At 42.5% G+C, this 144,179-nt stretch overlaps 4 protein-coding genes across 11 annotated transcripts in view; 3 read left to right on the forward strand and 1 right to left on the reverse strand.

Annotated features, from left to right (window-relative positions):
• Positions 1-1,588: 1,588 nt before the first annotated feature.
• On the forward strand, positions 1,589-27,352 carry iqce (IQ motif containing E). Of its 6 annotated transcripts, none has more exons than XM_054780077.1 (23): positions 1,589-1,707; positions 2,974-3,101; positions 3,180-3,218; positions 3,288-3,327; positions 3,399-3,545; positions 3,687-3,770; positions 3,859-3,917; positions 8,319-8,432; positions 8,529-8,579; positions 11,212-11,282; positions 11,366-11,438; positions 11,704-11,744; positions 13,225-13,376; positions 13,466-13,521; positions 17,724-17,986; positions 18,067-18,129; positions 18,322-18,429; positions 18,513-18,608; positions 20,965-21,157; positions 24,358-24,470; positions 24,548-24,627; positions 24,755-24,838; positions 26,896-27,352. In XM_054780077.1, the coding sequence occupies exons 2-23, from the start codon at positions 3,051-3,053 to the stop codon at positions 27,027-27,029; spliced, it is 2,112 nt and encodes a 703-aa protein (XP_054636052.1). In that variant the 5' UTR covers positions 1,589-1,707; positions 2,974-3,050; the 3' UTR covers positions 27,030-27,352. The 6 variants fall into 6 exon arrangements, with proteins under 6 accessions (XP_054636052.1, XP_054636053.1, XP_054636050.1 ...); XM_054780078.1 differs by lacking the exon at positions 1,589-1,707 and adding an exon at positions 2,215-2,342; XM_054780075.1 differs by lacking the exon at positions 1,589-1,707 and adding an exon at positions 2,360-2,667.
• Positions 27,353-29,819: 2,467 nt separating this feature from the next.
• Positions 29,820-73,405, forward strand: LOC129182336 (protein tweety homolog 3-like). Of its 2 annotated transcripts, XM_054778325.1 has the most exons (15): positions 29,820-30,126; positions 32,929-33,105; positions 47,726-47,922; positions 54,844-54,955; positions 55,028-55,248; positions 55,314-55,409; positions 56,953-57,025; positions 57,121-57,196; positions 59,202-59,257; positions 59,351-59,443; positions 59,531-59,623; positions 59,692-59,828; positions 63,543-63,719; positions 65,341-65,416; positions 70,475-73,405. In XM_054778325.1, exons 2-15 carry the CDS (start codon positions 32,980-32,982, stop codon positions 70,607-70,609), a joined length of 1,668 nt encoding a protein of 555 aa, XP_054634300.1. In that variant the 5' UTR covers positions 29,820-30,126; positions 32,929-32,979; the 3' UTR covers positions 70,610-73,405. The 2 variants fall into 2 exon arrangements, with proteins under 2 accessions (XP_054634300.1, XP_054634301.1); XM_054778326.1 differs by lacking the exon at positions 63,543-63,719 and having other exon boundaries at positions 29,821-30,126.
• Positions 73,406-75,131: 1,726 nt separating this feature from the next.
• Positions 75,132-84,615, reverse strand: LOC129182337 (beta-1,3-N-acetylglucosaminyltransferase lunatic fringe-like). 2 transcript variants are annotated; one of them, XM_054778328.1, is made up of 8 exons: positions 84,191-84,615; positions 78,330-78,378; positions 77,993-78,095; positions 76,832-76,988; positions 76,685-76,770; positions 76,462-76,621; positions 76,304-76,377; positions 75,132-76,145 (listed from the first exon to the last, which is right to left on the reverse strand). In XM_054778328.1, the coding sequence occupies exons 1-8, from the start codon at positions 84,524-84,526 to the stop codon at positions 76,091-76,093; spliced, it is 1,020 nt and encodes a 339-aa protein (XP_054634303.1). In that variant the 5' UTR covers positions 84,527-84,615; the 3' UTR covers positions 75,132-76,090. The 2 variants fall into 2 exon arrangements, with proteins under 2 accessions (XP_054634303.1, XP_054634302.1); XM_054778327.1 differs by having other exon boundaries at positions 76,462-76,770.
• A 49,906-nt stretch (positions 84,616-134,521) lies between these two features.
• LOC129182412 (neuropeptide FF receptor 2) overlaps positions 134,522-144,179 on the forward strand; it is a 13,584-nt gene continuing 3,926 nt past the window's right edge. The window contains exons 1-2 of the mRNA XM_054778506.1: positions 134,522-134,585; positions 134,805-136,061. Of these exons, the coding sequence (XP_054634481.1) occupies positions 135,352-136,061 (710 nt within the window). The 5' untranslated portion in view covers positions 134,522-134,585; positions 134,805-135,351. The remainder of the gene's footprint in view (positions 134,586-134,804; positions 136,062-144,179) is intronic.

Below are 144,179 nucleotides of genomic sequence, written 5' to 3' on the forward strand. Positions count from 1 at the left end.
CGTGGACTGCGGTTGTGAGGCTGGTTGGATGTACTGCCAAATTCTCTGAAACGCCTTTGGAGACGCTTACGGTAGAGAAATGAACATTCAATACACGAGCAACATCTCTGGTTGGCATTCCTGCTGTCAGCATGCCAATTGCACGCTCCCTCAAATCTTACCACATCTGTGGCATTGTGCTGTGTGGTAAAACTACACATTTCAGAGTGGCCTTTTATTGTGGGCAGTCTAAGGCACACCTGGGCACTAATCATGGTGTCTAATCAGCATGTTGATATGGCACACCTGTGAGGTGGGATGGATGATCTCAGCAAAGGAGAAGTGCTCACTATCACACATTTAGACACATTTGTCAACAATATTGGAGAGAAATGCTGATATTGTGGATGTGGAACAAGTTTTACTTCTTGGAGTTCATCTCATAAAAATTGGGAGCAAAAACAAGAGTGTTGCGTTTATATTTCAGTTGAGTGTACATAGATGCCACATCGTGTGGGTTTGCCCACTGTTGTGATAGTCAACGTCGCCGCCATATTAGATGTGTCAAGGCTGCGCTGTAAATGAATACAAGTAAACTACTAACTTTCATAATGCGCCTTTCTACAAAGACATTTAAGTTAATGCCTCTTGTTTATACACTCACATACGCACTAATTATGCTTGGGAAACAGTTGGGCATAAAAAACAATGTATTTGATCTTCTCAGATGGCTAAGATAAGAACTTTGATCCCACACAGGATTTAATGCAATATACTTAATTTTTCTTGAGTAAAATGGTTAAGTAAGAATACTCTTAAATGAGTACAGTTTTGTTGGCCACTCCACTCATCCCTGAGTAGATAATGTATTACATATTTTATATAAGAATACATTTGTTTCATTGATTTTTTTGTAAAGATTTATATTTAGTTAAAGGGGTATAGTTTAAAATACATGAATTTGCTGATTATTGATAACGTTCATGTTCTTATTTAGCAAATCAGACGTTACTCAACAGTTTCTCAGTGCTTGTTTTTTTCACCAAATATTTTTATTTGGTTGACTACTTTTACGTGACTAATATTTTTGGCTACTCTATCCACTTCTGATAGACGCACACAAAGCTTAAAACGAGTTTTGTGAGCCTTTGTGCAGTAGGATATATGTACAATGTGTATTATATTTAAAATTGCACACTTCCATGCATCACTTGAATGAGGCATCATCACCGCTCCGACTCTTGACACATACAATATGGAGGCGACGTTGACGTGCGGCTAAGCGCTGTATGCGGCGGCGTCTACTTATTTGTCTATGGCCGACACCTGTGAAAACACGTGTGTGGGTAAAACCACGTGACCTAAGGCAGTTCAGGGATACTAGTACACAAATTCAGCATGTTTGTGCAGTATTTTGGAGATGAGAGCAAGTAACGGTGCATGTGGTTGGAAAGAGTTGCTTCAATCGTGTCTGTGCATGAAGACATAAAATAATTGAAAACAAGACGTAAAGAAAATGTTTGTAACATGTCATTTTGCCTTTTTACACCCAATCAGTATGCATGAGTACGTTCTTGTATATGTCCTTCATCGTTTCGCTATGCTGTTTGAGCACCATAGCCAATTTGCTGCCGGATTTTACGAACCATTTCCGGCCTGCTCGACTCTAGCTAGCTAGCAAGCCTCACTTCTAAGTACTTCGTGGAGCATCGCTGGACATTCTTCCAGGTGGCTGCATTTTAGAGTTCCAACGATGTATTTTCATAATTTTGATTTTAGGTATAAATTATACTTCTTGCTCATTGTAACCTGACTCGGCTACACTCGACGAGAGGCACAGCTGGCTAGCAAACGCCAAAACAGGTGGCTTCTCGGCGTTTCCTCATCTTTTTCGCCCTTATGATGGACTATCTTATTAATAGCGTTTTCCCAAATATTTGAACGATTTCCACATGGGATAACGGCGCATATATTCAGTATTTTTTCTCTGATTTGACATAACTTCTCTGGTTACGAATAGGCTTGTTTGCGCCCATATCTTTGAGGCGGGGCTGAAAGTGACGTCAGCAATTGGCCATAGATAGTACTGTTTTCCCTCGGACTTTTCTCAATTTGTATTGGAGCAAAACACTAAGACCCGCCTTTTTGTTTTAGTAGCCAATAGCAAAACAGAAAGTGAACGGAAGAAAGTTTTCGACGCAAAATACTATACGATTTGAAAAAAAGGCTCCATATATTCACGCTAGGTGTGTTTACAATGGTTTAAACCGAAAGATCCACACTGAAGCAAAATCGATTAGTAAACACGTGACACGACGCAGGAGTTTGCCATCGTATTTCAGGCTCGTGCTTTTACTTTGTAGGTACGATTGCAGTTTCCTGTATACATGAACAGAAATGTGAGGGTTCTGTGCAGCGGCTCACTCACAAACAAACGGTTGCTAGAAGACCCGAATCTCCTTGCTGAAGAGAAAACATGTCGTAGCTTTGGGGACATGTCGCCGGCAGAACCTCCGTGGAGAACGTGAAGTGAGCAGCTAATGCTAATGCGAATGCCCGTTCCATTTAAATTAAAAGGTAGGTCGGTGTGAGAGGATGGGTGATAGTAGCCATGCTACTGTTTTACTAGCCCCCTCGTCTTCAAAATGATTTAATGAAGATCGTGGCTGATGAGAAACGGAAAATAAGGTACAGTCGTGTTTTTTTTAAATCCTAGTTTGACAGCATACTTAAGCCTTAACCATTTGGACACAAAACGGACAACACTGTGACGTCACACAGACGTTCAAAACAAACTAGTGACGCCATGTTTGCGCTCACGTTGCTACCTTAAATGTCATTGAATGAGTTCCGAATATCCCTGGTTTGACCTTTGGTTAAAATGACTCCCCCAGGGACATATGGGTTGGGTTTTTAGGGTAGGGTGGGCAGGGTGTCAGCCCTTGTTACCAGTGGATACTGATGCTTCGTTGTCATGGTGTGTGTCCCTGGCAGACTCCTCATGTCTCCACTCCACGCCAGTGCCACAAGCTGACATGTCCGCCTAACACGCTCCCTCGTCGGCCGCCAACATGTCAGCCGGGACCAGTGATGTTCCCACGGACGAAGACTGCGAGGCGCTGGTAAGTCCTTCAAGGCTGCTCACACTCAAAAGAACTACAAACTCATGTGTGTGTTGTCTTTTTCTGTGTGCACCTCAGCCCGAGGATGGCTCCTTATACTCTAGTGATTTGAAAAAGGTATTCCAACACCATAAATCATCTCGCAATTGCAATAGTTCATATAATACCCTTGTTGTTTTCCCTCAGACACCAAAGAAGAGATCAGGAAAGCCTCCTCCGTCCTTCAGTGAGTCTCCTTCCACTGAGAATATTCACCAAGACTTTGACCAACTCATTCGTGCCTCGTTCTCCTTTTAGGGTCTCCGTACTTTTCCAGCCTTAATATGAATTCCAGGAGAGGACCATCGGCGGCAGTGGCGGCCTGGAGGCTCCCGAGGGCGTCTCTGTGCGACACCCCTGGGGAGACGGGCTCGGCTCGCCTGACGTCCCTCAGCAACCACCACGGTAGGAACACAAGTGTATCTTCCTCAAGGGCTTTGCAGGCTGTTAATCATGGTGACTGTTGCGCACAACAATGATGACTGGGGGAGGTGCAACACGGCAAAGTACTGTATTTTTTTACTATACTATGTGTTTGTTGCGTAGATCAGATATCAGACTGGAACTTGACTCCAGATTTTCCCAGACATGTCTTGCCCACGAGGAAACATCTTCACCCTGCCTCCAACGGTATGTCAAGAAGCGGGCCTGATTGTGAGGCCATGTCCGTCCATCTTTATTTGTCCGTCCATCTTTATTTGTCCCTGCTTGTTTTTAGGCGTCAGTGACTACAGAGAGAAGGAGGACATGCATAATGAGCTCACGCTTCTCAAGAAGGTATGTGTCTGAGCAGGACAAGGCTTAGCTTCAGAGAAGTGTTTGTGATTGTCTTTTCGTGGCACGTGTTTGTTTTGTAGCTTGTTGCTAGGCAGAACTTCTGTGGCACTTGCATGGGCTCTGCTGCACATTACTGAAAACAAAGGACAGGGAGACCTGGCAGAGAACGGGGTGATAATTGGAGAGTCTGTTGGAGAGTCTAATTGTAAAAACTCACTGCAGTAAACCCTTGTTTATGGCGGTTAATTGGTTCCAGACCCTACCGTGATCAGTGAACTTCTGCCAAGTAGGATTTTTTATTTATAAAATGGAATACTTTGGTAGTTAGAGCATAGAAAACCTGCTTACCACATTCTAAGTATGCTGTTTTAACATTATTAGAGCCTTCTAGACATTAAATAACACCCTGATAGTCACCTTGACACTCATATTTTCCCAATATAGTAGACATCATAAGAGACAATAAAACAAAGAAAACCTGTTTACTACCTTCTAAATACACTTTTTTTAACATTAGAGTTCCCTAGACATGAAATAACACTCCATAGTCGCCTTTACACTCCTGTTATACAATATAGTAGACATGATAAGAGAACATAAGACATAGAAAACCTGTTTACCACCTTTTAAATACGCCTTTTAACATTAGAGCCCTCTTGACATGAAGTAACACCCCTATAGTCACCTTTACACTCCAATTACCCAACATAGTAGACGTAATAGAAAAAATAAGACATAATATACTTGTAGACCAGGGGTGGGCAAACTTTTTGATTCGCTGGCTGCATTGAGTCATCAAAATTGGCCGGGGGGGCCAAACTATATATTTGATACACGCACACTATTTAAAGGCCCAGTCACACCGCCCGAACTTTGCTGTAGCGTTCCTGGAGCGGTGATTCATCACCGCTCGTAACTGCATTAAGGCAACGGCGTATACGCTCGGCCACCGCTGATGGTCCCTCCCACCGCTCCAAAAGTTTTGAGCCAACGCAGAAATCTTGAACATTGGACCACTGCTGCTTCGCCAGCTTTGCCCGGGCGGTGATTAAACGTTGCACAAACTTTGGTGGAGTGGTTGTAAGCGTTTTACGAGCGGACACGGGATTGCTGGAACGGTGTCAGGCGTTGAAGCAATGATCTATTGCAGTGATGAACTTTGGTTTGGCATTGGCATGGAGGTGTCGGAGAGGGACCAGAATTTGGCTATAAATACGGGGAGAAATGGACCAGGAGCCCATTTGGAATAGCCGTTGAGTGCAGACCTCAGTTATATCGAATTTGCTTAAAGTTACAGTAAAACTGTACTACCATGGATGCTGAGAGACTTGCTATGATTGGTGCACTAGTCCAGCAGCAGAATCAGAACCTCCTCAGGTTGCAACAAGCTGTTGACAGAAGGGGAAGAGAGAGAAGAAGGAGAGACAGAGCTGATGGTGGAGCTGTGGAATGAGGATCCACGAGCCTTCCAGCACTTCATGAGGATGCCACCAGCCCGCATGCGCAGAACGCCGCTGTATCAACGCTCGCGTCACCGCTAAACCAACGTTTGCTACCGTTAAACCAACACTAAAGCAACGCCGACTTCAGCGGTGCACCGCTAGGAGAACGCCCGTGTTTTCTATTTTTTTCCCATTTTGTGCGCGGTTACGAGTGGTGATGAATTTTTTTCACCGCTCCAGGAACGCTACAGCAAAGTTTGGGCAGTGTGACCGGGCCTTTACTTACTATTATATTTATAATTCTAACAGTCCACCTGGAATTATTTGTTCAGTTGTGTGTCACATATTTGTTGGCTTGTTTGCTTGGCACCATTGGTGAGGTAGTTGCTGGGTCGCTGCATGTGAAAAGCGACTTAAACCAACAAAAGATTGTCTGAGAGTTATGTTACCCCTGATATAGACTCACATGTGTTGGCATTGGGAGAGTTCCTTCTTCTTCTTGTTTTTTTTTTGCTTCTGTTCTATACAGTACTTCCTGCGGTGGCTATTGTCTCATCAGTGTAACATTACTGACACCTAGTGACCAATGTAGAACACTACATATCTTGAGTGCATGTTGTGAATGCCTTATGTTTGTATTTTACTTCATTTATCCACTTTTAGTCTTGAAAATGCTTAATTTAGGCAAAAAATATGTGAAATGTGCTTAAATATGCATATTTTTTGTCTAATAGGCAGAATTCAACCATAAAACAGCATGATTTATTAACTCATTCAATACCAGATGTATTTATACGTTTTTATAAACTCGAACGCCCAATCCCAAAGATGTGTTTATTCCTTTTCATACGTTTGTTTGCGGGAAAGGCAAAAAGAGGTGATCGGGAGGGAAAGGCGTAGGGAAATTTTCACACATGCACACACGTGCGCGCACACAGTTCACTTCGAAATGTGAAAAGTGTCGATAGTTCATGGTGTTATATTTGTAAAGAAATTGGTATTTGGATGTAAAACAACCCCTTTTTTGTGTTGTTTATGTTGGTATAGTTGTTTAGATATTTTGAGATGTCACAAAAGCAAACAATATTTGTGTCAAAGTGAAAGTTATGCTTGAAATGTATCTTTTCACAAAAAGCTGCTTTTCACCCCTTTTTTTTCTTTTGGCAGGAACTGATATTTTCCTGAAACTTACCTATGTTCTACTTCTGATTACTAAAGAACGGAAAAAGCCAGAAACAAACTTGTTTTTTCTGATGAAAGAGGAGAGTCTAATGTTTCTTTTGGTATAAAGCCATAGAACACAATATTCTGTGTGCCTTGAAAGATCAGTCAAAATCGTCTAAAATGGTCGCTACTGAAGGGGTTGTCTTTTGAAAAATGGCTGGGATTGAATGAGTTCATTCATATATTTTTGCAAAAATGTGAGAGTGCACCCGTGGTGAGGGATCAATGCATATATAACAAGTACATTTTTAACTTGTAATAATGACTTGGAGTGCATGATAAAGTGGAAAGGAAAACAAGTATATTGCACAACACAGCCGCAACAGAACCAATGTTGTAATAGCGGTAACTGCTCAGCCAGCGTTAATGACGCTGATGAGTTGATTGGAAACAGTAACAAGTCAGCACACGGGACTTGGACACCAACAGCTGAGTAGCAACATTTTAAAGCCGGGGAAAGTCACGAGATCTCATGTCAGTCAAAATCTAACAAGATTCAAATGTGGCGAGATTTCTTGTTCAGAAAAAGTGTCTCATGATAATAAATACATTAATCACACGATAAATTAAAATGAACTGGTTAATTTTGCCAGCCACCAAACAGGCAGGAGGAGGATTCACTCTGTGCATTGGTTCCGCACCCACATGCCTCATAGAGCAACGGCGACCAGAGTGAGCCCTCTTGTCAGGCATACGGTCGCTTTGTCTCTGCGGGGTAAGGCGGGGCCGCTAGCATACACACAAAAAGAGTGGAGCTTTGTGAGGCACAGTGCAAGGTAGCGTAGTAGAAATTTGGAGAGAAAAAGATGCTTGCAAAACCAAATGTCACATGCAGCCCCCGTGTGGGAATATTAATAATGAGCAAGGTGAGCCCATCAGCATGGACCAGCTGGTGTGCTGAATTTAATTGAAAGCGGTAGCAACATAGAAAGCAACAAACAAACAACCCAGTTTTCCCATCTGGGGGAAAAATGCCCATGGAAATGCTGAGCCTTCGTCCCGACAGTCATCACTCACTGAGATGTTTGGTCGGCAAAGTAAATACAAACGGAACAGCACAAAATGGTGCACAAAGTCACGCCAAAAGAAATGCTGCTCTTTAATACAGTCGAAAAGCCAGCATTTCGAGAAATGCTGCACACGTTTGGCAGAAAATACGTCACAAACGTCAATTTCAGAAATTTACAGAGTGAAAGATGACTTATTAAAGGAAATATTGCATTATTATATCATCATATTATTAATATGATCTATTCTCATAATACTAGTGGTTTATTTGGTTTAAAAAAATGTTGACCATAAAATCTTTGATCAATTTGCTATGTGACTCCGTTAAAACAATGTTTGCTTGTCCAGTCATATTTTTTCATTGTACTTTTTTAAGAAATTGTCCAAATCTTGTATCGCCTCGTTCTCATGGACACAATTTTGTGCATCGTCTCGTCTCGTGATGCCCCTATTGAAAGCACACGCACAGCCAGGTGAAGCTCCTGGACGCTGAACACTTGTCGTACTTTAAATGCAGCTGCTGCCGTCTTGTGGAGTCAGTGATTTAAAATAAAAAAAAAAAAACACTATAAGGTTGCCTGCAGCCACAGAAGTTCTTGCCAATGTTTTTTGACTGGGCGCTAACCGGAGACCCCGGTGGTTATTTGCTGTTGTGACCTTGGGAGATTTGATGGTTAACTGAATAGAGGTGGTAATTGTCATCAATGTGTGCCGCTGTCTTGTGCAGAGTCTCCATGAGCAGAAGTCTGACAACCAGAAACTGAAAGCCAAAATTCGCCGCCTAGAGGAAGACAACGCCAAAAGAGAGAAGCAACTAGAAGAGCTCCTGGATCCCACCAATGTAGGATTGTTCGGCATACCGGTTCTTTTCAAATGTGTTTTTTTGTTGTTGTTTGTTTTCCGAAGAGTCCTCAGTCTTTATTGCATCTCTTGACAGAGGTCAGAATACACTCGCAGCTTGGTGGACAAGAAACATGAAGGCAGCGTGGTAAGTCACTTTTCACTTGAAGGTGCATCGTAAACGCCTTAAAGGAAAAGTGCACTTTCTGTTCAATTTTGCCCATCATCCTCACACGTCTTCCTCTTTTCTTTGCTTTCTGAAGATATAAAAACAGCCAAAAAAGAGGCAGCTAAGAATGCAACTAAGGGGAGGCACCTCTTCCGCCTACAAAGCCTTCTGAAAAAACCCTCCATTTACATAATGCGACCTGCATGTCAACTAAGCTAGCGACATTATTATCATTAACATTGTTGCGCTCACCGGCTAGCGACTAGCTTCACCACACACTCGCTCACAATGCCTGCTGATCACAATCACTGCTGCTGTGTTTGTGTTTTTAATAGTAGGTGTTGTGTTCCTCTCTATGTTGCTATATGAAATCAATGCACCCAAGAAGGAAGTTCTGCTAATGCTTCAAATGAGCAAAATACAAGTATTACATGATATCATGAATGTACCTGTTACTACATGCATATTATATATTTAATCATCATTAATCGCATTTTCCATCCATCAATTTTCTTCCGCTTATTTGGGTCCGGGTCGCGGGGGCAGCAGTCTCAGACTTCCAGTTTCACTGGGGGAACACCAAGGCCTTCCCAGGCTGGCTGCCAGACATAATCCCTCCAGCGTGTCCTAGGTCTGCCCCGGGGCCTCCTCCCGGAACACCTCACCAGGGAGGCGTCCTGGAGGCATCTGGACTAGATGCCCGAGCCACCTCAACTGGCTCCTCTCCATGTGAAGGAGCAGCGGCTCTACTCTGAGCTCCTCCCGGATGACTGAGCTCCTCACCCTATCTCTTAGGGTGAGTCCAGCCACCCTACGGAGGAGACTCATTTCAGCCGCTTGTATCCGCCATCTCGTTCTTTCGGTCACGACCCAAAGCTCATGACCATAGGTGAGGGTGGGAACATCGCATTATCGCATTTTGTCCGTAGTTAACTCAGAATTAATAACAATTAATCGCAGATTGAAAAAAGTGTTTATCTATAGTAAGTAGGGATGTACGATATTGGCTTTTTTGCCGATAACAGATTTGCCGATATTGTCCAACTCTCAATTTCCGATACAGATATCAGCCAATACCGACATGTACATCACATATCTCCTGTGGTGAAATGAACACATATATTTTGTGCAGCTAATGGATACAGCAACAGCAATTATCTTCTCAACGTGGAAAACATCAAAACATCTGAGAAATACTTGTGATCAGGCTTAGGCTGTGACATTTGCTTTAAAAGTCAACAGAGTAGACATTTACATTCTTTTGATCATCAAAAAGTCCAGGGAAGAAAATCTGTGTCGGCCTAGTGCAGCACTCACGCTGTATTGGTTTCCACGCCACACTACAAATTGCATGTACACAGTAATTCCGGCCCAAAGTTAACATACTTCACACCATCAGATTTTAATGAAATGTCATCTGCAGATAGATATTAAAGTGAATTTATGTCCTACATACCTTTTATCTTGTCCTGAAGCGCCGATCCATGAGTTTGAAAGGCTTAAAGTTGGACTTTTAACTCTCAAAGCACTCTTATGACTAGAGGGCGTCCAACACTCATATAAATATAGCATAAATCCGATGTGAAATTGAAGAGTAAAAGTAATCTCTCTAACAAGTTTAAGATTGCTACGTGCATACTACAACGTATTGAGGGGTGTAATATTTTACCACGCTGATGTATTTAATGTAGTATGATAGCCGTACAGGCAGAATGTTTGATGCAGCTCTTGTGCAGGTGTACCTAATGTTGTGGCCAGTCAATGCGTGTTACCGTTACTACTCTGTTTACTGCCAACTGAAAATGAACAAAATTGTTATATTGTTGGTAGCACGCCTGTTTTATGATGACTTCATTGAATAAGACAAAACAAGTTTTCCAAGCAACTTTAGGTACAAACTGAAATAGAGCTGAGGAAAACCTAATAAAGTGGAGGCAGTGGGCAATGCCACACGAGCCGTTTTCACCTTGCCGTTTTCACCTTGCCATTTGTCTGTCTCGGGAGCGGCGGTCGCTGTGTGTGACTGGCCAATCACAGAGCGTGAAGAGTGAACACATAATGATGGTTTTCTTTCATCACGATTACGGATAATGACGAGATGTACTCGTGTCATGCTCGTATTCTGCAAAAATGCAAAATGTTTCTAACGAGTATCCGCCTCATCCCTACAGATATGTTGTTGCGAGAGCCATCTGCCAGGGCTTTGAAGCTAAACCTGACAATTAAAATGCCCTTTTTCTTTCTCCATTTCTGCTCAGTATTTGCTCCCACTTGTGGCTGCACATCCACCGCTGCCTCTCCTCACACTACAATGTGGGCCGAGGCTCAAACAGGACGTACGCACGTTAATGGCCATTAAAGGAAATTCCCATTAACACGTTATTGACAAACCTAATGTAAAACCACTAAAAGCTTTTTGGAGGTGTTTTAATAGCGGGCTTCCTTGGCGGAATAGGTGCCTCCCATTACATGCATAAATTAGCTGCTTCTCTTTAGCTGTTTTTTCAGAACTTTAGAACCCACAGAAAAGAAAGACATGTGTTCATGTCTCACATAAAAAAGTGCAGTTTTTCTTTAACGTGACATGCTGTCTGTGCGTCTATTTGTAAAGGTTGTGAATGGGCTGAAGCAGCGAATCCTGAAGCTGGAGCAGCAGTGTCGAGAGAAGGAGAACACCATTGGGTAAAATACGACAGACATCAGACATCAGGCTCTTTTCATGCAAACGGATCATGACCTTCCTGTCTTTTTTTTTTATTCCACAGGAAACTGCAGAGCCAGCTGAGGGCTACCAACTTGGAGGAGATGAGGATGACGTTGAAAAACTACCACGGAGAGGTGAGACAACTCTGACATAAATCTTGGGACATGCCTCTTCATCGTCCATCAAGAGGTTGGACTCAACTGCTTATTTATGAATTCTTCATCATTGCAAGACATTTTGGAGAATGTGGGGAAGGGGGACGGCCCTTTTCTCTTCGCAGTGCACAAAGCAGGCAGATTGGCAGCACTGATATTGTGTCATTTTCCTCGTTTGTGATTGTTGGATATGCAGCTTCACTAGAATGCCGTGTGTGGGTGTGTGTGTGTGTGTCTCTTTCAGATCCAAAGACTGAGGTTGCTTCTAGAAGCTTCAGAGAAAAGGTTGGCTCAAGTTCTAATGTTCCTTTCGGTGCCTGTTTTATGTATTTTTCTTTTTAATGATATGCTAATGCTTTTTCGACAATGCCGTACTGTGTGTAGTTTTTTCTTCATTACAAAGATGAATACATTAATTCCTCGCCACTTTGCACTTTCAGTTTCCCGCCTTCACTCTGTCACGGTTTTTCAAAAATATATGAATTAATAAATCTGCTCAAAAATGCTGTTTTGTGGTTGAATGCAGCCTGTTATTCGTCAATAAATATGCATATTTCAATAAATATGCATATTTAAGTAAATGTTTACATCTTTTTTTGCCTAAGTGAAGCATTTTTAAGCATAAAAATGGCTTCATAAAGTAAAGTGCAATTATAAGGCATTCAGAAGAGGCATTCAAAAAGGCTGTGATATGTAGTATTGTACACTGGCCACTAGGTGTCAGTAATGTTACTGTAAAGTTGGGTGAGACACACAAGCACCAGACTTGATGGGCACGACAATGAATGATCTCACAACAGGCACAGTAATACCAAACACGGGCTAGTCTTTCGTTTGTAACCCACACCAAGCTAAAACTCAACTCTGAACCCCCAATTACCCCTCCACCCCACCCCACCCCACCCCACCACCACCACCACCACTCTGTTTCCTTAGCGCAGAAACACAGTATTATTCATGTCTTATTTTCTCTTATGTTTATATTGGTGTGTAGAGGTGACTATATGCATGTTATTTCAGGTCTAGAGGACTCTAAAGATGATAAAAATTGTATTTAGAAGATCGTCAACAGGTTTTCTGTGTGTTATGTCTTATTTGGCCTACTATATTGAGTAATAGGAGTGTAGAGGTGACTATAGGGGTGTTATTTCATGTCTAGAGGACTCTAAAGATGTTAAAGTGTATTTAGAAGATCGTCAACAGGTTTTCAATGTGTTATGTCTTATTTGGCCTACTATATTGAGTAATAGGAGTGTAGAGGTGATTATAGGGGTGTTATTTCAGGTCTAGAGGACTCTAAAGATGTTAAAAGTGTATTTAGAAGATCGTCAACAGGTTTTCGATGTGTTATGTCTTATTTGGCTTACTATATTGGGTAATAGGAGTGTAGAAGTGATTATAGGGGTGTTATTTCATATCCATATGGTTCTGATAATGTTACAAAGTGTATTTAGAAGGACATAAACAAGTTTTCTATGTCTTATTTTCTCTTTTTTTGTCTACTATATTGGGTGATAGGTGTGTAAAGGTGACTGACTATAGGGGTGTTATTTCATGTCAAGAGGGCTCTGTTAAAAAGCATGTTTCGAAGGCCATAAACAGGTTTTCTATGCTCTTTAGTATGAAACTATTCCATTTATAAATAACAAATCCTATTTTGCAGAACCAATTATCCGGTAACCAGGATAAACGAGGGATTGCTGTATTTGGGAATGAAGGAGAGCACAGTCAATTCATTGCCCCCTCCCCCACATTCTGTCCGTAGCGGTATATCAGACAATAAAGTCTTCCGGAGGCAGCAGAAGGCTCTGAGTTCTACAGTTCTGCGTCTATCAGAGAACCTCAAGCAAATTCAGATGGAGAACGCCACACTCAGAGAGGAGCTCGACACAGAAAGCCCCGCCATCGGACTTAAAGGTCATCTCTCACACCACAACAGTGGATGACTCGCACACACACACACAATTGAACACTGTCAACTTATAGCCGGTGTGTGTGTCTCCTAGGTTACAAGGAGTGGAGTAAATACAGGCTCTTGAGAAGACTGCTGGAACTAGAAAGGGTGAGTGGAAACTGCACTTCACTGTCACGTGCACACACTAAAAAGTCTCATCCAATTGTGCCCCCATGAGAGGTGCCACAATAGTATGTTGGAAGGGTGCTAACCTTGATGCAATTGGAATTGACTGTTTTAAAAAGTGCTTTTAGTAACCCCCACAAGGAACTGGGAAACTTCAATGCTGTGTTTGTCCTTGCCTCCAAGAAGCGCTATTGTGCATTTGATCCACTTTTGACATACATGTCATCCCTCGTGATATCACAGTTTTACAAAAAGCCCGAAAAATTGTCAAAAAGACCAAACATATTGAATGACAAGTTCTATGTAGTATTGTGGTCACTAGGCATAAGTAATGTTATGAGACATGACGTTAGATTACATGACCTTTCACACTGCATGGAGACTGGCTACTGAGCCAGCAGAGCCCAGCCCACATGCCATGGCTGTGACTGACATGCCATGGCTGAGATCGAGTATGGGGGAAGTGGTAAATTTTTGACTTCTTTGTCCTTCTTCCCCACTCCGTTTGAAACCACGTTTATAATAAGTAAATTGGAGAGGCTAACTGGTTAGCTCGCTAGCTTTCTATGCTAGCGGCGGCCGTCTGTATATGTACCGTCCTTGCAGTGATACTTCACGGAAATTCACTTATCACGGTTGGGTCTGTAACTGGAACTGCCACAAACGAGGGACGACTGTATGCACTGTAACTCTGCACCTGTCCAGCATAATGGATTCCATACACCAGCGTAACATTAAGGTGTGGGACAGGAGGACACAAGCGTTAGCAGCACGAGCATAGCTATGCAACACGACACTCGTATTTTAACAGCAACATCGTGCTAGGTTAAACTATTTGCCGAAGAAAAACGTGCTCATGCTTGTAGCTTCCATTTCTGTAGATGACTGACTTTTTTTGAATGTTTTACATTTTTCATACAGAGTGGTGTGTGTGTCTGTGTCTGTGTGTGTGTGTGTGTGTGTGTGTGTGTGTGTGTGTGTGTGTGTGTGTGTGTGTGTGTATACTAATATGTTAGGGGTGCGTGATAGTGATGGAAATTCCAGCTCTTTTTAGAGAGCTGCTTCTTTTGGCTCGACTCACTAAAAACAGTCTTTTGGCTCCCAAGTGGCTCCTCAGATTTTTTTGTCTTAATTTATTATCAAATTATATATATTGTGTAAAATTAATTACTATAACATTAAATATATATTTAAATGGGTTTATTTAAATCCTCAGTGAACAGCTACAAAAAATATAATAATATGCAAAAACAAAGACCAGGTCAAATTTCATGCACTATTTACAATGAAACAAGACAACATCCACAAAACACACATTAAAACGTGCAAAACATAAAAGAAAAAGCAGCAACCAGGTAACAGTCGTGTTTTTACTTAAGATTGGCATTAAAAAAAAAGTACCTCAGCTTTGAGGGGCTGTTCCTGTTTCTCCTTTCTGTTACGATGTGAAGTGAGTAAGTTTTGAACTACAAATAAACTTGGTTCTTGGTTTGTTCATTTAAAATTGGCCATCACTTCACCAAAATTAAATAATTTTAACATTTTATCTCGGCCAGCACCTCTCAAAGTCTAGACAGCGTAATAGTACATCTGGACTTGCCTCCAGCCTCCACCTTTTATCTTCCATCACACGTTCTGACTGGTAAGTGACCGAGTCTGAATGAGGCTTGACTGTAATGAGTAGTAATTTCATGAAGATTAAGAAACATTTGCCGTTGCGTGATGCATGGATGCATTGAGCTATCACTATGCTCTCTGTGTGGCGTGGGAGCTGACTCCAAACGGACCCCTTGTGACTGCTTTGGAGCGGGGGCGGAGCAGCGGCACCCGCTGCTGTATTGGCTCCCAACGACGCCAGCCGGTCGTTCAAAGAGCCGGTTCTTAGAGCTGATTTGTTCGCGAACGACACGTGACCAGTGCATGATCATTTACTAGGCCGGCATGAGGGGAATACCAATAAATTTGATTTAAGAAGAAAGAAAACGCACTGTGCGGGTGAGCACATCAAGCGCTCCTTTTTTCATAACAGGTAAATCTTGAAAAAAATCAGTTCAGGGAGAGGGGGAGAGATTTTGGGGCCCAAAAAGGCTTTTTTTAAGTATTAAGAATATTCACTGCAGATTTGAATTCTGTGCGAAAAAACTACCCCAAGGATCAACGTTTGGTTAACCTAGCACTAATAGTTTGGGAGAAAATAAGGATTATATTTCAAAATAAATGGGTGTGGTGTTGCTATGCCGTTAGCAACAGTGTGGCCACGCAAAATATTCAACCCTTAATTACTCCCTTAATAATTGGAGTTTTGAAAAAATTATTTTTGATTCTTGGTTGCTAGTAATAATATGCTATAGGGACTATTTTATGTGAATAATAACAAAATCTGAGAGGGTGTGGTTCGGCAAATGTTCCCTCCATTGGTTGAAATGACATGGAATGACCCTGCACCTGGCTGGGCCGCAGCAGGTGGCTCCCTTCCGCTCTGTACTCTGGTTCTCCTGTTAGTAGTGATGTGGTAGTAGTACCGTAATGTCCTGATATTTCATTGGGACAAATCAGCAGGTACAGTTGGTCAAATCCTAATTTGTTCCACTCCTTCTTACCTCCAGGTGTGCACAAACTACACTTAAATCTACATAAAAAAGTTAGATTATCGGTCTTGAGAAGCACAAAGTCATTGATATCGGTTTGAAAGAAAGATATTGTGCATCTCTACTATATATTTGTGTGTATACAGTGTTCCCTTGTTTATCGCGGGGGATAGGTTCCCAAAATAGCCTGCAATAAGTGAAATCCACGAAGTAGCCAACTTTTTTTTTTTACAATTATTACATAGGGTGTAAAACTCCTCACCATACACTTTATACACTTTTCTCAGCCATGCATGGACCTTTTCTCACATTTTTCTCTTGTTTAAACACTCTCAAAGTTCAAGTGTAGTTTGAATTTAAATGATCAACCTACTAGGTTGAACACTAGAAGTTATTAAATGGCTCACGTCTATTTCACTCCTCTGACCGTGTGCCTTTTAGTCCTGGCACCGTTCGGCTGTAGCGTTTTTGCATCCTTGTTAAAACATATTGCTCCTGTCGTCAAATTTTCCTCCTCCTCCTCGTCCTCCTTGGATTCATTTACAGTATTCTGAAACGGCGCCCTGCAGCCGCATAAAGCCTGTTTTTATGCTTTCCGCATCCGCTCTGTGCTTAAAAATGACGTCAAATGACGTGTTCAACATGCCTTTTGTAAGCACATTCTCCTGCCAGGGTACAAGTCCCTGTGGTGGGATGACGAGCTGCGATTGCAGCACTCCTATTCAAAGGACAAGTGGACCACATTCTCTTCCTTTTCTGTCGCAGCAGCAATTAAGTGCAACACAATTCCTCTTCTTCAAGAAGTAGACGTGCAAGTGTCGCCATGTTGAGTCAGGTAAACAATGGCAAACTTCTTCCGCTCTAGTTTAGTGCCGTGGTGGTCGGGTGTTTTCTACACACTGACCCCTGCAGTTTTGGGAGGAGACGTCACACGCGGTCTTTCTAGCGGGTTTCCACAGGGCTCTTTACCGCGCGGCTCCTGTGAGCAGAAAGTATAACCCAGCCTTAACTTGTGCCTTCCTTCAGCATCTCCAGAAGTCCAACTTTTTGTGTGATGTTTAGCTTCCTCTGCCTTTTGGGTGCAGAAAGTTTCGTCAACATTGGGGGTTTTGTCGAGGAGAAAACTTGCAACCATTCAATGTTCAGAATCACACGCAGTTAGCTTCTTCTATGGTTTAAAGTATTGGCGGTTAGAAAGCAGCTCACACGGTTAGCTAGCTTGCTAGCCATGACCACAACAAAAGACGGCACGAAGGAGATTGACAATTGTTTACAGCCAATCATCAATCAGGACGCACAAGACAGTGGGCGGTGCAGACAGAAGAGAGAGAATGGAGACACCGCCGACTGTGCTAAAGCACAGAACTACAACACTCAACTTCCCACACTGCAATTCTTCTTAAAGGGCCAGGCTTGGCCTGTAACAGTTCATATGCTGTAAAAAAAAAAAAAAAAAAAATTTAAGTTGCAAATCTGTGAAACAGCACGTGGAGCGAGGGAACACTTTACTATACTGTACATTTGCGTTAGAGGGGACCTTTTAAGTGTATTGTTGATGTGAATGATGTCATCATCATATACGGTTTCTCCTGCCAGAGACTGGAAGAGAGCACCAGAAATGCCAACAGGACAATACACTACTCGGACCAGGCGTCTCAGACCATGCCCCCTGCTATTCTGCATCAAGCATCTCAGACCACGCCCCCTAGGGTCCTAGACTTGGCAGTTCAGACCACGCCCGCCAAGACCATCACCACGGGGACGATAACGGAGGAGGATGAGGCCTCTGATCTGAGAGGATGTGTTGACCAATTGGAGGCAGAGAGGGTGGAGCTTCAGGAGTCACTGTCAAGTAAAGAGTGAGTAAAAGGGTTCTAAACTCTGCTGAGTTTTGCAATTTTTTTTTCTTTTCTTAAACCTGGAAAACTTGTCTTTCCAGAGACGAAGTGCGACAACTGAGGACGGAAAGAGAAGGATGGCGAGAAGAACGCCAGCTGCACACGTATGTGGAATGTGTTGCATCCACGTAGCACAATAGGTTACACACCAAGCACGGCAGAATTACCCAAAGACATCCAATACAATAATCAGACATCCACAGTTGGTAGTGTGGCATGCTTGTAGATAACCACAACGTAAACCCACTTTTCGCTACACACACAAAAAAAAGTCCTGAATGGGTTGTTGTCTGCAGCGATGAAGTTGAACAACTGAGGATGGAAAGAGAAGAGCTGGAGCAGAGGTTGGAACGCTGGAAAGCAGAGCAGACAAGCGAACGGGAATTAGACCGACGGCGGCACGAGTATGTCGAGTATTTGCAGCTTTGTTAGCGTTTCTCAGTCGGTTACGTTGTCCGTGTCGAACCTTGCGCGTCTCTGTTTCCAGAGAGGAACTGCAACAGCTGAGGACAGAAAGAGAACAACTGGAGAAAGATTGCGAACGGCGGCAGGAGGAGCTGGAAAAGCAGCGGCAGCAGCACGAGTACGAGACTTGATGAGTTCTACCTCTCTCTATTGATCTATCGAGCTCTCTCTCTCTCTTCCTAGCTGTCTCTATCTGTACCTGTTGATCTCTCTACATTTCCAACCTTATTACATGACTGGGGTGTTTCCTTGTCTACATGTATGCATGCATGCATTCATACGTGCATACATACATACAGTATATTCAGTCATCCCTCGCCTTCCAATTATGCGGCTTCAGACTCTGTTTTTTTTTTTCAAAAATATATTACGAAATAAATTGGGCTGTCAAAAATAGCGCCTTAACGGCGGTAACTAATATATTTCATTAATTACGTTACATTTGTAAACGTTATTAACGCACACGCATCATGGCAAGCCATGCTCTCTATTTTGACGACAGACGGCGAAGGTGAAGCTCCCCACAGAGTCACACAGTGCCTGACGCTCTTTTATAACTTGATTCTTACCTGAACACATCACCAGCAGAGCAATTCCAACACCATATATGTATCTCCTACTCCAAACAAACGTCTCTAGTCCATTCGTTGCAACAACACGTCCGCATTGTCACGAGACAACATAACCTAACATAACATAAAAACATATTCTGTTTTATTCATGTGTTATGTCATATTTTCTCTTATGTCTACTATATTGCGTTGTAGGAGTCTAAAGGTGACTATGGGGGTGTTATATAATGGCTAGAGGACTCAATGTTAAAAAGCAAATGTAGAAGTTGGTAAACAGGTTTTCTGTCTTATGTCTTATTTAATCTTATGACAGCTATATTGGGTAATAGGAGTGTAAAAGTGACTATAGGTATGTTATTTCATTTCTAGAGGGCTCTAATGTTAAAGAGTGTATTTAGGTGGTAAACAGGTTTTCTATGTCTTATTTAATCTTATGACTGCTATATTGGGTAATAGGAGTGTAAAGGGGACTATAAGGGTGTTATTTCATTTTTAGAGGGCTCTAATAATCTTAACAAAAATGTATTTAGATACATGATGGTAAACAGGTTTCTATGTTTGTTATGTCTACGACACTGTGAACAATTATTAGGCAATTTGCATTATTGATTGTTAGTTTTATTATTTAACAATAACTGTTCTTGGTCAATCAAAATTGTTAGTAAGCCTCAAATTTGAACATTTAAGGCAGTGAAAATGAGGTTTTGGCTTTTGTTGAGAATATCTCTGCGTGCACAATTTTTAGGCAACTATTGGTGTGCAGAATTACAGTATTAGGCAACTCAAAGAAAAAGAAAAATATTCTCTTCTCACTACTTTTTCCATTTTTTTAAAAGTCAGAATGATAAACAACACAAACTTTACAAATAAATATTTCTGACATTTCCACAGATAAATCAGTGACCAATATAGCCACTCTTCTTTTCAACAACACTGAAAAGCCTTCCATCCCTGGAGTCTGTCAGTTTCTTGATCATTTGTGCAGCAGCAACCAGAGCCTCCCAGACACTGTTCAGAGATGTGTACCTTTCTTTCTTCACTGTAAATCTTATGTTTAAGGGCCCACAAGCACTCAATAGGGTTTAGGTCAGGTGAGCAAGGAGGTCATGTCATTGTTTTTTAAGACCTTTACTAGCTAGCCACGCATTGGAGGACTTGGATGCATGACATGGAGCATTGTCTTGCATAAAAATCATGGTCTTGAAAGACGCACACTTGATCTTTCACCACTGTGTGGGGTGGAAAAAGTGGCAGTAGGTTTGGGAGTTGAGTTGGAGTCCATCTTCAAGCTGAAAAGGCCCAACAAGCTCATCTTTGAATAATTCCAACATTCACCATGCTGGTGTCTGAGTTGGAGTCGAGCTCTCTGCCCATTGCTGATGCATCCACGGGTCCACCAAGACTCACTCTCATCTCATCAGTCCATAAAACTTTTGAAAAATCTGTCTTCAGATATTTCTTGACCAAGTCATAGCCTTTCAACTTGTGTGTCTTATTCAGTGGTGGTCTTACTTTGGCCATGTCTCTGAGCACTGAACACCATGTACCGTACTTCTGGAAGCTCCAGGAAGATTACAGTTCTGGAATGTGACAGCACTGGAGGATAATGGCTTCTGGGAGCTTCACCTTTGAAATCTCTCTTTGTGCACTTGCAACAAAACATTTAATGGTTCTGTGGGCGTGTGCTAATATCTTGGCAAATTCAAGAGTGCTGCATATCATGAAAGATGTTTTACAGTTCTTGACTTTTCAGAGTCCGTTAAATGTCTTTTCTGGCCCATTTTACCAGAGGAACTGAAGCTGCTTAAGAATTGTGCACACTTAATAAAAAGGGTGTTGATCTCCTAAGGCCACACCCGTACAACCTCCCTCAATACATACGTGTGTGTTGGTGTTTCTTAGACAGGAACTGAGGCAGCTAAGGGTCCAGACGCCGGAGGAAAAATGTGAGCCGTGTGACACCGCTCTGGCCGCTGCATCTCAGGAGAACGACGCTGATGACGAGGTGGAGGAAGAAGATGCAGAAGAGGAGGAGGGATGTGAACGTCTGAGGCCGGATGTAATTGGGATCAACAGGAGGAAGTACAGAAGTGAGGTATGTACTTGGGACCACAGTTCACATCTCCTTTCAATGAAGTCTGCTATAGTCGCCAAAAGCCAATCATTTCTGGGGTCTTTATTTAGATGAGCATGTGGTCAAAGAGAGCTAATTATGCACTCCAAATCATGAACATCAGCTGTCTCTCTCCAATGAGCACCTGCTTCTGGTTGTCAGCACTATTCAATTCAATTATTTTACTTCTTTTTTATTTTTTTCATGGATTTTAATAATTATATGTATGTATATTTATATTTATTTTGTGTTCTCCCATTTCTCACCGCTTCTGTCTAAACGAGGGGTGTCCAAAGTGTGGCCCACGGCTGTGTTTTTATTCCATTCCAAAAATATCATTTAGCAAAGTATTTAAAAATTTTAAAAAAGGAAAAATTATTACAAGAATGTCCAAATATAATAGAAAAAAGTGGTAATCTAATGAGAAAAATTTTCATTTTACAAGAATAACATAATATTTTGACAAAATGTCATTTTAGTGACAATAGAGTTGAAATATTAAAGAAAAAAAAATATTGCGACTTTTTTAAAAGTCGCAATATGACAAACCAGCAAAATGAGAAACCAGCAAAACAAAATAAAGTTGTACTTTTTTTGAAAATTAGGTTGAGGAAAAAGTTGTAATATTGTATGAATAAAGTCATAATATTATGAGAATAACATTTACAAGAAGAAAGTTGACATGCCAAAAAACAGCTGTAATTTTACGAGAATAATGTCAAATTATTAAAAGATAAAAGAATAAAAGAAAAGTAAATGAGTAAAAAATAATGAACTTGTAATATGAGGAAAAAAATAAATTTTAGTAGCACAGAGTTGAAATATTAAAGAAAAACATGTACAGTGGTGTGAAAGTGTTTGCCTCCTTTCTGATTTTTTTTTTTTTTTTGGCACACTTAAATGTTTCAGATCATCCAACAGATTTAAATATTAGTCAATGACAACACAACTGAACACAAAATGCACTTTTTAAATGAAACTTTATTATTAAGGGAGAAAACATAACATAACTGAGATGAATTGTGATCTATCAGTGTGGAAAAGGTTATAAAGCCATTTCTAAAGCTTTGGGACTCCAGCCAACCACAGTGAGAGCCATTATCCACAAATGGCCAAAACATGGAACAGTGGTGAACCTTCCCTGGAGTGTCCGGCCAACCAAAATGACCCAAAGAGCACAGCCATGACTCATCCAAGAGGTCACAAAAGACCCCACAACAACATCCAAAGAACTGCAGGCCTCACTTGCCTCACTTAAGGTCAGTGTTCATGACTCCACCATAAGAAAGACACTGGGCAAAAACGACCTGCATGGCAGAGTTCCAAGACCAAAACCACTGCTGAACAAAAACAACATTAAGGCTCATCTCATTTTTGCCACAAAACATCTTGATGATCCCCAAGACCTTTGGGAAAATACTCTGTGGTCTGACCAGACAAAGGTTGAACTTTTTGGAAGGTGTGTGTCCCATTACATCTGGCCGCATTTCAGAAAAAGACCATCATACCAACAGTAAAATATGGTGGTGGTAGTGTGATGGTCTGGGGCTGTTTGGCTGCTTCAGGACCTGGAATACTTGCTGTGATAAATGGAAGCATGAATTCTGCTGAAGGAGAATGTCCGGCCATCTGTTGGTGACCTCAAGCTGAAAGCAACTTGGGTTCTGCAGCAGGACAATGATCCAAAACACACCAGCAAGTCCACCTCTGAATGGCTGAACACTTTGGAGTGGCCTAGTCCAAGTCCTGACCTGAATCCTATTGAGATGCTGTGGCATGACCTTAAAAGGAAAAGCCTCCAATGTGGCTGAATGACAACAATTGTGCAAAATTCCTCCCCAGCGCTGTAAGAGACTCATTGCAAGTTATCACAAACGCTTGATTGCAGTTGTTGCTGCTAAGGAGGCCCAACCACTTATTAGCTTTAGGGGGCAATCACTTTTTCACACAGGGACATGTAGCTTTGGATTTTTTTTCTCCCTTTAATAATAAAAACTTTAATTTAAAAAGTACATTTTGTGTTGAGTTGTGTTGTCATTGACTAATATTTACATTTGTTTGATGATCTGAAACATTTAAGTGTGACAAACATGCAAACAATAAGAAATCTGGAAGGAGGAAACATTTTTCACACCACTGTATGTATATCTAAAATGTTATGTCATAACATAATGGGAAACAAATTACAAGCTTATTTTTCATGTATTTTTCTCATTAGAATACCACTCATGATTATAATAAAGTCCCTAAAAATCTTTTAAAAATTACAGGTTTAACCATTTACAAACTAATTTACATCACATATCAATTTATATTTTACATATTTAAACCGACTTATTAAAAATACTTCCTTCACTTCATGTGTATATATTATCATATTTTACACATTGCATTTTGTTTTATATATATATATATATATATATATATATATATATATATATATATATATATTGTGTGTGTGTGTATATTCCTATAATGTATTTTTTTTTCTCCAAATATTTCAATCTATGTATACTAAAATTAAATGTTTCCCCCATAAGTCATAATATTTTTTTAAATTAGCTTGTGAAAAAAGTTACATGGGAATAAAGTCATAATATGAAAAAAAAAGTGTATTTTAACGAGAAAAAGAAATAAAAATAATTAAGTTGTAATATGAGGAAAAGTTTAGTTTTAGTAGCACAGAGTTGAAATATTAAAGAAAGATTTTTATTTATATTTAAAATGTTATCAATCGTAATATTATGAGAAACTAAACGAAATAAAGTTGTAACTTTTTGAAAATCAGCTTGGGGAAAAAGTTCTATTTTGGGAATAACGTCAAAATGTTCTGGCAATAAAGTCGTATTTTGATAAGTAAATTCATGAACAATATGGAAGAAGAAATATTTGGAAAATTAAAAGAACAGCAAAAATGGAGGAAAAAATGGCAAAGTTGATACTATTAATAGGCTTTTTTTATTTTAACAAAATATGATACTGGCAAAGTTACATCTTTTTGTTTTTCCACAATATGGACCTCACTGGAAAAAGTTAGGACATCCCTGGTCCGAACGGAATGGTGATGGAGCGAAAGGGCGGGGCGGGAGCGGTGGCAAAGGCGTACCAAAGGCGTGCTAGATTTCAGTTTTGCAGCACAGCCTTTGCAGGGTGTTTGTGTCTAATGTCCTGTGTCGTTCCAGGCAGGGGATTCAACAGCACCATGCGATGAGCAAGCGCTGGATGAGCGTTCCTTGACCACCATACAATCAGCTTTCAGGGGCCATCTCGCTCGCAGTCAGCATATCACACAGAGGTGACTCACCAGGATGCTCGCTGCTCTTTAAAAATGTCCAAATGTGTCGTCTGTGAAGGTGTGTGCTTGTGCTGCAGCTCGGGGTCCTTTGACTCATCCGCATCTGAAAACATCCTGCCGAGAGGAGCTCTGCCGACGTTTGCGCAAAGCCGAGCAGGTGCGTGTTCAAGTTTTCTCTGATTTCTCCTCACCGGGAATCACAGGGATCACAGCGGCTCCACCTGGTCGCCCCGACGTGATTGTATCGCGTGCTCATCATGTCCTGATGTTGTTCCCGCACCTAGGCGCTGCGCCCAATAGAAATCAAGCAGACAACGAAGACCTGTGGCCCGTCTCCCGGACTCTCAGATCGGTGACGCCCCCTAAAGGTCTGAGGGGGAACCTGCCTCTATTTCTCTACCATCCATATCATAAATACATGTGGATGCCTCAAGAGGCAAAAGAAATACAATCAATCCAGGGGTGTCCAAACTTTTTCCACCGAGGGCCACTCTTACATGTTTTAAACCAGCCAAGCCATGTTCATGCTTTTAAAGAAATAGCATTATTGTCAACTTTTCTCATAACCTCGCACTTTTTTGCTTTTAAAAAAAAAGATTTACAAGTTTTTCAACTGTCTTCTCTTTACCTTTTTTATTGTAATAATATGTCTCATAGCATTAATCAAAAAATAAATAGAAATAATACAATAAAACAAATAATGGTAAATAAATACATCTCATATAATTTGGACTTTATTATTGCAATATAACTTTTACACAAGTAAATATTCCATTTGCAACTTGATTCTTTTTTTCTCATATTACATCTTTTTAAAGAATGACATACATTTTAGTCTTTAATATATCAACTTTTTTTTATTACTTTACTGGAATGAATTTACATGGATTACATATGACCTTATCCTTTAACATTGCCCCCCAGCCCCCATCAAAGAAAATACATACATAGCCAATTCAGAAGAAATCAGCCAACCAACAAAAAAAATTAAAAGCACAAAAATACAAAATAAGTAATCATAAAATAATAACAATGAAAACAATTATATATTACTTTTATTTTTGTTTTGGTTTATTTTATTTTATATATATGACAAACACTACCAGTCAAAAGTTTTACAACACTCCAATTTTTCTGGAGGAAAAAGCTCCATTTCGAAGTGCTAATCTGGTCTGTCTCTCTCCCTTCCATTGTTAATTCCATTTTCTCTTGCCATTTTAGTAGCAACAAATGACTTTCTCCAGTACAATGCTGTTCAACTGATGTTCACGAGGGTACCACAGTGTGCTCTGAACACTGTTTTTATGCAGACCGAGAAGGTAGTAAGTACTCCAGAAGTTGCAACACCTGCAGGGATGAGTTGCACCAACTGCCAAGGCTTGATCAGCCTCCACTTCTACAGAAGAGCTTTACACTGTTGACCCATTTTGTAGAATTCCCAAGTACACATTATTTTTCACTTTTACCTAATCTTACCTTTTTTCTTTTTTTTTTTTAACCACTGGCACTTCACCACTTACTTTTTGTACCATTTCAAGCTATTTGTTGGACTTGAACTACTTGAATTTCTAAAAAATAAATTGAAAAATTGGGGTGTTTTTAAACTTTTGACCGGTGGTGTATATACATGTAAATAAACCGTATAATAAATAAATACATTCAATATGAACTCATTCACTCCCAGCCATTTTTCAAAATTCAACCCCTTCAGTAGTGGCCATTTTAGACCATTTTGACAAATTTTTCAAGGCACAAAGAATATTGTATTGTATGGCTGTATAAAACATGCAACCTACCAAAAGATTAGACTCCCATCTTTCATCAGGAAAAAAAAAGTTTGTTTCTACCCTTTTCCGTTCTTTAGTAATCAGCAGTAGAACATAGGTATGTTTCAGGAAAATATCAGTTCCTGACTAAAAAAGGGAGAAAACCAGCTTTTTGTGAAAAGATACATTTCAAGCACTTTGACACAAACAATGTTTACTTTTGTGACAGCTCAAATATCTAAACAACACAAAAAATGGGTTGTTTTACATCAAAATAACTACAGTATGTCCAAATAGAACACCATGTATTATTTACAATTTTCACTTTTGTGACTGAACTGTGTGTGTGTGTGTGTGTGTGTTAAAATTTCCCTACAATGCGTAACCTTCTGCACACTACACTGCTCTCTCACTTCCTCTTTGCTGTCGAGGGCGTTAATACATGCAAAACATCCATGCCCAGCTCTTATCAAATGCACTTCTGCCACCTAGTGGCAGTTTTTATGGCTTAAAACTTTTATTGTGCACTTGCGTCATCACTGTTTTTTGCCTTTTGCACAAAAGAACATCCTTTTTTTCCATAGAAGTGACACCTTTGGCTGTCTTTAAGATGAAAGAGCGGCCAAGTTTGACATGAAGTCCTTGTTTGTGTCTTGCAGCACAAGCAGAACTCTTGTGCACCAGTGAGCTGGATGCGGGAGACGACGCCCATTCGAGGGATTCGGACGATTCAGATGACATCATCATAGCTGAGTCGTACCCTCGGAGGAACAGAGAGGCCAGGATCTTGTGATGATGACGGGAACAAGGACTTGAAGCGGCAGGATTTTTCCAGGATGTTCCAACTTTGGACCTGAAGCTACAGGACTTCCTGTCATGTTGGATTTGCTATGATTTCTCCACCGTATCTTATACCTAAGTGCCTACAAGTACAAGTAGTACTACTACTACTACTACTATAGCAATAAATACACGGAATGAGTCACGGTGAAAAAAGGCCATGCGGCTTTAGCCTGCTCTGTTGTAGAAAGTCCTAACAGACTTCTTCTCAATAGTCGCTCTGCTCTACCATCTAAAACAATAAAAACACATTTGCTGTGCTTAGTTTTTACCCAACACTGGATGTTTTTGTCTGCGTATTTCATACTTCTCCATGTTTCTTTGCCACCAGTATCCTTATGTCTTCATTCAGTATGTTTAGAACGTGCCTCCCTGTAGTAGGTGCTCTCGCTCCCAGAGCTACATTAGTCGTCATTGTTATTCTTGGTAAACAATGTTCGCACTGGCCCATTTGATAGTAGACTTCCATCACCAGTCAATAACATTGTTCTATTAGGGCCACACAAAGGGAAAAAAAGCGTAATTTCTCTGCATTGCTCATCCCTAACTACTCCTGATATCCTGTCTTTATTTCCACTTATAAACTCTCTTTGCATAATATGACCTTTAACAAAGGAACAAGAAACTCCCCCAGTTCTAACATGCTTGAGTCCTTATTAGGTTTACTTATGTCTGTCTTATTTTCTCTCATTATGTCTGCTATATTGGGTAATGGCAGTGTAAAGGTGACGGTGTTATATCATGCCTGAAGGGCTCTGACTCTAATAATGTTAAGTGTGTTAAGAAGGTGGTAAACAGTTTTTTATGGCTTATTTACTCTTATTGTGTCTACTATATTGGATAATAGGAGTGGAAGGGTGTTATTTCATGTCTAGAGGCCTCTAATAATGTTAAAAAGGTTTTAGGAAGTAGTACACAGGTTGTCTTATTTTCTCTTACTATGTATTATATTGGGTAATAGGAGTGTAAAGGTGACTATAAGGGTGATATTTCATGTCTAGAGGCCATGAAATATATTTAGAATATTTATGTCTACTATATTGGGTAATTGGAGTGTAAAGGTGACTATGGGGTGTTATGTCATGCCTAGAGGTCTCTAATAGTGTTTAAAAAAGTACATTTAGAAGGTGGTAAAAACGTTTTCCATGTCTTATTTTCTCTTGTGTCTACTATATTGGGTAATAGGAGTGTAAAGGTGACTACAAGGGTGTTATTTTGTGTCTCGAGGTCTCTAATAATGCTGAAAACTGCATTTAGAAGGTGGGAAACAGGTTTATGTCTTATTTTCTCTTATGTCTACCATAGTGGGTAATAGGGGTGTAAAGGTGACTATAGGGGTGTTATTTCATGTCTACAGTGCTCTAATAATGTTAGTGTTTTTAGAAGGTGGTAAACAGATCACACTGAAAAGAAAAAAAAGCATAATTGCTTCTCCTTAACTGCTTTTCATGATACCTAATCTTTATTTCCACAAACTTTATTTTGGTCATATGACTGTTTACAAACATCAGTAGGCAAGCAGCGATCAGTGCAGAAAACTATACAGTGATCCATTTTTTTCTGCGTGCTTTGGCGGTGGGGGAAACGTAGCCCCCTCTGGTGGATGGACAAACAATTAAACAAGATTTGAAAGCCACGATGATTGCGTTACTTTAGGTTGAGGTACACATGGGACCAAAATTGGTGTTTCTTTTTTAGGCTAGATTTTTAACGGAGCTTCAGTAACTCTCTCCAACAACCAGTCCCACTTTCCATTATTGATGATATGTACTTTTAACTTACAAACAGCTGATGTGGGTCAAACTTCCGTAACTGTTCTGCGCAGCAAACGTGCAGTAGCGGGACTTCGGCGCCAGATGGCGCCATATTGGGTGTTTTCTCTCGCTTGCTCTCTCGCACACGTGCCACGGCACAAAAAACATGGGCGATACTGCACACAGTAAGTATCGTTACAAGTGAATCCAGAATACCGATGCTTTGGAACATTTTTAAAGATAGTTGAATGATTTTGCATTTTTGCCTTTAATTTGTTGGCAATGATTATAATGATAATAGTAAAAAAAACATGATAAAGACCCCCCAAAAATATTTTTAGGAATTTAACAATACATAAATACACAATATAAGACTGTTATATTATTAAATGACATATAATTATGCAAAATGGTGCAAAATAAGTAAACAAATGCATGCAAATTCCTTGCTCCCCCCGCCAAAGCCCTCCTGTGACTTATTCCTTGAGTTTGTTAAAAAAAAAAAAATATGAGCAACTCAACAAAATAGATATTGTACTTTACAGTTTCAAAACTCACACATAACTTCCGGATTTTGTAGGACCTTGTCACGTGACTATGTGCTTTGTACCTGATTGGCTGGCTCTGAGACAGTCCATTCAATCGGCCCTAATTTGCCTCATGTGAATTTTGAAGCATCTAAATTTATTTGCGCTGAATATTTGCGCGCTGACTTTCAAAGCACCGTATTTTAAGCCAACTGAATTTGAATAAGCTGCATTTTTTTCAAACTTTCAAGTTTTTATTCAGCGAAACCTTTGGCACTTTTATGTAAAGAAAAAAAATATGTAAAGAACATTATGTAAAGAAAAAAATCAGCTAAAAATGGTGTGTGGTCATAAAGAAACAAATTAATCTTCATAATAACTGAAAGCCGTCGACGTGATCACGCTAGTATCGATCCCATACGGATACTTGATTTGGTATCGGCATTTGGATCGTTGCGCCCACCCCCCCTAACAGCCGGGCGCGCACGCAGCCTTTTAACTGATGTGTGTCCTGTCCTTGGTTATGAACAGGCGGGGAGGTGGCGTCGGCGTTTGACGTTTGAAGAAGCAAACATCCGTAAAGGCTTTTTGCGAGCGGGGGGGTTGAACCAACCCTCCCCCGACGTTTGGTTGGAGGCAGCCGGACTGAAATGTGAGCAGAAGACCGCCGGTGGAGCGTCTCGGATGGATGAGACTGCAGCGCCGCGTTGATGCGGCAGCGACCCCGGAGCGCCTTGAAACAAACACACCGCAAGATATAGCTCGCTAGGTAGGTTGGGGGCTGGGATGGGGGTTCGCCACTTTTGGTGGAGGGTGGGATTGGGGGAAGGTGGGTCGCTGCTTCTTCTTCTTCTTGTTCCTCTTCTCCTCCTCCTCGTCTTGGTTGCCGTGGCGACTCGGCGAGACTGCGGTACTCGTCACGGACAAAGCGGGATGAAGCTAGCTAGCTAGCTAGCTAGCTAGCTAATCCGAGGCTAGCTAACAATGCATGTGAGGTAAACAACATGATAGCAGCGACTGTGGTGACCTACTTGTGTGTGTGTGCGTGAGCGCGCACACGTGTATGATGTGTGACAATGCTGTTAAAAAGACAAAGGCGCGGTTGCTATTGTCACGACTGAAGTTGCGTGTTGTGTGCATCCACAATCCGATCTTTGTGTGGATCTTTCACAGCCATCACCGTGCGGTTCTTCCCACAAGAGCTGCTCACATGAAATCAATGCAAGAGTCAAGTGGTGTTAATGCAGCACAGGTGATGAAATATCAATCATCCACTCCATTCCGCATGTTTAAACCTCTGTTAGGCAAAAAATGGATGTTCTATTAGTAAAATGTCTCCCTAGGGCCTGGTAAAAATCAATCATCTCTCATGGACACGATACCACCTCTGACCCGCTTCTAGCTGGATGAGCCCTGAGCTTATACACCCACCACTTTGTTTAAAAAAAAAACAAAAAAGAGGCTTCTCTACACACTAAAAAAACGCCCATTGTATGAAATGTGGGCTGGGTTAGTTTATTAGAGATGCACCTTGTCTTTTTTTTTTTTAAACCGATAACTTTTTATGTCTACAGTGGTGCCTTGCATAGCGTCGTGAATCCGTTCCAGGACGTCCGACTCAAACAAAAATAAACAAAGCAAATTTTCCCACGGAAAATAATGTAAATAGCAATAAGAATTCTACTTTTACATGCAGGAAATGATGCAAAAAGAATTACAAATGACAAATGAATGGACAACTAAACATTTAACAGCACTTTTACCTAGTTTTGTTGGGTAAATATTTTGGTTTTGAAACAGAATGAACACGGTGAGCGCATGAACACCGACGACCGTCACGGACAGTGTTGTCAACTTAGGAAAAATGATGGAGGCGCCTCGGGCAGCGGAGCCTTTGTCCCAACAGTTAGCGCGTACAGTAAATACGTATTAACAAAACAGTGGAAAATGTTGTGCATTCACAGACAGTGTCGCTCGCTACATTGCAAAAGAAATGCAACCATTCAATATGCTTATCTGACATACATTTTAAACAACATATGTACAGGCGATTTCTGTGTCAAGCTAATGTGGCTCACAAAGGTACACTATACTTGAGTACCATCTAGTGGTTCAAATGTGAATTACACCTCTGGAAAAAATGGTCTAAAAAAATATTGTCGATAACATCGATTATCGTCAATAATTTGTAGCATGATTATCGACCAGCAAAATTTGCTACCGTGACAGGCCTATGTGTATGCATGGATGTGTGTGCACAGCAGCTGATTCACAATTACACACTTCTTAAATGATTACTGTCTTCTCTATTAGCCGTAAAATTTGCTACAAATTTGTTATTAAGGGAGAACAAAAATCCAAACCTACATGTCCCTGTGTGACAAAGTGATTGCCCCCTAAACCTAATAACTGATTGGGCCACCCTTAGCAGCAACAACTGCAATCAACTTGCAGTGAGTCTCTTACAGCGCTGTGGAGGAATTTTGGCCCACTCATCTTTGCAGAATTGTTGTCATTCAGCCACATTGGAGGCTTTTCCAGCATGAAGCGCCTTTTTAAGGTCATGCCACAGCATCTCAATAGGATTCAGGTCAGGACTTGGACTAGGCCACTCCAAAGTCTTGCTGGTGTGTTTTGGATCATTGTCCTGCTGCAGAACCCAAGTTGCTTTCAGCTTGAGGTCACCAACATTCTCCTTCAGCAGAATTCATGCTTCCATTCATCACAACAAGTCTTCCAGGTCCTGAAGACCATCACACTACCACCACCATATTTTACTGTTGCTATGATGTTCTTTTTCTGAAATGCGGCCAGATTGTAATGGGACACACACCTTCCAAAAAGTTCAACTTTTGAGTATTTTCCCAAAGCTGTTGAATAGAGAGGCTTAATGTTGATTTTGCTCAGCAGTGGTTTTGGTCTTGGAACTCTGCCATGCAGGTCGTTTTTGCCCAGTGTCTTTCTTATGGTGGAGTCATGAACACTGACCTTAACTGAGGCAAGTGAGGCCTGCAGTTCTTTGGATGTTGTTGTGGGGTCTTTTGTGACCTCTTGGATCACTCGTGGCTGTGCTCTTGAGGTCATTTTGGTTGGCCGGCCACTCTCCATGTTTTGGCCATTTGTGGATATTGGCTCTCACTGTGGTTGGCTGGAGTCCCAAAGCTTTAGAAATGGCTTTAGAACCTTTTCCACACTGATAGATCTCAATTCATCTCACTTAATTTTTGTCTTAACAGCAACTTAACTGCATAAAGTGTTGTGTTGTGTTGTCATTGACTAATATTTAAATGTGTTTGATGTGAAACATTTAAGTGTGACAAACATGCAACTAAATAAGAAATCAGGAAGGGGGCAGACACCTTTTCACACCACTGTATGTGACATATGGCATCTATAACGTTGGACAAGAGTTCCAGTGTATGTGTTTAAAAGTGGACACACACAGCTCATTAGCATTAAAGCTACCGTACACACACACACAGAAAACAGCATTAAACATGGTGCACCAAAGGTGTATTTTCTACCTTTCAAACCTGCAAAAGTCATGATTGTTTTTTTGTTTTTTTTGTAGGAGTCCTATTTTTGTGAGGAGCAAGATAGCCGGCCCGTACCCGCTTTAAGAATGGCGGCCGTGGTCAACTACTCACCGCCCTGGTGGGTCAACCTGCTTCACCGCTTGCCTCATTTCAACTTGGACTTCCAGATGGTCAGCAGCGACTTTCGACCCGAAGACCCCGAGTATCAGAAGGTGAGATCTTCATCTTCATCTCCGTTGTGTAGCCTCAAAAGCGTGTGTGATAAATCTGACAAAAGTGAGTACAAGTACTTGAGAGTACTCAGTGTACAGCTTGTATAGCAGTATCGATGATACCTGGCAACACAGGTCAGCTCATCTCTCAGTGAACATGTCCGAATTTCTATTCTTTACAAATATTTGTTCTTCAATAATATTCATACATTTTCTTCTTATAATATTTTGACTTTATTCCCTTAATGTTATAACCTATTTTGTTTTGTTTGTCATAATATTATGACTTATAACATATTTTAAATTTAAATATAAATAGAAACATTTTCTATGCTACTTAAATGATTTTTTTCTTCATATTACAAGTTTATTTATAATTTTTCTCATTAGAATACGACTTTTTTGTCTTAATATTTGGACTTTATTCTCCTAAAATTACAGCTATTTTTTTCTACTTCTGCTTTTCAACAATTTCAACTTTTTTCTTGTAAATGTTATTGTCATAATATTATGATTTTATTCCCACAATAGAACTTTTCTTCTCAACCTAAGTTTCCAAAAATAGACATAGTTTTTTTTTCTCATATTACGAGTTTATTCTTTTTTTATTTATTTATTACTTTTCTCATTCGAATATGACTTTTTTCACATCATATTTTGACTTTATTCTCTTTTTTTCCCCCCAATATCTTCTGTTTTTTGTTCTACAATTTCAACTTTCCTCCTGTAAATTTTATTCTCCTAATATTATGACTTTATTCCCATAATATTAGAACTTTTTCCTGAACCTAATTTTCCAAAAATGACAACTTTATTAATTTTGCCTCTTTGTCATGCTACGACTTCTAAAAACATCACATCGTTATTGGCGTGAGCGGCCGTGTGCTGATACGGGCTGAGTTGTGCTTTCAATCGATGTGCGTGTGTGTGCGCACGTGCGTGTCCTTGATGGAGACATTGACCTTCCTGCGCTGCTTCATTGTTATTGATGAACGCACGGCAGACATCTTTACCGTTTAATGGATGGCTTTGGCGTCCTGCATCAAAGCTTGTGGGATAAATCTGACAAAAGTGAGTAAAAGTACTTGAGTAGTCAGTGTGCAACTTGTATAGCAGTATCGATGATACCTGGCAACATAAGTGACTCATTTTCAGTGGGCAGTAAATGGATACTGCTCTACAAGCTGACTTGACTTTGTAGTATTCTGTCATAAAAATGCATTTTATGAGATATGATACATTCCTTTGCACACAGACGCCGTCCCGCCTTTGTTATCACTCTGCTTACCGCTTTATTGCCACCACTCCTACCCCGCCCCATCACGGTGTCCTAACGTTTCCCTCCAGCGAGGGACGTATAGTGAGAAATGAAAAGATGCAACTTTGCCAAAAAAAAAAGCATATTATTATTATTAACTTCACTCTTTTCTCTTTTCCCCCCCCCCATTTTTGTTGTTGTTTTTCTATGAAATTCATGGATGGCATTGTGTCTTGGGGCTCTGTGGATGACTGATATGAATCTGTCATAATTAGTTTGCCAGGTGAGCAAAAAAAGAAAACTACTTTAAAAAAAAATAATTTTCCACATTATTAAGCATGCCACAGATTTCAAGCAATTTGGGAAAGAAAAAGGATCTCTCTGCTGACAAAAAACGTCAAATATTGCAATGCCTTGGTCAAGGCATGAAAACATTCAATAAATCACAAAAACATTCGTACGGTGAAGACATTTGTAGTTGATTCAGATGACAACCGGGATTGTGCTGATAATACTGAGAAAGGTTTCTGCCAGACAAACGTATGCAATCAAACTCTGGAGTCCCATGAACCTCAAGGTGTAGGATCCTCCAGAGGCTTGCAGTTATGCATAAACCTACTATTTGGCCACTCCTAACTAATACGCACAAGCAGAAGCGGTTGCAGTGGGCCAACAAATACATGAAGATGAATTTTCAAACAGTGAGTGTGAATGAGTGTTTGTCTATATGTGCCCTGCCATTAGCTGGCCACCAGTCCAGGGTGTGCCGCGCCTCTCGCCCAAAGTCAGCTGGGATAGGCTCCAGCATACCCCCGCAACCCTAATGATGATTAAGCGGTATAGAAAATGGATGGATGAATTTTCAAACACTCCTGTCTGTGGAGCATTGGGTGGTCTGGATGGATGAAGTAGAGTATGGCCAGCATTTCTCAATAAGGCTGTGATGTCAGCAATACAGAATCATTGGGAGAGAGTTGGTAGGCCCCTTATGGTCATTGAAGGTGTGAAAATGACCTCAGCAAAGTATGTGGAGTTTCTGACTCACCACTTTCTTCCATGGTACAATATGACTATTTACTGTACATATTTTCACTGCATTGTGTTTTAGCACTTTAATGTAAGGAGCGTCTTACGATGCTCGATGACGACGTGCAGGTTCTGAGTGGGGGAAAAAAAGACGGGAAGCACGTTTATTCTTGCACCCAGCTCGTCTTACAGACATTCTCAACACACACAGGACACACTTCCGGCCTTCAAAATAAGATCGCCCCATGTCGTGTAAATGTGCAAACAAAATAAGAGTGTCATAAAAAATATCTTACATCTTCCTTAATGACAAGCACAGGCGTTACAGTTTGTGACATCCCATCAGAAAAGTTAGCCAGGCTACATCCATTTCTCAATTACTTGGCTAAATTGTCCATTGATGTATTGCATCAATAAATACAGTATAAGGATTTTTGCATTTAATTAACGGACGTTTTATTCACTAACCCATGAAGCACACACGCTATGCTGGTAAAAATACGTGTAAAATGAGCAGAAGTGGAGAACAGACCATAACATGCAAAGTTTGCAGGTGGAAACACGACAAATGTGTTCTACCACCTCAAGAGTTGCGTAGGAAGAGTGTGTCATGAAGCGTGAGACGGAGTCAGCGAGCACATCTGCACGCACTCAGTCAAAAATACCAAACACTTAGTTTGAGAGACACTAAACGCACTTGCTGTATTGCAGTTTGTTCACAATCATTCTATAGATGTGCTTTACAATTTGAGACAAGTGTGTTTACTCATATTGGGTAAGGTTTGTAGCTGTTTATACAAGACTCGCACAACGCTATTTACAACATTATTCCCATAAAATTGCTCATTTTTCTTGTTAGAATTACAATTATTTTTCCCTTTTAATATTTTGATTTTATTCTTGTAAAATTAGTGCTGATTTTTCCTTTTTTAAAAACAAGTCTTGCTAAATTATATTTTTAGTGTGCGCTGCGAGTCAATCATGTGAATGTGTGCGGGCCACACTTTGGACACCCTTGGTTAGAAAATAAATATATGTATTAAAAAAAATGTAAAAAAAAAAAAAAATTAACAAATTAAATAAATAATCCGATAATTACAAAACATATAGAAAAAAAAATACAATAGTGGTGACGGACATCATGAAGAACAAGTATAAACAGTGTGGGTGTGTGTATGTGTGTGTGTGTGTGTGTGTGTGTGTGTGTGTGTGTGTGTGTGTGTGTGAATGCATGAAAGCCCCGGAGACGGATACAGCGAGCCAATCTAAAGACAACCCTGTGAAAAAAAAAAAACAAAAGTGAAAGAAAGTCTTCTTTTCATCACGGCCTACACTCCTCCTTCCTCCTCCTTCCTGTCATTCTCACCCATTTTCCTCCCCCGTCTAGCCAGAATTAATGATCGCACCCTGAAAAGCAACCCTACACGCACGCACGCACACGCACGCACACGTACGCATAGAAAAGCCCTGAGGGAGGTTTGTGACCTCACCTCCACACACTAAAGTGCTAAATAGGCACTGACACAGAAATGGCAGCACGCTATACGACATGCAACAAACATGCAGGATGAGCGCTACCACATGAAAACATACAAGATTTAAATAGGGGTACTTAAAATTCCAAACACACACACGCGCACACACACACACACGCACAAAGGGCCTCAGTGAAAGACTGAATGGCTGACAGGAAGTAGCTGTTTGGCCAAAGAAGAAGATCAGCCTCCTCCTCCTCGCCTCCATGATCATCATTCTCTCTCTGTCTCGTTCACGTCTGAGGGTGCCTTCCCACGCTCGCCTCTTGAACTCACACGTCCTGGCTGCCGTGTCAGAGCGCTGGTCCAACGACACACACAGCAGCGGACCTGAAGTCACCTCGACTTGTTTGTCTTGGAGATGAGTAAAGTACTGTATCTATCTATGTGCTTTGACAGCATGGCCTCCTGGTGGATCCTCAGGCGTTCCCTGGCCAGTTGAGAGAGATATAGTCTCTCCAACGTGTCCTGGGTCTTCCTACCGGTTGGACGTGCCCTGAGCACCTCCCCGGGGGAGGCGTCCGGGAAATCACAGCTTTATTTTGTTTAGTTTCTCATCATATTGCAACTTAAAAAAAAAAAAAATGTATTTTTTTTCTTTAATATTTCAACAACGCTACTTAAACAACATTATTTTCCCTCATAATTTTTTCTCAATATTTTGACTTTAGTCTCGTAAAATTCCAGCTGCTTTTTTTTTTTAATTTCCCAAATATTTCAACTTTCTTCTTAAATAATCTTAGTCATGGTTTTTTTTGTAATATTTTTACTTTCTACCCATAATATTATAATTTTTCCCCAACCTAATTTTCCAAACATGACAACTTAGCTTTATAAAGAAATTATGTATTTTTTCTTTAATATTTCAACTCTATGCTACTAAAATGACATCATTTTTTTTCCTCTTAATATTTTGACTTTTTGTCATAGCCATGGCCCGTTCGTCTCAGCCATGGCCCGTTCGTCTCAGCCATGGCACACTCGTCTCAGCCTTGGCATGTCCGTCCTCGTCATAGCCATGGCATGTCCGCCTCTGCCATGGCATCGGTCACAGCCATGGCACATGGCCATGGAACGTTGGTCACAGCCATGGCATTTCCGTCTCGGCCATGGCACGTCGGTCACAGCCATGGCATGGGCTGGACTCTGCTGGCTCAGTGGCAGTCTCCATGAAAATGACCATGAAAGGTCATTTCTCACAACATTACTGATGCCTAGTGACCACAATACCACATACTACTTGCCTTTCAATATTTTTTGACTAATAATGGGCCATAGTTAACCACGAAACAGCCATCATTTATGAATGAATTATTATTTGAAAAACCTTTTATATTGTGAGGCCAACATTGCGATATAGTGAGGTACGACTGTACAGTAATCCCTCGCTATATCGCAGGAAAAAAGGTTCTCCTCTCATTCCATGTTTTTTGCAGTAGGTCCTTAAAGACAGCAGAACACCTTTGTCATAGAAATGATCTTTGGTTTGGCAGTAGCTTGGTTCTTTAAGGAAAACTACACAGAATTTTTGAGAAAATGAGTTAGTATAGCCAGCTAACATTGCATGTCATGGAAACCCTCTAAAAAGTGCCAACAGTGTTGCATTTACATAACTGGCCTGTATATTAACCAAGCTACAGCTATATTGTTGTTGTCGCAGCTAACACGAAAAACTATATTTATCTGGCGGAGTAACACGACTCCTCGCTCGTCTCAGCCACACGCACAACACCTCCAGCCACTGCAACGGAAGAGTGGATACTACTGGCTCTCAATTTTGCTACGAAGGCTCAACAAGATGCTTGTTTGCTGTCAGCTGCCAGTGCCTGGAGCACAAGTCTAGAGCTGGAACACACAGCCATCCCAATGAGAGAGGACATTGTAAGTGTCATCGCAGTTTCTATGCTGCTGTTGTTGACGGAAGTCTCGTTAGCTCCTATGGGCTATGTCAAATCAGTGCGCCTAGGAAAGAAGCTTTGGTAATGTTTTAAATCATCAAAATACAGCTAGATACTGTAAGTATTACATGTTATCATCAATGTACTTGTTAATGCATGATCACAGCATGGACGTAAAACAATACAATGTTGTTGGAGGTTTTTTGAGAGGGCTTCACAGTCGAAATGGGTATCTCCCATGGCGTGCAATGCTAGCTGCCTCATCCTAACTTGTTTTCTCTTTTTAGAACACACAGAAAGGGGAAAGAAATATGTTTTCACGTTTCACATGAGGATTGTGGATGATGGGCAAAATTCCTCCAAAACTTTTCCTTTTAAAAATGGCAGCGAGCCCGTCATATAAAGTGTTTTTGACAAGCGTGTTTTTGCTTCTTCCCCACTACATTTGAAATGCTTTTTTTAAGTTTAGAATAATTACATTGGAGAGGCTAACTAGTTAGCTTGCTATGCTAGCGCCTACCATCTATTTATGTGCCTGCAGTGATCCCGTAGCCTGTGCAATGTGATGTAAACAAAGAATAATAGGAGTGTGAAGGTGACTTATAGGCGTGTTATTTCATGTCTAGAGGGCTCTAATAATGTTGAAAAGTGTATTTAGAAGGTGGTAACAGGTTTTCTATGTCGTATATTTCTTATTTTCTCTTATTATGCCTTCTGTATTGGTTAACAGGAGTGTAGAGGTGACTATAGGGGTGTTATTTCATCGATAGAGTGCTCTAATAATGTTAAAAAGCGTATTTAAAAGGTGATAAAAAATGTTGTATGTCCTATTTTATCTTATGTCTATTGGGTAATAGGAGTATAAAGGTGACTATAGGGATGCTGTTTCATGTCTATAGGGCTCAAATCATGTTAAAAAGCTTATTTAAAAGGTGGTAAACAGGTTTTCCATGTCATATTATTTCATCTTATTTTCTCTTATTATGTCTACAATATTGGATAACAGGAGTGTAAAGGTGGCTATAGGGGTGTTCTTTCATGTCTACATGGCTCTAATAATTTTAAAAGGCGTATTTAGAAAGTCATAAACAGGTTTTCTATGCTGTAAGTATGGAAATGTTCCATTTATTTACATTGACTCATATATCACAGAAATGGATTTAATGCGGTCGGGTCTGGAACCATGTGGATTGCTGTTCTGTTACTGTACTGCAATGCAGGTGAAAGAACACTTACTGTACCATTTAACGCTGAGGTCTCCTACTACGCCTTCTTATTCTCTGGCTGGCAAGGCGCGTGTGAGGTGTCTTAACCAGTCAGTCCCATTATATTGTGTTTTTAGCCCAAATCTGTTTGTGGCTGTCCGAATGAATGTATGGGAAACTCTGAAACGGCTCACGCACGTCTTTTAACTCGCTTGTTGATGTCCCTCCCTCTCTCACTCGCCGGCCTCCTCACCCTCACTCACTCTGAGCCTTTTTATTTTTTACCCCCAAAAGCTGAAATTGGAGAGAATGAGAATAGCATTGATGTGTCTGTGTGTGTGTGTGTGTGTGTGTGTGTGTGTGTGTGTGTGTGTGTGTGTGTGTGATGCTGGAAGTGCAGAGTCAGCTAGCGGTAGCACAGCTGCAGAACATTACATGGGAGTCACATGACCTATAATTGCATACACACACACTGCGGCTTAAAGTGGCTCTTTAATTGGCATCCGACGCGGCACGTTTACAGTTTTGTGCCGCCGAGGAGCTTTAAATGCGATTGTGTCGTGTTTGTGTCCATTTAGAGAGAGAGAGAGAGAGAGAGAGCGAGAGAGAGGGGGGCGTTCGGGCGGCACTTTGACCGCATGACTCGGGTCAATGTGAGGCGGATGAACGGGAGGTCAGTGAACGCCTCAGGAAAGAGGCTGGCGGGGTGGCTGTTGGCAAGGACATAAAAAAATACATAGGACGCTGGCGGGGAGAGTGCAAGGACAAGCCAGTGCAGTGGAAGTGATTGATCCTGTCAGCACACACACACACACACACACACACACACACACATTTAAAAAGGACAGATTGAAAGTAGATCACAGTGCCTAGCTGTTTACCCCCTCCCCCATTCTGCAAGCCAATCTGGAGGTAGCCTACACACACACGCGCGCACACACACACACACACACACACACACACACACACACACACACACACACACACACACACAGAGAGTCATTGGGCGTGCTTATTAGAAGCTAATTGGTCCACGCTTAATCTGCTCTGACCGTTTGTTGGCTTGACACTTAATCTCATGGCCGTCATCCGCAGGGGAGGAGAGTCAGTTGGGCGCCGCAGTCTTGACTATTTGGTTTTTAAAGACACGAGCGGAGCAGATAGTTGTAAGAAAGCGTGACATGCCGCAAACGCTGTTCAAGAGGAGCATGAACTGGATGCAGGAAATCAAATGTGACAAGTCATCATGATTTATAAAAGGAGATCATTTTTCAATAGGAATAATAATTGGGAGTGCATGAGAAAGTGGAAAAGAAAGCGCAGCTGTCTTTGAACCACTTGGTCATTTATGAACAACTGCAGTGGCGCCTTGGTTAGCGTCATTAAGCCGTTCCAGAAGGTCTGGCTCAAAGCAAGGCAAACTTTCCCATAGGAAAATAATATAAATCCAATGAATCCATTCCAGATACCCAAACATTTGAAAACAAAACACATTTTATTGACAATAATTATAGTTTTGCATGCAGAAAATGATGCAAAAATTATTACAAATATCAAATGAATCCTGAACATTGAACATCACGTTTACCAACAGTAGTTTTGCAAAGCTGGAGGGGGAGCGGAGGAGATTATGCTTGCAGGGCAATCCCCTTTTTATAGGTGTTATTGCACTCGCCAGTGAAAGGCTTTTTACATGCACAATTTTACATTGAAAAAACAATACCACAAACTTGACATAAGGCGAAATTAACATTGAGCACCACTTTATACAGAAACATGCGTTCATATTTCATTTTAACATTGTCAATAAGTTATTCAATAACTCACATTTCATTTCAGTATGGCACCAATATTAGGACTTTTAAAAAAATATATATTTTCTTCAATATTTCAACCCTGTGCCACTAAAATGACGTTATTTTTCCTTCATATTTTTTCAGGTACTGTTTTTGTAAAATTCCAGCGTTTTTTGTCTGAATATTTCAACTTTCTTCTTAAATCTTTGTAGATTTCCTTTCCATATTATAACTTTATTCCCCATATTTAGACTTTTTCCCCAACCAAATTTTTCAAAAATTACATCTTTATTTTGTTTTGTTTCTCATAATATTACGAGGTTTAAAAAATAATTTTTTCAGGTGACTAAAATCGCATTATTTTTTCTCAGAATTTTTCTCTAAATATTTTGACTTTATTTTCATTCAAAAAAATTCCATTGTTCTGTTATTTTCTGTTTTAATTTTCCAAATATTTCACATTTCTTCTTAAATAATCTTTGTATATTTTCTTTTTGTAAAATTTTCACATTATTCCCATAATATAACTTTTTCCCCAACCTAATTGTCCAAAAAATACAACTTTATTTTGTTTTGTTTGTTTCTCATTTTAAAAAGGAATATATTTTTCCTTTAATATCTCAACTTTATGCTACTAATATGACATTATTTTTCCTCTAATTTTTCTGTGAATATTTCGACTTTATTCTTGTAAAATTCCAGCTGATTAGAGTCAATAGCATTTCAAACATTCAAGACTACGTAGTGTTCATTATATGCTGCACAGTCCATGTTTTACTGCTGGTTAGCATTGTGTCTGGCATCCATTACAAATAAACAATTAAGGGAGAGAATTATCAAAAACTCCTGCAGCCGAAATCAAAGTAACACATCAAAAACTTAAGCCAATGACAACGCTTTTCCACAAGTGGTGAAATAATAAATGAACAAACAAGTAAATGGGGAAAAAGCATATTTTTTAAATGGAGTTCAGGGCACCATCGGTGCTGTCCAACAGGTGACGTTTTTCACACAAACATACCACCCCTATAGACACCTTTACACGCCTATTACCCAATATAGTAGACATAATAAGAGAAAATGAGACATATTAAGCATATAAAACTTGTTTACGACCTTTTAAATACAGTTTTTAACATTATTAGAGCCCTCCAGACATGAAATAACACCCCTATATCACCTTTGCACTCCTATTACCCAATATAGTAGACATAATAAGAGCCAATAAAGACATAGGAAACCTGTTTACAACCTTCTAAATATGCATTTTAACATTATTAGAGCCCTCCAGACATGAAATAACACCCCTATATCACCTTTACACTCCTATTACCCAACATAGTAGACATAATAAGAGCCAATAAAGACATAGGAAACCTGTTTACAACCTTCTAAATATGCATTTTAACATTATTAGAGCCCTCCAGACATGAAATAACACCCCTATATCACCTTTACTCTCCTATTACTCAATATAGTAGACATAATAAGACATATTAAGCATATAAAACCTGTTTACGTCCTTCTAAATTTTAAATAAGCTTTTTAACATTATTAGAGCACTCTAGACATGAAATAACACCCCTATTGTCTACTTTACACTCCTATTACCCATTGTTGTAGACATAGTAAGGGAAAATAAGACATAAGACAAAGAAAAGTTATTTACCAACTACACTAAACTACACATACACTTTTTAACACTATTAGAGCCTTCTAGACAGGAAATAACACCCCTATAGTCACTTTTACAGTTGTATCACCTAATATAGTAGACAAAATACGAGAAAATAAGACATATAAGAAAACCTGTTTACCACCTTTTAAATAAGCTTTTCAACATTATTAGAGCCCTCGAGATATGCAATAACACCCCTATAGTCACCTTTACACCCCTATTCCACAATATAGTGTAGTAGACGTAATAAGAGGATATGTCACAGATAACCTGTTTACCACCTTCTAAATACACTTTTTAGCATTATCAGAGCCCTGCAGACATGAAATAGAATACTACATATCATCACAATGTCTTTGAATGCGTCTTCTGAATGCCTTGTATTTCTATTTTACTGCATCTAGCCATGTTTATGCTTGACAATGCTTCATTTAGGCAAAAAAATGTAAAATTTGCCTCAGTGTGCATATTTTTGGACTAGTAATAGGGCGTATTCAGCCACGAAAAGACATGAATTATGAATGAATCTATTTTTGAAAAACTGACAGAGTGACGCTGTGAAATTGGCGAGGGATTACTTTAGCTGGAAGGAAGGAAGTTGTTGTTTACAGCATGTCTGTGAATGCAACACTAACCCCTGAGTGTCTGGTTTCTTAGGCAAACAACCAAGACTCATTTCATGAACTTATTCTTGCATTCATACAACATTTGACAATAAAAGCTCGGCCAAGAGCAGTAAGATAAAGATATGCTGATGCACACGATCAGACAGTGGAATTACAGATAGATTCTTTGCACTGCAATGAATGTTCTGCTATTCAGCCGCTGACATTTGAAATTTTAAAGTTCAAGAGGATGAAAAAATGCATTAGCAGTGCACAGAATGCCTTCAGCGCCGTGCAAGGTCTTACGCGCTAAGCCTATAGATAATAGTCTCGGGATAATGCCAGGCCAGGAATCTGCAGCGCTTATCTCCCCCTCGTCTCCCATCAGGATCACCTCCGCCCATCCTCCACTTGGTGAGTCGGTGAGGGCTCCGGCTAAACTCGGGCTCCGCTTTAGCAGCTTCCATGAGAAAGTGGGAATGGCAGCACCATTCGTGACTATTATAAGAGTCCGGGTGTGTGTGTGAGAATGTTCCTGCTCCTTTGTCTCGACTGGACCGCCGGAGACCCTTTCTGGAACATGATGGTGTTGCATGGTCCTGCCTAACAATGACCTTTCCAGATGGTCCCACGGGGTGGGGGTGCCAGGGGTGGGGTGTGGGGGGTACCAAAGCAGTGTCTGCTTGCAATAGAAACATATTGCATCTCCCTTTCATTTATGCTGAGAAGCAGGAGTGGCTGCTGGTTCGGTCCTTCGTCCCGCTGTGATCATTCAACTGAGTTATACATTTCAACATTCAGTCTGCATGTTTTACTTTGCAGCATTTCAAATTCCACTGTTTTTAGGTCTGCTAAAAATGGAATGGACAAATTTAAAATGGTGAAAAATCATTTTACCATAACATGACCATAACGTCAGCCACCCACCCCGGTGGTTGCTGGTTCAATCCTCAGTCCGTGTGTAATGGTTCAACATATTTATCAGGGGTGTCATGAGATCTTGCGAGATCAGAAGGTGACAAGGTTTCTCGTTTAGAAAAACAACTATCTTGCAATTATAAAGAAATAAAATCATCACAGCTTAAATGAAAATGATAGATAATTTTGTTGGCCTTTATACAGTGGTGTGACCAAGTGTTTGCCCCCTCCCTGGTTTCTTATTTTTTGCATGTTTGTCACACTTAAATGTTTGAGATCATCAATGACAACACAACTGAACACTTCATGCAGTTTTCAAATGAAACTTTAATGTTAAGGGAGGAAAAAAAAAAATCAAAACCTACATGGCCCTGTGTGAAAAAGTGTACCCCCCCCCCCCCCACCCCCCACCCCCCCTCCACAGCGCTGTAAGAGACTCATTGCAAGTTATCACAAACGCTTGATTGCAGTTGTTGCTGCTAAGGGGGCCCAACCACTTATTAGCTTTAGGGGGGAATCACTTTTTCACACAGGGACATGTAGCTTTGGATTTTTTTTCTCCCTTTAATAATAAAAACTTTAATTTAAAAAGTACATTTTGTGTTGAGTTGTGTTGTCATTGACTAATATTTACATTTGTTTGATGATCTGAAACATTTAAGTGTGACAAACATGCAAAAAATAAGAAATCAGAAAGAGGGCAAACACTTTCACATCACTATATATTTACATGCATGCGTGTCTGTTTTCCTCGTCTCTCACCTCCAAACAGGCAGGAAGATCTGTGCATTGGTTCTGATATTGCGTTATTATGAATAAAAATGTAATTATTATATTAAGTAGAGCTTCAAAATGCAAAAAGAAGAAATGGGAGTGAGACATAAAAAGCAATTTATTGCAAAGCAGCATTGGAGTGAAATAGGCTGTTTATGAAAAGTTGAAGAGCACCGCCTTTAAAGGGCAAAATGTTGGCAAAAATGTGGATTGAATGTTATTTAGTGTCAGGTATTCACACTGTCTTGATCTCTTGATGGCAAAGGCAAAAAAGCTTTCTCTCTCTGAACACGGTGTGATTGTTGAGCTGCGTAAGCAAGGACGCAGTAAGACAGTCATTTCAAACTTCTTCAAACATCCTGAGGCTCTTGGAACAAAAAAAAGTCAAGTGGTAGACCCAAAAAAAAATGAGCCAGAGGATCCCATTGGCTGTCCGTCAAGACACGGGACCATCCTCAGTTCAAATGAAGGTTGTTACTGGTGCCGAGTGCAGTCCAATAACCATTAGACACCATCTGCCAGAGAAGGCTTTTAAGAAGAAAAAAGCTCTTGAAAGGCCTCGTCTCCTTCAAGGTTTGGAATTTGCAGGAGAGCACCAAACATGGGACATTGAAAGGTCCTGATGGCTTCCAACGTTGCTGGCAGGACAAGGAGATCCCACCTGAGATGTTTGCCACCATCATGATCCTTCAATGGAACAATGGAGCTTCAGGTTGTGCAGGGGCGTCAAACGGCAGCCGACTATATGGAGATGTTGCAGGGGCCATCCCTCATGACTGAAGGCCCTCGTCTGTGTGGTGATGACTGGCTTTTCAACAGGACAACGCTACACTTCACAAAGGACTTCTTCCACTCTTTTGGATCATTCTGCGTGTTCCCCTCATCTAAATCCAACTTTTGGGGATGGATTTACAAAAATGTTCATGAGTTCCAGACAGTGGAGCCATCTTCAGCACCTGGAGCCATTTTCAGATTTTTTTTTTTTTTTTTTACATTTTATTTTTATTTTTGTTTTTTTTTCAGCTATGGCCTTAAATCTTTGATCAGCTGATGAACAGCCTATTTCACTTTTATGCTTGTTTGCAGTAAATTGCTATTTTGTGTCACTCGCATTTCTTCTTTTCGCATTTTGAAGCTCTACTTAGAACCTTCTTAACATCCAACAGTGCAAAATGTACATTCTTGACATTTATCAACTGCTCTTAACATTTTGATCAGGAATGTGTATTATTATGTATGATCCTAGTCTCAAAAAATGTTAACAATAATATCATTTAGCGTCAATTTATGGGACAATAAACATTTCAAAATGCATTTGCATTGTTTTGTGACTCTGCTAAATAAAAAAAGTTTGTTTGTCCAGTCATAGTTTTTCATTGTACTTGTCTTAAAATGAATGTTACAATCTTGCCGTGTCTCGTTCTCATGGAGCCTGTCCTGTGCATTGTCTTGTCTTGTGAGTTGGGTGTCTCGTGGCGCCCCTAATGTTCATACATTTCAACAATCATTCTCCATTTTTAAATTCCATCATTTCAAATTCATAGGCTGTCAGGACTTTCCTAAAAAAATCCCTCATTTTCCATAATTCAATATTTAGCATGACATTTTTCCCATTGAAAATGAATGGACAATTTCCATGTCGCCATGAGAGGTCGTCTCCCCAAGCTGATGGTTGCTGGTTCAATCCTCATAGGTTTTGACACATTTCTAGGATATTTCAGCATTTGCACGCAATTTCGACTGAGTTTTGACATTTATTCCATCGACCCAGCTTTCACTGGTTTGCGTCTGCTCCTTCAGTGCCGTATGCGCTCCCTACGTGGAGGTGTGTGCGTTCCATGTGTTTCTGCGTACTGAAGTTGCGTCCTACGTGCTTGTTCTCGTGCCGCCATCCACAGCCTAAATCTGTCTTTGTCTGGCTTCCTAGTCAGTGCTGCTGCTCGGCGCTGTGGCCCTGCTGTGCTTGGGCCTGGACCTCCTCTTCCTCCTCTTCTACTCCTTCTGGCTCTGTTGCCGCCGCCGCAAGAGTGACGAGTCCTCGCACTCCCACACGCACTCCCGACAGCCCAGCGCCGACTGCTGCTGCACCGCCTGGTGCGTCATCATCGCCACCCTCGTGTGCAGGTGAGAGTTCCCCCCCACACCCCACCCACCCTTTCCCTTGGAAACACAAAGCTTTTATTAGCATCTTACTCTAATTACTTCAGTTGTTACGGTTAACGTGACAGCAAAGTGACGTCACTCAAACTGAGCCAATGAAAACGTTCGTTTACTTGCTATTTTCTATGCCACTAATCTTCGAATAGAACCATGGCTCGCTGAAAAGTAAGAAGTTGATCGAGAAAAGCAAACATTTAAAAGTTAATAGGACGGACCGATATGTGTTCGTTCTTCCAGAATCCAGAGCCAAACCTCTCTGTCTCAAGTGCTCTGAAACCGTAGCGCCCAGTATGGAAATCTGCGAGAGTCACAGCACGTTAATTTACGGCACAGCAACGTGCAAATGAGTCTTCGCTAAGCATTGTATGGATATTGGAGCAAAACAACATCTTTCACTGACGTGAGAATTGTGGAGGAGTGCTTCTGCTGCAGAGACCTTACTCAAAGGTAAACAATGTACCGTTGCAGCTTTTCTGTTAAAGAGACACTCATTCAATTATTGGTACGGTTGCCCGATAATATCGGCCACCGTTAATTATCAGCCCGATATCGGCATAAAAATGTAATATCGGCCAACATCGGTATAGTTTTTTTGCTGAATAATGTCGTTAGTACTGTGCCGCTCACAAGCCTGTGAGGAAGGAATGACTATTTATTTAGCAAGCAGAATAACAACGGAGCTCACAATGAACTCACCAGCTCCATAAAGATCGCTGGGGGGGTTACCATTCCACACACTAGTCTAAAGAGCTAAAAAAAAAACATCACACAGTAACGTAATTGGTAGACAACAACAGACAAGACACTACCAACGAATAATACTGAATAATAATAATACTGAATAATCAGCAACTATGTGAACCCTAAACGTGTAACTTAGCAGCCATTTACAACAACGGTACACCAAAGCACGCTGGGAAACAGGAAGTGCTGTTGTCAAATCCATACGTAGACGCAGCATCGATCGTTGAGCCTTACGTCAATGTCGCCGCCATATTGGGTGTGGCAAGGCTGCGCCGTAAGTGAAGGCAAATAAATGTGCTATCTTTCGTAAAGCGCCTTTCAACAACGAAATGTAAGTTCATGCCTCTCGTTTATTTAGACATTCACACACGCACTAATATACTTGGAAAACAGTGTATTTGATCTTCTCACATGGCTAAGATAACAACTTTATTGATCCCATTGAGGAGTTGTAATGGAATAAAATAAGAACATAATATAAGAACATGAAAGTTTTCAATCAAAATAATAATCAGCAAGCATGTATTTTATTTTATTTTATTTTATTTTTATTTATTTATTTTTTTTAATGTCAAATAATTTAGATTTAGCTTTGTAGTGCCATTGAGAGATGTTGCTCACAATGGACACAGACAAACATTTGGCTCAGGGACATAATGTACACTTCACATGTATGTTCTTGCATTTTACATCAAGGACGTTGAAGTACATTACATCCTGAAAAAACAAAAAAAAAAAAAAAAAAACAAAAAAAGAGAGACAAGAGACAAGGACAACAGCAGCAACAACAACAATAGTGACAGAACAACAGAAACATACAGAACGACATCAGCAAATAAAGGTCTGTGACAACTATCAAGACGAACAGGGACATAAGGACAAAACAATATCAACAACCACAATGACGAAGCTGTCAATGACAATCACACATAATAGCAGTCATGAAATGATGAACTATGATAGTGATCACAATGACAATACCACATTGAAACAGTCACACATAATTGTAGTAATGAAATGATTATCCATGATAGTGAAGGTATCTCTGTATGTGAGGAAGACTTCATATATATGTAAAGGTGCAGAAATGTGTGGGCGTGTAATTGTCACTGAGAATGCATGAAAGGAAAGGGGCCACCTCCACCTCCCAGAGAGCCCCGCCCCAAATAGCCAGGCCGGGCCCCGGCCGCCAGAAGGTCACCAGGCCCATAGGGGCAGGCAGCACAAAGATCAGTGCCCCAAGAGCCAGCCCAGAGGGCCCCCCCCCGGGAAGACCAGCAAGGGGCCGAAGAGAGGTAATCCCAGCCAAGGACAGGACGCCAGCGGGCCGGCGGACTGCCAACCCCTGAGACCAGCGAGAGATCACACCCCACAAAGGCAGACGGGTACCGGGGGCCACAAACCGGCAGGCCCAGAGACGCCTCCACAACCGGAAAGAAGCCCGCCCGCGCCGTAAGCGCCAATTCCCGCCCACCGCCCCCCCACACCCCCAGGGAGTGGAGCCCGGCCCACCCCGGGCCAACCCCCGCCCGACCCCCGACACAGGGCCGCCCCGCCAAGGGATGCAGGAGGCACACCCTCCACCCACCCGGCGGAGGCACGGGCAGCAGAGATGTATCACCCAGCACCCGACCCCACGGAGCAAACCCCTGTATGCCACATACACAAATGTCTTCTTTTATAAAACTTGTAATAAATGAATGATCTATTCAGAGATGAGTGGAGTAGCCAACAAAACAACTGTACTCATTTAAAAGTATTGTTACTTTACAATAATTTTACTCAAGAAAAGGACATGTGATGTTACGCATATCGGTATCGGTTGATATCGGAATCAGAAATCAGGAATCAGACAATATCGGCTATTGGCAAAAAATCCAATATGGGACATCCCTCGTTATTTAATATTGTCTTTTTTCAGAGAAACCAGTGCAGTTTTATTTAACTTAAAAATAAGCCTCTTGTGTTCATTCATTGTTTGTTTGTACAGTCAAACTTTTTATTATTGATGTGAAATTTGGTCCTGTTTTCTTTTAAATGCAATTTAGGTGCCAAAATAAGTGTGTTGTTGTAAGGCAGTGGTTTTCAATTGTTATTATTTAATTATTTTTTGTATTTTATTCTTTTTTATTATTATTCCAGTGGGGACAGAAATATTCAAGGCGCTTTGAAATACAATTGAGAAACTGAAAATATCTATTTATTTATCTGTACTGTACAGACTGTTTGACGCAATTTAAGGCAAAATAAGGTTCATTTATTGACAATTCACACATGGCTGTTTACAGTCAGTCAACCTCTCAACAGACAAATGTGACCGCAAATGACCGAAGTATCACAAGTCCGAAGTCTCAAAAGTGTTGATATTTTCATTTGAGAATTGATTTTAGAGCGTGAAGAGCCGTTATCGGAGGTATCGATGTTTCAGTATCGATCCGCGCTTCACTATTAAACATGTATGTTGACTGTTGCTAAGGGCCCTGTCGTGAGCCCGGACGTGATCATTTTGATGGCATACGTTGAACTGCCGACGTTTTTTGTTTTTTTTTTCAATTTTGGGCGTATACATAGCGTATTCATAACGAGGTCGACGTAAACATGACGTATTAGTAACTTATATACAACGTTTCTCTAACTTATAAACAACTTATATCAACGAATGCGTAGCGTGTGTTCACAATTTTTGCCCAACGGCCAACGCCTGTCACACCTTGACAATTTAGCCAGCTTACGCCAACGTATGAAAAAATTGGCCAATACGCTGGCGTACATCCAATAAGTTATGGGTAAGTTTTGTATAAGTTAAGAGCACGCTGAAGCACGCCGGCATACGTCATAGTACGTCCAAGTCGACCAAAAATTTTGTGCATGCACAAAACATTTCGACGTATGTCAACGTATGATTAATACGTCCCGCATCCGCGGGCAATAAGTTATGCGATCGTTGACGCCCGTTCACACACGTTATTTGTAAATTACGTACAAGTCGTAATACGTCAACATACCTTGAGACAGAACTGTCTTCTTGGTGAATGAAGATGGAGGCTGTTGTTATTGTATTTGCAGGTGAGTTTGCAGCTTGACCAGTAGAGGGCACTGTGACTGGGAATGGAACCAACTTTACTAATTTTATAAATGCATTAGAGTCACAAATCCATGAGTGGTAGTGTATGCATCCTACACCAGGGGTCTCAGACTCGTGGCCCCCGGGATGATAGTTTGCGGCCCCCGTCTTAATATGAAAAATTAATATTCGTGTGGCCCGCAACTTTGATATGAATGACACTTGTCGTGTGCGGAGCTGAACGAACCAATCACGGTGAGGTATATGGTCTTGAGGGCGGGACCTCGGCCGAACGAACCAATCACGGTGAGTTATATGGTCTGGAGGGCGGGACCTCGGCTGGGCAGCACGTCCAACGCCTCACTGCCTTAACTTGTTCACCCGCTCATTCATTCATTCCTCTGAGACAGAGCGGAGTCAGCGACTTCACGGCTTCTCCTCTGCCCAGCTGAGTGGAGGAATGAATGAATGAGCACGTGAACGAGTTAAGACGGTGAGGCGTTGGACGTGCTGCCCGGCCGAGGTCCCGCCCTCGAGACCATATACCTCACCGTGATTGGTTCGTTCGGCCGAGGTCCCGTAATAATGTTAAAATATTTTCAATATAAATATACTTTTTTAATATAATAACATGTTTTAATATTTTTGTTTGTTTTTTTAATATATTTTTTAATATCTTTTAATATTTGAACGCTGTGCTACTAAAATGAAGATTTTCCTCATATTATGAGTTCATTACTGCTAATTTATTTAATTTTCTCATTAGAATATGACTTTTTCCTCTTAAAGTTTTGACTTTATCCCCATAATATTATAACTTTTTCCCCAAGCTAATTAAAATAGTTTTGTTTGTTTCCCATTAATATCATGACTTAGAACTTATTTTTAAATTGAATATTTCAACTCTGCGCTACTAAAATGATATTTTTCCCTCATAACGAGTTGTGAAGCGCTTTGTGTGCCTATTATTATTATTATTATTATTATTATTATTATTATTATTATTATTATTATTATAACCCAGCCAGTTTACACCGTCCATTGCTGTAAGTAGCCGATGTTTGTGAGGACGTGACATGCCGCTATAAATGAATGCTTTCCCACGCAAACGTTCTTTCTCCTCACTATTGCAGCATTTCATTCACAATATGTACATTTCTGCGTGTCATCAGTAGATTCTTTTTATTGGCCGATTCCGTGGAATAGTTCTCCTTCCTGTGGCCGGGTAAAGGGTGCTATCATTTGGGCGTAGGGTACCACCGTGACTCCTCATGTTGTTGCCGTCAGACAGACACGTGGACTTGATTTGATTGACAGATGACAAAGCAAGCACAAACTTCACACTTCCTCGTTTGCGTCTTGACTGTATCTTAATAACCCCTGCAGCCTCCCACCCCCTTCCCAGCCTCCTTGCTTCCTTTGCAGCCCCCTTTCTTGTTTTTCTCCCTTCTATTTATTCTTCCTCCCTCTCTTTGGCCCTCTTGCTGGCCTAGAAAGGTTGCCATGGAGACAGAAGCAGATTGGATGTAGAGACGAGAAATGAATTATACAGTCAGGGAGAAAGTGTGTGTTGGTGTGACTCAGTGCTTAGAGTGTATTTTTTCCTGTAGGTTTAAATATTTCATTATAGGCTATAATATGTCATATTGAAAAGGCACTGTGTGTGTGTGTGTGTGTGTGTGTGTGTCTGTCTTTCTTTGTCCACCATCAAACATGAGGTCATCGTTGTATTTTTGGCACAAGGCTGACTTGAGTGGAAGCAATGGTTAGTTATAAGGAATAGCCAGCAGAAAAGAATCGGATCAGAATTCCCGATAGGACAGTCGGTGAGCGACAATTTCAGCGACATGGGAATTTGAAAGTAAATGAATGAATCGACAAAAACATGGCATATTTCCTGTAGTTGTGTAGTTTGACTGCCCTCCTGTAGAGACTACCAGGCGTCTTGCACAAATAAACAATGAATTTACAATCAATGATAATATTTACTAGTAATGTATGCAATATTTTTCCACACATAAATATTGATGCTTGGTTGGAATGATATACGCACACACGTACATTACAACATACTGTGTGTACAGTAGCCTATATTATATATAAATGATTATATATTTAACATTTATTTGTATAGAATTATTTGTGTTTTATTTATACTGTGAGAGTAAGGTGTTTATGTTGTACAAATGATATTTTAAAATATATAATATGTAGAAATACACTGTATATATTGTTTTCTATTTTTTTCTTTTTTTAAATGTTATTATTTTTATTTCATACAGTATATTTGTAAAAACCTTTTTCCCCACAAATAAATACTGATTCTTGATTTGACCAGTATACATGGACTATAACATTATTACATGTACAGTAGCCTATATGAAATATGTCATAAACATTTGACATGTTTATATTTGATATAGATTTTCTGCTTCTATATTTATATTTTATGTACAGTTTATAGTGCGGGGTAAGAAGTTTATTTTGTACAAATACATTTTTATAATAATATTACATAATAATATTAAGTATTATTATTATTATTTTTACATGAAGTATATAATATACAGTACATTTATTTTCAGTGCCGCTTATCCACAATTGGGTCATGGGGGTATGACTTAAGGCGAGAGGCAGGGTACACCCTGGACTGGTCGCCACCCAATCACAGGGCACATATAGATCATTCATACCTATGGACAATTTAGAGTCTCCAATTAACCTAACATGCGTGTTTTTGGAATGGTGAGGAAGCCGGAGAACCCGGAAAAAACCCATGCACATGCAAACTCCACAGAGAGATGCCCAAGTGGAGATTGGAACCCAGGTCTTGGCAAGAAAAGGGCGGCCGTGTTGCTTGGATAGCATAGCATGTGAATGCAGATGGAGCACGTTACACGCGATCTGTTGACCCAGTTACAATGTACACCCTGATTCATTCCTGGTAGTCGTCCTCTACTCGCCCCAGGCTTGATGGCAAGACGGTATTAGGTCATACGTATCTCCTGACCGTGCCCATCAGACGTTTGAAGCGAATCACACTGAGGTTTGTCTATATTTGTTTGTCTTCCTGTTAGCGCTGGCATCGCCGTGGGGTTCTACGGAAACGGGGAGTCCAGTGATGGCGCCAGTCGCTTGGCCTATTCCTTGCGCCACGCCAACCGTACCGTGTCCGGGATCGAGAAACTGGTGCGTGACGGACAGACACAAAGTGGTGAGGTGAACGGGACGAGAAAAGTCCACCGTGTCTTTTCCCCGCAGGTGTCAGACAGCGCTCTTGCGCTCAACCAGACGGTGGAAGAGAACCTGGTCCAGTTGGAGACGGCCTACAAGGAGCAGACAGACTACGTGTCCATCGTCCAGAAGCTGCAGGGACAGCTGGACGAGCTGGTGAGGCTGATGGTGGACGTTCCCTTCTGGTCCAACACTGAGGTTTCTCTGGAGGACATGGCCCGCCAGACGGAAGCCTTTGACTTCTACAGGTTTGGAGTGACATTGGATCACGTCTGTGTTGATTTGCTCCAAAAATGTTCATGTGTCCTCACAGGTGGTTGGGCTACCTTGGCCTGCTTCTGTTTGACGTCCTCATTTGTCTCCTGGTGCTCTTTGGCCTGATCCGAAACTCTCGGGGAACTCTGATTGGGTATGTGTCCATACCGACACGGGTATTGTCTTTCTTGATGTGTTTCGGCCTAACGTGGATAAAATAAAATGACCTAAAAGTTAGGACTCCACAGGCTGTAGCGCCACCTGAGCAGCCTTGATGTTAGTGGCGCCCCCTATGGGTTGTGGTCAACATGCTTTGTAAGACACGCTAGCGTTCCTCCAAGTTTTATCATCATCAGACAAATGCAAGACTTAGTCCTTGCCAAGTCCCGCCCATACCCCTCTCCAAAGACGTTTGGCGTGACGGCGGCCATGTTTTTCACCCAATCTCGCTCACATTTTACACACACGTGCACCACATTTCATGGTGATCAGGTTGCACATCCTGCAGTTACCCTGGGTGTTTTTTGTAGCGCGCCTTGAGCTGTGTGAGAAATTGGTGATGAGAGCGCCACCATGTGGTGTATTTGTCAGAAAAATAATAGCACAGGCAACACGGCAGGGGTGCATTTTTAAAAAAATAAATGTTCACCCTTTTTCGTGCATCACTTCAGTTGGCTGTGCGTGTTAGTGTGTGTGTGCGTGTGTGTGTGAGAGGGACTGTTGTCCAAAGTCCGGCTGGGGGGCCATTTGTGGCCCACGGCTATTTTTTTATTGGCCGCGGCACAGTCTAGAAATATAATTTAATAAGAAAACAAAAAAAAAGCAATAACTGCAAAAAAGCTGTTATTTTAGCAGTAATTTTATAAAAATAACGTAAAAATATTAAGAAAAAAGTTGTAATCTAAAGAGAAAAAAAGTAATCATTTTACAAGAATAATAATGTAGTATTATATTAAGAATAAAATATAAGAAAAAATAACGTCGTTTTAGTAGCATAAAGTTGAAAGAAGAATGAAGACCTGATGAGAAACAAGCAAAACGACAAAGTTGTAATTTTTGGAAAAGTTGTCATATTGTGGGAATAATATTATGACAAAATTTTTTACGTAGATTGTATGAGAAGAATCTTGAAGTAGTTGGAAAATGTAAGAAAAAATGAGCAAGACTGAAGTTGATTTAATAATCTATCTTTTCACAAAAAGCTGGTTTTATACCATTTTTAGTTGGGAACTGATATTTTCTTGAAACTTACCTGTGTTCTACTGCAGATTACTAAAGAACGGAAAAAGGTAGAAACAAACTTTTTTTCCTGATGAAAGACGGGAGTCTTATGTTTCTTTTGGTAGGTTCCATGGTTATATACTCATAGAAGACAATAATCTGTGTGCCTTGAAAGATCAGTCAATATTGTTTAAAATGGCCGCTACTGTGAAGGGGTTTTCTTTGGAAGAACGGCTGGGATTGAGTGAGTTAATAATATACTTTTTCATCTACTTGACAAAGCTTAGATGCACTTTTTTCTTGAAATATATATAACTTATGTTAGCATATTTACAAAATCTTAAAGTGTCAAATCTGCATCCTTTTGTTTTTCACTCTGTGGCCCTTGCTGGGAAAAAGGTAGGACACCCGTGGTGTTTATACTGTAGTCAGTTCTTATCTACAATTCTGTTTTTTCCCCATGTTTGCTCCTCCAGAGTGTGTCTGCTGGGGGTGCTGACTCTTGTCATCAGCTGGGGGTCTCTGGGCTTAGAACTGGCTGTCGCTGCGGTAAGTGTAACCATGGCAACGTCGCAGAGCTGCCTGGCTCTGCAGTGATGTAATCTCCTTCGCTGTGGTGTGTGCGTGCGTGTGTGTGCCCTCAGTCAACCAGCGATTTCTGCGATTCGCCTGACACCTACATCGCCCGGGCGACCAAGGAGAACGCCGTCATCAATCAAGGTAGCGGCCAAGATGCTGAATGATGAGTTTAGGGGTTGACGCCGTGTCTCGCTCTCACACTCGACAGCCCGAGCCCACCCTGACAAGACAAGCTGCTTCTATTTTAGGAACCGTGTGCGTGTGCGTGTGTGTGTGTGTGTGTGTGTGTGTGTGTGTGTGCGTGTGTGCGAGTGTGTGTTTTTGATTGACACCCTGGTATCCTCTCAGTCTGTGGGCTGACTGCAATGCATCAGCATGCACCGCCCTCGCTGCAGCCTCCTCCTTGTTCTTTTTTATCCTTTTGGCGCATCATGTGACTTTTTTTTATTGCTTTCATATTACACGAACCACACGTTTGCTCCTTTTTTTTACCCCCTCCCCCACACCCCTTACCTCATCTTTTAATGAGATCTGTTGTCTCTCGCTCGTTTCCGCTCTGTCTGCTGCAGAGTGCAGATGTTTCCTGTGCAGCGCACACGCACACACACACACGCTGCCTCCAGTAGAACAAAAAGAAAGTCCAATGCTTTTGAAATAAGCCTCTGAAGTCACACATTAACCCAAAGTCAGCATTTGAGCCTCAGAAATAGTTAGTGTGCTTTGCTTTTTCTTTGTTTTTGTGTGTGTGAGAGATGCCACCACAGAAAGCTGCCATAGTGTGATGATAACCATAGAAAGGGACATAGAACATATATCCGGTACTGTACGTTCTGATTGCTCAGTACACTTAAGGGAAATAATGACTATGTAATAATATTAATAACTGATGAAAGTCAATAGAAGTCCAAGCCGGTATACAGTAGGTCGAGTACCAACCTTTTATTTTACTAGTAGAAGCGTTTCACTTCTTTTTACACTTACATGACAGTAATCCCGTGCTTCATCAAAGTTAAGGGAACATGCGTTACCTATACTATTATTTTTAATCATGAAAAATAAGTTTGGATATATATATATATATACATACAAACTAATTTTGATACAGTGATACAGAAAACAGTAATAATCCAGTGCTTCATCCAAGTTCAGGGTTGAACATGCATATTTAAGACATATTATTTTTACTAATAGAAAAAACAAAAACGTTTACAATATGCCAGTTAACTTCATTTTATGCTTGTATGGCAGTTAAGAATGCGAGAAAACACGACACGAGTCAACTCGACTTCAGTAATAATCCCGCGCTTCATCGAAGTTGGGGATTGCACATGCATTTCTTTGATGATTATTTTTAAGAATGAAGAATAAATCTTGCTATACTGTACGTATACTTATGTAACCTTTTTATATGCTTGTATAGCAGTTAAGAGTGCTAAAAAACACGATATGAGGTGACTCGGCATCAGTCAGAATTTTGTGCTTCATCAAAGTTGGGTGATAAACACGCATTTAAAATTTGTATTTATTTTTCCTAATAAAAAAATAGGTTTTGCTATATAGCAGTTAACTTCTTTTTACACCTGTATGGCAGTTAATAATGCTAGAAAACAGAGATACAGAAAACAGTAATCATCCAGTGCAAGTTCAGGGTTCAACATGCATATTTGAAATGTATTATTTTTAATGATAAAAAAAAAGTTTGCAATACGGCAGATAACTTCTTTTTGCGCTTGTATGGCAGGTAAGTGGGCTGAAACACGTCCATAATGATCCGGTGCTTCATCAAAGTTGTAGGATGAAAATGCATATTTAAAACATATTATTTTTAATAATAAAGAAATACATTTCACTTCTTTTTACGCTTCTGTGGCAGTAAAGTAGGCTAAAAAAAACATGAGGTCAGACATAATTTTGTGCTTCGTCAAAGTTAACGGTTTTTACATTTTTAATAATAAAAAGTAACTTTTTTTAATGCTTGTATGGTAGTAAACAATGCTAGAAAATGCCATACGAGGTCACTCGTCCATAATAATGTGGCGCTTCGTCAAAGTTGAGGGTAGGCACACAGTTTATTGTTTCTCTATGGCGGCTAGCTTCTTTTTACACTTGTATGATGTTATTTTGTGGTGTTTTTGCATGTTGCCAGATATCCTGCAGTACTACCTGCGGTGCAGCCCGGGCCAAGTCAACCCCTTCCAGCAGGTAGAAGGAAATGCGGCTTGTGGCTTCGCTAGCGTGTGATGGAGTTGCCCATGATGTCTTGTGTTTTGTCCGTCCGTGCGTGCGTGCTTGCAGAGGCTGTCAGGGAGCCACAAGGCGTTGGTGGAGATGCAGGACGACGTGGCCGAGCTCCTGCGATCTGCGACGCGTGACTACGCCAACACCAAGGTGTGTGTGTGTGTGTGTGTGTGTGTGTGTGTGTGTCTATACCCCCCACACATTCGTGCACATGTGAGCTCCGCTTTGTATGCGCAGGGGAGCCTGGAGCAGATCCAGTTTGTGCTGAACTCCACCGAGGTGGGCCTCCACCAGCTGACGGCCCTGGTGGACTGCCGCAGCCTGCACATGGTGAGTCACTCGGCAAGGACCGCTCCAGGAATGTCACAGTCATCGTCCTCCTCTTCTTCCTCTGTCAGGATTACGTGCAGGCGTTGACGGGCCTGTGCTACGACGGCGTGGAGGGCCTCATCTACCTGGTGCTCTTCTCCTTCGTCACCGCCCTCATGTTCTCCTCCATCGTGTGCAGCGTGCCACACACCTGGCCTGGCAAGAGGTGACACACACACACACACACACACACACACAAGCACACGCACACACACACACAGAGAAGTGTCATTAACAGCTAACATGCTACTAACTCCACCCCTGTAAGAGTCCATGCATGTTTGTGTTCTTCCATGCGTCCATCGCCACACTCTGGCTGAGGTTTAATTTCCACACATTTCCACACATCTTCTTTTCCTCGCCACAAAACCCCAGCACCAGATTTTCTATCATTTTTTTTCCTCCATGTGCCCCACTTCCTCCTTCTGTTCCTTCCCCTCCTCCCCCCACAATGATTTGGAATTGCTTTGGGCTTCAAGCGAATGCTGCTGGATGCTGAGGTGGATATTTAATGGCCTTATGCTCACAGAAATGCCTTCTTCCAAGGACCAAACAAGCCTGTGGGGGTGGGGGGGGAAACACACACACACACACACACACACACACACACACACACACAGATATGACATGAGTTGGAGGCATTCTGTGTTGTTGTTGGTTAGCAGCAGCAATGCAAGCATATGGCCCCCCAGCACTAATCCATAACATGTCTGAACTGAGGGGAAAAAAGTGCTGTGTGGGTTGCTTGCTTATTATTCCAACTTGATGGGCCTCTCAGCTCTCTGCTGTTGGTACACGAGCGTAACAGCGTCACCTGGTGGCCATGCAGGGCAACAACTTCTGGTGTGGCCTTGGTCTTGCTAAAACAAGCCTTTTTCTCTTTGTGTATTCAGTTCAGTCAAAACAAAAAGTAATTTAAGGCATTTTAAAAAGCCATATTTTAAAAATAATTTCATAACCTTTAACACCTTTAGTACATGACATTAATAAAAAAAAAAATAATAAAAACAACACCTTGTTCTGTTTGTATATTTAGTTCTTCCATAAAAATTATAAATAAAAGAAATAGAAAAAAATTGTAAAAACATGACTTTTTCAGTTTCAGTTCCATAAAAAATAATGATAATTAAAAAAAAAAACATTGTAAAAACTTGTGCCGTTTTTGTTTGTATGTAGACTCAGTTGCTCAATACAAATTATTAAAAATAAAAAAAGAAATGAAAAAAGCTAGTCAAAACATGTCTTTTTATGGTATATTCAGGTCAATAAAAACAAAAAAAGGTTTTTTAAAAAAAGCTTGTGAAAACATATGCCTTTTTGTTTGTACATTCAGTTGTTCAATAAAAACAAAAATATTATACAAAAATTAAAATAAAAAAACTGTAAAAACATACACCTTTTTCTGGTTGTATATTCAGTTCAATAAAAACAAAACGTAATTTACAACATTTTATAAAGCTGTACAAATATACACATTTTCTTTGTTTGTATATTCAGTTCTTCAATAAAGTAAAAGTAAAAAAGAGAGATAAATCTTGCAAAAACATACGCCTTTTTTCGATTTCATTTCCATGAAAATGAAAACTAATAATAATTTTTAAAAAGCTTGTAAAAACTTTTTTGTTTGTATATTGGGTAGCTCAATACAAATGACAACAAAAAAATCTATATTTTTTTATAAAAACTTGTAAAAACATTTTAGTTACACATTTTTAAAAAAAAGCTGACAAAACAACCCTTTTTCTGTTTGTATATGCAGTTGTTCAATAAAATAAAAATTGTAAAAAATTGAAAAAAGCTTGTAAAAAAAAAACATGGCTTTTGTAGTTTCAGTTTCATCAAAATAAAAAAATTATTAAAACAAAACTTGTAAAAACGTGTGCCTTTTTTGTGTGTACAGTACTGTATATTCAGTTGCTCAATAAAAATAAAAAATGGGAAAAAAGCTTGTAAAGACATACGCCTAGGCCTCTCACGATAATCGATAAATCGATAAATTGGCATGTGCATGTATTCGTATGTTCATCTGCTCGTCTCCAGTGGCGGAGCCACAAATGTTTCATTGGGGTGGCCAAGGTGAGATCATCACTCACATCGGAGAGGCAATAAGTTGATACCTGAATTGTCTAGACGGCCACTGGACCATCCGTAACTCGGCCACTGCTCGTATCTCCGTGCCACACGGGCCGGATGACAAGAGGGTTCACTCTGCATCTGTCTGTGTGCTTTGGTTCTATAGTGGAATGAACAGAGAGAGTGGGCCCTCCTCTCATTCAGCCTCTTTGTGGAGGCGGGGCTACTAGTGAGTGGCTACAGGGGGTTTACAGGTAGCCTCGTGAGGCAGCATACGCTAACATGAATGAAGGCGCAGAAGGCGAATGCCACAGCCGACAGCCCCAGTGGGGGAATATTTCAGTTTTAAACAGAATGAACACCGACGGCCGACGTGGACAGTTTTCTCAACTGGGGTGGGAAAGAAAACTACCGATGGAGGTGCCTCGACAGTCAACGCTTACTGAGGCGTTCGGTCGGCAAATATGAACAAAACAGTGCAAAATGGTGCGCGCTCACAGACAGTGTCGCTCGTTACATTGCCAAAGAAATGCGACCATGTGGCATACATTTTAAACAACATACGTACAGGCAACTTCTGTGTCCAGCTAATGTGTCTCACACAGGTACACTGTACTTGAGTACCATCTAATGGTTTAAATGTGAATTACTCCTCTGGAAAAAAAATGGTCTCAAAAAATGTTGCTGATAACATCGATTATCGCCGATAATTTGTAGCACAATTATCGACCAGCAACATTTGTTATCGTAACAGGCCTACATAGGCCTTTTTGTGTTTGTATATTCAATTCCATAAAAATTAAAAATTAAAAGCTTGTTAAACTTTTTTGTTTGTTTATTTGGTTATTGAATACAAATATATAGATTTTAAAAGCTAGTAAAAACATATAGCTTTTTCTATTTGTACTTTCAAGTCAATAAAAACAGAAAAAGTAAGCCATTTTTAAAAAGCTTGTAAAAAAAAAACGTGCAGTTTTTTCTGTGTGCATATTCAGTTGTTCAATTAAAAAAGTTAAAGCTTGTAAAAACACAAAGAGCAACATGTCCGACTTGAAATGAGTAGAGAAAAGAGAAACGTCGTCTCAAACAGCTTGTGGAAAGGTTAATGCTGTGATGGACGCTGGGAAGAGTTCATCCTCGTATGCTCAGCTACGCCGAGCTGCCGCTCGAAACGCCAGCGTCTTTTGCGGTTAATTAAGCCAAAGAAAAAGCCCGACGCGGCCAGGATGAATACGTTGTTGCGTGCCGTACGTGTTCGGGGCGTTCCAAATCATCATTTCTTGGGACGGATTTGAAGCCTCATCTATCCTGTTACGTTGCCGGCTGCTTTTACATTTTTGACCATTTTTGTGTCTGGAAAATGGTTTGCACCCAACCAGCCATGTTCTCTTCTTGATTTCCTTCCTTCTTTCTTTTGTTTGCTTGACGTTCCATGGAGCACTGGGAGATGCATGAGTGCCGACGTGAGAGATGTGGTTGTGTGTCGTGGGAAGGAAGGCAGGGAGGGTGAAGAGGTTGCATGCACAGTGACTGACTGCATGATTCTAGATAGCTTCTGTGGTTTATGAGTCCCCAACAGGAGTATTAGTGCAGAGGTATGACGCGAATGAATGCTGCTTTCCTGCTTCTTTGGTGCCGGAGTCATGTTCTGACCCAGTCTTAGCTCAGGTCTTTGCACCCCAGCTGGTCCACCCGGCCCTCTCCTTAACTCCTGTTTACAATCTGTTGTCTCCCCCACCCCCTCCATTCCTCCTACCTCCCCCCGTCTGCCTCTCTCCCGCCGCGCCCTCACCCCCGTGACCCGAAGGACGGATGAGGAGGACGGAGAGGACGAGTCGGGCGCCTCGCGGGGCGGCGGCGTGCACGATAACCTGTACCGCGTTCACATGCCCAGTCTCTACAGCTGTGGCTCCAGCTACGGTAGCGAAGCTAGCCTGCCCGCCACCGCCCACACTGTCAGCAACGCCCCCGTCACTGAATACATGTGAGTTAGCACCCCGACAGCAAGCATAGCTTACTGGTCGCCACGCATTTCCACCAAGCGCTACAGTACCACTTGTTGGCGTCCCTCTGCTGGCCTGCTGAAGAGACAGTCTCGGTGGATAAGAAGAAAAGATGTTTACAGCGGGGGTACGTCCTGTATTTGACTCGTTTGCGCCAGTTTGAAGCCGGCGTCATGTTGGCAACACTAGCGTAGCGAGCTAAAGTGCTAACATTACATTTTAACAGCAGCATCGTGCCAGGTTAGCATATTTGCTGAAGATCAAATGTATACCTTCCACGCCTGTAGCTGACTGACAGACACTCTGCAGAGCTTCATTTTAAGACGTGTGGCAAAGCCAGCTTTACGTCACTGCATACGTTGGACAAGCTACTGAAGTCGCTCGAGTTCAAACCAGCATCGCCAAAGACGTCACGCAAAACCCGACTGACGGATACTTGGCCGAGCTACAGGTTTTAATATAACGTGTGGCGAAGCCTTTTCCCCTAATTTGAGTATTCTATAATTGTAATCATAATAATAATTCTATTAATAATATTATGTTCACTATTCACTAACAAATAACAAAAGTATTATTTTAAATTGGATTTGACAGTGAAAAACTTTTCTGTCAAAATTGACAACAAATGCATTAAGCAAGAAAGAGTCAGTGTCTTTTTAATAAATAAAAAATGATCATGAATATAACATAAATATATTTAAAGTACAAAAAATACAAATATATATTAAATATATTATTAAATTAATTATTAAATAATATACAGTATATATACAGTATATAAATTATTTTACAATAATATTGAAACTAGTAAATACATAATAAAAAATAATTATTTTAAATTGGATTTGATAACAAAAATTAGGAACTTTTCTGTTAAAATTGACAACAAATACATTAAACAGGAAAGATTAAGTGTCTTATTTATTTAAAAAAATAATCATTAATATAACAAATATATTTAAATAAGTTAAAAAAAACACAAATATATATACAGTATATATATAATATTTTTCCAATAATATCCATCCATCCATTTTCTATACCGCTTGTCCTCATTAGGGTCGCGGGCCAATAATATTAAAATAGTAAATAAAAAAATCCAATATAACCTGTGCGCTAGTATGATGTCCATGAGGAAGGTTGAGTTTGTTTCCTTCAAGTTTAAAAGCCAGCGTTTGAGCGCCCCAAAGCAAACAATTGAGGGAGATGACAGAGTTTCAGCACGTTTGGTGCTAATAAACCAGTAGAGCATCCATTTTGCATAATAGCGGAGCTTCGAAGCTTCGGAACGGAACTGGACGCCTTGGTGGAAAGGTGGCGCCATCATGCTAGTAGCCTCAAAGCCAGCTTTCAGCTTTCCGCCTGATGTTTGACTGCCAAAAAGAATGACGGGGAAGTCCATATGATATATTTTGTCTATGACAACACATGCTATATTGTCCCCAATCAAGCCGTGCCTGCTACTCTCTGCAGTTGAGCAAGCAAAGGGCCACTATAAGAGGAGTAAAAAGTAGCTGGCGCTGTGCGGAGGCAAATATTTATGAGCAGATGGAGCGGCGTGGGGCCGGCAAGCAGTAAGTAACCTCTTATTCTACAATGCAGGAACCAGAACGCAAACTTTCAGAACCCCCGCTGTGAGAACACCCCCTTGATTGGCAGGGAGTCCCCTCCACCCTCTGTAAGTGCACACTTTCTAGACAACACCCTCCCACTCCCTCCTGTCTTCCCATAGGTACAAAGAGGGGCTATGGGAAGGTATCCCACCCCCATGCAAACCCCCATCCCCCTTCCCCCGGGTCATTTTGTCAGCCTGGGGAAACAGGAAGTGGTGGATGATGACACATTAGCGACTTCTCTATTTCTGATGTCTGCTTGGATGCTCAGAGGCCATGCTTGAATATTGTTTTGATGGGGGGGAGTTGCTGTGGTTCTGGAGAACACGTTGGGTAGCGAGACACGAATACCATCAGTCGTCCCCACCCCCTCCCCGCACCCACCCCCCCCTTCCCTCTACCCTTTTCCCCCGCAGTGTCTCATGCGTCCGTTGAGGTGTATTGTGTCCTCTCTTCTTTATGTGACCCCCACACCCCAAACCACCCCCCTCCACCATGCACCACTGGTGGGCGTCCTTCAAGACCTTTTGTGATATTTGCTGTAACTACTAGACGACTAACCTCTACCAACCAGGCTAACATCAGAACTAGAACGCTAAGCTAACTGAACTATTCATCATTAATAATAACAACATCATCTCTACCTAATTTAATACTCTCATTGATTAATTAATTGATTGATTGATTGGCGTTAGCCAAACCCCGGCTGTCCAAATGACTGCTCGAAACAGCATCTTTCTATCGAGGCTTGTCACGATAACAAATTTTGCGGGATGATAATTGTCCCACAAATTACTGTCGATAATCGATACTATTGACAACATTTTTTAGATAATTTTTTTTCAATAATTATATGCCATAATAATGCGAGTACATGGCATCAAAAGCAATCAACTTTAATTTCTCGAGTATTTAGAGCACCATGAGAGAGCAGTCCAGGGTCACAGTGAGCTGGAACTACCGCTACGGAGACGAATATCCAAATGCCAACGTGAAATGAACAGCGACTGAGACGAGTCGCCAACGTGAAACTAACTTCACCAACGTGCAGAGTGAAGCCTCTTGGCATCCAGCCTGTGCGGTACAGAGAGGAGAGAGAGGGGAAAAAAACACGCATGCTTGCGTCACTTTATTGAGGCCAACAAAATGACCGACTTTGTTTGTTTTTGTTTTTTTATCGTTCGATTTTTCCGATTTTTATCGTGACAGGCCTATCTTATATCTACATCTGCTTACACGACCTATCCATCTGTATACAGTCATCCCTCGTTTATGGTGGTTAATCGCTTCCAGACCTGACCATGACCATGAAGTAGGATTCCTTATTTATAAATGGAAGACTTTCAGTTGTTTACCACCTTCTAAACACGCCTTTAACATGATTGGAGTCCTCTAGACATGAAATAACACCCATATAGTCACCTTTACACTCCTATTACCCAATACACTAGACATCCATCCATCTATACCGCTTCTCCTCATGCTGGGGCATGCTGGAGACTATCCCAGCTGACTTCGATACACCCTGGACACAGCAGCCAACCGCAGGGCACATATAGACAAACACACTCACATTCATACCTATGGACAATTTAGAGTCCCCAATTAACCTAACATGTGGGAGGAAACCAGAGAACTCCACACAGAAATGCCCAAGGGAGAATCGAACCAAGGTCTTCCCGATCTCCAGACTGTTACTGTGTTGGCCAACATGCTAACCACTAGATCACCGTGCGACCCTACACTAGACATAATAACATATAAAAGAAACCTGTTTACCACCTTCTAAATCCACTTTTTAGCATGATTACCGCCCTCTAGACATGAAATAACATCCATGTAGTCACCTTTATGCTCCGATTACTCAATATTGTAGACATAAGAGAAGATAAAACAGATTAAACATAGAAAACTTGTTTACCACCTTCTAAACACGCTTTTTAACATGATTAGAGTCCTCTAGGCATGAAATAACACCCCAAAAGTCACCTTTACACTGCTATTACCCAATATAGTAGACATAATAACAGAAAATAAAACATAGAAGACATAGGAAACCTGCTTACAACCTTCTATATGTATTTTTTTTAACATTATTAGAGCCCTCTAGACATGACATAGCACCCCTATAATTACCTTCACCCCCTACTATTGTATTTGTATTTGTACTTTATTTATCCCACAGCGGGGAAATTCACTTGTTACAGCAGCAAGCAAGATACGCAAGTAAAGAATACAGTGTAAAGAATACATAGTGACTACAACATGGTTCAGGTGGTGCAGGTGTTGTAGAGCCTGACAGCGGTCGGTATGAAGGACCTGCGGAATCTCTCCTTCTTACACCGTGGGTGTAACAGTCTGCTGCTGAAGGAGCTGCTAAGGCCAATATAGTAGACATAATAACAGAAAATAACATAGAAGACATAGGAAACCTGCTTACAACCTTCTATATGTGTTTTTTAACATTATTAGAGCCCTCTAGACATGACATAGCACCCCTATAATTACCTTCACCCCCTATTAGCCAATATAGTAGACATAATAACAGAAAATAAAACATATACGACGTAGGAAACCTGTAGGAAACCTTTTTTAACATTATTATTGAGCCCTCTAGACATGACATAACACCGCTATAGTCACTTTTACCCCCTATTAGCCAATATGGTAGACATAATCTCATCATAATCATATCTACCTCTGCAAAGGCGTGGAAGTCGGTCCCCTTTTGCTCTGCCAGACTGACAGCTACCCTAAAGCTAAAGCTAGCCAAAATTGTAATTGTCACCGAATTGGTGATTAGCCAGAAAATACAATACTTACTTCCTGTTCTGTACAGTACTTCCTGCGGTGGCTATGGTCTCATCAATGTGACATTACTAACACCTAGTGACCAGTGTGCATTACTACATCGCATCACGTCTTTGACTGAATGCCTCTTCTGAATGTCTTATACAGTCAAACCTGTCTTAGCGGCCACCTTTATAGAACGTCCACCTTCCTATAGCAGCCACTGAAAAATCCCCCGCGGAAAATTTACATGTTATAGACCCTGTGTATAGCGGGCCACCAACCTGTCTATAACGGCCACCTGTCTATAGCGGCCACTTTTGCCATTTCCCTTTAGCGGCTGCTATAGACAGGTTTGACTATTTCTATTTGACCTCATTTTTATGTTTGAAAATGCTTCATTTAGGAAACAAAAGATGTAAAATATGCCTTGGTATTCAGCCAAAAACAGCAATGATGTATAAATTCATACATTTTGTAAAAATTGTGACAGTGAAGCTGCAAAATTGGAAGCATGAAGTGTTGAGGGATGACTGTATATATCTCACCATGCTGTAAATGCTCCAGTTGAGCAGAGTCTCCGATTGTTGTCGCAAAAGCAACTAACCTCCGGGGTCTCCCATTAGCGCTGTGTCAAAATCACATCTGTGGCTGTAGGCAACGTCCCGATAGGTGCATCTGAGGTATCACGAGCAGGCGGTTTTATCTAGCTCTGCGTGTGCTTTAAAATGTTGTGCTTGTCAAACTTGCCCTGCTGTCGTTGACAATCAACTCATCAGCGCCGTTCATGCTGACTTAATAGTGACTGACTCTAATAGGTCTAATAGTTCTTATAAGAAGGAGTTTTCACACAACAGAGCCAGCTGGCCCATTAGTGCTAAAGGTGGCGTGCAGGGGTGCCATGATGGATAAAGATCAAATCGGTCACCCCCTAGGCAGCTGTTAGCATTAGAGCCCTTAGCATTAGAGCCCTCTAGACATGAAATAACACCCCTATAGTCACCTTTACACTCCTATTACCCAATATATTAGACATAATAACAGAAAATAAGACATAGAAAACCTGTTTATGACCTTCTAAATCAGGGGTCTCAAACTCGCGGCCCTCGGGCCATTTGCGGCCCACCAAATCGTATCTTGCGGCCCGCGACTGGACATCAAAGAGTAGTGTAACTGCAGCCCGCAACATCCGGGCAAGCTCAGTGTTACTTACATACTTACAGGGGCAAGTAAACACCAACACTGAACTAACAGTGGTGTTATCACATGGATGTATTGTGAATTGTATCGTATCGTGAGGTACCCTGAGATTCCCAGTCCTACTCCCAATACTTGATGCGGCCCAGCCTCACCCAAACTCTACCCCAGTGGCCCCCAGTGAAATTGAGTTTGAGACCCCTGTTCTAAATGTTTGTTTTAACATTATTAGAGCCCTCTAAACATGAAATACCACCACTATAGTCACCTTTACATTCTTATTACCCAATATAGCAGACATAAAAAGATAAAATAAGACATAGAATACCTGTTTATGACCTTCTAAATGTTTGTTTTAACATTATTAGAGCCCTCTAAATATGAAATAACACCCCTATAGTCACCTTTACACTCCTATTACTTAATATAATAGACATAATTACAAAAAATAAGACAGAAAACCTGTTTACCTTTTACATATGTTTTTTTGTAACATTAGAGCCCTCTAAACATGAAATAACACCCTTGTAGTCACCTTTACACTCCTATTACCCAATATAGTAGACATAATAAGAGATTAAAAATAGCTCTAATGACTGATAATTTTAAAAAACCTGTACTGTGAGGGTGAGCAAATCAAGCGGTGGCTCCCTCCTCCCGATAGTAGTGATGTGGTAGTAGTACTGTACTGTACTGGTATTTGATTAGGACTAATCAACAGGTACACTTGGTCAAATCCTAGTTTCTTCCAGTCCTTCTTACTCCAGGTGTGCACAAAGTACACTTAAATCTACATTTAGAAAAAGTAGATATAAAAAAGTTATCAGTATTGGTTTGAAGAAAAAAAAAAAAGGTACGGTGCATCTCTACTACAAATACTACCTGGGGTGGAGCAGGTTGCCTACAGCCGCAGCTGTTCATCAGTGTTTGTTAATCTGGTGCTAACTAGAGGACCTGGGTGCCTATTTGCTTTTCGTGGCGTCTTGGAGGGCCTGTGTTAAGTGAATGGAGGCGTGAGGTGGAGCATTTAGAGTGTGACCTGAGATCACTCAAGATTTTTTTGCTGTTAAAAAAATAAATCAAAATTCTTACTGAATGGATGACTTTCTTTGGCACTCTCCCCCCCCCTCCCTCAGTACACCTCCAGTATGAGGGCCAAGTACCTGGCCACCAACCGCCCGGACCAGAACCGACGCTCCGTCCCCAACGACCAACTGGACCCGGCCAGCCGGCCGCACGCCACCGCACGACCACAGTCGTCGGTCCACTAGGGACCAGAACCACTCATCTCGACAAGCCAGAACTCGGCGAGAAAGAAGCACACGTTTGTCCACGTGACTCAAGCGCCTTGGCTCCTCCCCCTTTCTACTTTCTACTCATGCCACTAGGATCCGTACACTGCCCCCTAGTGGACACACACACACACACACTGTAGAAAATGTAAATATGAAGCATCATAAGCATCATTTCATGAGCCATGCATCATTGCTGGTGACGTGCTGTGCCGTGCACTCCATTTAGCGCATCAACACGCACATTGTGTAGAAGTAATCACCATGTTTAGGTAGAACGCCAGCCGTGCAGCGCCACACCAGGACATTTACCAGGAATTCTTGGAGGGGGGAAAAAAAAAAAAGTGCCAAAAAAACCCCAACCTTACAAGGATGCCTGATTCTGTCTTTAGACGTCTCGCAGGAGAGACGCTTATGTTGAAATAGGACAAAAAAACAATAACAATAATAAGGAGGGGAGATGTGCTGCGGTGCTACATGTGGCCGACGTCTTCCCATTTTCCTCGCGGGACTAACGGACTTTTATGCAAGTGATACTGTGACAAACTTTGACCGACCTGGTTCTGACGTACTCGCAAGCACAAACCTTCGTCACGACGCCGCCCTCGCTTCTCCCGCTTAACGCACAGCCTGTACAAAAAAACGACGCTAGCCCGCGTGCGACGCGTACGTCGAGGGCGCCGCCTTCTGTTTACATGCGCTAGGGTCGTGTTTACGCATCAACGTGCTATGTAAAGGTTCACGTGATGACAAAACCAGCCCCGTTGAAAAAATAAAAACAAAAAAACAAAAACAAAAAACGTTGTGGTGTGCATGCCAGGCCAGCAGGTGGCGATGTCATTTGGTAAAGAAACACCCAAAATTAGTGTTTAAAAAAAAAAAAAAATTGAAAATGACATCATTAAATTTGCCGAAGTGTTTTGTTGCCAAAGCTTTGGTAGCGCAAATACTAGTCCCGCGCTGTGTTCCACCATTTTTAGTATTTTTACAACAACGGGTGTTAAAAATTCCCCTAAAATGCACCAAAACGGGACAGGTTTTAGTCGTTTTTATGTGTGAGTCGTAGCTGCCAACGACTAATAATAATCCAGCGACGGCTTCTCGTAATTAGCGAGTAATTAGCGTAATTAGCCATGCTCCCACGTCGTTCAACGCTAACGCTCAAAATGCACAAACGCGACAGCGGGCGGTGCGGCGTTCCGCCATTTTTGTTGTTGAACGGATGTGCGCACTGAGCAGCGTTTTCACAGTTTACCGCTTTAGCACGTATGCGCCAACCGTAAGAGTATCGCCTGCTCTTTGTCGTGTTTTATTAGCATTTGTGACTGCGACGTTCCATAACCATTCAGTGACCACTTCCCGTGTTAGCGAGACAATCTTGAAAAAGTTTGCGCCATAAGTGTTCTTGCACTTTGGCTGCGCTAAACGTTAACGTGCAAAATTTACAAACGCGACAACAACCATTTTAGACGTACAGACTGAATATTGTTTTCACAGTTTGCCGTTTTTAGCGCTTGGATGGAATGGGCTGCGCTAGCAATGCTATTGTCAAGGAAGAATGACACCGTTTTTACTTGTTGTCTTTTGTTATTTGCATCATAGAAGCTAAAAGCTCCAACGTTACATCCATTATTTCAACATTTCATGAATCCGACGACCACTTTGTCATATTTGCAAGATCGGGATTTTTTTTTTTTACGCTAACATCGCAAATTGACTTGTCGCAAGTGCACTTCGAATGCTAACGTTAACACGTGAAACACATCTGAATGCATGCCGTTATTAGCGCCATTCCCGCTGTTTCCCCGCCATTTTTCTCTTGGCCAAGACGAGCAGGCACGTGCACAGACTGAAGGTCGTTTTCGCAGTTTTACAGTGGGTTTTAGAAATTCAGTATCGCTCCAAAACTGTTATCGATGGACCAAACAAAACAGTTTTATTTATCTTTAGTTAAAAACCCTGACTAGCATTTGCGTCATTGTCGTTGGCAGCTACGACGTTTTACGCTAACAATGCTACGGGTGACAAAAATGTGCTTCAATTGAGTTTGCTTCAAAAATGTTGCTGTCGTGTAAATGAACGACCAAAACTACAATGTTTTTATTACTTTTGATTTTTGTTTTGTAGTTACGCTAATTAGCATTTGCGAGGTACAGCATTTTCAATAATGCAACGCCCGCTTCTTGTACTAGCAAGACAATCTTGTGTGATGAGTTTGGAACATTTGTAACGCTAACAACGCGATTAGCCGAGTTCTTGCTAACGTTAACGTCTAAAAAGCGTCCGAATGAAAGGCCTTTCATAACGTTTTTAAAAATCTCCCTTTCCACCCGCATATTCATATCACCAACATGTTTTTTTATAACAATAATAATAATAAAGATAGTTTCCCTGTCTTGTAACAATGGACATTAAAAGATAAAAATAGATGTTTTTGTAGGAGAATGGTGTTTTTTCCTCTGTAATTAAGATCAGTGGTGTGTTTCATTTTTTGAATCATCATAAAACGATTCCAGTGACACACACACTCTTGTCTTTCAAGTCCTGCCTGTGTGTGTGTGTGCGTGCGTGCGTGAACCCCAGGACTTGAAATACACACACGTGTCCAAATGTTAGCAGTGTTTTTCTATGGCTGTTTTTATTTCATGGTTGAAGTAAAATAACTATTATTATTAATAATAATGCTGTAAATGTCCAAAGTGTGTAATGATATCATTCAAGATGGAATAATTGTTTTAAAAAAAAAAAGAAATTAAAGCAACTTTTAACATCAAACTGATCAATGTGTGAATTTTGGCACCATCTAGTGGCCGCAAATATACCCGTGTCGTTTTTCAGTCGAGCGATCTAGTGGTCATACCCGTTAGATCTTCCGAACAGAATTGCCATTCAGTAATTGTCCGTCTTTTATTTTGCTGGATTCCAAATTCGTAACAAATCGACAGTCTTCAAAAAGGTGAGTGGATGTTGACTTGACAATTTGACGCAGTGCATTGTGGGATAGCTAGCTAACAGCAAAGTGACTAAGTCTCCAGTGTCGTATTTGTATCGCCTATTTGCATAACAAAACGTCAGCTTATAATCACCGAAATTTGCAAAAACAAACGTGAATAGCACTTTTGCTTAATCTACTAAGCCTTTTTTTAAATGAAAAAACAAAACGAAAGTTACGACCGATGGACCTGATGCAATGCATTGTGGGATAGCTGTAGCAAACCAAGGTTACTAACGCTGATCTGTACTAATAAGTCTGGATAGCTCATACGTCGCACGCGGCCGTGCAAGCCGCTGAAGCCACAGAGACGCCATCTTACCACTCGCATCTCGTACGTAGCAGACTACATTGGCACAGCGTACATAGCGTACAAAGCAGATGAAGAGGCTCGCAGAACATCTATATTTTACATTAAAAAGCGGGGAGATTCTCCCATTCCTTCAAGTAACGCAACCTTCGTCCCTTAAAAACCATTTGATACGTTATTCTCTATCTTTTGGCTATATTAAATGTACTTTTTCCCCTTCCGATTCTCATTGCCTTTGGGACAAAATTCTACTGTGCACCCTGGCTCAGCACTCCCCTATAGCAATGATAGTTTTACTCCTCTAGAAAGAGATTTTCATTTGAACTGCATATCCCATCCCTTTTTCCACGGAAATCCATGGTCATGATCCTTTACTTTTTATTCTTACTTTCATACAATTCACTATGCTGTCGTCTGTACAAAATATGAATCATAAAAGTTTTAAAATCATTTAACATTTTGCTGATTTTGTATGTGTTATGAAATAGAAATAACCTCTTTTTCTGATAAAGAAATATAAAAACCACAGGAATAATATGTAATATAATATGTAATAATATATAAACGTTGTCTCTATATGGGGGTTCATTTGAAATTCGGGTAAACAAAAAAAAAACGTATTTTTTTTTAGATTTGCAAGCAACCGCAAATGATTTAGTAGTCTAGTGGCGGTTGTTTGTTTCCATATCCCCCACGGCCCCCCATGTAAAGCCCTTATGACTCAGGTATGGTATGATATCGACAGAATTTTTAAAAATGATCATACCCGAGTCCTTATGACTAAGCTCAAGCACACCTGTTGTCACATTTAGTGTGAGTGGCTAACAAGCTAACAACAGACTTAACAACTCACAAGTTCTGACATAAGTCATTGCCGAGAAGTGTTTCTTGGGAGTGGCAATATGGCGGCCGCGTGGCTTCACAAGTCATTGACCAACGGTCTATCCAGATATATAATACAGATCAGTGTTACTAACTGCATTTGCGATCGTACTTTCTGGAACGGTTTTGTTGGTTATACAACACAAATGGCAACACTTTGCTTGTTCCGGATTCCCGCCGTACCGCTTGCAGCCACTAGGTGGAGCTGTTGCCAAAAAACATCCACTTTCATCACATTCTACAGCGACAGGATGCAGTAGAGGTTGTAAAAAAAAAAAAAAGAAAGAAATTCTCAAACATTAAAATATTTACTTCACATCATTTTTATTTGCTTCAACAATAATCCACCTTCCAGATACTGGAGAGTTTGATAGAAACATAAAAAAGGGGACATCATTTGACTACTTTATGAAGAGCAGGATGACTCAATGTGAGTCATTTAAATGGGGAGTCTGGAATATTCAATCACAAGAACACTTAGCTGTGTTACTACTCAAGTACTTAGCTGTTGCTGCAACCAAAACCCTGCATGCTCCATGAACAAATGACACGCTGGCAGTTGCACAAAGGGAATGAAGCGTTTGAGCGCCGTGAAGGACGGTGGCAGCTGCGCATCTTGTTGTAGTCAACATTTGCCAACAGCCGCCATCTTTGCCACGTCGCCTCCGCGCAGCTGGAGCACCATGCTGGCTTGCTAACCTATGGAATGCTTTTCTTTCACCTTTTTATGGCCACATGATGTTGTCTTAATGCGAAAAAGACCAGTTCGCAATGTCCCCATCGTTATCCTAGGCTTTTTTATGTTTAAAAACCTAATTAGCATTTGCATCCTGGTAGTCAGCGGCGTTTTAAGTCTAATCATCTGCCCAACAACTTGTGTTTTACGCTAATAACACTACGAGCTGTGCTGTTGTACAGAAACTTTGGATGTTTAAAATTGAGATTTACAGATTGTAACACCACAAAATTCTCTTCAATCCAACCATTTTCTCGTACTCGCGAGGGTTTTTTCATTTCTTAATGAACAACAAAGCTGTAATGTGCGTGCCAGGCCACTAGTCGGCGGCGTCCACATCCAGCAACTGTTATTCGGCGTTTACACAGCAATATAGATGACATCCTTGCCAAAAATGTGCGTTTTCAGGCTTCCAGCTGCTGTGTGCTTAAAAGGGTGCCTTTGAAGAGCGGTCTCCGCAGCCACGCCGAACAAGATGACACAACTCATCACGGGAATATCTCCACGCTGGGCAACCGACGAGGTGCTTTCATGAACTTGTCAATGTTGGCACCAGGGGGTGTCTGGATACAGCACACAATGCACACACAAGAACCTGCAAACAACACACACACGCAAGACAAAACCCAGGAAGTTGGAGTTGCAACGCGTGGAAGGCAACAAAGGCAGGAAACCGTCACAAAGGCGCCAAAAGAAGCTCAGACGTGAGTCGGCCAATCCGAGGGGCGTGGACATAAACGGGTAAAAAGTCACCTGGTTGGATCTTGCTGTGGTGAAAACGGTCCTCTCAGGTTGATGGTGTTCTTGCCGTTGTAGCTCAGAGTGACCTGATCAATAGAGACGATCGATCATCAGTACGGACTAACCGGCATGATCAGTCGGCGCTATTGATTTGGTGGGGTGTGACTTGCCTGCTCGTGCACCCGCGACAGCAGCGCCAGGCTCTCCAGGTGGGAGTGGAACAACGGCGAGCGAACGAGGCCGACCCCCAGCAGCGCCCCCGCGATGTAGCCCACCGCGCAATCGTCCGGGAGGCGGATGCGCTCGGCCGTCGCCGCGAAAGCTCCGTCGCTAAACAGCCGATGACGAGTCACATGAGAGAAACGGCAGAGAAACGGCACACGGCGCACGTACCTGGCCCAGGGTCTCATGCTGATGGCGAGGCTGCGACTGAGACAGAAACCCGCCCCTCCTGTGGCGAACCAGAAGGAAACCTTCCTCTGGAAAACAACACTCAGTCACATGTCCAGTGGGATACATAGCGGTTGTCTACCACTTTACCATTTCAGTGGCGCCGCTGAGCTCCTCTGAGGCCTCCAGGGGGCGCTCCAGACTGGGCCGGCCGATGTAAACATGTTGCGTGCTGCTGTACTGAGACAGCAGCCCCAACAGGGCGCCCACGTTCAGGTAGTTGTCGTCGTCCACGTGACAGAACCACCTGCAACGCCACACGTGAGCAGGTGTCACGCTACAACATGTTAGCAAGGAGCTACGCTTTGTTAGCACTTTGTTAGCACTTGCGACACTTTGGTAGTTGGCATCTAACACAAATGGCCGCACATTAGCAGGTAGCTTTTACCACCCATTAGCAAATAGCGTATTAAAGACACATTGGCAGTTACTCTAGCTATACGTTAGCACTTTGTGTTGTTACAACACATTAGCTGTTATCATATTTAACACACATTAGGAATTTCAGAGGCCGCACGGTGGGTGAGTGGTTAGCATGTTGGCTACGCAGTCAGGAGATCGGGAAGACTCCGCTTGGGCATTTCTGTGTGGAGTACTCCGGTTTCCTCCCACATTCCAAAAACATGCATGTTAGCTTCATTGGAGACTCTAAACTGTCCATAGGTATGAATGTGAGTGTGAATGGTTGTTTGTCTCTATGTGCCCTGTGATTGGCTGCCCACCAGTCCAGGATGTACCCCGCCTTAGGACAACCAGCATAGCAAAAGGATGGATGGAAGGAATTTCAGTCTCACAAGGAGTTGGCGTATTGATGGCACAGTAGCACACATTGGCAGTTACTCTCGTTACGATAACTTAGTAAGTTCAGTTGTCATGGCCCATTAGAATGTAAAATTACAACACATTAACTGGTTGTCATGTGTTAGCACTTACAGCCACATTAGCTGTTACCATATTTACAACATACTAGGAATTTGCGTATTTTCAACACGCTAACATGTTGTTAGCGTCTTGACAGCACAGTAGCAGCGGGCGTACGTACCACACAATGGCAGTTACTCGTGTTACAATAAGTTAGCACGATGTGAAGTTAGCATTTACGGCACTGCAATTAACGTATTGGGGACACTTCGACAGTGAACATCACGACCATACATGAACATTCAGCGTATCGGTGACGTTGCTAGCACTTGGTGTTTGCGGCACGACGCCTTTACCACATGATGCATAGGCTAGCTAGCGTAGACTTACTTTCGGTCGGACTTGAGGAAGGCGTCGTATTCCGCCGCCATCTTACAGGAGAGAGCCTGGCGGCTGTGAGCGGCTGAGCAGTTGGTGTTGATCAGGTGACCTCCTGATGACAGCAACCAAAGAAAGACATGCTAACAGTTAGCTTTGGTGACGACACCACCGCGCCCCTGTGCTTTGACTTCCTGCCTGCTCTGCATGGAAACACAATGTTGTCCAGTCAGCAGCCTACTTCCTGTTGCTGATAACACACACCGCTCAGCACAACCTCTACGTGTGTGTTGTATGTGTGTGTGTGTGTGTGTGTGTGTGTGTGTGTGTGTGCGTGCGTGCAACTCACCCATCCGCTTCCTCAGGTCGGCGTCGTCTCCATCGGTGAACACATACGTCTGCAACACAAACACACCACTTGTGTTATTGGGTGTAGAGCACAGTGGACGCCATGATGTTAATGTAATACTTCTACATGGTGGAATGCTGTGTGTGTGTGTGTGTGTGTGTGTGTGTGTTTATGTGATGAAGGATGGGGTCAGAGGTTAGCATGGACTCAGGAAGCCATGCGGTCTCTCCACAGGATGTAGAAGACAAATCTTCCCTTCTGGCTGTTTTATTAATCAGCTTGTTTTTCTGCGTCTGCAAAGGTTGACTCGACACCACTGGACTCCGGCTTCTTCATTTTATGTGTGGAGTCTCCCCATGTATGTCCCCTGGGGGGGTGTCCCACAGGGTTGTGTGGCTGCTTAACAAGAGGTCCTTCGCCGTATTGAAGTTCAAGTCATGTTCATACCACCCGCTGATCCTGACTTTGTATTGCATTTTTTACTCATTTTTGTACTCTTATTCTTGTCAGCATGATTCATAATTTATACCTGATTCCCTTCCAAAAAACAATCTAGGACACCTCACCTGCCCTGTCCAGCAACCAGGTGTTTATTTTATACTCACACTGGTTGAATTTTTGGCTACAAGGTTACTGAATCGATGTAAAGTTACTGAATCCTTCTAAATGAACCAATATAGTCCTTGAATCGTATCTAAACACGTCTTTGTCGTGATGCAACTCGATGCGCTTGTCGAACAACACTCGTGCGATTCCAAGCCGACTGTGAAAACACTCCACTGCAAGCCGAAATACCACAAGACAGTCATCGGTCACGGGACGATAAACCACGCCCACGCTTCATTAGGGAACACCTGCACGAGCTAATGGTGCTAATAGCGAAAACAGACAATACGTCAATATGCCTTCTTTAGCTAATGAGCTTATTTAGCATAAGGAATAATAAACATCACTTCTGTTATACACGACCACAGCAATGCAAATGTTGTCCGCCGAACTCCTTGCAACTTCAAACAAGTTATCGTTTGAACTTCCGCATGCGCCGATTGACGACCCGAAAATTGCGTCACGTGACCCGTGCGAGGCAAACTCTTAAAAACGGTTGTAAATGTTTGCTCTAACGAGACCCAGCGGTGGTTACATTGTAGCTGCTGCAGTTGGACTCCATTGAGGGCGGCGGTGTGGCCACAGTACCACCGTGCACGCCTGGTGGTGATACTGTAGGCGGTTTCCCAGCACTCATCAACACGGGAGTATGCTTGCAGTTCTGCATCCATCCCACATATGCTAATAATCCAGGCACATCTCAGTTGTTCAACTGTGAATACATCAAAGTCCGTTCACGTTTGGAATCTGAATGTACTGATGCTATCTCGTCATGTGACTTTGTATCTCATTTACCTCATCATTGGGACTTTTCACCTCATATTAGGACTTTCAGCTAATTATTACGCCCCGCCTCTCGCCCGAAGTCAGCTGGGATAGGCTCCAGCACACCCGCAATCCAGTGAGGATAAGCGGCTTAGGAGACGGATGGATGGACTACCGATTACTTTTTATCTCATAATTTCAACCTTTGACCTCAGAGTTATGACTTTGTATCTCATAATTAGGATGTCTCATCTTGTAATTTCAATCTTTATTGCATAATTAGGACTTTTTATCTCCTAATTATGACATTCTATCTCATACTGTAATGATGACATCATTCTAACGTTTTATCTCGTAATTTCGGCTCTTGACCATCATTATGACCTTTGACTTTTTATCTCCTAATTAACATTCCATCTCACTATTTCTGTCTTTTTAATCTCGTAATTGTAATGTGACTTTTGACTTTTTAGCTCATCATTTAGACTTTTTATTGAATACATTTTGATTCTTTATCTCCTAATTATGACATTCTATCTCATCATTTGGACTTTTTAATCACTTTTTAAATCTCACAATTATGACTTTTTAATCTTATGACCTCATAATTTTGACTTTTTATCGAATCATTTTGACTTTTTAATGTCGTAATTTCGACTTGTGACATTTATCTCACAATTCTGGCTTTTTTTAATGTCATAATTCTGAAATATCACTGGGATATTTATTTTCTTTCAGTGGCGGAAACGGGAACCTATGAAATGTTTTGTCGATGAAATGAAGCGCGTGTGACTTTTATGGTGAGCGGCAGCCAAAAGTGATGTGAAGAAGCTAAGTGGCAGACTTTTGAAGCTTTGTACGCTTGTCTGTTTTCGCTCCAAGGACAGTTATTCCGATGTGTCCAATGGCTTTATGACTGACGTTCTGCACATCAGCTTTGCTTATGAATGAAATATCATTTTAATGAGATTGTTTCCCCTTCAGGTGGGCAGGGAGCAGCCGGGTGCCTGATGGGAGAAACATATGGCAACCACCACCCCCCCAAGGTTAGGTGTGTGTGCGTGTGCGTGTGAGATCAGACACAAGTTCAACTTCCCATGAGAAATCAGCTGACTTTCCCAGGACGTTTGTCTTTGTGTGTGTGCGTGCGTGTGTGTGTGTGCGTGCGTGTGTGCGTGCGTGTGTGTTACTGCGTTTCCATTAGTCCTTAGTCAGCATTCTTTCAAGCATGGAGGTGTGTCTGGGAAACAGGTAGAGTGACTGCAGCTTGATCGTGAGAACACGCAATCAGCTGATTGTGTGTACACACACACACACACACACACACACACACACACACACACACACCATTTAGACCTCAACAGTATCAAACCCAACCCGATAGAGCATATTAACCAATCCAAAGTCCAGAAACAAAGAAAGCGTTACCACTGACATCTTCCCTTCCAAATGCCCACACTGGGGGCCACAACATCCACAATAATCACAACTGCTGGACTTGACAGTCAGTCGCTTTAAAAAAAAACAAAAAAACGTGGTCGTACATTTTTCTCAATAAATATTGCATAGACACGTCCGTTTTATATTTAGTCAGTTTGTACATATTTTTTAATATTTGGGGGGAAAAATGACATTGCATTATATATTTTTTATTTACTTTTTTTATTCAGTGAAAAAAAAAGAAGTGGTTTAATGTGTAAAACACCTAGAATGAAATGTACTGTCAAAATGTGTTGAAAAAAATTCTATTAAAAATACAGTTTTTATTTTAATTTTAAAAAAAAAGTGTGGGGAGAAACTGCTTGAAATTTTTGTTAACATCAATTCAGTGGGAAAAAATCCAGGTGAAAAAAGCCTGTATTAAAATGTGCACGATTGCCAAAACGTTCAAAGTGTTGGAAAAAATGATACTAAAAATCTGAAATAGTTTTTATTTTAATGAAAATGACATTTTTGTACACATCAATTCAGTGGAAAATTTGTTTGTTTTAAATCCTCTTTAATCTTGGAAATGTGGAATCAAAAAGAATTTGGGAAACTATGTAGAAATAAAATCCATGTGAGAAAACCTAGAAAGAAATGTCAAAATGTGTTGAAAAATTATATTAAAAATGTAGTTTTTTATTTTAATGAAAAGATTGCGTTGAGGTTTTTGTAAAAGGCAATTCAGTGGGGAAAAATAGGGTCTAAATGTGGGGAAAAACATCCAGGTGAAAAAAAAACTTGTACTGAAATGTACAGTATTGTCAACACGTAAAAAGTGTTTTCAAAAATTCTACAAAAAATTTGAAATAGTTGATATTTTCATTAAAAAGTGCGGGGGAAAATGCAAAAAGTTGCAATGAAGTCAACTGAGTGGACAAAAAGTCTGCTTTAATCTTGGAAATATAGCAGAAAAATATAATGAAATATAATGAAATTTACTGTCAAAATGTGTTGGAAAAGTGATATTAAAAATATCATTTTCATTTTAATTAAAAGGAAAAATTGCCTTAAAATGTTTGTAAACGTCAATTCAGTTGGGAAAAAAAGTGTTTAAATGTGAGAAAAAAAAATCCAGGTGGAAAAAAAACTTGTATTGAAATGTACAGTATTGTCAAAACCTAAAAAACTCTATATAAATCTGAAATTGTTTTTATTTTGACTAAAAAGTGTGGGTGGGGGAATGCAAAAATTAGCACTGAAATTTTTGTACAAGTCAATTTAGTGGGGAACTGAAGAAGAAAAACAAACCAAGCGTTCTTTTATGAGGTCTGAATGTCACTTTCAGGGCAAACAACCTTTGGGTTGTTCTGTTGGGGGATCTTTATTGCTCGCCAGTGATGCTGCTCATCCCCTGCATCGAAAATACTGTAGAGTCAACACTTGTGCACCTTCTTGCATCACAAAGGCGACCACCTCGTTGTATTACAATGCCGACATCGTAGCGCTTTAAAGAAGTCGCGTCGCGTTTGACGGACTTTTACGACTCAGGAAATCCTCCGGTGGGGTCCGCTTGTGTGAAGTTTAAATAACAATAGACTTGGATCGCAGAGCGTCGTGCTGGTAGCGGCCGCCACGGGCCGTTTCAAGAGCCCGGGAGCAGCTTTGGAATACAACATTCCATGCAAGTTCTTATCATCTTCTTTTTGATTTGTTAGCTGGCAGAACTGAGCGTACATGACAAATGGCTGCACGGGTGTTGGCATGAAAATGAGATATTGGCTCATATCGGTCGATGTTGGGGCAGTGCTGAATGAGCCCAGTTTAAAATGGACTACATCGGTGTATTGGATACCGGGACGAAAGCAAATATCGAGCATATCTACAAATGTCCCGTTTACAAGTTGTATAAATCAGGGGTTGCCAAATGGTCTCAACCTGGGATCCACGTTTTCCAATGGTCATTCATTCGTGACCCACTTTTATTTCATTTTTAAGTTTGATTTATTTTCAGAATTTTTTACACTTTTATTTAAGTAATTCCTTTCTTTTATTTTATTTTTTAGTATTTTTTTTACAGTTTTAAGTCATTCTTATTTTCATTTATTTTTATTTTTACACTTTTAAGTCATTTTTATTTTATCACTTTTACTTAAATCTTCTTAATTTTTATTTATTGTCATTATTTTTTTTACACTTTCATTTAAGTATTTCCTCATTTTCTAAGTATTTTTTTTTACTTTTAAGTCATTCTTATTTTAATTTATTTACACTTTTGTACACTTTTAAGTCATTTTTATTATCACTTTCATTTAAATATTTTTTATTTTTACACTGTCATTATTTTTTGACACTTTTATTTTAGTCATTCCTATTTATTTTTTTTGTATTTTTTTTTTTACATTTAGTCATTCCTATTTTCATTTACTTTTCACTGGTAAGTTTTTTTTTTTTAATTATTTTCTGCTTTTATTTAAGTCTTTTTTATTTTTATTTATTTTATTATTGTTACATTTTTTATTGAAGTCATGTATTTATGTTATATTTTTCTTTTTTAATATAATATAATATAATATAATATGATATAATATAATATAATATAATTTAAAAAAATTCTGTGTTGTTTTTGTTTTTCTAATTATTTTTCTTTTATCGCTTGTCAACTTTTGAAACGTTAGTACACGTCCAAAGTGCATTTTATAGGAATTTCTGAAGGCATTTTGTCAAGGAAATGAGGAATATTATATTGTATTGTATTGTATTATCACATGATGACCGCGTGCATACAAATAATGCGTACATGAAAATGAAATATCAGATGTTTGACTTATGAATGTAACATAAACAAGGAGGAAAATATTGCTCAATTTGAAAATAAGACAATCATGTGTTGTATATTACATATTTTAATGTCATTTTTGACTTGCTGTCTGCGACCCACCCAGAATGGAGCCACCACCCACTTTTGGGTCCCGACCCGCCAGTTGAGAACCACTGGTTGTGTCTGTGAGGACTTATAATCAGTGTCATGGTTGACAAAATAGTTGAAAAATTATACAGAGACTCACATTTTGCATATTTCTGGAGATCCATGTGTCCAAGAGGAGATCCAGCCTCTGCCGGTGGTATTTGCTGGTCGTCTTCACCGCGATGAACAGGTCGTCCGGGGAGAGAAGCTCCACGGCCTCGGGCGGAGCAATGCTCCGCGCCGGCCCGCTCACGGCTCTACTCTCCCGGGTCAGCTGTCTGAAATAGTCCGAGAAAAGCCCGCGGCTCGCCGGAGCCTGCGTCGCGCTGCCGGCGGTGACAATGGCGAGTATCCCGGTGACGAGCAGGCAGGCGACCGCGACGCGAGGTCCCGCTGAGCCGGAGGCGAGGCTCTGGTCCGCGGCGGACCTCCACATGGTGACAGCGTGGAGGACCTCACGACAACTTCATTCATCCGTTGGACGAATATAGATTGGGTTTAGTCACAAACTGATCGCGGTTGTGTTTCACAGTTAGTGGGCGGAGCCTGAGCTTCACAAGTCATTGGCGGGTTTGAGCGCTTGCTGGGGGGCGTGGCTACGTTGGAAAGCGGCGCATAAGCTTCTTTAAAGACCAGACATTATTCTAAATCAGGGGAAAAACTGAAGGACCGGGGGCCATATTCGGCCCGCTGTATCATTTTATGTGGTCCACAAAAGGCTGGAAATAAATATTCAAAATAATTTTAAAAAGAATATATTTTTCAATCAAAAAGACACAAACGTATTTCTTGTCAATTTTGACAGGGAAGTTTGGATTTTTTTGTTGTCAAATTCAATTTAAAATGATTATTTGTTATTTATTAATGAATAATTAATAACAATTATTCATGATGATTATTAGAATGTTACAATAGTTGGATGCTCAAATTTCACTTTGGCTTCTATCAATGTTGGTAAAACAATACACAGTGAAAATGATAAGCAAATGTGTCAGAATATCATGAGGCACACACACACACACACACACAAACACACACAAACACAGTTTGTGACAGTATGCACTTCCTTCTTTCATTCGGACACCCATGTGCTGCTTGACTCCGGGGCGCAAGGTCAGTGTTTTCCATGTGCCTCTATTTGGGATTTTCCCCTTTTTGTTTCCTGTCAGTGGTGTGCATACACACACGCACACACACACACACACACACACACACACACACACACACACACAGATTCCTGAATGAAAGTACTGTACATTAGTTTCACAGAGGTTCTTCGAAAAGATGACTGAGGAACAAAGGATTCTTTTTATTTCGGAGTTTCTTTGCTCACAAGGAGACTGTTGCTGTGTGGGGTATGGCTTGACCACAGAGGGTGTCTTATTAAAAATAGCTTTCAGACAGCACGAATACTAAAATGGATGGATGTTTTGTGTGGTGTGTTGCAGTTTTTGGTGTAGATGACACGAAAGTCACATGGGGTCTCAGCAGGGTTTAGTGTTATTTTTAGAACAGCAGGAGTTAACCATGTATGTTGCATGATGTGCACTCCTTTGAACCTCTGAAGTCGTACGATTCAGAATTAAACCAAACGTTTTTGCACAAAAATCTCGGAATTAAAATTGTCTCGCAGCGCGTCATTACTACAGAGGTAGGAAGTTGAGTAAGTAACTTCTTCAAACATCCGGAGGATCATTGATCATCCCCCTGAGCCGGGGGATCCCATTGGCTGTCTGTCAAGACACGGGACCATCCTCAGTTCAAATGAAGGTTGTTACTGGTGCCAAGTGCAGTCCAATAACCATCAGACACCATCTGCCAGAGAAGCCTTTTATGAAGAAAAAAGCTCTTCAAAGGCCTCGTCTCCTTCAAGGTTTGGAATTTGCAGGCGAGCACCAAACATGGGACATTGAAAGGTGGAAGAAAGGTTTATTCTCCCTTGACGGTCCTGATGGCTTCCAACGTTGCTGGCATGACAAGGAGATCCCAACTGAGTGGTTTTCCACCATCATGATCCTCCAATGGAACAATGGAGCTTCAGGTTGTGCAGGGGCGTCAAACGGCAGCCGGCTATGTGGAGATCTCATGACTGAAGGCCCTCGTCTGTGTGGTGATGACTGGCTTTTCAACAGGACAACGCTGCACTTCACAAAGGACTTCTTCCAGAGGAATAAGATCACTCTTTTGGACCATCCTGCGTGTTCCCCTCATCTAAATCCATTGGAGAACATTTGGGGATGGATCTACAAAAATGGACATGAGTTCCAGACAGTGGATGCCCTCCGTGAAGCCATCTTCAGCACCTGGAGCAACATTGCCACTATCCTCCTGGAAACACTGGAATCAAGCATGTCCAAAGCCATTTTTCAGATGATTTTTTTCACAACTGTACACTAGGTTCTCTACTTACGAACACAATTGGTTCCAGACGGCCGTTCGTAAGTCCAACAAAAATAATAATTTTAATATATATATTATATTAATATAATTTACCAATGATATAGGTACTGCATGTACGTGTATACACATACAGTATATGTGTATGTATGTAAATATGAGTTTGGATGCAGTAGTAATATTAAACGAGGATAATTAATGAAAAAAACAATCATAAAAATGATAAAATAATACGTAATGGTAAATGTTATTTACCTTTGAAAAGGAGTGGTCGAGCATATGTCGTTGTGGTGGAGGAGGAGGAGATATTGAAAAAAGGACAAATGGTCGTCGTGGTTAGACTCCTAAAAGAGGTAGTGTTCTGTGGGTGGTGTAGAATTAAGCAGGCCTATTAACTCTTCATAAACTTTAATCACACGCTCTGTCCGGGTTGTACAATTTAGCTTTCCATTTAGCTTTACACTATCTCCCCAGTCTAACTCTTCCTCTGTTGGTCCCATTAGCTCTAAGGCTGCATTAGCAGTGTCACAGTGCCCTCTACTGGTCAAGCATGTACAGTAGCAGTATAAATACTGTGAGTGACTGACTACAAGGCAAAATCAAATAAAATATAGATCAGTCGGCTTGTGTTCGTATCCACGAATGTTCGCTAGTCGGGTGTTCGTAAGTTGGGGACCTAGTGTACAACAAGGCTAAATACATGAAAATATAGACCAGTCAGCTTGCGTTTGTATCTCCGAATGCTCGCAAGTCGGATGTTCGCAAGTAGAGAACCTAGTGTAGTTCTGTTTTAGGGGGATTTTGTGTTTTTTTGAGCTATGATCTTAAACTTTTGCTGAACAGCCGATTTCACTTTGCAGTAATTTCCCATTTGTTCTTTTTGCATTTTGAAGCTCTACTTGGAACCTCCTTAACATCCAACAGTGCAAAATGTACATTCTTGACCTTTATCAACTGCTCCTAACATTTAGATCAGGAGTGTGTATTAATGGTGGTTAACAATTTTTTACGCTTGTTTGACAGTTAAAAAGGTGACTTCAGATGTTGCCTGGACCGTCAGTGACAGTTTTAGACAAGAGGAGCCACGTTTGTACACAGTAATGCAGTTTCATCTACTTACTTACTAATAGTAAGTGGCTGTCTTTCTTCAAACATATGCTTTTATGTGTGTGTGTGTGTGTGTGTGTGTGTGTGTGTGTGTGTGTGTGTGTGTGTGCGCTCGCCCACACAGTGCTATAAGGGGGGATCTTGTCATCTTAACCCAGGATTGTACAGTCATGTGCTTCTCATTAAAATACTTTCCTTCACTTTTGGATGAAAGGAAATGACTGCAGAGTCACTTTGATAACTGGTGTCATACACACACACACAGACACACACACACACACACACACACTGGTTGTTGCTTCTGCAAGACATTCCAATAACAATAAATCTTCATGGATGACCTGTCAGCTTCTTACACAAAGCTGGTTAAAAGCAGACCATGTGAGAGCATAAAAAGATGTGTGTGTGTGTGTGTGGGGGGGGGGGGTTGGACAGTGCCTCCCAGGGGTGAGTGGACACAGTAAATGTTGGACCCTTTGGAATTCTGTCATGTGCAGAACCCTGGATCACATGACTTCAGTCGACTGTTGTCTGGATCCAGGAACAATCTGTCCCGTAGGAAATGATAGTCTGTTCCAGGGTCAAGCTGTGGCCAATATAAACACTTTACAGTGTGCTGCCAATGGTTTAAGCCACATTTGAATATTCTTAGCTGTCACACAAAAGTGTAGAAAGAAGTGAAGCAGTGTTGATATGTAAATGATAGAAGTTTATTTTGGACACACACATCTTGTGTTCAGTTGTGCCGCCACCGACCAACACTTCAACTCGTTTGATGATCTCATACTTCCTGTATACTTCTTCTCTACTCACCTTCCTCTTTTTTCATGCCGATCCTTCTTTTGGAAGAAGCGTTGCCGCAACAACGGAAAAGTCAGAAGAAAAAGCAAAATAAGCACGGCCTATGGTTCCCTCCTGTGATGTATCATACACGGCGGCCATGTGAGCCCACTATGACCTCCAACCCTTTTACTGACTCTAGTTCTTACAAGTCACTCACTGAAGGGTACTCAAGTCACTGGAGTGACACAAGTGCAACATGCACAAGTTGCACCCATGAGTCAGTAAATCTTCAGTCAGTTAAACTGGAGTCTTCATGAAATACCCGTGAGTCAGTGAAACTCGAGTCTTCTTCAGGCACCCATGAGTTAGTGAAACCTGTGTTTTCAGCAAACCATGAGTCAGTGAAACTCAAGTCTTTGTGAAATACTTAGGAGTCAGTGAAATTCAGGTTTTCCATAACCCGTGAGTCAGCGAAACTCGAGTCTTCATCAAATACCCATGAGTCAGTGAATATCGAGTTGTTGTCAAATACCCGTGAGTCAGTGAATCTCAAATCTTCATCAACCTGCGAGTCAGTGAAACTCAAGTCTTTGTCAAATACCCATGAGGTAGTGAAATTCAAGTTTTTGTCTTCCCGTGAATCTTGAATCTTTGTCAATACCCATGCGTCTGTAAATCTTGATTGTTCGTCAACCCGAGAGTCAGTACAACACAAAGCTTCGGTGAGCACCTGTGAGTCAGTGAAACTTGAGTTTTTGTCAGATACCCATGAGTCAGTGAATCGTGAGTCTTCATCTACTCGAGTCTTTGTTAAGCGGCCGTGAGTCAGTGATATAGAGGAAAGCTTAGGTGTCCCCTGCAGACAGAATGTTTAGCATAGCTATGCGAAGCTAAGCTAAGATCTTAGCCTAGCTCAGGCTATGAGGATGTATGCTGTAGAGTTCTCATGCAGAAACAACAAAGCAGATCTTTGTCAGCAAACAGTGACGCTTTTGTCCTAAATTCATATTTAGCATCCAGTAAAGGTCATAAAAATCGGTCTGCATAGTTACTTAGTTTGTAGCGCTTCAGCTCAACTATGAAGGCTTTATTGTGTTTACCCTGCAGGCTTTTTATGTTGGGAGTATTTTGCCGTCATGACAAACATCATTAGCCTGTGAGACGTTTCAGAGGAGAAGCGTGTCTTTCTTGCATCTATTCACTGCCAAAGCAGCCATACGTGTTCTTATTACAAGGTAAGAAGTAAGCCAAACGCTCTTCTAAGATTCATAGATTGAGATAAAATTAGCTTTTATGAGGCTAGATTTGAGCAAAGTGATTTTCCATATTCTAGATGTAGGAGTATTATTCACAGAGACTTTCCCTAAAGACAAGCAACCATTCACACCTATGGATCATTCGTCCTGTCTCCCTATCATGCATAGTGTTGGAATGTGGAAGGAATGTGGAAGTATTGCCTGATCTTGGGGCCGACATGCTGGCCACTCGCTCAGCGTGCAGCTAACGTCTTCATGTCGCCATGTTAGTTATGTTGGTTACTTCTTCACCGGTCTGAGCTTTTCAACAAGCATCAAGCAAATGATATGAATGGAACCTTTTTATTTAAAAAGAACAAAAGTGTTATTGTATCGAAAATGCACTTCATTTAGGAAAACCTATTGTCATCAACACTGAATTCTTTTTTGGCTTGAATTGCATGTAAATTCACTAGTTTTTAGATTTTGAAACTAGATAAAAAGAATAATATTTTCTTGAATCAAGTTGAATCATTTTACACATTTACACAGACTTTATGTGTCACGAGTGGCGGATGCCACAGCAGGAAAATTAGGATCCCAACGCAAGACTAGGGCGACTTCAAAATACAAAATAAAGTTTAATAACAAAAAGTGTCCAAACAGGTAAAGTACAAACAAAGGAAAATCCACTTTGGGTAACAAACATAAAACACTGACAGCAGAAGGCTGTCAGGGAAAAAACTAGAAGTAACAACAGAAAACGCTGAAGGCAAACCAACAGGAAAACACTAACAAAGTACAGAACTGGTGAGCACAAGCACAGGTAGCGGGCCAGAAAGCAGGGTAAAGGTAGTGGAGCCGGACTGAGCGGTAGCAAGGAACGGGAGGTCAGGAAGTACAATCTGGCAATGATCAGACGCTGCTGCCTTGCTTAAAAGGAGTCCAGATTGCCTGCAGGTGCGCTCCGGCGTCTCCGCCCACACCGGCTGAGGTGCACTGCGGACAAATGGCAGACAGGCGGCAGCAGAGCGACAAGCAAAGTGTGACAGTATGCCCCCCCCTCATAAGACGCCTCCTGGCGGCTTACCTGGCTTGTTAGGATGGAGACGGTGGAAGTCGCTTATGAGTGACGGGTCCAAGATAAGGGAGCGGGAGACCCAAGAACGCTCCTCAGGGCCGTAACCCTCCCAGTCGACCAGGTACTGGAATCCCCTGCCCCTCCTTCGGGAGTCCAAGATGGCCTTCACTGTGTACGCTGGATGGCCATCAATCAGGCGCGGCGGAGGAGGCGACTCGACCGGGGGGCACAGGTGACTGGAGGACACAGGCTTGAGGCAGGAGACGTGGAATACCGGGTGTACCTTGAGTGCTGGTGGTAGTTTGAGTCTGACGGAGGAGGGACTGATGATGGAGTCGATCTTGTACGGTCCCACAAATCTGGGTGCCAGCTTCCGGCTGGTTCCGGCCAACGGTAAGTCCCTGGATGACAACCAGACTTCCTGGCCGACCTGGTAGACGGGTGCCGGAATCCTGTGGCGGTCGGCCAGGCGTCGATTCCGGTCCGCCGTGCGGTTCAGCGCAGCTACTGTCTCTCGCCATACTCTTCGGGCGCGGCGCAGGTGGACTTGGACCGATGGCACCGACACTTCCACCTCCTGAGACGGAAAAAGAGGAGGCTGGTATCCATTAGCGACTTTGAAGGGTGACATACCTGTGGCCGAGCTGACAAGAGTGTTGTGTGCGTATTCCACCCAGGGGAGGTGGATGGACCAGGATGACGGGTGTCGGTGGTAGACGCAGCGTAAGGCCGCCTCGAGGTCCTGGTTGGCCCGCTCTGTCTGGCCGTTGGTCTGTGGATGGTGACCGGATGATAGGCTCACCGATGCCCCGAGTAACTTGCAGAAGGACTTCCACACCTTGGAAGTGAACTGGGGTCCTCTGTCGGAAACAATATTGAGTGGAATGCCGTGGATGCGGAAGACATGTCTCACCAAGAGTCGAGCTGTGTCCAGTGAAGTAGGTAGTCCAGGTAATGCTATAAAATGTACCATCTTGGAAAACCGGTCAACAATGTTCAGGATTGTGGTGTTTCCTCTAGAAGGAGGTAGTCCAGTAACGAAGTCCATCGCTATATATATATATATATATATATATATATATATATATATATATATATATATTTTTTTTTTTTTTTTCAAAATGGCGCCGCTTGAGTGGCTGCCAGTTACAGCAGCTCTGTACTTTTCTTCCACATTTTAGGGTTTTTATAGTATTTTAGTTTTCTTTTTACTTTTCTTTTGGTCGCATTTTGTCGAGTGTGCAGCTATGGAGGTTAATATTGTTACTTTTGTAATCTGCGCCTTGATGCTCTTTGAACTTTTCAGTTCAACTGTGGGAAACCTCTTCAGCCACAGCTCCCCATTCAACCAAGGCTCCATTGTTTACACCCGGGATCAGCTGTTAGCCCTGTGCCACACACACCCTCTCTGCGTGGAGAGGCCGGAGATCCCCAAGGAGCTGCAGAGGAGGAGAAGAGGATGCAGGTCGGGAGTGAAGTGTAAGAAGCGGAAAAGACGGTACAAGCCATGTCTACCGTCTGTCATCATGGGGAACGTAAGATCTCTCCCCAACAAGATGGAAGAGCTAACGGCGCTGACCCGACTGCAGAGGGAGTACCGGGAATGCAGCCTCATGTGCTTCACGGAGATGTGGCTGAGTGAGCTTTCTCCGGATTCACATGTCGCACTGGACGGATTCCAGTTGGTACGAGCGGACAGGAATGCAACGGAGAGCGGTAAGAAGAAGGGAGGGGGAATCGCTGTGTTTGTGAATGATAGATGGTGCCACCCGGGACACATCTGTGTGAAGGAGCAACTGTGCACCAGAGATGTGGAACTGTTAGCGGTTAGCATGCGGCCATACTACCTTCCGAGGGAGTTTTCACATGTTATTGCTATGACTGTGTACATCCCCCCCTCAGCGGTCGCTGCTGCAGCTATAGAGCAGATCCACACCATCGTCTCTCAACTTCAGAACCAGCACCTCCAATCCCTCCTCCTCATCTCCGGTGACTTCAATCATGCTTCCCTGTCCTCTGCTCTCCCCACCTTCACCCAGTATGTCAAATGCCACACTAGAGACAATAAAACGTTGGACCTCTTGTATGCAAACATCAAGGATGCATACACCTCATCCCCCCCTCCCCCCTCTGGGTCATTCTGATCACAACCTCGTCCATCTCGTCACAGACTACACTCCAGTAGTGAATAGACAACCCCCTGTGAAGAGGCCTGTGAAGCAGTGGTCTGAGGAGAGCAGTGCTAGGCTCAGAGACTGCTTCCAGACAACAGACTGGGAAGCGCTCTGTAGTCCCCATGGCAGTGACGTTGACAGCATGACTCACTGCATCTCAGACTATATCAACTTCTGTGTGGAGAACACTGTGCCCTCCAAGTTGGTGCGGTGTTTTCCCAACAACAAACCCTGGGTGACCTCTGAGATCAAGGCCCTGCTAAAAAAGAAGAAGAGGGTCTTCAACTCAGGGGACAAGGAGGAGCTGTGCAGAGTCCAGAGGGAACTCCGGCACAAGATCAGGAAGGGGAAGGACTGCTACAGGAGGAAACTGGAGAAGCGGCTGAAGGAGAATAATGCCAGGGAAGTCTGGAGAGGCCTGCAGACCATCACAGGCCATGGTAAAGGAGTGGGGAGAGACCAAGCCAGTGGGGACAAGATCTGGGCAGATGAACTCAATGTGTTTTTTAACAGATTTGAGTCTGCCCTCCCTCCCTCCCCTAACAACTCACCACTCTTCACCCCCACATCCCCATCCCAGCCATCCTCTACTCCCCTCTCCATAACTGATGATCAGGTGAAAAGTCAGCTGAGGAAGATCAAGGCAAGGAAGGCCCCGGGACCGGACGGCATCAGCCCTAGAATCCTCAAGGACTGTGCTGACCAGCTCTGTGGAGTTCTCAGGCACTTGTTCAACCTCAGCCTGAGCCTGGAGAAAGTCCCGGCCCTGTGGAAGACCTCCTGTGTGGTCCCGATCCCAAAGACACCGCGTCCCAAGGAGCCTAACCACTTCAGGCCTGTTGCCTTGACTTCTCACCTGATGAAGACCATGGAGAGGATTATCCTGCAGCACCTGCGACCCCTGGTGGGCACTCAGCTGGACCCCCTGCAGTTTGCTTACCGGCCTCGGATCGGAGTGGACGACGCAGTGATCTACCTGCTGCACAGATCACTGCTACACCTGGAGGACAGCGGGAGCGCTGTGAGGGTCATGTTTTTTGACTTCTCCAGTGCCTTTAACACCATCCAGCCGTCACTGCTCAGAGTGAAGATGGAGAGTGTGGGAGTAGACCAACACCTGACTGCATGGGTTATAGACTACCTCACCAACAGACCACAGTATGTGAGGCTCCGTCACTGTGTGTCTGACATGGTACTCTGCAGCACAGGTGCCCCTCAGGGTACGGTGCTCTCCCCTTTCCTCTTCACCCTCTACACCTCGGACTTCACACACAACTCCACACAGTGTCACATCCAGAAGTTCTCCGATGACACAGCCATTGTTGGTTGTGTTTCAGAGGGGAATGATCTGGAATACAGGACGGTCATCAGGGACTTTGTCAGCTGGAGTGAGCTTAACCAGCTGCAGCTCAACACCAGCAAGACAAAGGAGATGATCATTAACTTCCAGAGGAAAACATCTCACTTCACACCGGTGAACATCCAGGGAGCGGACATAGAGTTGGTAGACAGCTACAAATTCCTGGGTGTTCACCTTAACAACAAGCTGGACTGGTCCGTCAACACCCACGCCCTCTACAAGAAGGGCCAGAGTCGCCTCCACCTGCTGAGGAGACTGAGGTCCTTTGGTGTGTGCAGGACTCTTTTACGGATCTTTTATGACTCTGTGGTGGCCTCAGCCATCTTTTATGCTGTGGGCTGCTGGAGAGGGGGCAGCACGGACAGGGACAGGAGCAGGATCAATAGCTCTGTCCTGGACGGTCCTCTGGACTCCGTGGAGGAAGTGGGGGAGAGAAGGATGTTGGCTAAGCTGACATCCATCATGGACAACACCTCTCACCCGCTACATGACACTGTGGGTTCCCTTAGCAGCTCCTTCAGCAGTAGACTGTTACACCCACGGTGTAAGAAGGAGAGGTTCCGCAGGTCCTTCATACCGACCGCTATCAGGCTCTACAACACCTGCATCACCTGAACCATGTTGTAGTGCTTTACTTTACTGTTCTCTTTACTTGTCTTGCTTGCTTGCTGCTGTAACAAGTAAATTTCCCCGCTGTGGGATCAATAAAGTACATACAATACAATACAATACAATATGTGACCAGGGACGGGTCGGGATGGGCAACGGTTGTAACAAGCCCGCCGGAGGTCGATTAGACGACTTATTCCTGGCGCAGACAGAGCAGGCCGCGACGAACTCCTTTACATCCGCCGCCATGGAGGGCCACCAAAACCTCTGCGCCAATGCCAGCTGAGTTCATCTGGTTCCTGGGTGACAGGTCACTCTGGATGCATGACCCCACTGCAATACGTCCGATCTTAGTGTCTCTGGAACAAACAATTTGCCAGCCGGACAACCCTCTGGAGGCACCTCCCCTTCAGTTGCCTCCGACACCTTCTTCTCCACCTCCCACCGAACCGCGCCTAACACCCGGGCCACAGGTATGAAGGTTTCCGGCGCTGTTCCCTCCTCCGTGGAACTGAAGACTCTGGACAGGGCGTCGGGTTTAATATTGCGTGATCCGGGTCTGTAGGTGATGGAAAAATTGAAGCGTGTTAGGAACAGTGACCAACGGGCTTGTCTGGCATTAAGTCTCTGGGCGGTTCTGATGTAGGACAAGTTCTTGTGGTCGGTGATAACTATAAATGGATGAACTGCGCCCTCCAGCCAGTGCCGCCACTCCCGCAGCGCGAGAACGATGGCCAACAGCTCCCTGTTGCCCACATCGTAGTTCCCTTCAGCCTGTGTGAGGCGACGCGAGAAGAAGGCGCAAGGATGCAGTCTCTGGTCGACCGGGGACCGCTGGGACAGGACGGCTCCCACTCCCGTATCAGAAGCGTCAACCTCAACAGAAAATTGTAAGTTAGGATCAGGATGTACCAGAACCGGAGCGGATGTAAACAAGGTTAAACGCAGAATTAGCCTCTGGGGTCCATACAAACGGAATTGTTGGTGATGTAAGCCTAGTCAGAGGTCCTGCTTTGCTGCTGAAATTACGTATGAATCGCCTGTAGAAGTTGGCGAACCCGAGGAACCTCTGCAAGTGCTTCCTTGATTTAGGAGTAGGCCACTCGACCACCGCCTGGATCTTGGCGGGATCGGCACGCAGCTGACCCTTCTCCACAATGTACCCCAGAAATGGCACCGAAGTGGCGTGAAAGTCGCACTTCTCTGCCTTCACGTAGAGCCTATTTTCCATTAATCGCTGAAGAACTAGTCGGACATGAGTGATGTGGTCTTGAAGATTCCTGGAAAAGATAAGTATGTCATATAGATATACAAAACAGAATTGATTTATCATGTCGCTGAGGACGTCATTAATGAGGTTTTGGAACACCGCCGGGGCGTTCGTGAGGAATACTTGGCTCACGCGGCTGATGAGGCACAGGTGCGTGTGCAGCTGCACCATTAGGTGTGTCCAAGGTGTGTGGGGACGTACCGACCTCTGGTGGCGGGTGAGAGGAGGTACTGGCAAGGCGTTGGTTTAGGGCATCCATGCCAGCGGATAGCACCGATATGGCCTCCACGATGCCTTGGAGAGACTTCTCGTGACCACCGACTAGTTGGCCTTGATGCGCCAGGGCTGAGCGGAAGTGCTCCATGTGTGCGGGATCCATCTTGGCCAGATTGTTCTGTCACGAGTGGCGGATGCCACAGCAGGAAAATTAGGATCCCAACGCAAGACTAGGGCGACTTCAAAATACAAAATAAAGTTTAATAACAAAAAGTGTCCAAACAGGTAAAGTACAAACAAAGGAAAATCCACTTTGGGTAACAAACATAAAACACTGACAGCAGAAGGCTGTCAGGGAAAAAACTAGAAGTAACAACAGAAAACGCTGAAGGCAAACCAACAGGAAAACACTAACAAAGTACAGAGCAGGTAAGCACAAGCACAGGTAGCGGGCCAGAAAGCAGGGTAAAGGTAGTGGAGCCGGACTGAGCGGTAGCAAGGAACGGGAGGTCAGGAAGTACAATCTGGCAATGATCAGACGCTGCTGCCTTGCTTAAAAGGAGTCCAGATTGCAGATTGCCTGCAGGTGCGCTCCGGCGTCTCCGCCCACGCCGGCTGAGGTGCACTGCGGACAAATGGCAGACAGGCGGCAGCAGAGCGACAAGCAAAGTGTGACATTTATGACTACATTTAATATAATAAATCTTGGTAGGCACAATGAAATTTGCTGTGCAGCCTTCACATTGCTCTGAAATCAGCAGATCTTTTAAAAATGGTTGCTGATTGCTTAAAATGGGACTTTTTTACTTTCTTGAAATGCAGTTTTTGCAGTGTACATATATTTTCTGTGTGTGAGTCCGTTCCTAAAGACAGTTTTACTCTTAATTTAAGACAAATATATATTCATCGGTTGTTGAAGAATAACCCAAATAAGGTTTTTAGCTTCTTATTAGAAATAAGAAGTCATTTCTGGCAAAAATGTCTTCATAAGAATTGGCTAGCAATACTTACTCTTAATATAAGATGATTTTCCTCAAGTGAAAATTGATAGGGAAGATTGCATTTAGGAAAAAAATAAGAAGTGGTTGCTTAAAATGGAACTTTTTTACTTTCTTCAAATTCAGTTTTTGCATTTTTTTCCCCTCCAAGCTCTGGAATCCAAAAGCTGATTGATTTGCTGATTTCCTTACTACTTTGTCCCTGAAATCCACACCCGTCGCCTGGACCCTTTTTTCATTCCCCGCTCCCGGCCTCACGCCGATTCTCCGTCGACCTCGGGCATGGTGACATTGAAGCCGCCGGCTCAAATTTGTGTGGAGCCTCCAATTGGTTCCAGTGTCAGGAACGTCCGGAGTGGGTTGATGTCCACCGGTAGAACAAAAGATGACTAAATGCTGCTTATTCCTGCATGATGCACACTTATTCCAGAAGACAACACCAAAGTGTGTGTGTGTGTGTGTGCCAGTGATAACGATGCCTGAAATATGGCGGTACATGTACAGTATGTGAAGGATGAAAAGAGCTGGCGCCTCTCAGTGTGTGTGTGTGTGTGTGTGTGTGTTCCCTTTATCATATCAGTGCCTCAGAAACACCTTGCACGTGTCACACCAATGTGGCACACGTGTGCTCCAACTTTCACACGTTTCTTCATGCGAGTGGGCTACACGCATCCATGCTACAGCGTTGGCGTGGCAACAGTCAGTGACTTGATTCTTTGTACGATGTGCGTGTTAGTCGCGTGTACACTGTACAGCTCCGTGCCTCGCTGTAGCTGTGTTCTGTGTTGTGTTGCATGTTGTGCGTTACAGTGTCCATTGTACGTTACGGTGCACATTTTATGATGCATGTCAGATATTGTGTGTTACATGCCATGCTACTGTATATACACAGTAGTGTGTCAGTGTCCGTTATATGGTGTGTTTGTGCCACGTTGTGTGTGTTACATGTTGTTACGGTGGCCATTATATGCTTGTGTGTTACGTGTTTTGTGCCAGTGTCCATTGTACGTTGTGTGTTATACGTACGGTACTTTATATCTTGTATGTCACGTCCATTATATGTCCTATGTGCCACGCGGAGTGTTACACTGGGTTTTATATACATGGTGTGAAAAACTGTTTGCCCCCTTCCTTTTTTTTATTCTTTTTTAAATGTTTCAGATCAAACAAAATTAAATTGTCAGGTCTGGCTTTGGCCAGGGTTACGATCTCAATGGCCGCTTGTAACCAAAAACCAAAAAAATACAAAAAGTGTCCTCTTCCAGAGGTAATAAGGTAATAAGGTGATAAGTACAAAAGACAAAAGTAAGTCAAGCAGGATGAAGAATAGAACTTACTTTAGAGTAGCAGGCAATGCTTGGCAAGCAGTACCAGGAATTAAAGCAAAAGCCAAAAGCCAGAAAATAATGAGCACAAGTGACACCATGAAGCTGAGCACAGAGCATGTCAGTTACGCTTAAGGAGCCAGTGGAGGTCATCGGCTTCAGGTGTGCACAGACAGCTCCGCCCCTACCGGCCCAGAGGTGCACTGCAACAAATGGCAGACAGGCGGCAGCAAAGCAACACCACAGCACATGACAAATATTAGTCAATGACAACACAACTGAACACAAAATGCAGGTTTTAAATGAACCTTTTTATTATTAAAAAGGTAGGGAAAAAAATGCAAAGCTACATGTCCCTGTGTGAAAAAGTGATTCCCCCCTAAAGCTAATAAGTGGTTGGGCCCCCTTAGCAGCAACAACTGCAATCAAGCGTTTGTGATAACTTGCAATGAGTCTCTTACAGCGCTGGGGAGGAATTTTGCACAATTGTTGTCATTCAGCCACATTGGAGGCTTTTCCAGCATGAAGCACCTTTAACACCAAGTTGGTTTTAGCTTGAGGTCACCAACAGATGGTCCGACATTCACCTTCAGGATTTTTTGGTATACAGCACAATTCATGGTTCCATTTATCACAGCAAGTCTTCCGGGTCCTGAAGCAGCAAAACAGCCCCAGACCATCACACTACCACCACCACATTTTACTGTTGGTATGATCTTATTCTGAAATGCGACGTTACTTTTATGCCAGATGTAATGGGACACACACCTCCCAAGCAAGTGAGGCCTGCCGTTCTTTGGATGTTGTTGTGGGGTCTTTGTGACCTCTTGGATGAGTCGTGGCTGTGCTCTTGGGGTCATTTTGGTTGGCCGGCCACTCCTGGGAAGGTTCAGCACTGTTCCATGTTTTGTCCATTTGTGGATAATGGCTCCCACTGTGGTTGGCTGGAGTCCCAAAGCTTTACAAATGGCTTTATAACCTTTTCCACACTGATAGATCTCAATTAAGTTATGTTTTAACGGGGTGGAAATGACTTTTTCACACCACTGTATATTTCAGCCCTACAGTACCGCAGCCAGCCACCAAGGGGCGATAACATCCCGATTTTCTTCATCTTCATTTACAGTTGAGCAGCATCAGTGGCGCCATCAGTACAGGAGATGTTTTATTAGAAGATGACCTTGAGGAGCATCATTACCACTGGCAGTAATGTCAGCTCAGTATGCTGACGTCTGCTCGAAACAAACCATGTGCAGATTCTGCTGAATATGGAGCAGAAATCGCTTTCAAGCTGTGCAACTACTTTGCATCTTTGAGTCCTTTTTAGTATTCTCAGGTCACACACACACAACATACATATTTTACGGCTGTCAAATATAGCGCGTTAAAAGGTGGTAACTAATTTATTCCATTAATTACGTTAACATTTTTAACATAATTCACGCATGCGCACCTTGTCAAGCCAGCCTTTTTGTTATGACGAGAGATGGGGGCACAATACTGTCCCCACAGAGTCTGACGCTCTTCTATAACTTTATTCATACCTGGACACATTAACAGAAGTGCAATTCCAACACCATACTGTTTATGCACTGTATCTCCAACTCCCACACACATCTCTAGTCCTCCTGAATGACACGTCCTCATTGCAGAGGACACAACAGCAGAAGAAACAACAAATATAGTAACACAAGCACAACCACAGTCGAGTCCAAAAACACAAAAGACAAAGCACAATGCTAGGAGAAAGGATAACAAAAAATCACTGCGAGCAGAGGGCTGCAGGAATCACACGACCACAAAAGCAAAACAGAACACGCTGCCGTGAGTCGAGCAGGAAGTAATACACATTACACTGAGTGGAAATAATCCTCACAACGTAGGAGAAATGCTAGCAAGCAATATAAGTGGCTAGGCAAGAGGCAGGCGGCACCCGTTGCGTGGAAGTCCCAAGGAACAATGTGGCGACGAACAACAGTCTTCCAACGGCTTATCAACAGTGCGGGCCTGATAGCTTGCAGGTGTGCACCGACAGCTCCGCCTCTGCAGGTCAGCATGCACTGCAGCGAAAAGCAGATAGGCGGCAGCAGAGCGACAACACGGAACATGACAGAGAAAATGTTATATGCTGTACTGCAGGCCCGTTCGAACGAACCCCCCCGTGGGCGACCAAAGGTCCGCTTGGTTAAAAAAAGCTGCTATCAAGGTGTGCAATTGTAAAGGAGTGGAGATGTGCTGTGATAAATGATGGCAGAAGTGTTGCAACAGCGCCTGTTGCTGGTGAATAGTGGCATGTGCAAGTTGCTGCAGGAAGGCTCAGAACTGTTTGGAATGACACGGTGAGTCACGTTTTTGCACTGTCCGGGGTATTTGGTGATGTAATGTTGACTGTGTGTTTATATTTTGTCATATACAATGTCATGTGCATTTGATAGTGTTCACTAATTGGAAAGAGCCAGTCTGCACTGTTGAGTGAAGTTTTATAGACTTTAATGCAGTTTCTTTGTTGAACTAACTTGGAATCATTTATGTTTAATGTAGATTATCACCTGTCATTCCTCAGTAAAACTGTTGTTCCAGGTAATATTCTATGTCATTGTGACGATGTTGTTTTCAATATGCTGTTTCTACTTGTTGCTACTTTGCTAATGCTAATTGCTGGGCCTCATTTAGTGTTGCACGCTGTGCAGCAGCAGACATGCTGGCCACCTGAGATGTGTTCAGGGACATCATGCAAAAGAAGTTTGAATGTGTTAACTTGTCCTGTATTGTAAATTGGATTACAAAATATTTCATTGTATTAATATCAGCGCACCTGTGAGACAAATGATAAAATGTGAAGGGGAATTAGAAAGTGTTAGCCAACCAATATACTATACCATCACAACCAATTGGAACACTTTTTGTTTTGTAAAATGGAATCCAAATTGCTGTAGGAAGTGCTCAGAACTGTTAGGAATGAGACATGATTATCCCGTGACCAAAGTGGACGCTCACCTGTCATTCCTCTGTAAAAGTGTTGTTACAGGACACACTGCCATTAAAAGAAGTCCATAATCCACCTGGCTGGATGTGATGCATTCAAGCGACAGCATTGTGGAGCTGCATCCCCCACATCAAGTTGTGGACCGTCAAACAATCCCGTTCGCTTCCCCAACATCAGGGTCCTCCTTCAGTTGGCCTGTACCATCCCAGTAACATGGTGTGAATGTGAGCCAAGTGCCAGTACCTTGAAGCGTCTGAACACCTACCTACCTCGCTGGCACTTCTCCACATTCACTACGAAAAGGTTATCAACCTGGAGGAAGTGGTGGACATATTCAGGTAAGGCTGAAACACATTGTAGTGATTCATATAGTGTAGGCCTGTGGAAATAGCATCCACCACTGAAGCCATGGCATGCTCATCGCCCAGTAAACTGATGAACTTATCTAAAGAGGGCAAGCTTGATGTTGGCATTTTGCCCTTAAGCTTGTCATTTGGAGGAAATAACATTGTTATGTCTGTCCAAAATATGCATCAGAAAAATGTTTTTTTGGGATCCAAATGCAAAATTTTCCCTGCACCCTCGCAAAAGGTCCGTTCACTCAGATTTTTGAACCCCCCCTGAAAAATATCTGGTTACGGGCCTGTACTGTATAGACACAATATATGCTTTGTTATTATTGGTTGTTGGTTTCAACATTTCAGCTTTTTCTAATTGAGCCTTTTGCTGTCTTGTTATCAGTTTTGCTGTTTTTAACAATGACAAATGGGCCACGGGCTGCAGATGGCCCCTGAGCTGCACTTTGGGCACACCTACACACCTACTTTTGTGGCTTTTGGTCCGGGTTGGGCTTGTGGCGTTGGCTTCATGAGCAACCCATGAGGTGTACTAGTGTACCTCCGGCCGGGTTTTGGGGACTGGGCGCCTTGCTGGGGCTCGCGGGTTGCTGCCTGGAAAGCGGCGAGGCCTGTTGGTCGCTCTGTGGGAGGTGAGGGAACTGATATGATGATACATTTTTTTCAAAATCTTCTCGTGACCGACCGGCAAAATCCCAAAGATCGACTAGTAGCTCACGATCGACGGGTCGGCAACCCCTGTTTTAGCATGATTTAAAATTTTCGGTTCATTTGTAGCTGCTAATACATACAAATATATATATATATATATATATATATATATATATATATATATAATGTCACTTATCTTTTTGTTCGTAAAATACAGTAAAAAAAAGGCCGTATTTCACAAACAACTGCAAATGGTGAGTAATCATGATTAATTCATTTAAAAGCTGGCTAATTTCATTAAAATTTCAAAGCCCTAATATTTCACATTTTTTCTTATAAAGGAAACTGCGTCAAACATCATGATTAGTGTTTAGCAACAGGATTGCTTCTTTATTATGCTGCTCCCGGCTAAGACATTTATTGCCGCTAGATGACGCTGCAGTCTTTTTGAGGCTTCTTGCGCGAAACGGGACAACTTTAGGTCCACTTTAACTTTACCAAGATAACAATGCTGGTCATTGAGCGCTATCAACCCAACAATATGTTTATCTACTTTGCAGTGGCGTACAAGTGCGATGCCTGTTGCATGTTGAAAATATACATAGAAGTAATCAAAAGAACTACATCTTCTTCGCAGATGTTGTACAGCTCTTGTATGGGATGTGATTAAACAGTGCAGGTGTACATACTGTATATAGAACATATACAGATGTATATTTATATTCATGTATGCCTTAGCGGAGTCGCAGTGATCCTCATCATCAATGCAGGCTGACATAAAAGCAGCAGCAGTTCAGTCAGCCTGAACTCAGCTCTTCACAGGGGAAGAGCTGATGAACGTCTTCTCTCTGTGCGTGCGTGCGTGCGTGTGTGTGTGTGTGTGTGTGTGTGTGTGTGTGCGTGTGCATGTGCGCCGCTGATATCGTCCACTTATCATGCTGCTCATGCATCGTCCACGTGAAATGGACTGAGAATCCACGCACATGTCCTTGTGAGCCTAAGATAAATAAATACGAAAAATAAAAAAATACATAATTTATTCCAATGTATTTATTTATAACAGGCGTACTGTAAGTAGTAGCGTGTGATTGGTTCAAAACATACTTACAATATTACACCATTCTGATTTCATTCTCACCCACAGGATTACAGCAATGCACTAAATGTATCATATAGTTTATCACACATACTCTACGGACCAAATAATTCATATTCACTTGAATAAACCATAGCTGGTGTATCCAAAGCGTGAGGCAGTTAGCATCTCGCTGGCTTATAAACACGTACATTGGTGTTAAAGTGTTTGCACCCTTCCTGATTTCTTACTTTTTTGCATGTTTGTCACACTTAAATGTTTCAGATCATCAAACAAATGTAAATATTAGTCAATGACAACACAACTCAACACAAAATACAGTTTTTAAAGGAAATTTTTATTATTTAGGGAGAAAAAATCCAAAGCTACACGGCCCTGTGTGAAAAAGTGATTGCCCCCTAAAGCTAATAAGTGGTTGGGCCCCCTTAGCAGCAACAACTGCAATCAAGCGTTTGTGATAACTTGCAATGAGTCTCTTACAGCGCTGGGGAGGAATTTTGCACAATTGTTGTCATTCAGCCACATTGGAGGCTTTTCCTTTTTAAGGTCATGCCACGGCATCTCAATAGGATTCAGGTCAGGACTTGGACTAGGCCGCTCCAAAGTGTTCAGCCATTCAGGGGTGGACTTGCTGGTGTGTTTTGGATCATTGTCCTGCTGCAGAACCCAAGTTGCTTTCAGCTTGAGGTCACCAACATTCTCCTTCAGCAGAATTCATGCTTCCATTTATCACAGCAAGTCTTCCAGGTCCTGAAGACCATCACACTACCACCACCATATTTTACTGTTGCTATGACGTTCTTTTTCTGAAATGCGGTCAGATGTAATGGGACACACACCTTCCAAAAATGTAAACTTTTGTCTGGTCAGACCACAGAGTATTTTCCCAAAGGTGTTGGGGATCATCAAGATGTTTTCTGGCAAAATTGAGAGGAGCCTTAATGTTGTTTTTGTTCAGCAGTGGTTTTGGTCTTGGAACTCTGCCATGCAGGCCGTTTTTGCCCAGTGTCTTTCTTATGGTGGAGTCATGAAGAGTGAGGCCTGCAGTTCTTTGGATGTTGTTGTGGGGTCCTTTGTGACCTCTTGAGTCGTCGCTGTGCTCTTTGGGTCATTTTGGGAAGGTTTACCACTGTTCCATGTTTTGGCCATTTGTGGATAATGGCTCTCACTGTGGTTTGCTGGAGTCCCAAAGCTTTAGAAATGGCTTTATAACCTTTTCCACACTGATAGATCTCAATTCATCTCAGTTAAGCTTTTCTCATCTATAAATGTTGTTACAATGTTGTACTCTCATGTTAAACGATACCAACATGTCAGATAATGAGGTTTGTGCATTTGGAAGTGAGACCTGAAAGCAGTTGATGTCAACGCAACTCAGACTTCTTATCCAACGACTTTTCCACACAGGGCCATGTAGGTTTGGATTTTCTTTCTCCCTTAATGATTTGTTTGATGATGTGAAACATTTAAGTGTGACAAACATGCAAAAAAATAAGAAATCAGGAAGGGGGTAAACACTTTTTCACACCACTGTGTACTGTATAAACGTTTTTTATATCTTTTCTTGGCAACACTATACTAAACACTAGATCAGGGGTCACCAACGTTTTTCCTTGAGAGCTACTTTTACAAAATGAAAATGGCCAAGAGCTACTCATTAATGTAACATTTATTATTCAGAGCTTATTTTAAACCCAAACAAAGCGAATATGCTTGTTTTACCAGAACATGAACAAAATGCTGGTGTCCACAACTCACATGCTGTATTTCACAATGCATTTCTTTCTACTGTTCTTTCATTATTAACTGAAAAGCAGGCTTGTGGGCACCTCGTGTGGTCGTTGGGGGCTACCTGGTGCCCGCGGGCACCACCTTGGTGACCCCTGCAGTATACTAAAGTAGTCAGTGTACAGTGTAAATGTACTGTCTCCTCAAAAGAATTCAACACACAGCACATGAGTGCACCTATCATGAAAGTCACAAGAATTGTTGGAATTAATCTTTTCACTCCATGAACCACAGCTCTTCCAATGCTGGCAGCACTTATGCAGCGCCCGACCTTGAAGCAACACCCACCACGCTTGACTGTAGACAAGTACAATTATCTTGTAAGGCACTTGTGTTGGAATTCAGGTTTCCCGCGTCGAACCGCAGCTGTCCTGTGCCGGCAGCACTCATGCTCCCCCCGCCATGCTTTACTGAAGACAAGTACAATTATCTTACTTCTCACATGTGTTGGGATTCATCTTTTCACTCAGTGAACCACAGCTCTGCCAGTGCTGGCAGCACTCATGCAGCCCCAGACCCTGACGCAACCCCCACCATGCTTGACTGTAAGGACGACACAATGATCTTGCTACTCCCCTGTGTTGCCAGATATTTAGACCGTAATGGCTGTGTGTTGACTCATTTTCTGTGCACAGTACTTCTATACTGCCATACAAGCTGTGCACTCATTACTCTAAAGCATACGCTTACTTTCTCTACTGTTGGCTCCTGTGTGATATCCAAGCACGTAAAAGTGATGATAAACCTCCCTCCTAAACGCCCAGCTAATCGGATGAGATGTAAGCAAACACGTCTATGACGCCCCACTGATGACAAAGGGGATTTCCACAAAATCCCACAACAAGCATGCTTGCCTGGCAAGGAGTGTGTTATGTAGAATCAATTAGCATTGATTGCATTTGGTTCAGCTATCAAGTGGCCTGCACTGCACTGCAGAGCAAACAGTACTTGATGTGATGTTTGTTTCACAAGGAAGTCCTTAGTCGTGGTGGAAATCTCCATTCCTTTTATTGACTCCAGTTCCTCACAGCCACTCGCTGAAGTCACTCGGGTACTTGAGTCTCTCGTCACAGAGCTCGCATACACAGCTGGTGAACTGTCGATGCTCCATGAGTCGAGTCTTTGTCAAGTGGCTGTGACTCATACTTGAGTCTTCTTTGAGCATGTCTAAGTCAGTGAAGTCAGTCTTTATCGAACACTCGCGAGTCAGTGAGACTCAAGTCTTTGTCGAGTACGCATGAGTCAGTGAGACTGGAGTCTTCGTCCAGCGTGTGTAAATCAGTGAAACTTGAGTCTTTCTGGACTACCCGTGAGTCGGTGATACTCCTTCGAGCACATATAGTCAGCACATATAAGTCAGTGAAATGCAAGTCTTTGTTGAACGCTCGCGAGTCAGTGAGACTTGAGTCTTTGTCAAACGACTGGAAGTCAGTGACACTTGAGTCTTTGTGGCGTACCCATGAGTCTTCTTTGAGCCTGTATAAGTCAGTGAAATGCAAGTCTTTGAACACACGGGATTCAGTGAGACTTGAGTCTTTGTCAAGCAATTGTGAGTCAGTGAAATTCAAGTCTTTGTGGAGCACCCAAGTCAGTGAAATCTGTGTCTTTGTGGAGTCTTCACAAGTCAGTGAAACTTGAGTCTTTGTCACGCGACTGTGAGTCAGTGATACTCAAGTTTTCTTCGAGTACATATAAGTCAGTGGAACACCAGTCAGAATCAGTGAACCTCGAGTCTTTGTTGAGTATGGGTGACTCAGTGAAACTCGAGTCTTTGTAAAGGGACTACAGTATGAGTCAGTGATACTCAAGGCTTTGTCGAGCACCCATAAATCAGTGAAAGTCAAGTGTTTGTGGAGTACCAGTGAGTCTGTGATGCTCGAGCCTTCTTTGAACATGTGTAAGTCAGTGAAACTCAAGTCTTTGCTGAGCAACTGTGAATCATTGAAACTTGAGTCTTTGTGGAGTTCCAGTGAGTAGGTGATACTCGAGGCTTCTTCAAGTACGTATAAGTCAGTGAAACGCAAGTCTTCGTCAAACACCTGCGAGTCATTTAAACTCGAGTCTTTGTCAAGCAACTGTGAGTCAGTGAAACTTGAGTCTTTGTGGAGTACCCCTGAGTCAGTGAAACTCGAGTCTTTGTCAAGGGACTGTGAGTTAGTGAGAATGGAGTCTAATTCAAGCACATGTAAGTCAGTGAAATTAAAGTCTTTTTGGAGTACCCATGAGGCGGTGAAACTCAAGTCTTCATCGAGCACCTGTTAATTAGAGAAGCTTGAGTCTTTGCAAGTGACTGAGTCAGTGAAACTCAAGTCTTTGTTGAGTATGCGTGAGTCAGTGAAACTGGAGTCTTTGTCCAGCACTAAAATTTGAGTTTTTGTGGAGTACCCGTAAGTCGGTGATACTTGGTCTTCTTTGAGCATGTGTGAGTCAGTGAAATTACAAGTCTTCATTGAACGCCTGTGAATCAGTGAAACTTGAGTCCTTGTGAAGTGACTCTGAATCAGTGAAACTGGAGTGTTTGTGGAGTACCCATGAGTCAGTGAAACTCAATTATTAGTTGAGCACCCTTGAAATGCTGTAGTGAAACTGGAGTCTTTGTCCAGCGCCTGTGAGTCAGTGAAACACGAGTCTTCATCAAGCGAGTGTGAGTGAGTGAACTCGGAGTCTTGGTGGAGCAGCTGTGATGCAGCTCGGGCAGGAAGTGGAAAGGAGAGTTTCACTGTGGCAAGGAGCAGATGTGTTGCTTTTTAATACTTTAATGTAAATAAAGCTTCACAACAAGTGACATGTTACCTGCTTTCATTTTCTATTTGAGCCAGTGATAGCAGGGGTGATTCACTCATCCATCCATCCATCCATCCATCCATCCATTTTCTTTACCACTTATCCTCTTTAGGGTTGCGGGGGCATGCTGGAGCCTATCCCAGCTGACTTGGGGCGACAGGTGGGGTACACCCTGGACTGGTGGCCAGCCAATGGCAGGGCACATATAGACAAACACTCACATTCATACCTATGGACAATTTAGAGTCTCCAGTGAAGCTAACATGCATGTTTTTGGAATGTGGGAGGAAACCGGAGTACCCGGAGAGAACCCACGCACACACGGGGAGAACATGCAAACTCCACACTGTGAATGACTCGTTCATGACTCGCACATCGCTATGCTCAGCAGAACTTAACAGGTTTGGACTTTTAGTCTCACATCATGGTCTGTGCATACGATGAGGAGGATGAGGAGGACATTTTTAGCCACTCTGCGGGCGGCGCTACGGGGCGGCCATTTTGGTTTGACTCAAATATCAACAAGTGAAGAATAAAAGGCGCAGTGTCGCATGCGTTAGTGGGTTTATCCTTGTTAGCTCACGGCCGCAGGGGGCTCTGTTGGGACGTGCACAACCGTGCTGCATAACACTTTGCATTTCATGCCATAATTGTTTACATGTGACCGATCATTCCGTCTCATTTGCTACCAGCTTTACTCTTCTACACGCGGCAGTGCATGGCAGTAAGACCTGTGATGGGACTTACTCATCTTCTCTTCTTGTCTCGGATGTGAGCAGAGCGACAACAAAAAAAGTCACCTTTATAAAATATAAGAAAAACAATTGACAGACTTAATAAAAATGTCAACGTTTTACTTCAGTTCAAACAAAAAAAGTTGCAATAACATTTAAACATTTTTTTTTACATTTTATTTTAAAATTTTATAAATACTTTTTTATGCTGTTTTTCGCATCACTAGTGAAATTGGTGAAATTGAAATGAATTAGCTGCATGAACTTTCTGTGGTTTCAGCCGTTCACAAACTGCGGCTTAGGGTCCTTTTTGGACCCAGAAGGGACTTCCAAGGCGTTTGAGGCTCGCTGAATGGGAGATTGAAATGTTGTAAGCTGCTTTATTGATCAAGCAGCAGCCAAACGGCTTGAATGACTCATGCTTTCACATGACATTAGTCTCTGCCATTAGTTCCTATGTTGCAGTGAAAGAGGTCCTGGTCAGTCCTGCTCTTGTGTGTATTGCTGTATGTGTGTGTGTGTGTGTGTGTGTGTGTGTGTGTGTACGTGTGTGTTATGGGCTAAATGAGAGTCAGGTACAGCCTGAGGAAATTCATCGCCCTCACACTCACACCCTAATAGCTCACATGCTTCGTTTAACACGCTCAGATAATTCAATTAATGGCAGATATTTTATTACACGTAGTGTGGGTTTCACATGGAAGTGTGTGTGTGTGTGTGTGTGTTTATCAGGTATGTGTGTTGTGTAGAGCATGACTCATAGGTGCTATGTAGCATTTAGCACATGTAAAAGGATGCTCAAATGATTCCTGATAATCACTTTTGTCCCTGAAGGAAGCACTACATCAAATATGGCATCACACACACACACACACACACACACACACACACACACACACACACACACACACACACACACACACACACACACACACACACACCTATGTTTAGAACCTGGATTCATGGCTTATCTAAAAATATCAAATATAAAATGATACGCCAGCACTTATTTGGGCTTGTGTCACATTTTATTTGTTGAAATCAGCAACGACATCAACAGCAAAAACTGGAAAAACTAACAGCAATTGTACAAGAATAACATCAAAATATTAAGAGAAAAAAGTTGTCATCTAATAATAAAAAGTCTGTTTACATTTTTTTATATATTATGAGAAACAAACAAAACAACAAATAATTATAACTTTTCGCGCAACCTAATTTTCCAAAATTACAACTTCATTTTGGAAAATTAGGTTGTGGAAAAAGCTATCATGTTACGAGAATAAAGGAGAATTATTATGGGAATTAAGTCATAATTAAGTGGAGAAAATTTACTAGAAGAAAGTTGAAAATATTTGGAAAATAAAAAACCCCAGCAGAAATGGGGAAAAAAGCTGTAATTTTATAAGAATAAACTCACAATTTTAGTAGCATGACTTTGAAATCTTAAAGATAAAACATGTCATTTGATTAAAATGGCAGTATTAATAAAATAATAAATAAAACTAATATTTGGAAAATCAGGTTCTGGAAAAAGTTAGAATATTACAACAATAAACTCAAAATATGGAAATGAAGTCATAATTAATTGAAGAAAATTGACAAAGTTGAAATAGTTGGAAAATGAAAAAAAAAAAACAAAAGCAGAAATGAAAAAACAGCTGTAATTTTATTACAGTGAAGTCAAACTTTTAAAAGAAAAGAAATCATATTCTCGAGGAAAAAACTTGAGATTTCACGAGGATAAACTTGTAATATTAAGAGGAAAATAATGTAATTTTATTAGCTTAGAGTTGAAATATGAAATATTATTCATTTAAAGTCGCAGTATTATGAGAAACACACAAAACAAACTGAAGTTGTAATTTCTGGAAAATTAGGTTGGGAAAAAATAATATTATAGTAAAAATATAATATTATAATATTATGGGAATAAAGCCATAATATTTGGAAAATGGGGAAAAAAGGAGCAACGAGTGAAGTTGATAGTAATGATATACTTTTTCACCTGCTGTATGTAACAAAGCTGAGATGCTTCTTAGCATATCTTTACGAAATATCAAAGTGGCAAGGTTGCGTCCTTTCATTTCCGTGGCCCTCACTGGAGGGAAAGGTTTGGACAGTCCTGGTTTAGGGCCTGACCAATTACTTCATTAATCCAAACGAGCTTCATTATAGGCTTCCAAATACACATTTTCATGCTTTTTATGGGTGAGCCCATTAGTTGTGTTTTTTGGATATTTGCTGGGGGGGTCTTGGAAAGTCACCCGTGCAAATAACGGGCCTCCATCTTACAAATGGACTAAAGTGTGTGTGATCCCTGTAGACGTCCTTGTCATGTCTTTTCATTGTGATACATTTCCTTCTAATTTCCATTTCTTCCCACCGATCAAAACCCCCCACGGATGAGCGAGACAGCTTGGCACTTTGATGACTTCCAAATAATCATGTGTAAGAAATGTTCCTTGTCTGGCCTTCATTCCCTTGTGCAAACACTCTCCGAGCAGGCTGTTGCCGACACCTTTGTCACGATGTTCATGCGGCGCACGTCCGGTGACAAAAAATTGCTTTGTTCAAGTGTCAGCCTCACTGTAACACCTTCTCTTGCGTTCGTAGTCCATATCCCGCCCCGCTTCTCCATGCAAATGCTTTTGCCCGGTTTTGACGTTCAGAAAAGCAGTCTGTCGTACTTAAACAGCAAGTTTGCAAGCTGTTCAAAGAAGCTAACTAGCTGTCCTTTGATCTTTGCTAGTTAGGTCACTGTGATCCGACAGAGGTTGAGCTGCTAGCTTGTTGCCGCAATGCTAACAAACGCTCCTACGGTCAGTCTACATGCAAAAAAATGCAAGAAACACACGGGGGCGTGTGTGTGACGTGCTGATTTTTGAGCCGTAGATCGACCGCAGAGCTTCTTTGTTATGTCTGAAACGTTCGAGTTTGTTTATTCCGAGAAGAAAACACACTTTTCTGTGTTTTCAATTTTTTACTGAAAAAATTGCCTGGAAGACGTCACAAAGTACAGCACTGGACTTCTGTCCCTCGAGGAAGAAGGAAGAAAGTCTCCAACCAGGAAGTGCCTATTCTGTTATGCTATTGTCAAGTCCCACCCACACAGGGGTGGTACCTGTTCCTAGGTGGACCAGTGGTGTGTGGCTATGTGTCTGCATCCAACTAGCTCCAGCTTGTGTGTGTGTGTGTGTGTGTGTGTGTGTGTGTGTGTGTGTGTGTGTGTGTGTTTCTACGTGTGCAAGCTGAAGCAGGACTGATAAGGTTGCCAAGCAATCTGTCAGTGCATCCATTGTTGAATTCTACAGTACGTCTATTGCTTAAGTCATCTCTGGTCATGTCAAACCCGACGGGCGCTTACGTTTTTTTCAGGTTGCAAGACAAACTTACGCACTTTGTACGTCTTTGTGCGTCATCCGTGCATGTGTCTTTGGTACATTTTACTGGTGTCAGGTTTGGGCAAAATGTCAATTTTTTCATACGCCACGTATGTGTGTCGTGCACCACACGTGCACCCCACATACGTAATTAGTGCGGCCAACGCACGTTGGGATATTTTTTATGTGCTCCGCGCATGTTGAGTAAGTGGGTTGTGCGTTGCTCGTACGGTGCGAGTGCATCAGTCGCAGGGGTATATCTGCTTGCTATGTCTCTATTGTAACGTATGTGGAAATATTCCTGTTGCAATGCATATTGTCATTTAGGTGACGCAATGCATCTGCATTTTTAATTGAAAAATAAAGAAATAAATATCACGGCACATGACGTCGCAGAAGCTCTGTCATCAAAAATTGCAAGTGGAGGAAGTGACGTCGGTTTCCATGGTTGGTACGCACAACGTACAGCTCGCGTGTCGATCTTGCAACCTTCATACGAAGCCCACATGGAACGGAAGGTCAGTACTTTCATTGCAAGTTGGAAGGACGTTGGTCTTCCAACTTGCATGCGTTGGCTGTACGAATGAAGCGACAGCCGTACGTCCGAGCAGCGGTACGCACGTTCCACTTCCAGGTTGCATGTTGGGTGCGCGGTGATCGTACGCCTCATGGTTTACCACGACTACAAAAAATCACCACAAATTCTAAGGCCGGTTGTAACCTTGGCTTAACTTGGCTGACAAACATCACGTCAAGTGAAAACACTCGACAAGCCCACAGTTTTTGGATCTTTGCTAGCTGCAGCCACTTTCAGTTTTTAGCACTAAACAACGATAAACTCTTACTGCCGCAATCTGAAGCGGCAGTTGATTATTAGCTATTCAATAAATAATACTCAAAGTTGGACATTTTCTGTTGGAAATGATGCCAACAATGGAAAATAACTGAAAGACAACCACAACATACAAAATTATGAGTTTTATGTTTCACTTTGATTTATTTGTAGTTTTAGCCAACTACTAGACTGCAATTGAGCAAATTTCCAGTTTTGCCGGAGCATTTTTTAGCCCTGTTCTTCAAATTCTTTCATTTTGTTTCACCTTTGCAATAGTTGAAGTGTCTTATCTTGCTCCTTATGCCATTTCCAGCACATCAAGGCTAACTGCAGTCTCAAGACCTTCAACTGGGAGCGGAGGGCTTACTTCGCATAATGAGCCTCAACTTTTGCATCAAAAGGCAAACAAAAGGCTATTAATTGCTATTTTCTGTAGCAAAACTATGACTGGTCACAGCGGGGAGCAAGTTTATCACATTAAAGAAGCCCTTTGATTGAGCCATTAGCGAGCATGCTAACAGCGGGAGCCTCCTGGGGGGCGAACGCACATCTTGTCATTGTCTAACATAAAAGCGGCGCTAACTACAGGAACGTTAACCTCACGCCACAGCGCATTTATGTAAATGTGACGGCGTTAATGACTCAACACGCTAATTGGACCTGGAAGGCAGGCTTTATTTCACCAGAACATTCCATATTTCCCTGTGGACAAGCAAAAAGAAGTTTAGACCAGATGAATCATGTTCGTAACAGTAAGAGTAAAAATAGTCCAAAAGAAATGAGAGCGGCTGTTTGTGGCTGGCGTGCAGGAAGCCTCACATCCTTGTGATCCAATTAGTGAGGATTTATTCCATATGGATGCCAGGAATGGAAGTGAAATGTACCTGAAGGAAGCAGAGAATCAACATGCTGTTTATTCATCAACAAGTTCGCTCTCAATTTGCCGGACGATCCATTTTCCCACCCTCACTATGGTCATGAGCTTTGGGTCATGACCGAAAGAATGAGATGGTGGATACAAGCGGCTGAAATGAGCTGACTTGGTAGCTTGGCGGGACTCAGCCTAAGAGAGGTCATCTGGGAGGAGCTCAGACATGGAGAGGAGCCAGGTGAGGTGGCTCGGGCATCTAGTCTGAATTCCTCCTGGTGAGCAGGAGCAGGGAGGACACGCTGGAGGGATTATGTCTCACAGCTGGCCTGGACGACTCGGTGTCCCCCCCAGAGGAACTGGAAGAGGTGGCCGGAGACCAGGAAGTCTGGACTTTCCTACTGAGACTGCTGTCCCCTGACCCAGACCCGGATAAGTGGAAGAAAAAGGATGGATGGATAAATTGAAAGCCCCAGTTGTGCTCCAATTACCGATGACTGATACTGGCATAAGAATGAAATATGTGTTGGTATTGGTATCCTTTTGTATCTGCGCACGAGTGACGACGACCTACTGACGACTTTAACTTACATTGCATATTGCAATAGAGTGGAACCTTGGTTAGCGTCCGCCCCGGTTACCGTCTTTTTTGGTTCATGTAAAAAAAAAATTACCCCAAAATTTTGCCTCTGCTTGCCTACATTTTTTGGTTGGTGTACAATATGGCGTGTGTCTTGTCGTGCGTCGTCTTCGAAATGTATTTTTTAGCACAAAACGTCTTTGTTAGCAGCCTATTGGCTAGCTAATACATGGAAACGGGAAGTAAGTCATCTCCGTCGCCCGTCTATGATGTCATCAGCGGTTGACTGTGTAGTTGTTCGCTAGCTAACACAGTTACGTCACACGTCTCTTGCTTTTCTTTGCAAAATAAGCCACAATGGAGCCAAATTAAGTGTCAGCATTTCAGAATCACTTTAGAGTTCAAGAAATAACTCATAGCAAAACAGGAAGATGGTGTCCGTGTTGATCTCGCTTCTTTGTCAACAATCATGTCTTCAATGAGGGTCAAAGCAAGCTTAAATGTTCATTTATCCCTTTCATTTGTCATTTGTATAGATTTATATATATTTATATATATTTATAAGCGTTTGCAGTTGCTTTCTCCAAGTAAAACTGTGACTGTCAAACTATAACTGTGTGGTAGCACTTTTGGCTACCTGGAAGGGATGAATTGGATGAAATGATTTCTTATGGGAAGAATGGAATGGGGGCGTGTACGTTTCATTTAGAGTGGACTTTCTCGAAGGAATGAACGACGGTGCCCACTAGATTTATTATTCAAGTGTTTTGTGTTTGTATTTTTAGTGTCTGGAAGATTCATTTGGATTTACTATAATTATTTTGTGTGCTATTTTTTAGAAAAATCCTACAAGTCTAGCAAATGCTACAAGTCTACGAGATTGCGACGGCGTGCGCTGATTGATTTGAAAATCCTATGAGTCTTCCAGATGCTACCGGTCTATGACATTGCGATAGGCGGCGCTATTTTTTTTTTTCAAAATCCGACGTCTTTAGCACATTCCACAAGTCTACAATATTGTGATAGCGTGTGCTACGAGTCTTTCTTTTTTGGTACGATTGACGGACTCTTTGGAAGGGATTAATAAGGAAGACCAAGGTAGAACTGTATTTGGTTTTATTTGGAGGCATCTTCACGACATCGTAGAGACGCATGCAACAGGTGCTGGTTGGGATTGTGTGTAGAATGACCCATCACTGACAATGGAAGCTTCATTTACACTTGGTGCTAAATATTTGCTGATGACTAGAACAGAGCCACAGATGTTGCAGTCATCAGAATCAATGGCATGTTTGGATCCAACACGAGTGTGGCGGTGTAGTAAGGGTGTTCACAGCGGTGTGTTTCCCTGCCTTTATTGCCATGAAGCGTCATATCACAGCAGCACGCTGTGGGTGAGGAAGCCACGTTCACGTTGTCAGGCCAGACGTGGGATTCAAACAGGAAATGAATGCATGTATGAATGAGGAGGAAGGGAAGTGTGCTTGCTTTGCTTCATCAAACCACTTCAGAAAATATCCTCCCAAATATTTACCCTTGCTGTTGGAGGAGGGAACGGAACAGATGATACACTCATGTGCTTCGTAGGTGTAACACGACATGTACTCATGGTCGCACTTTTCCTACCAGTCTAGCACATTGCTATAGCATGCGCTAATTGTTATTAAAGTCCTACCAGCCTGTGAGATTACAATAGCATGTGCTATCATTATTTGGGAATCCTGACTCTACCTGATGCTACCTGTCTACTATATTACAATAGCATGTGCTATCATTATTTGGGAATCCTGACTCTACCTGATGCTACCTGTCTACTATATTACAATAGCATGTGCTATCATTATTTGGGAATCCTGACTCTACCTGATGCTACCTGTCTACTATATTACATTAGCATGTGCTATCATTATTTGGGAATCCTGACTCTACCTGATGCTACCTGTCTACTATATTACAATAGCGTGTGCTATCATTATTTGGGAATCCTGACTCTACCTGATGCTACCTGTCTACTATATTACATTAGCATGTGCTATCATTATTTGGCAATCCTGACTCTACCTGATGCTACCTGTCTACTATATTACAATAGCATGTGCTATCATTTGGGAATCCTGACTCTACCTGATGCTACCTGTCTACTATATTACAATAGCGTGTGCTATCATTATTTGGGAATCCAGACTCTACCTGATGCTACCTGTCTACTATATTACATTAGCATGTGCTATCATTATTTGGGAATCCTGACTCTACCTGATGCTACCTGTCTACTATATTACAATAGCGTGTGCTATCATTATTTGGGAATCCTGACTCTACCTGATGCTACCTGTCTACTATATTGCAATAGCATGTGATATCATTATTTGGGAATCCTGACTCTACCTGTCTACAATATTACAATAGCATGTGCTATCATTATTTGGGAATCCTGACTCTACCTGATGCTACCTGTCTACTATATTACATTAGCGTGTGCTATCATTATTTGGGAATCCTGACTCTACCTGATGCTACCTGTCTACTATATTACAATAGCGTGTGCTATCATTATTTGGGAATCCTGACTCTACCTGATGCTACCTGTCTACTATATTACAATAGCATGTGCTATCATTATTTGGGAATCCTGACTCTACCTGATGCTACCTGTCTACTATATTACAATAGCATGTGCTATCATTATTTGGGAATCCTGACTCTACCTGATGCTACCTGTCTACTATATTACAATAGCGTGTGCTATCATTATTTGGGAATCCTGACTCTACCTGATGCTACCTGTCTACTATATTACAATAGCATGTGCTATCATTATTTGGGAATCCTGACTCTACCTGATGCTACCTGTCTACTATATTACAATAGCGTGTGCTATCATTATTTGGGAATCCTGACTCTACCTGATGCTACCTGTCTACTATATTACATTAGCATGTGCTATCATTATTTGGCAATCCTGACTCTACCTGATGCTACCTGTCTACTATATTACATTAGCATGTGCTATCATTATTTGGCAATCCTGACTCTACCTGATGCTACCTGTCTACTATATTACAATAGCATGTGCTATCATTTGGGAATCCTGACTCTACCTGATGCTACCTGTCTACTATATTACAATAGCGTGTGCTATCATTATTTGGGAATCCAGACTCTACCTGATGCTACCTGTCTACTATATTACATTAGCATGTGCTATCATTATTTGGGAATCCTGACTCTACCTGATGCTACCTGTCTACTATATTACAATAGCGTGTGCTATCATTATTTGGGAATCCTGACTCTACCTGATGCTACCTGTCTACTATATTGCAATAGCATGTGATATCATTATTTGGGAATCCTGACTCTACCTGATGCTACCTGTCTACTATATTGCAATAGCATGTGATATCATTATTTGGGAATCCTGACTCTACCTGTCTACAATATTACAATAGCATGTGCTATCATTATTTGGGAATCCTGACTCTACCTGATGCTACCTGTCTACTATATTACATTAGCGTGTGCTATCATTATTTGGGAATCCTGACTCTACCTGATGCTACCTGTCTACTATATTACAATAGCGTGTGCTATCATTATTTGGGAATCCTGACTCTACCTGATGCTACCTGTCTACTATATTACAATAGCATGTGCTATCATTATTTGGGAATCCTGACTCTACCTGATGCTACCTGTCTACTATATTACAATAGCATGTGCTATCATTATTTGGGAATCCTGACTCTACCTGATGCTACCTGTCTACTATATTACAATAGCGTGTGCTATCATTATTTGGGAATCCTGACTCTACCTGATGCTACCTGTCTACTATATTACAATAGCATGTGCTATCATTATTTGGGAATCCTGACTCTACCTGATGCTACCTGTCTACTATATTACAATAGCGTGTGCTATCATTATTTGGGAATCCTGACTCTACCTGATGCTACCTGTCTACTATATTACATTAGCATGTGCTATCATTATTTGGCAATCCTGACTCTACCTGATGCTACCTGTCTACTATATTACATTAGCATGTGCTATCATTATTTGGCAATCCTGACTCTACCTGATGCTACCTGTCTACTATATTACAATAGCATGTGCTATCATTTGGGAATCCTGACTCTACCTGATGCTACCTGTCTACTATATTACAATAGCGTGTGCTATCATTATTTGGCAATCCTGACTCTACCTGTCTACTATATTATAATAGCATGTGCTAAATGTTTTTAAAATCTTATAAGTCTACCTGATGCTACCAGTCTACAATTGGTTTAGTTTTAGTTTATTTGAGTTTGGATGCAGTAGTAATATTAAACGAGGATAATTAATGAAAAAAACAATTAATGAAATAATAAAAGTGATATAATAATAATTAATGATAAATGTTATTTACCTTTGAAGAGGAGTGGTCGAGCATACGTCGTTGTGGTGGAGGAGGAGGAGATATTGAAAAGAAGGACAAGTCGTCGTCGTGGTTAGACTCTTCTAAAAGAGGTAGTGTTCTGTGGGTGGTGTAGAATTAAGCAGGCCTATTAACTCTTCATAAACTTTAATCACACGCTCTGTCCGAGTTGTACAATTTAGCTTTCCATTTAGCTTTACACTATCTCCCCAGTGTCTAACTCTTCCTCTGTTGGTCCCATTAGCTCTAAGGCTGCATTAGCAGTGTCACAGTGCCCTCTACTGGTCAAGCATGTAGCAGTATAAATATGGAGTTACTACAAGGCAAAATACATGAAAATATAGACCAGTCAGCTTGCGTTCGTATCTCCGAATGTTCGCAAATCGGATGTTCATAAGTAGAGAACCTAGCGTACTGCATTTTGCTCGTAACATAGAATTTGATGCTATAGTTGAGCATTTTAAAATGAAAACAAGTGGCTGCACCGGGCTGAAAATGATAATACATAGGCTATTGTGAGCTGTTGTTCAACTAATACATTATGTGTTTATAAAAGACTTATTTGCGAAAACATCTTACTAGTATCACTTGGTCATATTTACTAGCTATTGAAAAGTTCCATCTGCAGCCACAGTTTGCCAACAGCTCAAAAACAAATGCTGAAGCAAACATTAAAAAGTGGAAAAAAAAGTTGACTACAAACAAAATAAGATATAATCCAAACATGCATCACGTTGCTGGACTTAATACGTACGAGATATCGGTTAATCCGTCATATGTCATAATCGGCCCGCCGATATGTCGGTCGGGCTCTAGCTGTGAGTCTGCAATATTGCAATTGCGTGTGCTAATTTTTAGAAAAATCCTAAAACTCTACCAGATGCTACGAGTGTACAAAATTACCATAGCATGCGCTATTATTTTTAAAAAATCCTACGACTCAACCAGGTGCCGCGAGTCTTGGAGATTGCGATAGTGTGCGCTAATGTTTCCGCTATGGTACAGAGCTACCACACTGCACACATTAAGTGAGAGGACAGGAAGTGTAACTGCCTCGTGATAGAGTCTTGATAAACTCGGTAAATAAATACACTGCAGTTCAGTCTTGCAGGACCTGATGCTTGTTGAGAAGAGCAGGGTCACGCTGCCATCTGCTGTACGGAGTTGTAACGACGAGCTACACAGGCAGTCCCATTCTGATGTGCTGGAGGGTGAACATGTAACGCCAAAAACCTCAAATAAATGAATCAGAATTTGGATCCAGCATTTCATGTCATCTTTTGACGATATGCGTTTGGCGTTCATGTCATCTGGATCCTGCTCATTTTAGAGTCTGGACTGAAAACAACGAATGGCTCCTCCTTAGATCACGATCTGGGTCTGTGTGCGCTGCTGCATCCACGACCACAACAACACGAGGTAATAGTCCGGACACGTCCAGTCAGGCCACGGCAGGCGAGGAAGCTCAGTTCAATAATTCAATACTTCATAACACATCCGCCGTTTATTCATTTCTCATTCAAGAGGAAAAAATGAATGTGGGATATCTAGCGGTCCTGGATGTGCTCCACACAATGAGTACTTTATCCGCACTTTGCAATGATATGGAGAGTCACTCACGTACAAAGCATGTGAAGGCCAGTGGGGGTGATGTCCTCGCTGCCGTGCTGCACAGATGCAGGCTTCACTCCCCGAAGGTGAGCGCTGCATGGCAGCCACGTGCATGATGGTGTGTGACTAATCTGTCAGATAAATCCTGTATTTCTTCATCATTTCTATTGTTTTAAATAGCGGGCATTATAGGAGGAATGAAACACTAGAGCTGCTTTAGTGCAGGACGGGTGTAATATTGTAGGACAGCGGGGACCAGAAGGGAGATTACGACGGGCCACTAAAAAAAGTGTTCTTTTTTTTTAATGTTACAAGATGCTGGGAACCTACGAGATTGCAAAAGCGTGCTCTATTTTTTAAACGGAATCCTATGAGTCTACTCGATGCTATGAGTCTGATGTTGCAATGTGCCTTTTTTTTAATCCTACAAGCGTACAGGATTGTGATAGTGTCTACTAGATCGTGATAGCATGCTAATTAAAAAAAAAAATGCTACAAGTCTAAGAGATTGTTGTAGTCTGCTAGTTTTAAAAAATCCTATGAGTTTACCAGATTCTACGAATCTAAGAGGTTGCGATTACGTGCGCTAACTTTTATTTTAATAGTACAAGTCTACAAGACCGTGATAACGTACCCAATCTATTTGGAAAAATCCTATTTGTCTACCAGATTGTGATAGCGTGCCATTGCAATATGGACCTTCCTGGAACCTGCTTGGACTACTTAAACCTTCTGATATCCATCATGTTTGCTCGGGTATCAACAAGAAAACGCTTCCTCTTCAGCACGGGCAGGCTACGCAGTGCGCATGCTACGCCACTTAACTGCTGCCAGGACATGCAAGGCCCTGTCCGCACGTTCCTGGGATTTCTGTCTTTGGCAGGCTGAAAAAAAATGTGCGTCCAATCCAAATATTCAGATATTATGTTGGCTTGTCGTCAAAGCTCACTTCTGGTCTCGTGATGGCGACGGGTTGGTGACGTCATTGTTTTCCTAAAACAGCGGTTTTGCTTGTCTACGCAGAAACGATAAGACAGCGTTTTCGGATTTTGGCTTTGGCTAATTAGCCACCGCCCGACCGATGATCACATCACGATCCGTGAAAACTCGCCACCACTCACCACCCTGCCAAGTGCTCGCTCCCCAAAGGCCGCAGCAAACTAAAGCCGGCGAGACATTTTTTATGGCATGTTTTGCAGGGTGACAGGAAGTCCCACACGGCAGCCATGCTTGTTTTGGCTTTGTGAAGGGGAAGCAGGCGGGAGACGGTCACTATAGGCTGGATGCTGCAACGGGGGCGGAGGTGATCATCGAAGGTGATCGGCGTTAGAAAGCAGGTATCGGCATATGCCGATACCGTATGCTTTTTTACGGAAATCAGATGATACTGATCGGTGGCCGATCGATCGGACCACCCCGAGCTGAAGCCATAAAATACTTTGCTGTTTTGGCGTGAGAACATTTTTTTTAATGGATAGTCCCTATCCTATGTTCCTCACCTGGCCAAGGAATGCCTCAAGATCCTCCACAAAGCAGCCGGGGAGGGGAAGCCTTGGGCTTCTCCTATTGGGCTGCTGCCCCTGCGACCCGACCTCGGATAAGCGGAGGAAGATGGACGGATGGATGGATGAAATTACAATTCAAATGTGCACTTTCATGCGTCTCCTCTCCACCGGACACATTTGAGCCCATCACCCCCCTGCCAAACATGATATGTTTATTATACTATAAATATATTCCTGCTGCGTCTTTCTGCTCTCGTCACATTTTGTATTCTCAGGAATTTCCCAGCGGGATAAAAGACGGAAGCAGTCAGGTGAGCGCGCCTGGCTGATTAATGAAGGTGCCTCCGGCTAGATCCTGATCTTTTTAACGGCGGGTGTACGTTTACGTGTGTTGCTGTTAATGAGGAGGCGGTGTTGTGTCTTTGTGTGTTGCTGCAAGAAGCTCGCAGGATGCCCGAGGTTTGGACAAACAAAACAAAAATGTGTAGACAGGAAGGAGGAATCACTAAATATTGAAATGTTAAGACGTTGGCCGAGTGGTAAGACCACACACACGATGGGACCACTTCCTGTCAAATATTTCATGTTGTGCACTTTTTTGAAGTTTATGTTTTTACTTGTTTGAACTTCAGTGGAGCCTTTGAAACTCCCTGCTGGCGTCACGGTGCACGCTTCCCCTGTCAAAACCAAGCCAAACTCATTCTGACTGTTGACTCGTGGCGCTCCACCCTGACAGGGAAAAACCAAAAGTTGGGGAAATAAAATAAAAATCAGCAAGTTGGAAGCCACCAGCCTGCTTCACGAGACCTCTGATTAGCCAACAAAGGATCGACTGCACACTTTTGCTGTTTTTTTGGCTTTAAGGACACATACGCTGGGCAGTCACTCGTATCACAGGGGTTCATTTCTTTTTACACTTGAATGACATTTTCCTGTCTTCTTTTCCGTTGCTTGCTTTCCAAATACCAAGTAAATGGTGTATCGTACACGGCCATCATCATGTGACTACATCACCGCCGCCTGCAGGATTCAGTCACAATTCGACACATTCATAATCGGCTGCCTTTTTTTCATCAACTACGTAAAACTGCAAGTAACTGATACGCCCGTAAACCCTGCTGCTAGCTTGACGTTGACGTATCAACATTTGCAATAAAAGTGACTTGGAATGATCAGATTAGATTCACTTGCAGAACCCGCCCCTTCTCTCTTCAATTGCAATTGTTCATCGGTTTCATTGTTCACAACACAATGCAGGATTCATCCCTAACGCTGCCTCACTCGCATATTAGACATAGAATGCAAAATGTAGAGCTACTCGTCGTGTAAGATGAGGAAAATCTGAAAACGCCGCCTTGCAGCTGCCAACAGCGATGACCCAACCGAGCCAACGCCGCTCCTTCGCCGTCACGTGACCAGAACAAAAGAGAGCCCCGTGTGCGAAACATCTGCAGCGGCAATGGCGGCCTTGAGAGCTTTGTTTGTAATGCAGTTGGTGCTTTTAGCAACACTGAAACAAAGCCTCACTGCCCTCTACGAGCTACGCGTGGAGAAGACACACGTGCACGCTCACATGCGTCAGATTCTTTCACACCCACCACGGTGTCCAACAAGAAGGGCCACCAGAAGAAGATTTTGGGTGAGACCTGTAAGATGGCAGCTGGTGGGAAAACTTTGTGGTTGGATGATGACTGGAGAGCGAATTTTCACGTCCAAGCTTCTCCTTTGAGCCTGAGTGAAGAACGCCATCCTCACATTGAAGGCCAAACAACAAGCATGAGAGAAGCATCAAAAAATGTTGCAATCACTGTTTGAGCGACGAGGGAAGGCTAAGGAAGACTGCTAACTCCTTCAGGGGGAAAGGGAGTCAGAAGAGTGGTCACAAGGTTCCTTGACTGCTTTAGTATTTACTACCTTTGCCACTATTTGCATACAGAATGTATTTAACTTTTTTGTTTTGGTGCTCTAAATAATCCAAATACAGTCAAACTTGTCTATAGCGGCCACTAGAGGGAGTCTGCAAAAGTGGCCGCTATAGACAGGTGGCCTCTATAGACAGGTTGGCATCCAGTTTGAATGTTGACCAGTAGAGGGAAAAAAAAGAGAAAAAAAATAATAATAATAATGTTGACCAGTGGAGGGCACTGCGGATAAAAGTTGTACAGCACTACTAGGCTTGTTATTATCATGGTTCATGGTTTTAATCCTGAACATGCATGAGTCAAACAGTAGCACATCACATAGTACAATTCACAATTTTGCATGTCCAAAAAGGAGTAGGAAGAAGCAAAGCTTATTTAATCCTACCCCTCATCAGTTTCACATCAGTTGCAATACATTTATTCACCTCTTGTTCTTCCAAGTGTACTTTGTAGGTCTACATGACAATGTAGTGCAATCATAGCCAAGGTTTTTACTTACTAAAAGGAAGCTAGAGGCTTAATAATAACTGATAGAATATATCCACCACCCACAGAACAAAGCTGTGCTAGTAATGTCTTACGCTTGTTTTTTATATTTTACTTTTTACAGCTTTAGTCCATCAGGAAGTGACGGGAAGTGACTGTGGGCGTCCTGAGCAGGAGAGCTAGGCTCAGTGCTAGCTGTGAGTTTGGAGAGAGTTTGGAAGTGTGTTTATGTTGGCGTGGATGTAAAGTCCTGCAGTGTTCTCCGCTGTTAATAAAGCCATTAAAGTGCATCGGCGACGTGAGTCTCTCCTTCCCCACAACAAGCGACATTACAGTATTGACCAGTGCACACCAGGAAATAAACGGTGTCATTTTTACAGGCATTGGCTGGACAGCTATGTAGTGGGGCTTGTTTAACCTTTGGCTTGTGGGCAAGCAGGAAGGAGAGACGATGCTGAGAGATGTGTGTGTGTTCTGAGCTGCTGTCTGGTGGCCGCGTTCACTAAATAAAGTTGGCAGAAGCAACAGGAGAAGTTTCCTTCTTTGCTTCGGAGCTGAATAACACTGACAAGTTAACAGACTAGTAGCGAACGGAAAAGAAGACGGCTTTGTTTGTGTCGAATACAGAAGATGAGGACTTTGATGGATTTGTGGATGAGGATTGATGAAAAATAACGTGAGTACATTCTAAAATACTTCAATTAAGTACAACCAAACTCAGTTTTGCTCCCGCTGCCGCATGCATGCTAGCGTATGTTTTTTTTTTATTGTAGCGTCGCTGGGAGCACGTCCTGTTCCCAGCCTACTTTGCGGTAATGTTTTGGTGCAAATGCTCTTAAAGTTACATGTTTGACCAGGAAATAGCAAGCTCAAAAGAAGATGGCTTTTTTATGTGGAACAACTGACAGTTTGTGTGGATCTTGTGAATGATTGTGACTGAGCTAGGACTCAGTAATTAAAGTCTACACACGACGGCTTCATTGATTGAAAAACTAAACTTTTTCGTGCATAAAGCTTCTACTTGAGTTGGTAATTTGGCCACTATATGCGGTCAGATATTGGCCAAGGGAGACAAAATGGGTGGCCGCTGGCCGCGTTGGACAGGTGACTGCTATACACAGGGTCTATAACATGTCAATTTGCTTGGGGGGATTTTTCAGTGGCTGCTATAGGCAGGTGGCCCTTCTATAAAGGTGGCCGCTAAGACAGGTTTGACTGTATCAGCAACCTTCCTTGCTTTTCCTTTATTGGACAAGATAAAAAATGTGCACATGCACTATTAAGAGACTAATGTATACAAAAAAATACACACTCATCAAAATATATATTATACAAAGTAAAGAAAAATATACACAAAGAAAATACAATATATACATATATAATTTTATATACAGTATATATGTATACAGTATACTGTATATACATACATGTACAGCATATGAAGGCTGAGGTAGTTAGCACAGCTCAAGCTCAGCTCACAGTGAGGGGACTTATGTTCATGCTTCTCTTTTGTGTGTGTGTGTGTGTGCATGTGTGTGTGTATATATACACATATACACATATATATAAATATATAAATAAGTATATACACACTGCTCAAAAAAAATAGAGGAACACTTCAAAAACACATCAGATCTAAACTGGGGGGGAAAAATAATCTTGAATATCTTTCTTGATAATAAGTGGGTGATGTATTAGTAACAAAATGATGCCACATCATTTGATAGAAATGAAAATGAGCTCCTGGACAGTCTGAGGAGCAACCTGGCTGCACCAGATGGACCTAAACATAATGTCCCAGAGGTGTTCTATTGGGTTTAGGTCAGGTGAACGTGGGGGCCAGTCAGTGGTATCAATTCCTTCATCCTCCAGGAACTACCTGCATACACTAGCCACATGAGGTCGGGCATTGTCGTGGACCAGGAGGAACCCAGGTCCCACTGCACCAGCGTAGGTTCTGACAATGGGTCCAAGGATTTCATCCCGATACCTAATAGCAGTCAGGGTGCCGTTATCTAACCTGTAGAGGTCTGTGCGTCCTTCCAGGGTTATGCCTCCCCAGACCATCACTGACCCACCACCAAAGCGGTCATGCTGAATGATGTTGCAGGCAGCATAACGTTCTCCACGGCATCTCCAGACCCTTTCATGTCTGTCGCATGTGCTCAGGTTGAACTTGCTCTCATCAGGGAAGAGCACAGGGCACCAGTGGTGTAGTTGCCAATTCTGGTGGTCTATGGCAAATGCCAATCCAGCTCTACGGTGCTGGGCAGTGAGCACAGGGCCCACTACAGGACGTCGGGCCCTCAGGCCACCCTCATGGAGCCTGTTTCTGAGTGTTTGGTCAGAAACATTCACACCAGTGGCCTGCTGGAGGTCATTTTGTAGGGCTCTGGCAGTGCTCATCCTGTTCCTCCTTGCACAAAGGAGCAGATACCGATCCTGCTGAGGGTTGAAGGACCTTCTACGGCCCTGTCCAGCTCTCCTGGAGTAACTACCTGTCTCCTGGAATCTCCTCCATGCGTCCAGGTACCGCAGTGATGCCCTGGTCCAGATCTGGGAGGAGATCCCCCAGGGCACCATCCGTAGTCTCATTAGGAGCATGCCCCGACGTTGTCAGGCATGCGTACAAGCACGTGGGGGCCACACAAACTACTGAGAATCATTTTGAGTTGCTACAATGACATTTTAGCTAAATGGACCAGTGTGCTGCATCATTTTTTCACTTTCATTTTTGGGGTGTCTTTGATTTCCCCCCTCTATAGGGTGATCATTTTCATTTCTATCAAATTATGTGGCATCATTTTGTTACTAATACATCACCCACTTATTATCAGGAAAGATATTCAACATCATTTTTCCCCCAGTTTAGATCTGATGTGTTTTCGAAGTGTTCCTCTAATTTTTTTTTTTTTTTTTAGCTGTGTAGAGAGAGAGAGAGAGAGAGAGAGAGAGAGAGAGAGAGAGAGAGAGAGAGAGAGAGAGAGAGAGAGAGAGAGAGAGAGAGAGAGAGAGAGAGAGAGAGAGAGAGAGAGAGAGAGAGAGAGAGAGAGAGAGAGAGAGAGAGAGAGAGAGAGAGAGAGAGAGAGAGAGAGAGAGAGAGAGAGAGAGAGAGAGAGACGTGTGTGTATATATATATAGAGAGAGAGAGAGAGAGAGAGAGAGAGAGACGTGTGTGTATATATATATAGATATATATATAGAGAGAGAGAGAGAGAGAGACGTGTGTGTATATATATATAGATATATATATAGAGAGAGAGAGAGAGAGAGAGACGTGTGTGTATATATATATAGATATATATATAGATATAGATAGAGAGAGAGAGACGTGTGTGTATATATATATAGATATATATATAGATATAGATAGAGAGAGAGAGAGGTGTGTGTATATCGCTGACTTGTGTCTATAGGATGGTGTGGTGTGTGCAGGCGCTGGCGCCATCTTGTCCACTCGGCTGTGCAGCAGGGGACTGCATTGCAGTTTGGCCCTGCAGCGTCATATTTCTGAGCAGCTGCAAACTGTCTTTGAGGGCGTCTGTGATGGCAGCAATGTTACAGTTCAGCTGCCGCATGTTTTCAGTGTTACGCATTTCCGGACTCCTCCGTGACGTCTATCATGCTGAAGATCCTCGGACAGCAGCCTCCATTGGGGCCTTCCTCTTGAGTCTGTCCTTTCTATGGTTGTCGAGTTTGGTCTATGTGAACAAAGACAACAAAAACACTGTAATGCACATGTAATGTCACATTAAGTAACCTTTTTAATAGCCTTTATGTTTCATTTAATGAACATTTATGTTGGGAGTTGTCTACGTTTTACCATGTGGTGAGACAGTTGGTGCTAGCTATGATGTAGCATAACATATAGCTCATAGCAATTAGCGCTAAAAGGAACAAAGCATTATCAAGCCTACTTGCAGCAAATGTCTGCGATGGCTGACCACTCCAGGAGGAAGACTGTCGCTGGTTCTGGTGTGTTGTCAGAGACAAAGGAGGTAGTGGGTTTTCTAGGCGGCATAGGTGTGTCCCATTACGTGCACCACAGAGCTGCTGCTTTTTTTTTGTTTTTATATCTTTAGAACACACAGAAAAGAGAAAGATGTGTGTTCATGTCACAGCGCATCATCGCTGCTGAGGTTGGACGCAGTAAGACAGTCATTTCAAACTTTTTCAAACATCCTGAGGCTCTTGGAACAAAAAAGTCAAGTGGTAGACCCTAAAAAAATGTCACCGGAGGATCCCATTGGCTGTCCGTCAAGACACGGGACCATCCTCAGCCCAAATGAAGGTTGTTACTGGTGCCAAGTGCAGTCCAATAACCATCAGACGCCATCTGCCAGAGAAGTCTTTTATGAAGAAAAAAAGTGTCTGTCTCTTTCAATGCCACAAAATTGCCTGTTAAAAGTCCAAATACTATGAGGAAAAAATTACAAGAATAAAGTCGAAATAGTTGGAAAATCATTTTTTTTTTAAAAAGCAGAAATGTAAAAAACAGCAGTAATTTTATGAGAAATGTCAAAATATTAAGAGAAAAAGTCACAATTTTATGACAAACTGAAAAATGTCATTTTAGTAGCGTCAAAATATTCGACAACCTCAGCCCCAGAGATAGGAGAGCCCACGGCAGAGTCCACAGGCTCTGCTTCCTCATTGGAAGACGTGTTGGTGTGACTGAGGAGGTCTTCCAAGTATTCCTTCCACTTGTCCACAACATCTCGAGTCCAGGTCAGCAGCACACCATCCCCACCATACACGATGTTGACCATGCACTGCTTCCCCCTCCTGAGATGGCAGATGGTGGTCCAGAATCTCTTCACAGCCATCCGGAAGTCGTTCTTCATGGCTTCTCCCAACTCCTCCCACGTCCAAGTTTTTGCCTCAGCGACCTCCAGGACCGCAGACCACTTGGCCTGCCGGTACCCGTCAGCTGCCTCCGGAGTCCCATGGGCCAAAAAGGCCCGATAGGACTCCTCCTTCAGCTTGACTGCATCCCTCACCACTGGTGTCCACTGGTGGGTCCTGGGACTACCGCCACAACTGTCACCAACCACCTTACGGCCACAGCTCCGATCAGCCGCTTCGATAATGGAGGCACGGAACATGGCCCACTCGTACTCAATGTCCACCGCCCCCCTCCGAACATGGTCGAAGCTAATCCTCGGCCTCCCTCTTTGCGCTTGGCCTACTGCCTGTGGATAGTGCATTTGGGGTGGAACCCTCCGTGCATGGTGAGTAGCTTCCGTGTTTTAACATCTGTGGTATGAACTTCCTCCTTTGGCCAGTTTATTATCCCAGCAGGGTATCTGATCACTGGCAGGGCATGGCTGTTAATTACCCGGATCTTCTTCTTGCCATTGAGCTGACTTCTCAGGACTTGCCTTCCATGTTGCAGATACTTGGCCGTTGCAGCTTTCCTTGTGGCCACTTCATGGTTACCATTTGCCTGTGGTACCCCAAGGTACTTGTAGCTCTCCTCAACATCTACTATTCTGCTCTCTGGGAGTGCAACGCCCTCTGTATGGACTACCTTCCGTCTCTTTGTTACCATTCGGCCACATTTCTCCAGTCCCAGTGACATTCCGATGGCTCCGTTGTGGATCCTGGTGGATCAGTAAGTCAACGTCTCGCTCGCTCTTAGTGTACAGCTTGATGTCATCCATGTAGAGGAGCTGACTGACTACCTCCTCTACACACATCTATATATATATATATATATATATGTTTGTATATGTATATATATGTATATATGTGTATATGTATATGGGTGATCAGGTATATTTTTCTCACCTTTGTGGCTTTACAGCTGCATGAATTGGAACACCGCTTGCACGTCATTTAACTCATTAGGAAGGCGACACGTGGCTCTTTTGCCGGCCGCCTGGAAGTGCGTGTTAAAGGAAAATGTTTGAGACAAAACAGATCGTGATCATCATCATCATTGTGTGTGCAGAGGATGACGACACTGCGCAGAAAATGGAAACCTTTGATTAAAACGGAAGGTGACAGCTTATTACTTATTTAGCAATATAGAGCCTGTTGATCCATGTCCCTGGCGTCATTCGTCAACCTTCCACTTTCATGATGAGGTTGACATTATCTGCCTTGTGTTATTACTGGCATTTTTTAAACCCCTTTTAGCCATGTTTTCAGGTCAGCGCATTGAACGCGGCAGCTTCCAGAGGCGTGTCCACCCAATAATGAAGCCTATTTCACAGATGGACTGGTTTCATAATAAAAATGTCAATACGTTTCATGACTATCACACCGCACATGTCCTCACTTGGTGTCTTTGTCGCTTTAAAATACATTTGTTTTCAGGCACCATGTCCTAATACACTAACTCCCCTACTAACGAACATCCGACGTGCCAACACTCGGAGATACGAACACAAGCTGACTGGTCTATTTTTTTCATGATTTTTTTCAAAAATTGCCATATTTTGTCATTTAAATTTTTTCGAAATACAAAGGCGCTATTTTTGTATTGCGCGCCATTCCGCCGCTACGAATGGTGGGTAGCAGCATCCCTCTCGCGCGATCTTTCTCAGTTCGTCTGCACTTGTCGCTGATAACATCTCGGAGAACGCCGTTTGTGCCCCATTCGATACTTTACAGAGACGTTTGTTATCCGTTATCACGGCTGATAAATCGAGTGCAAGTGCTAGTAGTAGTGGCAGGAAACGTCAAGCAATTTCTATGGAAACGAAGGTGGCCATCATCAGGAAGTTGGACGGTGGCGAGAAAATGGCTAATGTAGCGCGTGCTTACGGAGTGAATCGCTCAACCATAGGAACAATTTACAAAGGCAAGGTTCGAATTATGGAACATGTGAAGACTTCTGTACCAATGACATCCACTATCATTACAAAGAGGAGTCTAACGACGACGACGAAGATTTGTCCTTTCTTCAATAATTCCTCCTCCTGCTCCACCACCACCACCAACGACGTATGCTCGACCACTCCTCTTCAAAGGTAAATAACATTTACCATTACGTATTATTATATCATTTTTATTGTTTTTTTCATTAATTATCCTCGTTTAATATTATTACTGCATCCAAACTCATATTTACATACATACACATATACTGTATATGTATACATGTACATGTAGTACCTATATCATTGGTAATATTACCTTTTCCCCTACTTAAGAACGATTCAACTTAAGAACGGTCGTCTGGAACCAATTGTGTTCGTTAGTTGGTGACTTGGTGTATGAGGAAATATTGACAAGGTAATATCAGATGTGGAAAGCCTACATCAAGACCTTTAATTCAAGGTATGACTCGACAAAGTTTGTTAAACATTATTTTTTGACCTTCACACGACCGTTGACCTGAGGTACTCCCTTTAAGTTTCAAGTGAATCGCTACCAAAACGAACCAGCTTAGTCGCTATCTTCTTGCCACATGTCCAAGTTTGAAAGAGATGGGGTGAAAATTGCAGAAAATGTGAGTGTTTTTGCGTTTGACGGCTTTGACATTGCTTCAATCTTGAACTTTGACCTCATCTTTGAAGCTTGTGCTTGCGAAAAACCTGTGAAGCCAAAGATGCTACATGATGAGCAGTGATTTGTAAGCATCAGAGAGTTCAAAAACAAGCACACCACCAGATAATAATAATAATAATAATAGAGAATGCAGTTTCTGAGAAAATTGCATGGGAATGCTTGATTTATGGAAAATGTGGAACAATGAGAAAAGTGGGCATATTTTGGGTGTGGAAAACTTTACGCGGATGTTGGGAATGAGTTGCATGTTTTGACGTTGGAATGGTTTGAATCTATTGAGAAATATGGAGCTTGGAAATGTTGTATTTTTAATGGGGAATTTTGTCACAGAAAATATGTAATGGAAGGAAAACTGAATTTTTGGAGTGGGCCGTCAGAATGAGCTACAAGCTTTCATGCGAGAATGGTTTGAATGGGTGAGAAATGTGGAATTTGGAAATGTTCTCTTTTCAGTTTGTTAGGAATTGTTGGGCAGGAAAATGTAGAATGTCAAGAAAAGAGAAGATTTCAGAATGTTTGAAATTGTTAGCTTGAATGTCCTAAATGTTTTGATGTTGGAATGTCTTAAACTGTTGCGAAATGTAGAAGTCGGCCAGATCAAAGGAAGTCAAAGGGAAAATAGGTATTTTTAGGTGGATGTGGAAAATTGTGAGCTCGGATGTCATAAATAAGCTGCATGTTTAAATTGTCTGAGAAATTTGGAACTTTGTGGAAATGTCAGTTCATTTTTAGAGGGAATTTTGTCACACGTAGAAAATGTGGAATTGCAGGAAAACTGAACATTTTTGGATTTGGCCATCAGATAGTCCTGAACGGGCTGACTGTTTTCATGCTGGATTGGTTTGAGAAATGTGGAATTTGGAAAGGTTCTCCATCACGTTTATTGGTAATTGTTGGACTAGAAAATATCATTTAAGGAAAAATGGGAACTTTTGGAATGTTGACAATTGAAAACCTGAGACGTTTCCACACGGCACAGTGGAGGGGGCGTCATCATGATTCTTCAATGGAACAATGGAGCTTCAGGTTGTGCAGGGGCGTCAAATGGCAGCTGGCTATGTGGAGATGTAGCAGGGGGCATCCCTCATGACTGAAGGCCCTCGTCTGTGTGATGATGATTGGCTTTTCCAACAGGACAACGCTGCACTTCACAAAGGACTTCTTCCAGAGGAATAAGATCACTCTTTTGGACCATCCTGCATGTTCCCCTCATCTCAAGCCAATGGACAGCGTTTGGGGACGGACATAAAAAAATGGACATCAGTTCCAGACAGTGGATGCCCCCCGTCAAAAGGTGTGGGCAAGACACTTCACCGACCTTTCCTCCATTGCTGCCTACACTGGTGTATGAATATCAATGAATGTTTGGTCGTAGTCGGAGAGGCCGTAGGCACGAATTGGCAGCCACGTTTCCGTCAGGCTACCACATGGCAGCTGTGACTACAGATGTAGATAACCACCACCACTGTATGACTGAGGAGTGAATGAATAATGGCTTCTTCATTGTGAAGTGCTTTGGGTGCGTCCCGCATGGTGGCCTAGTGGTTAGCATGTTGGCCACACAGTCAGGAGATCAGGAAGATGTGGGTTCGTATTCCTTGGTTGGAGCTTGCATGTTCTCCCCGTGCATGCGGGGGTTTTCTTCGGGGGTTTTCTGTGGGTACTCGGGTTTCCTCCCACATTCCAAAAACATGTTAGGTTAATTGGCGACTCTACATTGTCCATTCCATGGTTGTTCGTCCATATGTTCCCTGACTGATTGGCTGGTGACCAGTCCAGGGAATACCCTCCCACTCGTCTGAAATCAGCTGGGATAGGCTCCAGCATAGTGGCATAGAACATGGATGGGTTGAGAAACATTGAAGTAGTAAGAATTGTCAAGACCAACAGAATTTGTGTGACTGAAAATGTGGAAATATGCGAAAAGTGCACATTTTTGGAATGTCAAAAGGCTGTTTGCAATGGGTTTTTACAAATGTGAGAAATGTGTAACTTGTACAATAAAAATGTGGGATTACGAGAAAACCGGGAATTTTTGGAATGCGCCAGTGAGCAGAATTTTTTTTTTCCCATTGGAATGGGTTGAGAAGTTTGGAAGTGGCATGAAGCATTCACATTCAGTAACTCTGTGCTTCATTATAAGTAGATGTTCTCACTGCCGTCTGCTGCTCTCCTGTGTGTGTGTGTGTGTGTGTGTGTGTGTGTGTGTGTGTGTGTGTGTGTATGCGCGTGTGCATACGCACACCTCCCTCTCCGCCTTGACTCCCATTCACTCCCATTCAGAGGCGGGCTTGCAGAGCTCCCGTCTGCATGAGCGCCTTAGCGGACTCCAGCTTTGCGGACAAATGATAGCGACTTTGTCCGCCTGGTTCACATCTTCTTCACCCTTTGACTGTAGCGTCAGTAGAGCACAGGTGAGCAAGCTGCAGCTTCTTGTTTCTTCACTTTCAATGCAGGGTGCACTCATATAGTCATCTATTCCAACATTTGACTCTTTTTAAATAATAGACAGTCAGCGTGGGCAAAGAAAGAAGCTGTGGAATAGGAATTAGGCAGCCGTACATGAATCATCACTATTAAAACTGCAAGATCTTCCTTTTTTCACACAACAAACAGCCTTTTTCATTCAACAGGCAGACCTGTGGAGCTAAGAAGGGGAGCAGTAGGAGGAGGTGGTTTGTTTCATGTGAGCTTTACCTGCCTGGAAGGTGAGAAAGTCTATTAGCAGCAGCTGCTGGATCATCACAGGGTGACACCCGCTCACGGCAATGGATGAACAAATGAAGCAGCCTCGATGAGGACTCGGGCGTTTTTTTATTCGCGCTCCAAAGACTAAAGCTGCCCCAAGGACACGGAACCTGACATCTTGTATTTGAGTTGGACTTTTTTTCCTCCTCCAATGTGTCTGTGGATGGATTTTAAAGGGGAGATTTGACGAAAATTTAAGAGACTCAGTCAGTGGATGCAGTCTGTTCCAGGAGACCATAGTAAGAGTCGTTCAGGTTTGAAATGAATTGTCCCCATTGGAGATAAGGCAGAGTTGAATTTGGCCGTCATGAAAGAGAGATCAAGGAGGAGGAGCTGTGGTGTTTGTGAGGACGATGGGTCGGATTCCTGATTGAGTTTTCCAAATATCCTTTGAAGTTGATCGTTTGGAGTTGAAGTTGGACACAAGGCGGCATGGACTCACCACAGAAGGGTCCCCCGGCGCGGCCCAGCTTCTCTCCACTCCAGGAAAGACTCAATGCCACGCCCGGCCTCATGCTGCCATCCTCACTCGTGCCCCCATCGCCATCCACCCCGAGCGACACCTTCCCGCCCCTCAACGAGCTGGCCGACTTGGAGAGCATGTTGCTGTGGACGCTGCACGAGCCCAGCACCATCGCCCTGACGCTCATGTACTGCCTGTCTTTTGTTCTGGGCTTTGTGGGCAACCTGATGTCCCTGCGCGTCCTCACCAACAGACGCAGCCGGCGGCTGGCGGGCATCAGCGCCACCCGCAGCCTGCTGGTCAACCTGGCCGTGTGCGACCTGGCCGTGGTGTGCGTGTGCATGCCCATCACGCTGGCCAGTCAGATCTACACCGCCTGGGTCTACGGCGACCTCCTGTGCCGAGCCGTGCCCTTCACACAGGCCGTCTCCGTGTCGGCCAGCGTGCTGACGCTAACCGTCATCAGTGTCAACCGCTACTACAGTGTCCGCTCGCCGCTGAAGGCCCGCTCCATGTTTACACGTCGACGTATCCTGGCAACGGTCGGTGTGGTGTGGGCCGTGTCGTCCGTCATGTGCGCCCCCATCGCCGTGATGAACCGGCGGCGGGAGATCAGCTTTGGGACGTTCGCCATCTTGGTTTGTCAGGAGGAGTGGCCAAAGCCTCGCCTAAAACAAGGGTATGTACAAAACAAACATGGTGTATGCTTGAATTCAGACTGGTGCTGCACTCTGCTGCGATTGGGACTATAACTCTTAGATTGCAGCAAGCATTTTATTATACCTTATATACACATAATACTTTAGGAAATAAAGTTGGATGTACCGTCAGAGTAGTCCGCTCCTGTCCTGTCCTGTTCCTATGTACAGTACAGTATATAAGTACTGCGCTGTCAACCAAAACCTTTCTCATATCTCTGCTGTCTTCTCTCTCATATGACCATGTCGATATTTGAGACTTTTGCCGGTCAATCGCGGGAAAAATCGAAAAAAAAAGGTCCCGGAGAGTTACCACCGAACACGCCCGTACTCCTTGCCACTCTCCAGGCACGCAACCCACAAGCTCCAGCAATGAGCCGTCCCCAAAACCCGGCAGGTGGTACCAGCCTTGCCTCGCCGTGCTCACAAAAAGGTTGAGCAAGGGGTGTGCAGAGGTTGAGCGAGAGGGAGAGAGAGAGTGACAGAGCGCAGCGATGTGCCCACGAACACAACAGTAACGTTAATATGGCTCCAAATCTGCCTTTGCTACATCAAAATGAAGACACAAATATAACTCCATAGACGTGCACCTCCAAAAAAGTCGTAACACTGCGGAGACGCGGCACTGACGGCAACACTGAGCCAACAGGCCAAATAGAGTTGTAGTTTGTTCGTTGAACACACGCCCGACCAAGATCCACAAAACTAGGGGTGCCACGGGCCATCTGTGGCCCGTGGCTCATTTGTCATTGAATCACTGCAGAAATAAAATAAAATTTAAAAAACAGCAAAAGTGAGTGTGTGAAAAAGTGATTGCCCCCACGATAAAACATAACTCAACTGATATTAATTGAGATCTATCCATCTGGAAGGGGTTATAAAGCCATTTCTAAATCTTTGGGACTCCAGCAAACTACAGTGAGAGCCATTATCCACAAATAGTGACAACATGGAACAGTGGTGAAACTTCCCAGGTTTTCAATTGTCAACATTCCAAAAGTTCCCATTTTTCCCTTTAGTCCAACAATTACCAATAAACTGGATAGAGAACCTTTCCAACCAAAATGACCTCAAGAGCGCGGCCACGACTCATCCAACAGGTCACAAAAGACCCCACAACAACATCCAAAGAAGTGCAGGCCTCACTTGCCTCAGTTAAGGTCAGTGTTCATGACCCCACCATAAGAAAGACACTGGGCAAAAACAACCTGCATGGCAGAGTTCCAAGACCAAAACCACTGCTGAACAAAAACAACATTAAGGCTCCTCTCAATTTTACCAGAAAACATCTTGATGATCACCAAGACCTTTGGGAAATACTCTGTGGTCTGACCAGACAAAAGTTGAACTTTTTGGAAGGTGTGTGTCCCATTACATCTGACTGCATTTCAGAAAAAGACCATCATAGCAACAGTAAAATATGGTGGTGGTAGTGTGATGGTCTTCAGGACCTGGAAGACTTGCTGTGATAAATGGAAGCATGAATTCTGCTGAAGGAGAATGTCCGGCCATCTGTTGGTGACCTCAAGCTGAAAGCAACTTGGGTTCTGCAGCAGGACAATGATCCAAAACACACCAGCAAGTCCACCTCTGAATGGCTGAAGACTTTGGAGTGGCCTAGTCCGAGTCCTGACCTGAATCCTATTGAGATGCTGTGGCATGACCTTAAAAGGAAAAGCCTCCAATGTGGCTGAATGACAACAATTGTGCAAAATTCCTCCCCAGCGCTGTAAGAGACTCATTGCAAGTTATCACAAACGCTTGATTGCAGTTGTTGCTGCTAAGGGGGGCCAACCACTTATTAGCTTTAGGGGGCAATCACTTTTTCACACAGGGACATGTAGCTTTGCATTTTTTTCCCCTTGATAATAAAAAAGTTTCATTTAAAAACTGCATTTTGTGTTCAGTTGTGTTGTCATTGACTAATATTTACATTTGTTTGATGATCTGAAACATTGAAGTGTGAAAAACATGCAAAAAAAAAAAGAAATCAGGAAGGGTGTATATACAGTATATCATTGTGTATATACAGTATATCTTTGTATGGGGGGTAGCTCTTGTGCAGGTTCACAGCCGAGACCAGGGATCTTGTTCTCAAAAAGGTTGGTGAACACTGCTGTACATGATCTGATCTTGTTAAGCTTGTGTGTGTGAAGACATCATATCACATGGTCATGAGCTTTGGGTGGTGACCGAAAGGACAAGACTGCGGGTACAAGTGGCTGAAATGAGTTTGCTCCATGGGGAGGCTGGGAACTCCTCTGGAGAACTTTCACTAGTGTTGTAGCCGTTTTCTACCTTCAATGTAGTCACGCTGACGCAGCATCAGGAGGGGTTTCAGGGGTTCAGAATCTTGACATGGGAGGCCGGAGGATTGAACAAGAAACCGCCAGGTTGGGAGATAAACCTGGGTTTGGGTTTTTCTGCTTAGCTTGCTTCCTATGGGAAAGTGGCAAAAGATGGATGGATCGATGGAAACGAGCGGCACTGAGATTTCTCATGACCCACTGTTAAGGAATGCATCCTCATACCCACAAACCTGATCAGTATTCCTTCAGCAGCATTTCAGCTCTTTGGCACATTTACCAGTTTTGGATATTATCATAGCATCCCGTTGTGACGTGCTTCGTCCACGGCCCAGAGATTTCCATGGCATCTCAGTCGGCATTAATGGAGATTTGATTTTCGGCGTGCGGGGGGAGGCTCACTTAATCATGAGTCAGCCGTTTGCATTAAGGACAATGCGCTCTTTTTTTTTTTCTGGAAGTGGTGAAATTTTTAAACAACCTCCAACTTTTTACTTGAAAAGAAGTGACCTTTGACTTCCTGTCCCCCAAGCTCTGGGCTTAAAAATTAATTAAGATCTTGCTTTCCTGCATAATAACAAGAAGCGAAGTGGCTGAATGAGATACACAATTTGAACAAAGCTTTTTAGACACACTTAGTAATCATTTACCGTATTTCCTTAGGTAGTGGCACGAATACCGTATTTTCCACACTATAAGTTGATTGATCTTAAATATATTGTACGTCACCAAGAGGAAAAAAACATATAAGTCGCACTAGACATCTATTTCTAAATTAATTTCACAAAATTCAAGAATAAGAGATATTTCATGTGGAAAGGTTATTCAACTACACAACAACAGACTGAATACCTGGAAGTGTCTGCTATGTTAACCCAACACACTAGCAGTTATTCACCTACACAATACCATACCCGAGAAGCTGAATAGGCTAAATGAACATAACAAGTAGTAAGCAAGTTCACCAAACTCCCGATCTCATTAGTGAATCCGTTGAATTAGGTGTCACAAGCCTAGACCGTCCTCACGGCTATCAACCGTAATGTTCACTCTTTGGTTCATGTCAGTCAGTTTTTAAATGAATTAGCATTTAAAACACATATAAAACATATATATATATATAGCATAAGGGTCCGGTGCATTGCGTTTTGGGTGGCGGTCGAGGGCGGGCACCTAGGCGACCTGGTCTTCGGCGGCCAAATCTGGTTCTTGGGACATGGAACGTCACTTCTCTGGCGGGGAAGGAGCCCGAACTTGTGAGAGAGGTTGAGACATTCCGACTAGATATAGTCGGACTCACCTCGACCCACAGTTTGGGTTCTGGATCCAAACTCCTCGAGAGGGGCTGGACCTTGTTCTACTCTGGAGTTGCTGCAGGGGAGAGGCGGCGAGCTGGTGTGGGCTTATTAATAGCCCCCCGGCTCGGTGCCTCTGTGTTGGAGTCATCCCCGGTAAACGAGAGGGTCATTTCCCTACGCCTTCGGGTTGGGGAAAGGGTCCTGACTGTCATTTGTGCGTACGCGCCAAACGGCAGTTCAGAGTACCCAGCCTTCTTGGAGTCCATCAGAGGGGTGCTGGAGAGCACCCCAACTGGTGACTCTGTCGTTTTGCTGGGAGACTTCAACGCCCATGTGGGCAATGACAGTGTGACCTGGAGGGGCGTGATTGGGAGGAACGGCCTCCCCGATCTGAACCCGTGCGGTGTGATGTTGTTGGACTTCTGTGCGAACCACAGTTTGTCCATCACAAACACCATGTTCCAGCATAAGGATGTCCATAAGTGAACATGGCACCAGGACACCCTAGGCCGCAGGTCTATGATCGACTTTGTAGTCGTATCATCAGACCTGCGTCCGCATGTTTTGGTCACACGGGTAAAGAGAGGGGCTGAGCTGTCAACTGATCACCACCTGGTGATGAGTTGGATTAGATGGCGGGGGAGGATGCTGGACAGACCCGGGAGACCCAAACGTGTAGTGAGGGTGTGCTGGGAACGTTTGGCAGAGTCTCCTGTTCGTCGAGTCTTCAGCTCTCACCTCCGGCAGAGCTTCTCCTGCATCCCGGGGGAGGACGAGGATATCGAGTCCGAATGGGCTCTATTCCGTGCCTCCATTGCTGAGGCAGCCGATCGGAGCTGCGGCCGCAAGGTGGTCGGTGCCAGTCGTGGTGGCAAGCCCCGAACCCGATGGTGGACACCAGAGGTCAGGGCTGCCGTCAAGCTGAAGAAGGAGTCCTATCGAGCATGGATGGCTTGTGGGACTCCTGAAGCAGCTGACGGGTACCGGCAGGCCAAGCGGCACGCGGCCTCGGCGGTGGTCGAGGCAAAAACTTGGGTGTGGGAGGAGTTCGGTGAGGCCATGGAACACGACTTTCGGTCGGCCTCGAAGAGGTTCTGGCAAACCGTCCGGCGCCTCAGAAAGGGGAAGCAGTGCCCGGTCCACACTGTTTACAGTGGGGACGGGAGCCTGCTGACCTCGACTGAGGATATAGTTGGGCGGTGGAAGGAATACTTTGAGGCCCTTTTCAATCCCACTGACATACCTTCCATAGAGGAAGCAGAGACTGAGGATACGAACGCGGACAGTTCCATCACCGTGGCTGAGGTATCTGGGGTAGTCAAAATGCTCCCCAGTGGCAAAGCTCCGGGGGTGGACGAGTTTCGCCCTGAATTCCTCAAGGCTTTGGATGTTGCGGGACTGTCTTGGCTGACACGTCTCTTCAACATCGCGTGGAAGTCGGGAACAGTACCTCTGGATTGGCAGACTGGGGTGGTGGTCCCCCTTTTCAAGAAGGGTGACCGGAGGGTGTGTTCCAACTATAGGGGGATCACACTCCTCAGCCTCCCTGGGAAAGTCTATTCCAGGGTGCTGGAGAGAAGGGTACGACCGTTAATCGAACCTCGGCTACAGGAGGTGCAATGTGGTTTTCGTCCTGGTCGCGGAACACTGGACCAGCTCTATACCCTTGCAAGGGTACTGGAGGGTACTTGGGAGTTTGCCCAACCGGTCTACATGTGCTTTGTGGACCTGGAAAAGGCATTCGACCGTGTCCCTCGCGGTGTCCTGTGGGGGGTGCTCCGGGAGTATGGGATTGGTGGTGCGCTACTACGTGCCATTCAGTCCTTGTACAACCGGAGCAGGAGCCTGGTTCGCATTGCCAGTAGTAAGTCAAGCCTGTTTCCGGTGAACGTTGGCCTCCGCCAAGGCTGCCCTTTGTCACCGATTCTGTTCATAATTTTCATGGACAGAATTTCTAGGCGCAGCCAAGGTGTCGAGGGAGTCCAGTTCGGGGGCACTAGGATCTCATCTCTGCTATTTGCAGACGATGTGGTCCTGATGGCCTCATCGAGCTGTGACCTGCAGCGTTTACTGGGACGGTTTGCATCTGAGTGTGAAGCTTCTGGGATGAGACTCAGCACCTCCAAATCCGAGGCCATGGTTCTCAGTCGGAAAAGGGTGGATTGCTCCCTCCGGGTTGGGAATGAGGTCCTGCCCCAGGTGGAGGAGTTCAAGTATCTCGGGGTCTTGTTCACGAGTGAGGGAAGGTTGGAGCGTGAGGTCGATAGGCGGATCGGCGCAGCGTCTGCAGTAATGCGGTCGCTGTACCGGACCGTCGTGGTGAAGAGAGAGCTGAGCAGGAAGGCAAAGCTCTCAATTTACCGATCGATCTATGTTCCCACCCTCACCTATGGTCATGAGCTTTGGGTCATGACCGAAAGAACGAGATCGCGGATACAAGCGGCTGAAATGAGTTTTCTTCGTAGGGTAGCGGGACTCACCCTAAGAGACAGGGTGAGGAGCTCGGTTATCCGAGAGGAGCTCAGAGTAGAGCCGCTGCTCCTTCACATCGAGAGGAGCCAGCTGAGGTGGCTCGGGCATCTAGTCCGGATGCCTCCCGGACGCCTCCCTGGTGAGGTGTTTCGGGCATGCCCAGCCGGGAGAAGGCCCCGGGGAAGACCTAGGACACGCTGGAGGGATTATGTCTCACAGCTGGCCTGGGAACGCCTCGGTGTCCTCCCGGTGGAGCTGGAGGAGGTGGTCGGGGACCGGGAAGTCTGGGCTTCCCTACTGTGAGACTGCTGCCCCCGCGACCCGGACCCGGATAAGCGGAGGAAAATGGAATGGAATGGAATATATATATATATATATATATATATATATATATATATATATATATATATATATATATATATATATAAAATATAAACACAACACTTTAGTTTTTGCTCCCATTTTTTATGAGATGAACTCAAAGATTTAAAACTGCCTTAGACTGCCCACAATAAAAGGCCACTCTGAAATGTTCAGTTTTGTTTTATTGGGGGGGTTAGGGTTACCGCTCACCACACGACGCCACAGACGCCGTCTGGTGTAAACCGGGATTCATCTGTGAAGAGAACACCTCTCCAACGTGCCGGACGCCATCGAATGTGAACATTTGCCCACTCAAGTCGGTTACGATGGCGAACTGGAGTCAGCTCGAGACCCCGATGAGGACGACGAGCATGCAGATGAGCTTCCCTGAGACGGTTTCTGACAGTTTGTGCAGAAATTCTTTGGTTGTTCAAACCGATTGTTTCAGCAGCTGTCCGATTGGCTGTTCTCAGACCATCTTGGAGGTGAACATGCTGGATGTGGAGCTCCTAGGCTGGTGTGGTTACACGTGGACTGCGGTTGTGAGGCTGGTTGGATGTACTGCCAAATTCTCTGAAACGCCTTTGGAGATGTACGGTAGAGAAATGAACATTCAGTACACGAGCAACAGCTCTGGTTGGCATTCCTGCTGTCAGCATGCCAATTGCACGCTCCCTCAAATCTTACCACATCTGTGGCATTGTGCTGTGTGGTAAAACTGCACATTTCTGAGTGGCCTTTTATTGTGGGCAGTCTAAGGCACACCTGTGCACTAATCATGGTGTCTAATCAGCATGTTGATATGGCACACCTGTGAGGTGGGATGGATGATCTCAGCAAAGGAGAAGTGCTCACTATCACACATTTAGACACATTTGTCAACAATATTGGAGAGAAATGCTGATATTGTGGATCTGGAACAAGTTTTACATCTTTGAGTTCATCTCATAAAAAATGGGAGCAAAAAAAAGTGTTGCGTTTATATTTTTGTTGAGTGTATATTTATATATACATATAATTGACAATCGATTAAGATATTTAATTGAGATTAATGACATTTTGTCCATAGTTAACTCATAATCAATCACAATTAATCACAGAAGTTTTTATCTATGATAAGTAGTAATGTAAATCTCTTGTGGTAAACAATTCGATACACATCTTGATACAAAGGTTGCCATACGATTCAAAAACCATATTTTTTAAAAACAAAACGATTCGATACAGTGTACATACGATACGATTCCATTCCACACGATTCAGTTGTTGATATAGACATGAATCTTACATTATAACATAAAGAATCCAATTGTATAAAAGTGTCATTCTTACAGTATTTTCAAATGTGTAAAAGAGGCCATCATATCCCCAAGCATGCTGGAAGACAAAGGTCCCCAACCACCAGGCAGAGGGGAAAAATAATAATAAAAAATAAAATAATTTGTAAATAACAAAATAAAATTTTATATAAGGGGTTATCAATTTTGGAAATATGGGCCATTATTTTATTAAAAAAATAATACACAGAAATCCCACAGTTTTTGCATGTTTAATTTGAGCAGTGACATGTCCCACTTTGTTGGACGGTCCTTGAATGCACCATCTAAATTTCTCCCACGGTGCACGGATAGACTATTATACTGTATTTTTACCGTTTTTC

Source organism: Dunckerocampus dactyliophorus, chromosome 6 (assembly GCF_027744805.1).
Source record: "Dunckerocampus dactyliophorus isolate RoL2022-P2 chromosome 6, RoL_Ddac_1.1, whole genome shotgun sequence".
In the NCBI taxonomy this organism is placed as follows: Eukaryota; Metazoa; Chordata; class Actinopteri; order Syngnathiformes; family Syngnathidae; genus Dunckerocampus; species Dunckerocampus dactyliophorus.

What these genes read in the sequence shown, in the direction of transcription:
- LOC129182337 (XM_054778327.1), bottom strand. Translation starts at nt 84,526, where the DNA reads ATGTGGAGGTCCGCCGCGGACCAGAGCCTCGCCTCCGGCTCAGCGGGA. An exon ending in CGACCTGAGGAAGCGGATGG is followed by an intron (nt 78,096 to 78,329) that starts GTGAGTTGCACG and finishes TGCTGTCATCAG; the next exon opens with GAGGTCACCTGATCAACACC. An exon ending in TCAGCGGCGCCACTGAAATG is followed by an intron (nt 76,771 to 76,831) that starts GTAAAGTGGTAG and finishes GTTGTTTTCCAG; the next exon opens with AGGAAGGTTTCCTTCTGGTT.
- LOC129182336 (XM_054778325.1), top strand. Translation starts at nt 32,980, where the DNA reads ATGGCGGCCGTGGTCAACTACTCACCGCCCTGGTGGGTCAACCTGCTT. An exon ending in AAGTCAACCCCTTCCAGCAG is followed by an intron (nt 59,258 to 59,350) that starts GTAGAAGGAAAT and finishes GCGTGCTTGCAG; the next exon opens with AGGCTGTCAGGGAGCCACAA. An exon ending in GCCCCCGTCACTGAATACAT is followed by an intron (nt 63,720 to 65,340) that starts GTGAGTTAGCAC and finishes TCTACAATGCAG; the next exon opens with GAACCAGAACGCAAACTTTC.
- iqce (XM_054780077.1), top strand. Translation starts at nt 3,051, where the DNA reads ATGTCAGCCGGGACCAGTGATGTTCCCACGGACGAAGACTGCGAGGCG. An exon ending in TCTTCACCCTGCCTCCAACG is followed by an intron (nt 3,771 to 3,858) that starts GTATGTCAAGAA and finishes GCTTGTTTTTAG; the next exon opens with GCGTCAGTGACTACAGAGAG. An exon ending in GACTGCTGGAACTAGAAAGG is followed by an intron (nt 13,522 to 17,723) that starts GTGAGTGGAAAC and finishes TTCTCCTGCCAG; the next exon opens with AGACTGGAAGAGAGCACCAG.